The 144,179-nt window shown below is 40.8% G+C and overlaps 1 protein-coding gene across 2 annotated transcripts; it reads right to left on the bottom strand.

Moving 5' to 3' along the window:
- Positions 1–53,634: 53,634 nt before the first annotated feature.
- Positions 53,635–119,834, bottom strand: SIPA1L1 (signal induced proliferation associated 1 like 1). 2 transcript variants are annotated; one of them, XM_010219087.2, is made up of 20 exons: positions 118,016–119,834; positions 109,622–109,752; positions 106,467–106,655; positions 101,706–101,880; positions 95,287–95,390; positions 94,336–94,493; positions 91,178–91,754; positions 89,780–90,054; positions 86,616–86,894; positions 78,399–78,548; positions 73,342–73,466; positions 71,208–71,326; positions 68,568–69,007; positions 62,802–63,047; positions 61,603–61,768; positions 58,322–58,565; positions 57,753–57,899; positions 55,330–55,444; positions 54,775–54,856; positions 53,635–54,028 (listed from the first exon to the last, which is right to left on the bottom strand). In XM_010219087.2, exons 1-20 carry the CDS (start codon positions 119,511–119,513, stop codon positions 53,885–53,887), a joined length of 5,364 nt encoding a protein of 1,787 aa, XP_010217389.2. In that variant the 5' UTR covers positions 119,514–119,834; the 3' UTR covers positions 53,635–53,884. The 2 variants fall into 2 exon arrangements, with proteins under 2 accessions (XP_010217389.2, XP_088376555.1); XM_088520429.1 differs by lacking the exon at positions 55,330–55,444 and having other exon boundaries at positions 53,937–54,028.
- Between the last annotated feature and the right edge of the window lie 24,345 nt (positions 119,835–144,179).

Here is a 144,179-nt window from a genome sequence, read left to right as displayed (position 1 = left end):
ACTGTATCTTCAGTGACAACACATGGCCCTGATAACCAGCTTACATCTCGAGCAGTCCTTCAGATGGCACAGTGCTTTGCTGCAACATGCTAGGGACAGCAGCTCAAAGACTGACAAAGTAAAAACACCTTTCCAAATCAACAAAATACTCTTCCAGTACCCGTTTCCCATGTAATGGGGAAACTGAATTGACACTTAAAAACACAATCAGAAACAAGCTGAGGAGAGCCCCATGAGAAACAGGGATTATTAATATTTTGAAAACGAGGCAGACCGCTCCTACTCCAAACGAGCACAGAGCTGCTCCATGAAGCTCTCTGCTTGCTCAGTCAGTCGCCCCCTCCACAGAGGCTGGGTGCGCTCACAGGAACACAACCAAGGGCCCTGGGTGGCGAGCGCACCCAACCAGGCAAGTGACCCCTCGGGAGAAACTGCACGTTTGCAGCATGGGACACGAGGAACGGCTCACCCTCACTCTGCTGCTACTGACAGCTGGCCGCTCTGCAAGAGCTATTTTTGTTGCATTTACTAATGTTGGGTTTGATTCTGAGTTTCGCTATCAAGGCTGTCCCAAGACCGAGCCTCCAGGTTAGTCAGCCCTCACTCCTTACAAGCCAGAGACTCCCATGGGGACTGCAAAAAAAAAAAAAAAAAAAAAAAAAAGAAAATCATGGTATTACACCTTTGTACATCACTACAAAGACGGAGACATGTCACTGCAGAAGTTTCACCCCAGACCAAGAGAGCATCCTTACATACAACGACACCACACAGTTATTTTCTTCCCACTACTCCATTCACAGCAGCATCTTTTCTTTCCCTGCCATCTGCTAGCTTGTTGCAGTCTGCTGGGACAGTGCTGCCCTCTCCTTTCCCCCCCTTCTTGGCTGCTGGAAGGGACAGTGACAGAGCCTGGCATTTCCAACCCATTCACTAACTGAATTCACTTCCAGCTGCCTCACGAACATGAAGCAGTGCACAGTTACCTGTGAGTGCACAGTACTCTGCTCACCCTTGTCAGACCCATGGGATCCCCCAAAAACACACTAGGAGCATCTTGCAAGGAGATAATAGCTGTTATAGGAGGACACACACATTTCCCCCCTCCCTCCTCAGGTGTTATTTTGATTAAAACATATCTGCACTGCCACCATCACAGGAATCATCAGACAAAATAAGGGCAAACAGTGCCAACAGTGATTGCATGCAACTCCTTATTACATTCCCTGTGAGAGTAAGAGAACTATTTGCTAGGTGAGCTAAACAGCGCCTTTTAAGCTCCTATATTGATAAATCTCAGTGAGATGTGCAGCCTGGCAAACAACTGTTCCTCTTTCAGCTGATCACTACTACAGTTCAAAACGAAACAGACTATTTAAACACCACAACACTTGTAGCCAGCAAGGAGAAAAACTGGAATGTTTGCCATTAATTATTCTAATAGTCAGGTCATCAGAAAAGCAACAGCTTATCTAAAAATACAGTCAATATTGGCAGAGTCTAAATAGTTTCTTCAACATTTAACACAGACATTCAGGCAATGAACACTATTATTCTGCACTTGTAACCACATGCCCTCAAGTCAATAACTGTTCTTCACCATCTGACCTCTTTTTAAAGCAGATTTACAAGGAAGTACAGTGAAAGTGTTCAGTCTGCTGGTGAGAAAGTATAACAAGTCACAGCTACACAGCAAATAATTGCTAGTTCTTTAGATCTGCAAGATTAGGGTAAATCCAACATTCAATAAAAAATGAAAGAAGTGAATGAAGTAAAAACGGTCTTTCACTTCAAAATGAAACCAAACCAACCTCAGAGGATATTTAAGATGGTATCAGATGCATTACACCTCCAAAGCTTTAGATCTCCTCTGTTGCTCTGTTGTTTAGTGAGCGATCACAAATAACACTGTACCCTTCCAAGGTGCTTTTCACTCCCGCAGCTCTCAAGCTACCCCGCAACAGAAACACACGAACAAGTAAAAACAGTGAGAAACCACCACTGCACAGCCTAAAATGCCAACACGAAGGGGAAATTTTACAATATCCTTTCATTTATCACAGACAGATTTCCCCACTCTTTCATCCCTAGGCAGCTGGCATAACAAAAGCAACCAAAAGCAACTACGCATATCAAAAACCTGCACTTTCAGAAAAGCACCTGCAGGACGCAGCTCTAAGGGGCCCCTTGGGCTCAGAGGGAGCAAGCCCCGGCTTACCACGCCGCCGTGGTGCCGGGGTCCCTCGCGAGCACCGCTCGGAGCAGGGAGACGAGCGCTGCGCCGACTCCTTGGAGCAGCAGCAGCCGCCGCGGCTGCTCCCGCGCCCGCTCGGCGTGTCGGTTCCGTGAAGTTCTGCCTTTTCCTCCGAGGAGATTCGTGCGTCTTTCCGCCGGCCCTGCAACCGGCTCCTCCGCTTGCGCTATCGCGGTGAGTTACTAAGGCGATGCTCTTAGCGCCACAGGAGATCAGGGCTCTGGGAGAAGAGCGCCTAGCAGCTTCCTCCTTCAACACCCGTCTGTCTTCATGCAAACGCACTTCGCAGGAGAACCAAAGCACACTGTTCGCCACACGCTACCTCGGCGAAACACTTTCCAAGAAGTTTCCCCACGGGGCAGCAGCTCCCTTCCCAACGCCTCCCTTCAGGGCTCGCTCCCAACTCCGCACGCGGCCGCCCGGCCCGGGGACCCCGCGCCGCGGAGCCCCCTCACCGCGGCCACAGCCCCGGGGGGCGCCCGCCGCGGCGGGAACTCACGTGAACCGGGAGGGAAGGCAAACGAAGGGGTCGGTTGGAGCCCCCCGTGCCGCGAGCTCCCCATTACCTTGGCGATGGCGGGGCGGGCGGGCACCATGGCCCGCGCTCCGCGGCAGCCGAGGCGCCCTCAGGGCAGGCGGGGAGGACGGAGCTGCTGCCGGGCGGCCGCGGGCAGCATCGCTCTGCCGCCTCCTCCTCCTCCTCCTCCTCCTCCTCCTCCCCGCCTCGCCCGGCCCGGGAGCCCCGCGGGTGGCGGCCCCGGCCCGGCCCAAGGGGCGGTCCCGGCCCGGCCCAGGCGGCCGCTCTTGCCCCTCTGCTTTGGAGCCGCGCTCGTAGGGGAGGGCCAGCGCTGCCACCCCGGTGGAATTTAGCCACTGATTAATTAGGGCAGATGGCTGCCTCCTGCGAGCTTTACTCCTCATTGGCGCTGCCCACCTCGTTGGGAACATCTGCCTCCTTTCATATGTGCATATTCCTGCTGTGGGATTTTTTTTTTCAGTATGTGATTTTGTCTTATCATATCTTGGTATTTATTATTACCTATTTATTTACATGTTGTACCACGCGATTAAAATGTTAGGCAAAACTCATCCTTCAGTAGCTGTCAAAGCCTTATCCCTGTGGGCCATGTTCCTTGAGCACTGCGCTTTCCCCAGGGTCCCCAAACCAGGGTTCTGCATGCGGGGTTGGTCACGGTGCAAAGAGCAGCTGAAACGGAAGCGTTTGGAGAAGCAGCTCAGGTGCCACATGGTCAAAAGGCACCGCCGGTGGTTAAAAGGAGCATCCATACATTCAGTGTGCAAAATAGACACTTCTCACAGACCTCCTCCAGCAATTTCTGCACTAGATAGCATGGGGTTTTATTCTCTTCTTCTAGAAGGATAGTGAAGCTCAAAATGACCCTCGTGTCTGTGGAAACTCCAGGTGCCTGTCCTGGAAGCACCAGGCACAAAGTCAACTGGCTGCAGGACTCTGGGCCAGTCCCTTTCTAAGGCTGGGTTTCCACACATCAGACTTGCTTCACATCAAGGATGTTCCTCAGCTCCATAGAAGAAAAGTAACATATCTAGTGCATATTAAAAGTCCTCATGTGGTATCTTTCTCCCTTTCCTAACATTCTGGAGACTCACTACCTCTTGATGCTCCTGAAAACAGACTTGTGAGACTGTGGATTGCAACAAAAAGTCACCTTGTGCAGGGACACTCCTGTTACCTTGTGGTTACAGTGTGCCCAGCACGTTGACATTCTGATGGTGACTGACGGTGCCTTAAAGAGCTGCAATAATTCAAATGATAAATTCTGCAGAAGTTTAATGGGCAATATTACTTTTAGCTATTCATATATGTATTCATTCACACGTTCAAAGAGACTGTACTTCTGAAACCTCACAAGATTTTTTACTTTTTCTAAAAAAGCTAATTTCACATATATTCACAAACTGCACTGTTTTAAGTATCTCCTTCAACTAAACTGGAGTGTTTTATACATTACTTGCCGTATGAGGTTTTGTGGTGAAGCTGGGAAGGAGAGGGTGGTTAAGTGGGAAATACAGATTTTTTTCCCCCAAAATTTTCCCAGGAAAGCATTTAAAATCACTAGTTAAAGTGAGTTATTTTGAGGCATGGGATATAACTTCATAAAACATCAAGGATTTAGTGTCTCATGTCACTCTGTTCAGTGTTCTACATTTTCTTTATTTTCTCAATTTTCTCAAACAGATGCAGTACTTAGCAAAGTACCTAAATTTATCAAGCTAACTCAGACCAAAATGTAAATTCTGTAGAAATACCATTTTCAAAATATATATCTATGGGGAAAAAAAGGAAAAAAATAAATCACAAGTGTCTTAAAATTTAAATTCAAAGAAATTATAAACATATTTCCTAGCGGTGTTTCCAATTCTAGTATTACACAGGTCAAGGAGAAATGAAGCTGACTGGAAACATTAAAGCAAAAGTGCCCATTGTGCTTCTTAAATCATGCTCAACAGAATAAACAGTGACTAAAGATGACAAATAATGCAAGGAAAGGCAAGTGGTAAATAAAAGATAAGTTTGAACAATGTTTTAGTTTTGGATAGTATTTCACATTTTATTGCATATTTTATACCATAATTAAATGAATCCTTGTCTCGTGGGTTCTCACATCTAACAACTATTCCTTGGTCCCTCCAAGTAAGTAACTGCTATAAATAAAAAGTGTACAGCAACATTTTAAAAGCTCATACATTAAATACCAGAATAAATTATATATTATTAAAACGTAAAGAAACCAAGCTATATTTTCTTTTTCCTCAGTCTTTATACTGCAAGCAATTTAATCAGTTTCCTTCATCGCTGAGATTATTTCTCAGGTTAACCTCTTTCCCAGTGGGAGCGGCTGCTAGTTTGATGCCTGCAGTTAGAAATTTGGGAAATAGTTCAATTTTCATCAGTGGGAAATCTCTAGCTAATACAGAATTAAGCATATACAGAAATATTTGCAGGAAAACACTTTCAATCTGGAAGTGAGTGAGGACCAAGAAAGAGTGGACTGCATGGGAGCAGGACGCACTTTTCTGGCCCGCAGGCCAGAGTGCTGTGGTCTCTGCATTATACCTTATGGCATGAGCTTAAAGCCAGAAAAGCCCACTGTGGGCAGTACTGGATATCAAACTTTGCCTATCGATAATGATACATTATTAAACCAAAAGCAACTGAGCTAGATTTTCCTTTACATTAGCATTTAAGCTGAAAAGAAAATTCAATCCATTTTGCTTTATCATAGAGATGGGTCGCAGTGACCAAAACATGCATTTTATAACGTTGCCCTTTCTTTCACTGCAGACTGCAGCAGGAGATGACTGCCCCCCCAGTCTGGGCACATCCTTGTTACCCCCAGTGCTATTAAAACACAATTACTACTTTGAAGGGCACAGTTTTCACCCACTGGCTGCACTGGATCTGAGCTACATCTGGTGCTGGCTTTTTTAGCCTCAAGTCAGCTGTGGGAGCCACCGGGGTTTTTCAAGAGCTTCTTCACAGTGCAGCAAGTTCCAGGTTTGTCTGAGAAACAGGAGGACTAGGCAGAGCCTGCTAACTCTGCCGGCAGCACCCCCTTTTCCTGGTGCACACCTTGCTTTCACCTGCAGAAAATCGTGACACACTGAATCCAGCGTGGCTGTAGGGATTTTGAAACCCCGAGGCTTTAAAGCCAATGCTTTCCGTTTCCTGCAGACCAAGACGAATGTGTTGTGCAATGGTAGATACTAACTTCATAAATATTCGAGTGTCATTAATTACAAGAAGAGATGGAGATGCTGGCTGAGGAAAGGGTGCTGAACTGGTGATTTTCTCCATGAAAACAGTGAAGCGAAGTGCCCCTTTCTGGCTCAGTGCTTGCCAAAAGCAAAGCAGTTTTCCCAGTTGTTCAAGGTAGGCTCTGATTTTCACAAAATGTTTAATTTAACAGTGGCCTACTTTTACAGCAGCTTTCAGTGGCTTTTCTTATCTCCTGTGCCTTAGCATGCATCATTAGAAAAACACAGCAATAGGCTTTATAGACATTACTAAAGCAAACTAAATAAGGCCTTAGATGGTAGATTAATTCTTCTCTCCTAGTTTTTTTCATGCAGTTTCTGTGTCATGATTTCTTTGTAGTTTTATGGGGCTTTTAGCACATCTTTTACATAGCATGTCGCAGATTTATTTTTAATGCCAGCTCAAAGACCTTTGCTTACTTCAGTGTGCACTTCTGAATATCAGCCTGTCTTGAATTTCTCAGTTTTTTGCAGCAGGATCCCTTGTTTAGTAAACATTCAGTTCATCGGTGGCTAGGTGGACTAGTACATCCAAGAGATATCCAAGAAAGTGTTTCTTTTTCTCTTTTTAAGAACAGACTTTTGCCCAGGTTCCATCAATCTGAACTGAAATTGGAAGTTTTTAGACAACCAGGTAAAACCTCCAGTTCCGTCCCGGAAAAGAAAGCCCACTGTGCTAAATGGCAAAAAAAAAAAAAAAAAAAAAAAAGGGCAAATTCCCATAGAATTCAGACTTTCTCTAGTCTATTACTGTGTACAGGAAAATTATGCACAAGGATTGCTTGGAATGAATCACAAAATCCACAGAAGTGTTTGCTATATACCATCATCCTGGAATTTCTTATTTTGCTGTTTCGTTCTGCAATATTGTAAATGTTCCCTGTATCATTTTTATATTTGAAATAGGTTTCATGATGATTAATTACATAAGCTGTGATGGGAGCTGGTGCACAGTTGGAAAGAGGAGCCTGAAATGTGGAGGAAGGCATGAAAAGTGTTTAAAAAAACTCTTGAAAATAGTTACAGTGTGTGTCTTTCATAGCCCTGATCATGCTGTTTGCGTGCTGTATTGCTTCCTCACTGCTATTTATCTGTGTCCTATTAAACTGTGCGTTTGTCACAGCAGAAACTATATCATCTCTGCTTTTGGAGAAGCATTTAACATATGGAAGAAATTGCAGACATCACCATAAAGCATGTTGCTTTTCTGTACTTGATTGATTTATAGTACCTACCAGCACAGCTCAAGTATTCAAATGCATGTGTCGTGTTTGTGTATCTATATATATTCACTTTGTGTACATATTGTTTACCTATGTATAATCTATGCTCTAATAGTTATATACATTTACAATGTGTTGATGATTTATTTTAATCACATGGTGCCACCTCTCCCTCTTTGGATAATTTATGTAGCTAAACATCTGATTTGGGCAGGGGAATTTAACATTTGACATTTGCTTTTGGTGAACATTCAGCTACTTAATGTTTCTCTTTCTTTCCATTAACAAGCTGTAAAGTCTGAGCAGTCAAACATTTCTACAGTTTGAAAAAGAAAAGGTCATGAACCTCGCTGTCAAATTCAGGTGCACATTAATGAGCTGGTTTTGAGTTCCTGTTCCAGCCTGTCTTGCTGCTGCAAAGACCTGCCCATGGAAGGGATCTGGCTGAGCACGGGGTCAGCGGTGCAGCTCTCACTAACAAGAGAGCTTGTGAGGAGTGGGAGGCGGATGGGCTCAGGAAAACAGGTATCAGCCCAGGATGACCAACTTCTCCAGCTCCAGCTAGAGTCCCTGGGCAGGGACAGCTGAGATTCAAAGCAGGAGAGTAACCTCAGATGCGCAGAGCTTCGGCAGGAAGAACCTCTCTTTCCTTTGAGTGCAGGAAGACTGCAAGGAGTTTAGTTTTATTGGACTAAAGTAACTTTTGCTGGCTTTTTGAATTCTCCTTGCCTGCACATCCAGGTATCCAGGTGCTGCCGGCAGTTTGCACACCTCAGCGGTGTTTTCTGGGAGTGTGAGATGGGACCTCCACCCCTGGGCTCAGCTCTAGTCTTGTCCACCTCCATGACTGGACAGACTCTACCAGAAACACTCCCTTTGCAATACATCCCTTGCTTCCATACTCATCCTGCAAGGAACTATGACAATAAGTTCCTTGTGATTCAATCCTTCTTTATTATTTTTTATTGTTTCAGCAATAACATCCCAGCTTCCCCCGAGGAGATTTGGTTAGAAAAAAATTGCTTAAGATGCCATAGTCAGCCCAGGAAAACTATTCTTATTTGTACAAAGTTTCATCATAACACTGAAAGTGAATCTTTCCCGTTACAATTGAAGTCCACTACTTCTTGTTATTCATCTTGGATACGGAAAGCAGATTATCCCTATTCCCTTTGGAGGAGACTTTCCCCTTTTTTAAAAGACTTTTACCTGTACATATACACATTTTTCTCCTTCAGATTAGACAATATCGGTTCTCTTTCTTTACTGTTTATGTAGTTTTGCTTTTGTTTTTTTAATGTCTTACCATTCTGGTCGCCTTCTCTGGACTCTCTCCAGCTGGTTTGAGCTTTTCTTGGAGTTCAGTGCCCAAAACAAGACACGGAGCTCTACCTGCGGCCTTACGAGAGCTGAACAAAGCAGGAAGAGCACTGAAGATCCCTGTACCCTGCGGCCTCTGCACCTCTGCAGGCTGCCCAAGAAGCCAGTGCTCCTCCTGGGCACTAGCCTGGCACTGCTGCCAGCTCATGAGCTGTGGCACTGCTATATCTTTTTCTGCAAGGTTGCCATCAGGACAGTTCTTTGCTGTCCTGCATTTCTACAGTTCCTCATTCCTGTCTAAATGTAGCTCTTATTCATACTGAATGCTGGCGCATCTTCTGGATCGTATCTGTGATTTATCAAGATCATTGAATTTTAATCCTGCCTTCTAACATACTTGCAGTCTCTTGCTGCTGGAAATTGGCTGCAAATTTAATAAGGATTCGCTTTGTGTCATCATTCAGCTCATTAATGAATTTAGTGAATACTACCTGACCTAGAATGATCCTCTGTGGATCTGCAGGCATCCTTACATTTCAACAATGACATAGCAATAACTATTTGAGTAGATTCTGTTAATGCAACTCAGCATCAGGTTTCCAGTACAAATATTTGCATGTTCACAGTCTGCCTTGTGCAAAATAGCTGTGAAAACTCCTTCTTTCCATCAGTTTTTTTTGCCAGGCAATTCTTTCACTAAAATATTAATTGGACTCAGGCTTTGAAGGAGATTAAGCAGAGATGGAGCAAATTCAGCCCTTCATTCAAATATTAATGGTGGGTAATATCCTGAGGTGCAGTTTTATTAAGCATCCATAAAAGGTAGTCACTCTTTTAAGATATGCCTATCTCTTTTTCCTTCCTTCTAAAAAGGTTTCTCAGATTTTAGATCAGGAGCTGATGGCAACAACACCTAGAAAAGCACTGAAACATGGAGAAAGAAAGTCTTTAACACTGCAATAGTCCATTGGAGCACCTCGTAAAATCTCTCTTTCTGCAGTAGAGACTTTTGTTGACAGTGAAGATGAAGGCCTTGGGGGAGATGTGATATATAGGGTATTCTCATGAACTCTTTAGACATGGAATTCTCTCCTTGATATTCTCACCCGGATTTTCATGGGTTTGATGTCTAAAATCCAATTTTCTTTTGCATTTCTTTGCAACATTTTACCTCTTTTGAACCTCATATTGCACAAAGGAATAATACCCTCCACGATAGTTGTACTGTATTTAGCAAAGGCCCACAGCTCATCTCATGTGGCTGTGAGATATAAGCTACCCACACATGCTAAAAACATTGAGCTCTTTTCCCCATGTTATAGTCAGCTGATCCTCCTCGTCCCTTCGGAATATGAAAGAAATTGTCTTTCCCTAGATGCACAATTTAATTTTTTGGAACAATCAGGTAAGCACAAAAGTAATTCCAAGACCTCTCCCTCCCAAACAGACTAAGTCTTCTTTTCTTCTGTATATGTTTGATATGTGGACTTTCCAAACCGAATAGTTCTAAATAAAACATCAAGAATCAGAAGCCTATTTTAGAGCACCGAATTTCCCAGATTTAGCTTAGCCAGGAACTGCAATGTGACCCTGCAATGACAGCCAGGCATCTGTTCTTTATTAGACCTCATGCTTTTGTTTTGCTCTATAGCACTAAAAGCTCTGAAGAAGGTGCAGCTGTTGCAGCCCTGTCCACAGCCCCAGGAGCTGCCTGTTCATCAAGGGCCACCACCATGGAGGTAATCTCCAGGAACACCAGACCACCACTGGTCCCTGGGCTCCTACAAGAATACAGTTTCAAGATACAGTTGATCTAACAGGTTTGTGCTACCAAAACCTCTCTCTCCTCACCTGGGCCTTGGCCACACATTCCCCCATTTCCATGACCTAGATCTAGTTGCCGTATGGACACAAGACAAGTTGGTTTAGGTGGCAAAACTGGTGGAAAACAAATCCTACATCAAGTAAAGCTCACTCTGCAACGGAAACAGCCAGCTGAATCATGGCCCCTTGCAGCTGAACGTCCCTAAAGCTGCCACAGGGAGGGGTAGGCCCTTGCAGGTGGATGGGAAGGGAAGGAGGGGTGCAAAGACTGGGTTTCCCAAAGGCAACTAGCTTTTAACTCATTTTACGTGTAAGGCAAGGAGGTTTAGACACTTTTGGTTTCTGCCTACACTCTGCATACTTACCTCCTTCCTATCCCCTAGCCTCCACAGATTGGCCCATGTCCACATGCTTTTAGTCCTTTCTTTTTAATTATTGTAAACAGTTTTTATTTTTAAACTGCAGTTTCAAATCCTGCGCCCAATGACAAAAGACCCTTGGCTCTTCCCTGACTTTTTTTTTTCAAAAACAGATGCAGTGGTGTGGACTTTACCAGACCAGTATGTACATTAACCTGCCAGCCCCTTTCACAGTAACTTAGATCATCAGAAATGAATTCCAAACAAAGCTAAAAATACTCCACTCATTCTCCAGCTCAGCCTCCGAGGGCTGTGTTGTCTGATGGGGATGGTGCACAGATCCAAGTGATAGGAATGCTCTCCTGCACTAAGTGGCCAATTCATTTTCCTGAATGAACTCTGCCAGGCTAAGCGCTAAGGCCTCATGGAGGACGATGTCCTGGGCTTCCTTTGCACTCGCTGAAGGGCTAATTGATTCACTCGTTCAGACGCGGATCGGGCACTGGGATGTGTTGCCCTCTGGAGATGACACCACCTCTTCCTTCTTCGGGGGCAAAGCGCTGGTTCTGCAAAGCTCTCTGAACTCCCACAGAAGTTTTGAACAAACCTGCATGCAAACAAGTATGCAGGATTGCTTCCTGAACCCAAGCAGGAGGCAAGAACAGAAAGAGCAAGCTGGGCCATGATGGGCACTTAATTATTGGAGCCTAATGCTTCCTTTTGACCTTGAAAGGTCAATCCTATTATGTATTTTTAAAAGAAGGTGGCAAAAATGGCAAAGGAAAAGGCAAAAATATCCTGGTATTTCAACACCATTCCAGATATCATGTGACGTCCCAGGAAATACGAGGTTCCTAGCTCTTCAGTCACCATTAAAAAGAGACCATGAGACCAGCAGCCCGGGGTGTACCGGTTTTCACACACAACAATGTGAATTGCTACACTATGGAAAAAACAACATCAGTGTCAAAGCTCCTTTTTGTATCAGGCCCTGCAGTGATAGTGAGCTTAGTCCATCAGTAACATCTAGCTGGACTGCCAGGAAAAACTCCCAAGAAGGTGACAGGTAACAGTGAAGAAAAAGAAGAGAGGTGAAAGCAGAAATGAGGCTAATCAAACCCCCAGTTTTTACCTTTCTGTCCCCTTAGCTTCCTACCTTCGGCCATCCCATCATGATCATGCTACATCCTGCTGCAGGGAGATGTGTTCCCAGTTTTCAGCTGCTTAAGGCTGTTTCTCCCCACCAACATTAAAATACTAAAAGAGTGGATCTGTATCAGCTTTTTAAAAAGTTTCGAGTAATTGGAAATTATCTGTTTTTATGTGACAGCTAGATCCATCTCCCTGTTTTAAGCATTTTTGCTCCAAATCAGATTAAAATTCTAAGTATTTCTCCCTAATTTTTTTCCCTTAGGCATGGAAAATTATGGCTTTAAAGGCCATGGGAATGTCCTATGGTAATGTCCATGGGAATATCTTTTCGTTTTAAACGGCTCATTGTCTATGACTTTATATTCATACAGGGAACATTGTACAGCAACTGGTGTAAAATACCCAGAAGCAGCAAAAAAAAAGAAAGGAGAGTAAATTCTTCTTTTCAGAAGTATTGTGCCATCTGGCTGTTACATGTAAATATTATCCTCCTACAGAAGTCCCTAGCATATCACCCATTTTGCCATCTCATCATTCATTTTTAATTTTAGTGCTAATGCCTTGGTTTTAGTAGGTACTACAGTAGGATCTGAGAGCACAGATATGTATGTCAGTACCTTGCATTTTGACCAACCTCGTTACCGAAAAGAAAATTGCAATAAAGCAAGCGTGCCCTTAGTAAGAAATTCTCTTCTCTATTTAAACTTGTGCTTCTGCAGACTTAGGACATTGCATGTGGGCTACTGTTTACTTCAGTTACGTAAAGACCATGACAAAGCTGGGGTTCCAACAGAATTCCTATTTCTCGTTCTCTATTTGGGAAGCAGAGGCAATGCAGTTTGCAATAGATTAGTCCTACTTTTTATTGTTGAAAAACAAGTATACTTGGACTTCTTTATTTTCTTAGCTAAAACCCATTCCCAAGGGCACCATTGATTCATTCCCCGCTGCTATGATATTCTTGCTGTCCTCACATGTAATTTGTTCACCTCTCCCCTGTCTGCTACCCCACATCTCCAAGGGCTGGTACTCACCCTCCAATGCAGTATAAATGCTTCTCCTCCCATATAGCTCAGATTAAAAGGGCATCCTAAGCCCTTTTGTAGTTTCCAATAAGTTGTCTTATTTACCAAGGCTGTGGAGGGGCACCCTTGTCCTCCAAGCCATTTCTTCCATGACATCGAGAAGGAATTATGCATTTCTCTTAAAAAAAAAAAAAAAAAAAAAAAAAAAAAGGAAAAAAAAATGGGCACACAAAGGAGACTAACATTACATTTACAGAAAAACTGCTAACTCTGCTAAAGCTGGAGCCTGTGTCTCGCGTCTGGCTTTTACATTCATACACTTGACAGCACAGGAGTTGTTCATGAGTAGGGACGTGTGTCTAGCTTTACAGAGCCTCCCTCCGCCACATTAGTGCCTTTTGTTTGCAATGTTCAATTGTACAGAACAATCCTCGCTATTCCTGCCACTGCCCTGATGCCATCATTTCCCCAGGACACTGAGAACACAAAATAACAGCAGGATGTATAAGGGACAAAAAATGGAGAAGTAGAAGCTCTCATTAAACATTTATGTTGTCGAGAATAGACCGTGACCAGGAGCTGTTATGACAAGCAGTTTCTAAATGAAGGGGAACAGCCCTCACTCCAGATGGGCTACAGTCCATATCCCAGGACAGGCTCCCTGGACCCCCCAGGTGTGACTGTACCTGGTACAACCAGCCCATGTACACCAAGCCGTGATGGTGGATGTGGGCTAAACTTGCTCAGCTCTTTAGACAGATTTTGTAACTCACACTGAACTCTTTGGTGTTCTGGCTACACTGCTGTAGTGAGATGAATGAGCTGGACAACGTAAGCTTTTCCAGAACAGATTCAGATAAATCTAAAATTGCTGCCTTTCCAGAGCATAAACTAAACCCTTAAGCCTCTACATCCCTCTTTAGGATATAAACAAGTCAATATATCATCTCCTACCACCAGCTCCTTTAGTTAGTGACAGAAAAATCTGTACTGTAAATTGAGATGGCATGTGGTTCCGTAAGAGGATCAGGAGGGAATTCAGCCAAAAAAAAAAAAAAAAAAAAAAGTGAAAAACTGCATTTCTGTATTAAGAATGGAAGAAATAGGGTAGCAACATCCAGGCATGTCCCATTTCATCTCCCATATACTAGAGACTTGCTCCTATCTGTCAGTACTAAAAAGGGTTATGGAAGAAGACTCTGTGCTCTATGATGCAGGAAGGCTTTCCATGAACCACAGTGAGTTTGATACTCTATGGCATAGAGTAAAAGTTGCAGAATTTTTCAGTAGCCCCTGTGTCATCCACCACGCTGTTTAGTAACATTCCCAAGGTGTCTGAGAAAGGGGGAGTGCCTGAAACAACCTCCCTTGCCACCCAGCATCACTTGTGGTCACATAGCTCACCACAACAACTGACTGAATGAGGGGCTGCTGGTCTTCAATTCCATAAATATCTCAGCCTCAAAAATATCTCATTATAAGCATTTCCATAGGATAATCATGAAATGGAGAAAATTACTCCTTTTATCTCTTTTTTTTTTATTTGTTGTCCTCCATTTTCTCTCAGTACTCCCATGTTACTGTACTCAGCCTGCAAAGAACTCAAAGGTACTTTCCTTTATTAATTATTATTTTGTAAATCATATTCCCTGTAACTGCTCAGTTAAGGAAGACACACTTCACCTTTTCCATCTGTGCTCATGGGGAAGTCTTGTCATTCTCCAAAAGATTTCATTACCTGTTTCCAGGCCCGTTCTACATTTGCATGGATTTTTCTGATGGATAGCCAGAACTGAAGGCTGTATTCTGGAAGAAGAAGAAATAACTTTTCAGAGGCAGCTGTCCTTGCTCCTCTTCACTCTCCCAGGACGAGCGGCTGCACTTTTGCTGCCAGGGCATATTCCAAGACTCTCTCTGGTTCTTAACTCTAGTCTCTCAGTGTCAGCAGGAGCTTTCCCTACTACATCGGGGAGCAGCCAGGACGGGGGCAGTGGAGAGAGGGAGCTCAGCGGTGGGAGCAGCGCTGTCGCGTCACGGCCGAGCTGCGGCTCCTCCGGCGATGCCCCAACCCCGGGACGGTGGCCAAGACAGCACTTACCTTGCAGGCACTGGCAAACCCCACACATTTCCTGACTTAATAGGGAGCAGCAGCAGCTGCGCCTACTGAAACACAAGCGTGGGGGTTTGCGGCGGCGCTGCCGCTCCGTGCGGCCCCAGCGCAGCCAGCACGCGCTCCGGCCCGCCAAAACGGCCTCCCAGGGGATTCGTGTGGGCCTCTGGCAATGACCTCAGGCTGGTTGCCTCCTCAGGAACCATTTGGCGATGGGGGAACTGCCCATCCTTCCCAGAAAGGGATAAATATGAAGCCACCAAAAATGATACGTTTTTCTAACATCCTTGTATCACTTACAGAAGCAGAATCAGTTCACTTTCCTTTGGATTTATTTGAAGATTAATTAAACATAACCTCCATTAGACATGATAATGAGTCATATCTTTAAGGGTCCTTCCATTCCTTCTTTGAGAAGAGCTAAATATAGGTTAGACAATACATGTATTATTGTTCTGCTCTGTCTCTGACAACATACCATAAAATACAGTCTCAGTGAAGTCAAGATCATTCGAGGCTGGATGCTCTTTCCCCAAAGTCGAGGTTTCTTATAGGAGCTTTCAAAGGCTCTTCTGCCTCGCTCCTACCTACCTGGCAGACAGGCTGAGAATCTCTCATCTGTCTCACTGTTCCAGCAGTCATCTAGACTCAGTAATGCATTGACATTGTGCAAAACTCTAATTTGCAATAAACTAATAAACTAAAACTGCATTTTTGCTTACTAAAGGAGATGTACTAAGAATCTGTTGTCTTGGGAAACTAGAGATAAGAAAGGGTTCTCTGCTTTTTCCTTTGCAGGCGTTATTCATCCATTCATATTTTCCATCTTCCTAAAGTGCAGGAATGCTTTAAAACACAGACCAGAAGAAAAAAGTAAGCAAACATAAAAGGATTCAGTCTTAACAACTTCAGTCAAAGCAGAGATCAGCCCTATAGTCCTAAGAAACTCCGTGTCCGCTGAGAGGCAGTCCTGACTGTGCCTGCTAGATAAGGAAATAGAAGTTGGCTTTCCTGGTATGCTCCCCCTTGGCCAAGTAAAATTTTTTTTTTTTTTTTTTTTTACCTGAATAGGAAACGATTGCATCTTTTTAGTTTACTCACCATGTGCTTGTCAGACAAATGTCTTTTGGGCGGCGTTTGTTTTTTGGCCAAGCTGCCAAGGAAGACCTGAGTTTATGTTGTTATGGGTAGCAGCTACTGTGAAAAGATGCAAAAATTTGTACTCTGGAAAAATGTCCCTGTCACATCTGGTTCCTAGTGAGCAGATGTGGCAGCCAAGGCTCAGCCCAGGAGGTGCCACTCACACATCAGCCCATCAGCCTGATTCTGGACTCCCCAAAACCCTGGGCATGACTCAGGTCATGGCATCAAGGCTCAGGTCACGGCGCACTGCTTGGGCTTAGCAATTACACCCCATGCAATAGGTTTCCAAACCCAGTCTATGTATATAAATATACACACACACACTCTATTCCCACACAGTTTGCTGTATTGTCCTACTCAAATTTTAAATTCTTTGTGGCAGAGTCTGTGTCTTATTCTGCTTTGTAATTTATCAGCTGTGATGAGGTTGCTCAGTAAATAATAGTAGCAGTAGAGCTCCTTGTTCAGGAGAAATACAGAACAACCCCAAAACTGAACTGCAGAGAGAAGAGCAGTGCAGGTAACACTGACCCAAGGGTCCTGCACCCTGGTGACCTGGATTCACAGCAGATGTGGTGGGGAACTTTTTAAATGTCAGCCTTCTTGTGTAAAAGTAAAGAAAAAAGTCCTATGCTTCTTCCCAGCTTGGCTTTAATAGCTGAAGCCCTTCAGAACATAATTACTGTTTATATATCCACTTATGAGATCAAATTAGTTAATTCATTAGGAATACCATTAACTTGATTTTTTTTGCTTCTGCGCGTTGTAAGCAAAATATGAATGCAATATTTGAAGCCATTAGGTTCACCTAGAATCTAGCTGCCAAGGGGTGAATTGTAATTTAACAAAAAATATGACAAAGACGGACAAACTAATTCAAATAGAGCAAGAAATGACCCAAATCTTTGCTGAAGGCTTTAAAATGACCCAGATAAAAGTTTAAAAAAATGACTGAGTCAGTCTCTTCTTCATATAGATTTTATCCTATTCAGTCCAACTTGATATAGCCACAATTTCCCTGGAAAAATTCCCTCGACTCCTAAAGGCATCTGGTTTGTGTTTTTAACTGTACCCTGTGCACTTAAGTCTTTAAAGATGATCTAAGTCAGGGCAGCCCTGGCTCTCTGTTTCAGGCTCTTCTTGTCTCCAGGAATCAAAATTAATAATAGTAAAGTAAATGGAAGCATTGATTCTCCCATCTGGATCACAAACTGTGTGCAGAAAACGTCATTAAATCTTGGACATTCTGCCCTGAATAAGAGATAGGTATGTTCATAAGAATGAGAACATATATTAATATGTTTTCTCTTTTCTTTTTAAAGCAAAGTCACTATCTACATCGTGCAATGCTACTAAACGCTCTACCTCTGCCAGTACCTGTTTCTGTATTAAGCTTTCATGGTAATACATGATAACAGCAGCACTACGAGACAGATCCTCTGTTCTTTTATATACTAGCTTTATATATGTATGTATGCACTTAACTTTGTAATGAGTCTGTCTGTGCCTGCTTCCCAGCTTGAGATCATTTCAAGTTTTCACTAAGCGGCTGCCAAAAGAAGTTATCTGGCATAAATTGTGTTTTTGTGGGGTATAGCTAACTCTGGTCCGTGCTTGTTGGACACTGTTTTGTTTGCTTACCAAGGTGCCTTCTTTCCTTCTTTTATGTTACCTTATTCGACAGCTCCGGACTGTTTCCAGTTGTTTTCCCTGTGCTGAGCATAAGGAATTCTGGATGATTTCTAAAGTTTTCTTCTGCTGGTCACAATGAATAGAGTCTGAAGAAGCTGCAGAACATAGACACGTAGGGATCATTTTGACAGTTTTGTCAGATGTCTATAAAAGTTTGTGCCCTGAACTTGACTCATTTGCTTTACACATTTTTCTCCAAGTTTCTTTTTGGATTTCTTTGCCCCATATCACTTAAAATGGCCAGTTAATAGCAATTGAAGATCAGAGTCCCCATGGTGCCATACCCTGTTTCTGTGGCGGCAGAAGTCTTTCGCCCTGCAATATCCCAGATCTGTGCAGGAAGGTTGGTTATTCTGTCTCCAGAATAACCCCCTCCAAACCCCTCAGGCCTGAGAGTGTCTTGTTTTGGGTGCCCAACTGTTCCCCCTCCTCTGCCTCAAGCTGAGGCTGCTTTAGCAAGAAGGGAGGGTCACCAGTGGTTCCACATTTGGAATTCTCTGCAGCCTCGAACTCAATTGTCTAATTTGTTACATTGTAATGAAAAACTAAATTCTTTTCCTACAAACAGCCAGAGAGTGGGAGGTGAGGGCTTGGAGAGAGGAGGCGAGTGGGAGAGAGATTAAACAGCCTCTGGCGCTCGGTGCCTGCAGATGACAGTTTCAAAAATACTTCTGGGGAGATACTTGGCAGGCAGTGCCTACAATTTCCTTCTAGACACGTATAAACAGCAAAAGCACACAAACGGCCTCTTACTAAAAGAGATATAATTATGGTAATTTTATACATACACAAAGATGGCTTAAGAACTGGCTAAGGCACCTTCCCATCACCATCCCCTTCTTCACCCCAGCACAGCCTGCCCTTTCAGCAGCCTGGACTCCCCAGGACATGAACCCAGGCCTTCCATGTGGCAAAAGAAGGCGCTTGGTGACCCTCTCACAGGGTCCTAGACAGATCCTGGCATTCCAGGAGGTCTGGAGTTCCCAGTGCTTTTCCAGGAGAGCCTTCCAGTCACATCACAGGCCTGCGAAGGAGCATCTACCGACCGACAGCTGCCTCTAATGTCCAGACACAGTTTATCCCTGTGATAAAAGACAAATTCCCAAGATGCAAAATATTAGGGTGTAAGGAAGAGAATACATAGATGAACTGGGAAGTGGGAGAAGAAAATGAGAGGAAAGGATGGAAAGAACAGAAACAGGGGGATAAGGAGGAATAAGGGGAAATGTAAAAAAAGTAGGGCTGAGTAGAAATACCAGTTGGAAAGGCCTCCTTCACTGTCTTTCTGTTGCTTTCTACTTAGCTTCTGCATCTTTTCCTCTCTCCTTTTTTTTCCCCACCCCTTTCTCTCCCCCAGATCAATAAAACAAACGTAAAAGCTGGTGGAGGAGGAAGGCAGAGTCTGAGGCAGACCTGGTGTGACCTAATTCTGCCAGCTCTAAGAGCCCTTGCAAATTGTGCAGGAATTGTGCAGTGTTAACCCCTTCCTTCCTGACTTGTGCTCCATGCTGGGAATAAGCGCAGGATGCTGAGTGCAGTGGAAATTCATGTCTCAAGGAGGGGAGGGAAAGAGAAAGAGGAGAAACAAAGAAGGGGTAGGTAGAAAGGGAAGAGCAAAGGCTTTGGAAGGATGTCCTGGCATGGAGGAAAGCAGTCAGGCAGATGGAGGTTTCACATGGAGGGAGAGCCGTGTTGGCCGGGCCGCGGGCTGGCTTGGGAAGCGCTTTGGTGGCTCTGCCAGATGGACACGGCTGGCCCAACTGCTGCTGCTTCCCAGCAGCTCTGTCTGGGGCTACAGAACAAAGGCAGGAGAGCAGGAGAAGGGAGGAAGGAAGGAAGGAAGCAGGGAGCTGCCTCCTGCCGCCTTCTAGCATCAAAGGACCGCAGGGCTTCAACCTGAGTCCCTTTGAAGTGCTACTGATCCTTGTAAGCCACTAAAGTGGGGGAAAAAAAGTATATTTAAAAGAAAACAGTTAAACTACTGGCACCATTGGGAATGCAAAGTTGTAATCCCTGAGTGGAATCCAAGACTAGCTGAACCTACAGTAAGACCTCTATGGCTTCATGGAAGAGGTAGGAATGAGGACAACTTTGCCCTTGACGACCTTTCTCCTGATCTCAAGGATTTATCCTGCTTTGCAAGCCTTGCCAGTCCTTTCAGCTGCAGGCAGCTCTGGATCTTCTCTAAGACAGTGCACTTAGAAAAGACTGTTAAAAATGTCAGCTGTGCTCTAATGTCACTTCTTATGCAGGGGGGTTGGACTAGATGATCTCTAGAGGTCCCTTCCAATCTTAACCTTTCTGTGAGCCCCACCACTCCTTTTAAACTCTGTGGGATACAGCAAGGTGGGGATTTTCTGTAGGATTCATAGGCGCGCATCATTAGTGTTGATATTGATTTTGCTTTTTGATTTTACCTAACATACTCCTGCCATGCAAACAAACATGCAAACATTTGTAAACAGGCTGGGAACTCAGTGATAAGCCTTGCAAAACACAAATGACTGTCACACAGTAAACCCTCTGATATATGTGTGAAGTATCATCTCAGTTACAGTGTGAGATAGTAACTCAGAGAGTAGAGGGATAATAAGTAATTCACTCACTGAATTAACTAACCTCCCAGCTCCATGAGTGGATGGTAATTACAGGTATCAGGGAACACAGTCACACTGTGTAACTGCACTGTAATTATATTTGCTGCATTACAGTGTAACTCCAGTAGTACGATGAGAAATGAGAAGAAAAGCAGGAGAAAGAAATCCTGGCTCAGGATGAGGCAGGTGAAACAAAGTCACAGTGATATGGATTCTGCTGACTTACCATCTCCATGCCACAGATACGTTCCACAAATATTTCTGGAGCGGCTGTGCTAGGGGATATATTTGTGTTGGCATTGGACATACTTTGCTCCCACTTAAAGTTTTATTCCTGGGATCGCTGTTCTATGCCATTACCAAAGAGAAACTCCACAGAGAAGCAAACTGTTACTCCAAAGGATTTTGCATCTGTTTGGTTTTGGCAAGCTTATAGTTAAATGTACATATGTGCTGATGCCAATGTGCTCTCCCCCTCTTGGTCCTTTCTGCCTAAAGGAGGAGACACTGAGGATTTGCAAGGAGGAGACACTGCTTTTGTTGGGGTTTGTTGTTTTTTTATGCGTTGCTTTTTTGAGAGGCAAAGCTTGCTGACTAGCTCAGTGACCCTGCCAGTGCCGAGTCAGCTCAAAGAGGCCTGGGAACCACTGTGCTACACACTGAAAGACACAGAGAGCTGGGAGGGAAGAAAGCACGGGAAAGCAGCAGGGAAAAGACAGAAGGGACAGAATAGGAGGAGGAAACAAAGTGATTCCAGTGAAAAAGAGGGAGCGGTACGTTACAGCGCTGCTTACAGATGCCCTCTCTGAGAAGCACACGTTTGCATTCAGATGCATGACATGTTTTACTGTTATTCCCAAACCTGGCAGAAAGAAAACTTGGTTGAACTTATGTAACACTGCCATCCAGTGCTGCGTGTGTGTCCTGGGCTGCAGCATCCTGACCCAGAGCAGGGGATGCTGTGGCATCACGGCAGCTGCACCCAACGGGTCCTCCTTTCCCGTCCTCAATCCCTGTCCTAGTCCATATTTATCCCAGTGCCTGCTGGTAACAGCTCCTGCGAACTGAGGCTGCTGGCTTGAAGGAACTATTTCAAGAACTGGCCAGTACGGTTATCCTCCTTGGGCACTAAAATTAGCTATGTTAGATCAGATCAAAAGGCTGTGATTTAAACTCCACTAATCATGCTGGCAGGAGAAGTCAGGAAGGACAGACTGTCACTTTACTCTTCTCGGCCATCAGATCACCCCACAGAGCTAAGAACAAGAACTTGTCCATCAGTCACACATAGCTGAAGAGGGAGAGTTCTTCAGCACTCGGCTAGATTAGGACTTATCGTCCCAGAGCTGGCAGAGAGTCCCACTCTTATCAGTGTGTCCTGCTGAGGACGTGCCTAGAACCTCAACAGAAAAGCACGTGCCGGGCCGCCGCTGTGTCCTGGAGGCATTAGCACTGATTGCTTCTCAGAAGGTGAACCCCCTGACACGTATTTCCTTCCCTCTTCTCCAGGTCTTTAACAGCTCTAGAAGGAAGATGTCTCGCTTGCCAAGCACACTGGCAACTACTTACAAGCCCCTTGGATGAGGAGCGATGCTGTCGTGCTGCCAGGGACAGCTGGTGGTGCCATTCCTGGAAGTGGGACACCGGGGCTCAGACCCAGCGGGCACGGAGTCACGGACAGGTCAGGAGGACGTCACTGGGCTTGTCTCTGGTGGCAACCGCAGTTAAATTTGGTGAGGTGCAGATGTCTTATACCTTGGATACTTTGGGGAAAAAAAGGAAACTTTCATCACTTGTCAGCAAGAAGAAAGTGTATTCTTAGACATATTCACTCTTGCCCTGATTTTTTTCTTTGAGCTGGCTTTTTAAATAGCAGACCAATGCTCTGAGACTTTTTAAATTTCTAGGCACATCTCCTGTTCAATACAGTAGTGTGATTAATGCAGTCCTAAAAAACTCACGTGTAAAAGCCTCGACATAGGCAAAAGACAATCTTTGTCTTTCTCTTGCCGCCAAGCAGGGTTTTTCTTTTGTTGTGCTGCTTCAGCATTCTGCTCAAGCCTTCCCTGTGGGAGCTCAGGCTCTTTTATAGAGCAACAGTTTTCTCTTGGATCTATTTATCGCCCTTCATCAGAGAGATGCTTGAAACTTTTTCACAACTAACTAAATTGATAAATTTGTGACTCAGTAATTACCAAAATAGCTTCCCCTAGCTGAACAGCAGCAGAACGGGCCATAGTGAATCACAAAAAAAAAAGATCTGTTATCTTCTGAACATGCTTTAGCAGGAAAAGTACAGCTGAATTTGATAAAATACAGACACCTTGCCTGCTTACTTGTGTAGTCAGGAGCAAATGTCTTTTAAATCAGCTCTGTTTGAATGGAAATATTTGATGTAACACATAGAATAATTCCTGCATAGCTGAGGGTGTATAAACAAATGAATGTCTCTATTTTACTGTGGCTATATTTAGTAAATATTAAATGGAGCATTTGAAAATTTAATGCAAAGATTGATAATGGGGATTGTATTTTTATTCTTGATTTGCAGAGATACATCATTATTAATTAAAGCAGTTGCTGTATCTACTGGAGCCAAGTAGATAGCACAATGTGTTTTCCACTTCCTTTTTTGCTTAAAGTTTCCAAATTAAATTTCTGGAATAAACACACTGACTTTTGGAAAAAAAAAATCTAACTATTAATTGACATAGTGGGAAAGATACAATAATTCTTTTTCCTAGAAAGCAAACATCAAAGTGTTGGACTTTGTTGTATGCTGGGATTTTTGGCTTATGTCTTGGAGGGTGCTAAACTTGAGAATTCTCATAGGTGAGCTTTCCATTAGAAAACCAACTCCATGAGGAAGGGATCTTCTACTTCAATTTTCAGTTTTCCTTCAGCCTCCAGCCTTATTCCTGTCTACTCATATTGCTTCCCTTTACTCTGATGATGCTCAGCCCTCGTGTCTCAGCTCTGGTAGTCAGAGGCACCTGCTCTGGGGTTCATTAGCTAGGGAGCACAGCAGTGACCATCACTCGTGTTGTCAGTTGGGCACCAGCCTTCACCCTGAGCTTGCGGTGCCTCGCCAGCCCCACTTACTGCCAGGTGAAAATAATAAATACCAGATTCAAAAGGCTGCTGCAAGAATCAGGTGTATTCCACCAGAAAAACCATTATGCTTTTAAAATGTAATTCTTTGCTAGCAGCAGGCTAGAGAGTCATTATCCTAGAGCTGCACCTTGGAAGAGCATGTCCTCTTGGCCAGCACAGCTGCATAACGCTGAGGAGCGACCAGCCAGGTAGAGTGACCACCAGCACTTCATAAACTAAATAAAATAAAATAAAATAAAATAAAATAAAATAAAATAAAATAAAATAAAATAAAATAAAATAAAAAAGTTTTGAAAAGAACAACCACAGATCTTTGACACTAATGTGATTCATGTGCTAAATAGAATACAATGATGAGATGAAAAGCCTCTCTCACCGAGAGCCCACCTTGAAGGCCTAGAAAAGAATCTGTGCATTTGCACAAGACAGGGCTGCTGGTCCCTGTTAGTATCAGCCTATGAAGGCACTACTGTCAGTGTGGGCAGTGAAACTTGCTGGCTAGGTTTCCATCATCACTGCCTTGCTTATCCCTGCTGGGAGAGGTGCAGGAGAAATATTCTGTTTTTAGGTTCTCAGCACTAGCACCTTGACAGGACTTGGTTAACAGAAGCAGCATTTCTCTGGAAATCTAGAAACACAGCTTGGCTGGACAACAAGCAGAGAAAGAGCTCAGCAACTGATCTTAGAGGAAGGCCAAGGCACCCGCACCCATTTGCCCAGGGCGATGCTGATGGGGAAGGGAAGAGGCACAGCTCAGCGAGAGCTCCTGTCGCAGCGGCCGCAGTGCCCTGCTCCAGTGGCAGGACCTCTTCTCCAGGCCCCGGGACATCAAACCCGATCCCTGGCCTCAGCAGACACCAGCCCCAACCTCTCTGGCTGCTCCCTCTGCTCTGTCCCTTTGCTACCAGAGCAAAGCTGAGCTCTGGCCAAAAATCACCAAGAAACCCTGAAGCAGCCCGAGGTACATCTAAGGCTACTAAGGGGCATTTTGCCCGCTTTAGCCTTGTTTTGATACAAAATTTACTAAAATATGAAATTTGGACCTCAGCTAACTAGAGGTCCTTTTAAATGTAGGACTCGCCTTTATCCAGATGCAGGGTAGAATGGACTATGAATTTCAGCAAGTTTCTGAGGTCCAGGGCAGGACTGCTCCCCGCAGAATGTCTTTGAGGCCTCTGTCACATGCACGTCTAAACTAAACAGTCTTCAACTACCAAACAAGAACGACGCAGACGGAAACTGAAGACTGAAGGGAGCTTTAGCCTTCACTTTGCTCAGACAATTAATGTTACACAAGGCTAGTTTTCCATCCTCTCCCATCCTGTGTAGTTATTCTGGCTAAGTCTACAGAGAGGCTTTTCCTTCATTCAAAACGAAAATCCTCAGAGCCTTCTCAGCAGTTGCCTAACTTTGGAGCTGGATAAATCCCCATGACACCCAATATCCCATCAGCAATGCTCTCTGGCTGCTTATGTTTCTGCCTCTGGGCCTGCACAAATATATACAAGTCCTGTCAGCATCGAATAACTCAATATTTCAGCCCTGTTGGGATTCACATAAGCGTTCTAGCTGCTGTATCTGCTAAGCTGCCACAAGATGAAGCTTCCCTCCTTGCTGTATTTTCACAAAGTGCCTCAAAAAAATTACCTGACATCATCCCCAAGGGCTGCCTACAGCACAGGAACATGCACTGAATACTTGCTGTGCTAAGTAGAGACAGTTCAGGCCTTGTTCCTGCGCTCCTAGTCCTGGGCTGCTGGTCAAAAGGAAAAACAAATGTGCAGAGAAAAAAAAACCTCCTCAGCCACCAAGGAGCCCCAGAACACAACGGGCAGCCTGCACTGAGCCCAGGGATACGTTACTGGGAGCAAGGCAGGCGTATGCTCATGTCAGGCCATCTCCTCACTCGCTAACTTACGCAAACTGAACTAAGCATGGAAGATAAACCAGAAAAGCTCTTTGCAGTGTTATGAAGTGGGTCTGTTTGACATGTGTTGCCTGTGTAACTAGCATAGGCTTAGGAGAGGAAGCTCACTTTAGTCTTAACCTGTACAGAAACTTTCGTTTTTCACTTGACCCACAGTTCCCCAGTTTTCCTCCAATGTAGAACCACAGTTTTCAAGAATCTGCTGTTTGATTGCACCTGAGAGCCAAGGAGCACAAGGCAGCCCTCCTGCAGCTTGCAAGATGGAGTTTTCATCCTGAGGGAAATATCTGCTGGCACAAAGACCTCCACAGTGAATACAGTCCCCTAAAGATTCATGCTTGGCCTGATTTTCCTGCAAAGACTTCTGATATTTAGTGGTGAACACGCAGCAGAACCATGGTGTTTCAAAAGAAGTCACTCACCTCCCACTTTTTCTCTGCTTTCTGAAGGCCTGTAGGTGTTTTCATCTTCCATCGACACCATGCCAGTTTTAATTCCTTGATCCCAGCAGTAGCCTTGGAGCATTCCAAATGCTCCCAGTGATCTCCAAGCTTACCCTCTTCATATCTATAATTTCAATATTCATAACTTGGAAATGATTAAAAAAAGGAAAGTTGGCGCTGCTTGTCCTGTCGCTTGTCTTCACCAGATACAGTCAGGTTTAAAGATACAAAAGAAAATACTAAAGAAACATTTTTTTCAGATGATACAAAAATAAACATTGAGAGAGGCATGTGTAGTGGCATGTGGGAAAGAAACCCAGACCCTGTGCTCCTGAAATGATGCTGTCACTGCCAGCAAGAGGTTTTATTTAAAACTATAAGTAAAACAGCAATTTTTTAGGAGTTGAATTTCAAGCACTATATTCACACATATCACAGAAATCCTTGGCCAGGTATGCCATCATGATACAAAGTTAACCCTTTTTGGAGAACGGAAAGTGTGTTTTTGGAGCGTGCATGGCTATCTGGAAGAAGCACCCACCATTTTGACAAAAACGGTATTGCCACCCCAGAGCCTAGCTCAGTCTTGCTGAGGTGGAGCATGGATGATAAGGGATGACTGATCCATGAAAAGCATGTGGGGGAAATTGTGGCTATTGGAATGACAGTAAGAAAAATCACATGCCTCAGCTGCACTGTGTTGTGTATGGGCGACAGAGCAATAAATAAACCTGACAGAAACTGCTTAATGCAAAATGTTTGTTACTGCCTGATTCTCCATCATTTTCCATGTTATGCTGACATTTGTCTCAGCAAGCAGTGTTCAAAATGAGTGCACAGCACTATCTCCAGCTTAAATCGGCGGAAAACTGAATAGGTATGTGCTTAAAAGCTACTCTCCATAGGTATACATAAATACCAAATTACAAGAAAAAGAAGATTCAAGTCACTTGAGTGTCACCAAAGTGAGAACAAAGAAAGATCGAAGTGCCACTCTGCATACACAGGCGATGACAACAAGGGAAAACCTGGGGTGTTTATATGCAGCAAATCTTGTAGTGCTGTGTATGTCAAGTCAAGTGGTGCATTATTGAATAAAAGATGATCCTGTTGCTTTTTCCATCTATTAGTCCTGCAAATCCAGGACAGCTGTGGGATGGTTTATCTGTAGCATTAACTTTAACCCTTTTGGTCAAAGTGCTGGAACTTACTAGGGACATTTTTGAAGAATGCAAAGTCTATTTCCCTTTTACCTAAACCACATTCTTATAGCCATAACCATGGAATGAGATAACACCATTTGGCAAACAAATTTAGAATCTAAACACTGCCATGGAAACATGTGCATTTTGTTCCTTAAAAACACACAACATCAATAATATATAACAAAGTATTCCTTGGTCTTTTACACGGAATAGGAATGCATGAGGACATAAGGTGGCAGAGAGGTTTTATCATTCCAGAATTTGGAAACCTTTGCAGAGATGTGGTAAAGCCATCAGGCTGCACACTCTGACCAAATATTGATGAAATATTTGTACACTGTAACAGTGCAGAATGTTGTTTTACAGAGTCCACTGAAAGAAAATAACTTTAGAAATTTTGTAAATGTTTTCATGCTATTTTTTTCACATAAAGGCAAGTGATTTTATCCATTTTATTCCAATAATGTACACTTTACCAAGATTTTTTAAGCCTTCTTCAAAATGCCCTTTAAAACACTCACTTTGCTGCAAAATTGAAGTTCAATATCTTGATGGCTTCAGAAATCAGTACTGAGTATCACTAAGAAACCGGTTTTATTTTTGTTTTCAGAGTATAAAACTCTTATTCTTGATTTTAAAAAGTCAGCACCTTTGAAACTTATAATTTAGCTACTGTTTAGATCCTGAAAAGATGTTAGTTGTACAGGATTACCTCCAATCTGTTGTGCCATGAAACTAACTCAAGCCTCAGTATGCCCCTAAGGAGTGAGAAGTGGCAGAAAATTCAGAGTTAAGTAATGACGTTTGCAGAAAACGAGCATTTCTTTGCTGACATGAACAGCAAACAGCACCTTTGGAGCTGTTCCGAGTGGCAGAATGCTCAGATAATCCTCAGAGAGCTGCCTGGAAAGGCAGAATGCAGATAACAGCATTCAAGATGTGCATTTTCACAGTCCATCACACAGGTAACCCCTGCGTAACAACAGGCCAGTTTGTGCTTTTGCACATGCAGCACTGAACACAGACATCACTGTGTACAGCTTATTTTCAGTCACTGCAATAAGTAAGTTATTGTGCAGACCATTGAATGTGCAGATTGCTTCAGATGCTCACAGCGAAGTTAAAATAAACATTAGCCTCTCTTCTTATAGCATTTGTGCATGTGCACTCCCAGAAGGCAGGTTGGGCTCTCCAGCCATGGATAAGCTACATGCAGCTTCTCCTCAAACCGAGACAGTTGCATCAAGACCTGGTTGCAGTTGATTGCATGGAAACTCCTGAGCCACAGCAAACGAATCAGAAACTTTCAAAAACTCTTTTTGCAAAGAATGGTATTTATGTTTCACTGAAGAAAAGATTCTTCTGTTTCTGACAACTTACTTTTTTTTTCCAAATATAATTTCTATGTGACCTAATCTTTACTTTCCTGTTGACTGCATTCAAAAATCATCTGTATGCAGAGGACTAGTACAAGGCACATATTATTTTGAAGCTATGTTTTCCAATTTTTGCAGAACTCAGGATAAAAACCTTGCTCTAACTCATCTTAATTTTGTTCTATGAGCAGGTTTCTCTGTGAGTAAAATACGTCCCTCAGTCTTACTCACTGATGAGTGGCACTGGTGAGACCTGAGACCAGGCTTCACAGCACTACAGTGGGGGCAACACTGTACCAAAGCCATACGGTAAGCTGGTAGGATCCTGCACCCTTCCCATTCTTCTCCCTGCTCTCAGGTTCAAAATTTATTTCTGGATTTTAAGACAGAGACAAAAAAATCTTGCACAGGCGATGATCTAGATAATGGGAGGGACTTAGAGTGCAGCTAATTAAAGTACTGAGGTCATTATCTGCCATTATCTGACAATCATCCTCAAACTGGAGATACTAGCCTTCTGGTCCTGACTTACATATACTGAAAGAACATTCCTTCCTCCTCTCATCTTCTACTTTTTTTTTTTTTTCCTGCAAAGATCTGTCTTTCCTCTGAGCAAAAATATTTTACCAGCCACTTTTAAACATCTAGGAGCAAGTTTAGTGTTCTTTAGTATTCTTTAATGTTGAGTCTTCCCACACCACTTCACCACCACACATTGATCCTGATTGGTGGAGACTAAGAAAATGTTTGTTTGATATTTTTTGTTTGTTTGATTGTTTGTTTTACATTTGCTTAAATCAGTGTGATACAAACAGAGTTTCAGTAAGTGAAGTCTATGATTCTTCATTAGCACAAGGAACAAACACAGTCAGGACTCATGATTTGAACTCTGTGAAGTTCCAGACGGACGTGAGGAATTTTTGCAACTGCCCTTGACAATGGTCTATAGAGAGGGCAAATGTACAGACACATACATATACATATATATTTATGCATGAGCACACACAGGGAAAAAAAAAAAGAGACACAAATCTGTAGCAGGATGTCTCTCCTTTCAGGGAACTAGCTGAATAGCAAAACCAAGATGTGTTGGGCTAACTCTGTCCATCCCTATAGACAAATACTGAAGCACTGCCTCCTCTGCACTGTTTCAGCTATCTTTGTGCCAAAAGAACTTCAAGTAGTTTTGGTCTAGGAGAATTCTAGGTCATCTTCTGTCTCAGGAAGGCCATCAGAGAGCCTTTCATCACCCCATCAGAGGGTTTTCATCAACCAGTGTACCTTCAGTGCATTACTAAAGTGCCAGCTAGGTCTACCAACATAAGCATGCTTAGAAAGCGTGGAAAGAACTAGTGAGCTTTAATTAAATGGTGACTTAGCCTGTGAGTGATCACTTGTCAAAAAAAGAAATTATGGCCTCTGTGACCAAAATTAATGATTGTGGCTGTTGCTACTTTAAATGCCTAAAAACAGACTGCTAAGGTGAGGGCCTCAGGAAGGAAAGGTATGCTCATTGATGGGAATCTATGAGGGCTCTCCTCTCCTCTCCTCCCCGGGCTCTTTTGTTTATGTGGCTCCCATTAAACTGGTGGCTCACTCTAATAAGAACCCGAGTCTTTTATCAAGTGGAAAGCCATTGGCTGCATTTCCTCAGCTTGTTGTCTACTACAATGTGAGGAGATTAGACCTCAAGCATGGACCAGGTTGCTAAGAAACTGACAATCTCCTTTCAAGAGCTTGGAGCTTTCTGGGTTTTTTTTTTTGTCGTTGTTGTTGTTGTTGTTGTTTTAAAAAAGAAGTTGCTATTTTGTTCTGGGCCAATTTGTCCTTCACTGTGCTGATAGCACAAAAGACAAGCATAGCAAAAAGTCTGCCTGGGAACTTGCTTCCTGGAACATTTTGTTGAAGAAAACCATAAAGATGGTTAAAGACTTCAGACTAAAGACTGCAAAATCACAGAAATTATAGAAGGAAGGTACCCAGCAGGGAAGGTATTCCCTCAAATGATCAATAATGTTCAAGATGTTTTTAAGAAACATCTCATTTCCTTGTCTTTATCTAGGCACTTGCGAGCTGTTTGTTTGGTTACTCGTTTATGGAATATACTGAAAAGTCGAGGACAAACTTTGCTATTATAGTGGAAGCAAAATGCTCTGAACATACAGTGGTGAAAAAAGCGACAACAACAAGGACCCTGAGAAATGCCAGATTTTCTGCGAAGGAAAGAAGATTGTAGATTCTCAACAAGATGGTAGAGAGAAAGATAAGCTATAAAGAAAGATTTCAACAATATAACAGAGGAATAATCTAGATTTAGGGGGCGGAGATGGAAAATTAATGGAAAAAAAAATTCTTTACCTTTATGAGGTGTTTGATAATCTGCACATGGCAGGTATGTCTGCTTCTATTTAGTAAATGTTACAGTGTGAACTCCTGGGAGCCTTTGTTCCCTGACAAGTGTCAGCAGCCAGCGGTGCCCCAAGGCTGCCCTGGGCTTCCAGGAGGAAAAGGTCTCCTCTGGTCTGGCTCTGTAGCTGCATCTGGGTTTGCTTTTCCCTGGAGCTTCATGACGACATCTGTGACTAACAAAAAAACATGATTTAATAGTTGACATCATTTCAGAATGGCTAGGGAAAACTATGACATTTGGGATAAAAGAAAGAAAATGAAGGCTATGAAGTACATATAAGACAGATGTGACAGATAGGTAGGACCAAGGAATAATCATCACAGGAAATAATTTTTAATTACATTTGTCACTGCACTAATACATCACTGCATTTTTGTCCTTCATGCTTGCTGGAGGTTTACTGTAAGACTATCACTTAGTCTTGATTATACTTTTATAAGAAGCAATTCTTTCAGTGTAATCTCCAAGTTAGTTCATGTAGCTCCCCCCAAATGGAGGCTCATGACGGTTAGGGTCTGACCTGCCTGAAGGTAGCAATGGGAAGGGAAAAGTCAAGTGCCAGTCATGCAAGAGGGTGAATATTACTATCAACTATGTCATAAAAACCAACAAATCTCAGGAAATAGATTATCATTGTCACAGCAACCTGAGTTTTTCAGTTTATTATTCGTCTCTATAAGCAATGGACCGTCACTGTGAGTAGTACAGACGTACACTTGTGCTTTTCAGCTGCTTAAACTCACACATGTGGATAGGATTGCAGACCCAGGTATCTCTGGCCATCCATCACTAGATCTCAAACATAGCATGTCTTCAGTGCAAACTTCTCTTGCTGAACAATTCAATTAAAGTTAAATGAGACCTGTCCTAGAAAGCTGAACTTTGCTACTAATGAACACGGCACTGCAGCACAAACATCGGCAGAATGGCCTGCCCATCCAAGCTGCAATCTCTTAATTTACTGGAAGGGGTTAGCTAATTATCCACCATCCAACATGCCTTCGACCCACTGGCAAGAGCAGAGTACCAAGAGAAAAACCTAATTCACAACAAGCAATTTCTCCTCTCCAGAGGAACAACCCAGCAAGCTGTCCATTTGCTTGGGCAGCCCAACGTGGGTGCCTCTGTTTGGACTGGCCTTGCTGGGTTGGATATCACACATTCCCAAGCGTGCTCAGAGAGGCAGGTGTAAAGCCTCTACCTCCTGCCCTGGGCAGGGCTGGGGCGACCACAGCTGAGATGGGCTTCAAAGCAATGCGTTGGTACAAGTTTCCCCAAAACTGGCTTCCTGGCTCAGTTTTGACATTTAAAAACTGCCTCCGCTGTTGCCAGTGCTGAAGAGAGGACAGAGGTTTGCTTTTCACTAGGGATTTGGGGGAATATAACTATCCTTCAGGCTTAAGCAGTCAACAGAAATAAAAAATGATTCAGTCATCCCTTTGCAGTTCAGGGAACACTTGTGAGCTCTTCAAAGATGTGAGCTAGAGACCATTTATTTTGCATTACACTTTTACTAGGCATCATTGCCCTAATTAAGGTGATTCACGGTCCTTTTTTAAATTTGCTTCTGTGTTATCCCAGCTGGTGGTAGCAGATAAGATGAAGGTTGGATTTTTATGCATCTTTATATATTTGATGAGAGTCAGCCTATCTGTCCTGGCCTGGGATTTTGTCCATCTTTTAGTAATTTTGCCACTGTTAGTACATCAGCAACACTCAGATTTTCGGATCAGCAAAATGATTCCCTGGTTTAGCCAGCAGTAAGTAGAGCTCTCTAAAGCTACTCACCAAGCTCAGCTCTGCCAGGAGCATGTGTTAATCGCCGTCTCTGGCAAATCCTTTAGTTCTTCACCCGGTTTGGGGGAAGATAATTCTGCCAGGGTTTATTTTTATTTTTTTGGAAGTCTTTATGGGTATAATCCAAAGTTATTGGATCCTGTCATGAATAGATCTTGATTCACTGTCAGGCGTGTGATGCTTTCAGCCCTCTCCCTGAACACAAGGCTTTTGTTGCCTTTCCAAGCAGTTCAATTCTTAAGCAAGGAAATTACTGGGAAGGCTTCCATACATACTTCTATTCCCTGGGAAATCATACCCAACAGCCCAATAAAGAGATTTAACAGAAATCTTCTGCTGACTTTGTCACAGTAACTGGCACATTACTGAGGTTACTCAGAGTAATTCTACCAGGCTGTGAGTCTTAGTAGCTGATAAGGGGCTCAACCATTCTCTCTTCATCCCAGTTATTATGTTGTGCTGGAGGTGAAGAGTGGGAACAGCAGAGAGAGGGAGGATATTCACGGTGCTGAAGAAAACAGATCGGAAGCTACATTTATTTATAAAACATAAATTGTGGCTTGCTGTCAACGGGCAAATGCTGCATTCCAAGTTTGCAGGCAACGCATCAAATCCCCTCAATTGGCGAGACTGAGAAAGACAGCTCTGGACCTGGACGTGGGCAGAATGAATAAGCTGTAACCAACACAACCTCCTCAAAGGGGAAGCTGCCAGTCCCTCATACTTGGAGATCAGTATGAAGGAAGGTAGGCTGATGAAGTAGCACCGAATCTAGCCCACCAAATGGTAATGGTAATGGAGAGAGAGTGAAGCAGCACGAAAATCCTACGTATATAAAACGTTAGAGAAATGTAATTTGCTTTTGGAAAGAAAACCTGAGACCTTGGAGAATTACATTAATTCTCTTAAAGTTCACTTAATGGGTACTTTAGGGAAGAGGCATTTACTGTTAAGTACAAGGTATTTACTAAATATTTCTTAGGTTATTATTATTCCATGGCTTTAATGGCTTGGCTTATTGTAGAACTTTCCTATTAAAGTTCATTGCCATGAGTTATCCTTCCCACATAGAAAAATTAACACAGTTGAGCCTGCAAGGTAAGAGGATAACTAAACACACACTTTAAGTGCTTTGTTGGATGAGAAACTAAAGTGTTAAGCTATTAATTGAGACTGAGCCTTCAGCATGGGAAAACTTCCCATTCATCTTTAAGCGTAGTTCAGCCACGCATTTTGGTGAGAGCAATGCAATTCAAAAGCCTGAGCAGCAGGTAGTGCCAAGGTTTAGACTCTATATCAATTCCATGCTTAGGTCCTTAGGAAAATCTCAGAAAACCAAAACCACCGCAAAAAGACTTGGTTTTGTGCAGTGGATGCTTTAGGCTTTGCTGCCTGTATAGGAGTAACATATAGTAGTTAGCCCACTGATGCTGTCCCTCCAAGTGGCAGAGGGTGATGCAGGAATTGGGTCCCAAGGGCTGAGGTCATCCTGTGGCTTTACTGATCTCCCAACCCAGCAGGGCCACGTGCTGCCTTACCGAGTGTCGCCCTCATCCACCAAGGATTGGGAACGAATCTGCCAAAAAAGCTACCAGAGATGGACAGCAATACCCACGGGGACCAGACTGGGGCAAACGAGTGAGGAAAAACAGCACCAGAGACCCAAACAGGCCCATAAACCATCAGGCCTTTTCCTCTTCAAGCAGTTCAGTAGAGCACAGGGTAATAGACTGGGCAGTTGCTGCAACAGGATAGTTCTGCTATACTGTGCTGTTGATGCTGAATTCAACAGCAGAGTGGTGAAAACTTCCAGTCTGTATTTGCAAACCCTGAGTTGGTCTGCTGGAATATAGCAACTCTTTTGCACATACATAAACACACAGCCTTCTAGAAATAGGTACAGAATTAAGCCAATATAATCACAAAGCAGTTAAAGGCAATATCTGTTCAGATGCAGGTAGCATTGCCCCCCTACTCATTTCAGGGGTTCAGGCAGGGAGGTGGGATGGATTCTGTGTTGCTGACCTCTGCACGTGGTTACAAATCGCATCCCAGCCTGTTTAATGACAAGAAGCTTATCTGAAATACTGCACAAAACAAAACCACTACATGTCATTGCACCATTTCAATGAGCCTAATTAGCTAATAAAGTTCAGTCTCATTAGAAGCTCTTCAGGAAAGGCTCCACTGAAAGAAATTAAATAGTAAAAGAATTTAACAAGCTGTCCTCCCTCGCTTGCACCAGGCATTTTAAGAAGGACTGAGTGAGAAAACAAATTTCTTGAATAAGTGATGAAAGAAGGTGTTGATACACAGAGATTCTGTGACAATAAAAATGCCTTTCTTAGCTGTCAGAAGGTTGTTCAACATTATCATGCTGCAGAGTTCTGCTCCCCCTTGGCAGAGGGGGTACAGACTCTCCTGGGTCTGTAAAACAGGTTTGCCTCTGAACCGTACCTCCTCTTGGCCTGCCCAGATCACGAGCTCCCCTAGGCAGAGATTTATCACATCTGCTTGTCCCAGTTAAGAGAAATCTGACATAGCCTTCAAGAAGAGAACGGTCCTGCCAGGACCTTTGCTGTTTTCCAGGCTGTCATATTCAGGCATAGAAACTGAATCACTGTCTCAGCCTCTCTATCTGTCCTACTGCAGATCCATACAGGAGGAATCAACCTCTCCATTTTCCATGGGAAAAGAAGAAACTAGAAAAAAACCTCCTGAGAACCCTTTAAACAGTTCTGTCAGTGAGAGGATGCATGTAGGGGTGTCTTCCTTTCCCTGCTATAGAAAGGATAAGTTTTGAATGTATTATTTCTTTTTCAATAACTTTAACAAAGTTTTTTTTTTTGAATTGTAGAAGTTAATTTTCTTTAGCTATCCCACTTTTTAAAGAATGCAATACAACCCTTTATATTGCCCAGAGGGGACTCCGGGAGAAGAAAAAAAGGGCATCTCAATTAAATAAACAAGCAAAGCAAAACCCATACCTTCATTTTCACTTCCTGCCATATGCTTTTAGTTTGCTTTGCTTTAGTTACATTTTAGTTTGCCATTCAAATCATTTTTTTTTTAAATATTCATTTTAATTTACTGGAAAGTCTTTGGATTAAACCATCTCAGCTAGCTCTTTGCACGCCCATGCAGCCCTCTGATTGAAATCCTGCCTTAGTGTCCGAGTGAGATTCCTTTCGCTTAAGGGACACAGTGGGAAGGGGTTTGAGGCACTGAAACGATCCTTCCCCAGAGCCACTTTCCCCAACCGCGTGACACTTGTCCATGGACACGGACCATTCCACGGACACCTCTGCTAGCCCTTTTTCTGCCAAAATGCAGCTTTCTCCCTTAAGGCTCGCTGCGATCGTGATTCCTAGAAGCAGCTCTCCCTTCCCTGCTGCCTTGCCCCTTCCCTGCTGCTGCTCTCTCTGTGCACATTTGACTTTTTCACCACAATCTTCGGGGAAAAGCGGAGCGAAGCGAAGCCGCGCGGCCGCAAGGCGCAGGGACGTGCTCCACCCAGCGGGAATGAGCAGCAGGCACGGGAAAGGCTGCAGCAGCAGGAAGGTGCACAGAGCCACAGGAGAAGATGAATCTGAGCTGAGGATGAAGCTCCCTTCCCTCAGGGCACATCCAGGGGCGCACTGAGCTTGTTAGCCCTAGTGTAGCACGGTGCAAATGCATCTCTGATGGGCTGACCCCACAAAACGCGGCTGCCAATAAAGGTAGTCCTTACTTTTAGGAATCCAGCATGTCTGAAACATCAACAGCCAAGTCCTGTGGGGTGCAGGATAATAACTCAAAGTAGACACGAGGCCAGAGGATATCCAGCTTTATAGAAATACTTGCAAGGAGGCAAACTCTTACTATAAACCATCCAAAACTAATAGAGGAGGGTGAAAAACACTGGTGGAGCTGGATTTCTGGCTGTTGCTTCACATGAAGGGTTAGATCAATTGGAGAGCAAAAGCCCGTTGCAACACAAGCAGCCCTGGGAGGAAAAAGAAAGCTTTGGTGCTCCTCATGCAAACCACTCGGTTAAGGCTCGACCCTTTGCAGGAGGCTAGAATAGCTCTAGGCCATCCAGGACCAAAATGCCTACAAGCTCCTAATCTAATATGAGTATTTTTGGCAAGACTCTACATCATTACTCTGTTTCCTATGATACAGCAAAATGCTGTTACTATTATTAATTTTTAATAGTTTCACATAGCAACAGCTGCAGGAGCATCATGAAAGGTCATCCCAATTATCCAAGTTACTGCAGAAAGTTATAACAGATTGCCCCCTATTTAAAGCATCTCTAGCATGCTACAGCAGACAGAGAAACTACACAAAGGCAACAGGCTGGTTCAGTTGCTTGGTGGGTAACAAAACATGGAGAAGATTACCTTCTGCTCATCAGAAATGGAGATCAGAGCCCTTCCTCGGGTTTTGGTGCACAGAGGACCTTGCAAGAACAGGCAAGTTTTCCGCTTTTGCTGTTGCTCCCGCTCACCACTGCAACCACCTCCCCTGTCTCTGCCAGGATGCTGGGAAGATGCTGAAAACGTCACTTCAGGGCTGTGGGGAAATACGGGGGCCTGAGATCAATCTGTGTTGTTCCTGTTGTCCCTTCACTAAGCAGAGAGTCTTCACATTCCTCAGAGGCCCTGGGCCAAGAGATGAGGGTAAAAATTCAGTGCAACCCATACCCCGTGTACCCAGGGTACAGCACTAAAAATGAAGCTTTTGGGTAGAAGCTCCCTCCTTCCCCTTCTGTTCCCCACAGCAGACGTGCAATAAGCTTTAACAGTGCTAGTGGCCTGATATGGATCACTTGCTCAAGATAACTGCTGCTATTGCATAGTTAGTAACCTAGTCGTGGCAGTAACGCGGATGCAGGCAAAGCACACGTATCTCACTGTGCAAGGTTACGCAGAATTGCAGACCTGCAGTGCCAGCTTTTAGAAAACTGCTCCACAGTCATGGACTAGATGAACAAAATGGATACAGGAAAGCATGAAACTTCTCATTTGCAATGACCCACACACTTGTTCTCCGTTGCATAATGTGGTGCAGTGATAGCCGTGCGTTGGCCATGCATTATTTTCAGGGAACCGATGAGCCCTTTTGACTTAGCTTCATATGCTGAGTGCTCTGCAGGGAAGAGGCATGTGAGCTGTCAGAGGGGGCCCAAGAGGCTATTTTGATCTCAAGGATAAGCCCAGCAGGAGACTGTGTGTCAAGCTGTCCCCTTTAGTGTCACTCTGATCCCTGGACAAGCCTGTCTGGCAGCACCACCTTTGGCCTCCCGACAGGCCCTTGTCATCTGAAGTAAAGCTGATGGCTACTCCCTGCAAGAGCAGCAACGGAGCCAGAAATAACCCACTTGGGTAGAGCAGAGAGAAGGGCCTTCAGCATTTAACTAGCCTGGCTCCCCCTTGCTGGGCTGTAGCATTTGCAAACATTATGCAGGATAAGAAACACCCACCTGTCACGCATGGCAGTGATTGTGCAGAGGGCTACAGCTGGCAGGACACTACTCGAGCTGCTAGTGTGAGTTATTGCACTTTCCCTCTCCCCCAGGTGACATTAGCAAGGTTCCAGGAAATCACATTTACTCAGTGGGAAACTAGTACAAGATTTAGTTTCTGAAAACGTGCCTTACTCACAGAAAAACAGAAGCAAACAGTGTCAGAGAAAGACATTAGTTTGGTACTCTTGGATGGTGTCACATACCTGCATTCTGGAGGTAGGAGCGGAGTCAGTTTTTGTGGCATCTCCAACTTTGTTGGTCCATCTTTCCTTTTTAACACAAACAAGACAGCTGCATGCAAAAAGCAGACAGAGGTGATCTACCAGCAGCAGGGAAATGCAGTTTGGCCTCCAGTGCTCACTGCTTGGTTTTACTCCACTTGCCCTGGGCGACCGGTCGAGTGAGACCATTCTTCATCCAAACTTGCAAGGGAAGATTTTTCACTATGGATCAAGCAGCCTGTTTTTCTTCAGCCTGCCAAGCTGAACGCAAGTGAATGTCTCTGCCCTTAGTGAATAAATGAAACGCATTGTCCATAAATGAGCAGCAGGCAACTTGGTTTTGCTTGTAAGGTTAAAAAATGGAAGATTTTTCTACTTGTGGGAATGTTCCTTCCTTGGGTGCAGCTGGCAGCTTGCTTGAAGTCGAGGCAAGAGCTGCAGCAAAGCACAGGGTAGGTCCCACCATTACGTGGCACCATGAAGTCACAGTCACATTGAGCATAAGAAAAGCCTGCGAAGAGGAGGTGACATTGGGGCTCGCACCCCAGGAAAGCCCCAAAAGCTGGGCACACTAGGAAATTAGCATGAAAAAATTAGCAGGGGTGGAAATGGGCATATACAAGAGAAAGAACAGGCTGACTTTTTGGGACTTTCTTCATTTACAGACAATGCATTTCATTTGAGGAGAGCACCAGCCTGTTGTTTTCATCCTTATATAACTTCATTGAAAGCTTTTTTAAAAAATCAGTATTTTCCCCCTCTCTGAGGAGCACTTGCAACAGCAATTTTATAAGAGATGCTTATAAGTTGAACCGACCCCAGTGCCATCATACACGAACCCAAACAATTGAAAACTTCATGGCAGGAAACAGCTCAGCACAGTCATGGTGTGTTCTGCATCTGCCGCTGCTTTAAGGTCATCAATCACACGCATTAGCCTGCAACTGGGGCTCTAAAAAGCAGGAGCTGCACATTTCTTATCACTTGACAGCTGATTCCACCTGCTGAGAAGGAGCTCGGCTGTCTTCAGCCTTGAATCAGCACAGCGGGAGCAAAATGGCCTATGACAACCACTCTACACATCTAAAACATTTTACAGCCATAAAAAGGTAGGCGGAGAGGCAGGGTAAATGAACAGAGCTCCTGCTTACAAAAGTTAAAGGAGTCTTCCTGAGAAAAGAAAGGTTTTTTTATATATAAATCAAGATATAGAATTATTTGCAACAATTTTATTTTACTAGCAAACTCCCGCCAAACTACCAGCAAGCTTTCTTCACCATGACAGTTATATAGTATTAATGAGCATTTATTAACTGAGCAATACCCAGCTACCCCTCAGGAAAACAGTTTCAAAAATGAAGAGAAATTAAAGATAGAAATTGCAACTTTTATGCTTGATTTAACACGTGGACATATACACTAAAAAAAACAAAAACTGTGAGCCTGGGATTCGGGGTTTGTCCTTTTTCACCCTATGTTGCTTATGTTCATTTAGGCATGATTGCCACAGATGACAAGACAGGTTTTTTAACTAGTGGCCACTGGGTGCATAGACCAAGAAGAAAGGTAATAACACTAGCAGAGGGAAAAAAAATGAAATAAAGGAAACCGGTAGGAGAGAGACGTATGTTATGAGAATGGAACGATAGGCGATAAAGAAGCCACAAAATAAGAGAACGAGGCTCAGGCTGGAGAAGTTGCTCTGCCCCAGATCTGTCAGCACCTCATGTCTCAGCCGTGCCGGACCTGCATGAAAAAGTGGATAAGGAATCAGCAGATAAGGTGTATCCTTAAGGAAATGCTTCTGTGGATGGAAGCGCAGCAGCAAAGAGATTACTCAAAAGGCAGAGGTCTAGCTGGGCTCGCAGTGCTTACTTTAACTGGGATCGTTTCTAGGGCAAACCCTCACTGGTGAGGAAAAAAGGACTCGGCTCCGAGTCCAGCAGCCAAAAGTGAGCCAGCTCCTGAGCTCGTTCCAGGCCTTTGCCAGCCAGGAAAGTGGTCCCGGCTCTTGCAGGCCCTTCTCCGTGAGGAAAAGTGCGCTCATTTGGCGAAGGCAACACTAGAGGGAGACAAGCGCCGCCTTTAGGGCTTTCTCTTCAGGTTTCCCGCTCTTTCACTGATTCTTCACCTCGCTCTGGGAGGCCTTTCTGGGGCAACGGGGGCACGTCCCGCCGGGAAGAGCCCCTCGTTCTGCGGTTGGGACAGGCCTTGTCTGTCCCGTCCCTCAGCCATGCGGCGTCTCTCCCACCTTCCGGGGATCCTTCCCTTCCTAATGCGGCCACCGACCTCCCCCGACCTCCTGGGGGGCTTCGGAGGCAGCCTATTTGAAAAGGAGCCTCTGTGAGTAAATTGTTATGGATTTCACAGCATTCACAAATAACATATCTATTTTTCAGGATGCCATGCCTTCTTCTCAAGGCAAACGTGTGTAGGTCACTTTCCTCTATATTTTAAGATAATCATTTTTGTGTGCAATCACTTGAGGCTGCTCTCTGCTGGGTATGGAAGTCAATTTCTGTGTAAGGGATGAATGGAGCGAGGTCAAGATCAACAAATCAGGTGTTGACTCTGGAAGACAGGGCTACACACCTAAAGGCTGTTTTTTTGATGCAGCTACTTTCAAATGAGGCTCACAGAATAGATAGAAAAATAGACAGAAAAAGCCCTAACAGAGCAGCTGTTGCTACGTCTCCAGTTTAGGGCAATCAATTACAGAAAAGCAGGTATTTCCAACAATGTCTCTAATATTTCCACACCAAGCTTTGTAGGGCAAAGTTAGACATTTCTTGGGATTTATAACATTTACAACATTATAAACTCATGTTCTCAACCATATCTGATTCCTCCTAATGCCTAATTAGGCTACCTCCCAGCTGCCCCATAGTCCACAATCTGCTCTGGTTCTCCTAGTTCCTGCCTGCCTCTAAAGGCACAAAATGCCGCAATCTAATGGCCATGCGAGCTGCCAAAATCCTATCAAGCATGAGCCAGTCCATCCTGAAGTCAATGTGAATCTTTCCATTAGCTGCAGCAGACATGGAACAGAAACCCTCCCCGCTGCTGGAAGCCTAGGGCAGGAGGCCAAAGGGAGTTAGAGGGCTGTGGGTCTCAGCTCTGGAACCAAGGCCTTTGCTCTGTCTTGGCAGAGGCTTCCTGCTCCCTTCTGCATTCTTGGAAAGAGACATACGTGCACACGTACATCTTCATTGCCTCTCAGTGCTCAAAGCACCTGACATAGCAAGAAGAAATCTCTCCAAGGAGACAATGCAGTCCTGGAGCACATTTTGGGACCAGCTGTCAGACCTCATGAATAAAAAGTGAATTACAAAGCACATTAGTGTAACACTGTATCAGCTAATCTGCTACTAAAGGTTTCTGGCTTTAACGCAGATACTGGGTATGGAAAAGACCTCATTAGGCCTCCCTCCTCCTCAGGGAACAAAGCAGGTTTATTCTCTGTAGGATATGTGCAAGCGCTTTGTTTCACCCAGGAGAGAGAGATCAGTGATTAATTGCCCAATTTGTAAATGCTAAGGACAGCAGAGCTGAAAAGCTGAGCTGGGCAAGCGCTCTCCTCTGCCCCTCTCTCGCAGACAGAGGGTGCCAGCTCCATGTCACACTCCAGCTCTCATAAAAACTCCAGGACCGGGAGAAGTGCTGCTGTGGAGACAGCGTGGCTGCTATATTTGGCTCAGAGCACGCTCGCTGGGCTATAGCAAGAGCTTGTGCACTCCAGCTCTACACCATTACTTCAAGCCCAAAGGGAAAATAGTTTCAAGCTTCCTCACTGATCAACTTTTGTTTGATTTATTTATAATCTTGCAATACCTGCCTGGTTTCTGTCACATCCTTTTTTTCCCCCTGTTAGTTAGCAGGTTTAATCTCTGCTTTCCTGGTCTCTGATAGAGAAGCTGTTAACACACGCGTGCATGTGGTTAGGTCAAGGGGTCATGAATATCCGGCATGTGCTTGTCCAGAGCAGCAATGCCCCCAGGAAAGGGAAATGCTCCAAGGAGCTAACCCAGACACTGACCTCTCCTGCTAGCCAAAATGGGGGCTGAAAACTGCCTTGTCAGGGTCCAGAGCCAGGAAAGAGGCTTCAAAACAGCAAGGTGAATCTGCTTGGGTTGATGGTAGAGGCTAGATCTGATGAAGGTGATGGCTGAGGTCTCTATGTCTGTTTGACAGCGCTACAAAAGCCCTCAATATGTTTTTCTGAGGAAGTATCTGAAGAAATTGATCTCACCTGTGGGCAGAAAGCAGTTACACTCTCTTCTCACTGATACTGGTTCTCCTTTTGATTTCGGAGCCAGATATTCACCCTAACAGACACTAATGAAGAAGAACCTAAAATACAACTGCCATCAGTCAATTTGTATTTTAAACAAAAAAAAAAAAAAAAGGAAAAGAAAAGAAAAAGAAAGAAAGAGCTAACAAACCACAAGTTAAACTAATGATCTGCTCCTTAGGATGCTTCCCTGTAAGCTGCAGTATCAAATCCCTTTGGACAAAGGAGGCATTGAAGCAGAGACTTTCAGTATCCTGGACAGCCTCTCTACCCCCTGGGCTGTTCTCTGAAAGGGAGATAATACTGCCACTTTCTCCCGCTCCCTGCCCTTCTACCTCCCATGTTCTCTTGCTGGAACCTTAATAAAGGTCATTGAAGCCTTCTAATCATCAAGCAGGTGAACAAGAAAAATGCAGGCATCTGCTGGCACTGCTGAAAGGTGCTGAAGCAGGCTTCTTCCCCAAAGGAACATCAGGTCTCCTGAGGTAAGGAGGAAGGACTTCAAGTGGAAGAATGATTAAAAGATAGGAAATAAAAGGTGGAAATAAGCAGTGAGATTTCACAAGGGAGGGAGTACACTAGGGCAGTATCAGAGGAATCAGCCTTGGAGGCTGTGATGTTCAACGTACTCAGCAAATTACCTGGAAAATGAGTGGGTGGTGAGGTGACAAAGCTTCCTGGTGGCATGAGATTATGTTGGGAAAGAAGACAAAGGTTGTCTGTAAAGAGCTGAAAAATAACTACATGCTGTTGAGTGACAAGGTGAAAAAAAACACCAGAAAAACTGCAACCGAGAAATACAGAATCAAGGACCTAAGAAAAACGGTGACACCTTCACATTACAGAATCTGAGACAGGCTCTGAACTGGCTCTTAGGAGTAAGTCCAGCTTTGGTTTCATTCAGGAGCAGTCAGAAAAATGAAGTAGAAAGGCTTTGGAAGGGGACAGAGAACAGAAAGTGGAACATGAGGAGAGCCCTATGGCACACTATCAACATCCCAAACACCTGGTGCAGATGGGGTCCCTGTGTCCTCTGAAGACTTAGGGGAACAAAAATGGCTCAGAGAACAACTGGAAAGATCTGAAAGTGCTCCCATACCAAAAAAAAAAAAAAAAAAAAAAAAAAAAAAAAAACTATGGGTTTCAGTCTGGAAGAGATAATAAATATTTAAGATGATGAGTGGCATGGGGAGAGTAAATAGGAAGTGATCATTTACTGTCCCTGCCTTGCATATCATGAGGAGAGTTGGAGGGAACTACCAACTACAAATTGAAAATTAGCTAAAGGAAGTAATCAGGTAGCTAAAGAGTTTCTCTGGGACAGATATGAAAAGCTTTCTTGGGTTCAGAAGGCAATAAAACAAATTCACAAAATAAAATTCACTGGGAACTATTATATATAATCATAATCCCTCTGGTCAGGAAATCCCTAAAACCACAGATTGCTGTAGACTACAGGCATATTCCGAGGCAATGACTCTCTACACCTACCCTATCCTTTATTTGCCCCAGATTTGGAAGTACTATATCACATAAGGCAGAATACTTCAGTTAGGTCAAAAAAAAGTATTGTTTTACTGGTATCAAAGTATGCCTAAATTAGAGTAATTAAAAAAATAATCACTAAGAATCTAAACCAGCAGGAGCAGTTCATGGCATAGACAGGGCAGCAAAAGAAACCTTCAGGTAGCATTAGCCAAGCTTTAAGTTTTCAGATGGCTACAGACAGGCCTGAAGCCATTCTTTGACCATATATGTATTAAAACAAAACAAAACATGTCTGTGAGGCCTAGAGCATTCTCCAAAAAATGTAAAACCAGATATATTTGGTATTCAAGTATTTTTCCATGGGAGGCAAATGCAAACATGCAATCAGGATTTCAGGAGCCTCTGCAAGGCTGACTGATACTATACCATGACAGAGCAGTAAACAGTTTGATTAGCAAAGCAAGTAATTAATGGATTACTGTACATCTCAAAACTCACCTGACAGGCAGTTCCTGATATGTATTAGCAGACCAAGATTGCAGAGACCATGGGAAGCAGAAGGCGCTAAGGGATTAAGACAACTTTAAAAGTAGCTGCCAATTTTAAGTGCCTTCCTTCGTAAACGCTCATCCTAAGAAATGTTTCTTGCTAAGTCCCGCATACAGGACTTGGCCTCACGAGTGCACAACAGCCAAGCAATGAGCAGTGGGATCCTGGTGACTGTGTGTGCAGCCTTCAGGCACACCCTTGAGAGCAGGAATCTTTGTGACTTCTCCTCTGGCCTCATCACAGAAGCAGGGACAGATCTGGGAGCAGAATCCCAAGCCCCGGGACCGTGCTCTAGGCACTGGTAACAGGTAAGTTCAGCTTCCTGATTCTGTGTTTTCAAAAGGAGACCAGCACAGACCAGTAAACATGAGGTACGTTATAATCTGCTAATATTACAGACCTTTTTTTCTAACATGTAAAAAATCAGGAAAACCAATAAATTGGTAGAAATCGTGACTAAGAAGTTGGAATCGAAGTTTGCTAAAGCTCTACAACAATTTCTCAGTAACAGATACTATTTGGGTAGGTGCAGCTTTTTTTTTTTTTTTCATTTCAGCTTTCCAATTATACTAATTGAGCAGCTCATTCAAAACTGAGAACTAAATGGAGCACTGAGCATTGCTTTTGTTGAATAAATTTCTCCTTCTAACCTTGGTAAAAACAAGAGATTTAGTAATTCCAAAAGTTATAGGACAAGGGGGCCTGGATCAATCGGTTCAATTACCTAAACACTGATAGTAGCTTTGAGTTTTAAGCAGAAAATAAGTTCTGATGAACTCATAATTTTAAAACTTTCTCTTTTTTTGTACTAAATATCCATTTCTGTCTGAACAGATGCAAGTCAGGAATTAATCAAATAAAAAAGGAATGCATTATCCATCATTTTCTGACATAATAAGAACATGAACATTAGAAATATAAGTGACATGTTAAACTATGTGTGGTTTCTATGCGACGTTCATATGGTATGGTTTTTATGGTTTGCATAGTATGTACTAAAGTAATTAATGTATCCCCAAATCAAGAAAACACACTGTAATTACAACAACAAATTAAGCAGAATTGAAACCACTTCTATATATTTTGCTGTGCATTCAACAATAACTATTTTCAATTCTTTAAATATTTTTGATTTAAATCATTCAGTCTGGTTTCTTTCTTACTACAACACAGTGCTACAACACAGCAACCCCAGAAGCGTTTATCCAAATACAGCAGGATAAAGCAGGGATAAAACATAAGGCAGACTCGAACCGCAGCTGCTGCTGGATTTGCAAGAAGGAAAGTTCTGCTGACAAGAACGTGCCAGATCCAGAGGGCAGGTAAAGCAGGACTGGGGCGCAGTGGGACGTGTGCGGCAAGGACGTGGAACACCGGATTTGTCATCCCGGCTCAGGCCGCTGCACGAAGCCTCTATCCTGCCCTTGGCAAAGGCCCCAGCCGCGCTCTCTCGCCGTGCCTAACGCGGAGTACACCGGGAAAGCTCGTTAGGAGCTACAGAGGGGATCAGCTTCCTGACCCGAGCGTGCAGGCTGGCTCTGCTGAGCTTAACCCCGCAGCACCAAGCGCGCAGTGCGCGACACAGGCCGGGCGGCCTTGCCTGGGCGCAGCCTCGAGCGCCATGCACAAGGCTGGAGCTGCACGAGGCCAACAGCTGGAGCTGCACGAGGCCAACAGCTGGAGCTGCACGAGGCCTCTGCCGGTGTTCGCAGAACCTCAGGCTTACAGTGGGTTTGGCATCTCAGCTGCTCAGGCGCTTCTGAAAATCCCACTCAGACTCGGTGAGCCCTGTCGAGCCTTTGGAAAACCTGGGCCCCTTTTTGGAGTGCAGGAGCCTGCAGGAATTCAGCATTTCGCCCGTTGCAGTGCTCTGTGAAACCAGTAAAGCTATTTTCTGCATATTTACATAGTGCTGATTGATCTTTGCAAAGCTACACTGTATAAAATTCATATAGTCTACTCTAAAATGGACTAGACTGCAAGTAGATATCATCCCTTCAGGAGGGAGAACAAAATCAAAATAAAATTCCATGAAGGCAAAGCAAAATATTCCCCCTAGTTCTCAAAGGCATTTTTTCAAGACTGCTGTTTCTTCTGGTTCAGGAAACCTCAGTAATAAAGATGGGATGGTGTGTTCCTACACGCAGAGTTTCTGTCAGCCTCTCCCTTCTCTCTTCTCATGAAACGATCAGTGTCTCACAGAGAGAAGCCCTGGTTTTTCCTGTTCTGCTGGCCACTGGGTTTCTGGGAAAATACCTCAAGGGTTCCTGTCCAGGGCGGCTGTGGCTGCTCTAATGACGTTGTGTGGGGAAATTGTCTCTCTTCTTGTCCGCGAAAGAGGACGTTTGTGCCTACCAGCACTTCACAGCGAGGCACTTCCTACCCTCTCCCTTCAATTCCATCCAGTCCAGCCACAAAGACCTCAATCAGGTAGTTCTCCCAGGAGAGCCGAAATGGCAGGCCTTGGAGAGGAGAGCTTACAGAGGAGTGGAAACTCACAGTGCATGCTGTAGTTCTCATGCATCTCCTCTATACAGACTGATACGAATTCCATATTTTGACTGCCTGATTGCTTGTGTTAGAAAACAAACCTGCTTAAAAGTTGCAGTTAAGTAGCTTTTTTTTTTTTAAGTAGAAAACTTAATCACCTGAGAACTAACCAGGAAATCAGTGCAAACAAACCAACATCTGTGACTAATGCTAGTTTCAACATAGATTTTAGGTACGGAAGCCTTGAAAGAGAAACCACAGACAAGGAGGAAACCATTTTCCATGCTATAGATGTAACCTCATCAAACTGTGAGAGATTTCTTGCTTGGCTGCTTGAACAGTCACTAAAAAGTGGAGCAAACAAGTGACTTACAAAGCAGCTCTTAGAGGTTTGCTCTCCATGACAGCCTTATAGATCATCTTGAAAATCCAATGCATGGAAAATTCTCCAGTTTCAATAGTCCTAAGAAGGGCAAAACAGACAAACACCAACACCAAGAAGCAAACACTTGGTAAGGAAGAAACTGGCTCTATCTCTCTCTCTCCTCCTCTTTCTCCAGTCCACGCTGCACGCTGAACATGAGCAGAAGAGTATGAAGTGAGGAAGACCACAAAGACTTTTGCCAGTCAATAATCTTAGTAGGACTCATAGGCTGCAGTGCCAGAGATAATGCTCAGACGCTTAAAGGCTGACATTAGTCTACTCACGTTAAGCAGTGACAAGGAATATTATCATTTGTCAGATGTATTCATTTGTACACAATCAGCTTAGAAGAGCCTCCTTTAAAAACACAAACAAACCAAAAAGAATACTAAAGATGAATATGCAGCTATTTATATAATTCTTCCATTAGGAACATATGTGATGGCTCAGGGAAGAAACAGAGAGACTATGAAATCTCCCCAGACTGTGATCCCTGCTGCTTTTGTATCAGAATTTAGCATGGCCAAGCTCTGGGATGCGCCTCCATGCACAGCTGGGCTGAACTATCCAGAAACTGCAGAAACCCACAGGTAATGAAGTGCCAAGCAGGTGCCTACCAGTTGTTTCTGGTGTATGTGGGCAGACAAGTTTCAGGCTTTATCTCTGTACACAGTTCTTTGGGCATGACATGACTTGATCCTTCCATAGAGATAAATTATCAGGCGACTTCCCAGCTCCAGTTAAACAAACACAACTTTGGGCATGAGATGCAACAATGGTGCCAATTTGTTTTGATCCCTTTCACAAAATGAGCAGTCAAGCTGTTTTATTAAGGGAAGTGCTCCAATGGGTTGAATCACTCGTCACCTCTCAGCCAGTTTTGCTATCAGAATGCAAGCATGTTTAGTTACCATTTGGTGACAGTGGCCACTATCACAACATGGGTTAGGAAACCACACTCAGTTATGGTCCTTGGGACACCAACTCACTTCAATCCCTGACTTTTGTGTATCCTGAAAGCTGGTGGGCCTCTTCAGCTGGTAAGTGTCCCCTACCCCACAACTGCGGTGCCCCATCTGGCAACAGGTGCAGCCTTCCTGCAATCAATGCAATATGCAGCAGGCTCTGGCAGCTCAATCCAGGACTTAGTTAGAATACAAATAAATTTAACTGGGTAGAAAAATGAGAAATATCTAGAAAAAAATCAGAACTGTAGGGAATTCGCTAGTGCTAGCACACACAAGCAGATATGGAGAAACAGACACATATCTACACTTTAAAAGAAGCTGAGATGGTTTGATAGTGACTTGCATCTTGCAAGAAGGTACAAAGAAAGGAGCGCAAAGAGAGGTTGCACCATCTCCATCCTTGGAGGTTCACGAGACTCAACTAGAGCAAACTTGTCCGACCTCACAGGTGTCCCTGTTATGAGCAGGAGGCTGGACCAGATGCCTCTGGAGGTCCCTTCCAGCCTGGATTATTCTCCGCTGCTGTAATGCTGAGAGCCCCGCAGCCCCTATGGCCCTGCAGCCCCTATGGCTCTGGTTTTGGGAGAGCTTGTGGACACCTGTGGCACCTTGGTGTAGCTCCCAGTTAGCTTTCTCAGCCCCTTGTGCTGCCACACACGACCCAGCCTGCTTTAGGACTGCTGTTCAGACACCACACTTCCACAGGGGGAAACCTGATGGCGTTGTGACACGCTAAAAAATCCCCTTCTGGAGGAGACAGGCCCATGCAGACTCAGGAGAACCTGGACAGGGGACGGTGTTGTGCTCACACCTCGCGCACCAAGCTGGGCTGTCCCTCCGGCTGACGCCGGTGAACCACCTGCTCCTCATGAAGTGCGGGGCTGCTGCACAAGACGCTGCCACCAGACACGGGCTGCTGGGGGAAACACAGAGCTCTGAGTCTCAGCCTCAGAGGCCCAGCAGCTCACAAGTTTGGCAAGTCCCTGGCCTTGCTGCCCTCGTGCCCAGCTGAAACGCAAACCCATTAGAGAAAGGGGTATTTATTGTTCAACTTGGGAGTAAACATGAGTTTTTTTTTTTTTTCTCCTCTAGCTTCACCTCAGAGACAGCACCAGCAGGGTTTCCTCACCACAGCTGAAAACGGGAAGAGGTGAAGCACAGTTACAGGCTTCATCCATCTGCCTGCCCAGCTCCCGCCCACGAGCAGCCATCTCCCACCTCGGCAAAGCCCGGGTCGCTGCTCCCCCTGTGGTGGTGGAGGAGGGCGACGCCGCCCCTGCCCCGGAGGATCCAATTTCAGACGCCACAGGAGCTGGTGAACAGCAACCGCCTCTGCTCCGCGGCTGTCTGGCTGCTCACACAGCAGAGTGACACGGCTCTGACGCGTCTGCGAGGAGGCAGCAGATTGCTTTAAAGAGGGTTAACAGCCCAAAAGACAGCATCGTGAGATGAGGAAAGGGTTTTAAAAGTAGACAACACCCCCACATCCCTCAGCTGTGCTTGCTCATGAGGAACATTTGCTGGAGCCTTTTGTGCACAAGGAAAACTCTAAGGGGAAAAAAATGCTTTCTCTCAACACCTACTCATCCAGGTCTGGAACACATCACAGCTTTCACAAAAATAATAGTCTGTAATACAGTAACCACATTTTTAGAGGAGCAAGACTCAAATGTGTTGCCTTTCATCCCCACAATGCTCTCCCCGTAACACCATAGTTGGCTCCCCAGAGGCCTTTCCTGTCAATGGCATTGCTTCCCACATACCTCACAGCTCCCGTTCCCTGCGCTCTGCTCCGCTTCCACCACGCAGCCAGCAGCTGCAGCCCCTGGAGTGTGGGAGCTGTGGAAAGGGAGGCTTTCTGCTGCCCTTGGCTTTCCAAAACACTGAATTACAGAGAGATCAGCAACTGAAACGCAGACTGGGAACACAGAATGGGGCATTTTCACTATACCTTTGTTTTGGGGAAAAAAACAAGTCATGAAATACGAAGACAACCCCTTCTACCTACACTCCTCACAGGGGCAACTGGGAATGACTCAAGGCTGCATGGAAAAGCTGGCTTGCTCTTGTCCAATGTGTATGGCAAAGCATGGCCATGTCTCATCTTTCTCTGCCAATGCATATGGCAAAGCATGGGACCCACTTGTACAAATTAACTATGAGCGTGGGCAGGACAACTCCTTGACCTGCAGGAAACTGTCTCCAGTTCAGTAACTTGCTATAAATGGCAACATGGCATCTACTTTTCTTTCCAAAATTCAACATTTCCTTTTCAATCAGATGCTTGTATTTATCACTGCTACCTAAGAGCTCTGTTGGTCAAGTATTTCACTGCTAGAAAGAGATTTTCTTCTCCAGGGGTCTTTAAAAGAACCGCTCAGTGAAGTGGGAAGGTGCTTCCCTGCAGAGCGACAGAGCACTGGAACAGGCTGCCCACGGATGTTGTGGAGTCTCCATCTCTGGAGATCTTCAAGGTCCGCCTGGACACAGCCCTGTGCCACGTGCTCTGGGTGACCCTGCGTGTGCAGGGGGTGGGACTAGATGATCTCTGGAGGTCCTGTCCAACCTTAAGGATTCTATGATTTCCTGGTGGTGCAGAATACCAGACCCCTGGGCCTGGAAAGGTCTGTTCAAAACACCTCCAAGGTCATTTTCTCTGCCAAGGAGATCCAAAAAACAAAACAGAGTATCTGTTGCCACCCCTCCTTGCACCCTCAGATGAGCACCCACTGCTACACAGTGCACATTGGCTCTGGGATGCTGGAACTGTGCGTGGCCTTGGGCGGAAACACCGGGTAAGTTGGGTTTGGATTTCAATCAGTTCTGATTTTCGAATGTATTCTAAAATAGTAAATAAAATTAACAGGCTACCCTTTCTTTACTGTATCAACCCTGTGAAGCTCAGAGAGCCACTAAAGGTACCAAAAATGTGAAAACAAAAAGAAAGTAGTGTAAGTGGGGGAAGAACAGACTTGTGCACTAACACAAGCAAAAAAGTCACCAAATAATGTCCTTTGAAGGGAGAAAAATAGGAAAACTGACGGAAACTCTTCAATCTCAAAGCACTAGGGGAAGTGATATAGGGAGAAATGGGGAAGAAACCAAACAATGTAAAATTGTAAACTACAAACCCAGTAAAACCACAAGAAAATGGTTTAGAAGAGCCTTTAAAATGAGTTTTATTGTCAGAATTTTACAAGTAGCCTTGAGTGGCATCATACAAGAAGAACTCTGTTGCAAAACTCTAATAAATAGTCTGCCCCAAGTCCCAAAATACTTTTTGAAATAAAATAAAAACCCAAAACAAACTTAAAAATAACAAGAGAATAAGCAAGACTTCAGGATGCTCAGAGATGTTAGCAATATTTCCCATTTACAAATAATATCAGGCATTATATAAATCTCCTTCATACAAGTCATTAAAAAACCCAGAACATTCTAAACCTTTACAAAAGCACTCCAGAAATAGTTCCAAAGAGATCCATTTCCATGACAAAACATTAGAGAAGAACTCCATGGGGATTAGCATCACAAATGAAGTTTGAGGTTGAAGCGTAGTGTGTACTTGTGTGGAGCACAATTAAAGAGCATGAAAACGGGATTTAAAGAGGTTGATTTGAAGTTTCTGTGGAAAGACCATGCCTGAGGATTTTGTTTATTTGAGAGCATGGCAAAGGAGAGGGAGAGGATGTTCTTGAAATGAATCCCAAAGCATACCGCATCTTATGCGGAGCAATGTTTATTAAGCTAGTGACTGCATCCAAGGAGGGAGCAGGAAAGGTTTCTCAGCATGCTGCATGGTGCAGTGCCTTTGCAGGCTGCAGTGCCTAAAAGTCTCATTTCAACCCCTAAGAGGTGTTCTGGAGAGGGGATATGTTGTGGTAAGTTAGTTTTCCCTTCAAACGAGGAGAAATTAACTTTTCTGGTTCCTGGCAGGCTGGGAAATCTCATGCTAGAGCATCACTGGGAATTTGGAATTTCATAGCTCCAATTCAAACCCATTGCTTTGAAAAACAAAAACAAAAATATTTCTCTAGTTTTACATTTATCTATTCCTCCATTTGTGACACTACAGGATTTAGAAGACCTCTAACAGAATAAAAGACAAGATTAACATTTCTCAAATCTGCTACGATCTGAGAAGTCTGGAGAAATTAAATGGGAAGGCAGGTGCACTGAAATCCTGAAATGGTTTGTGTGGATTTTCCAGGAAACAGAGTTCAAGGGGAAAAAAAAACCTAAACAAAAACAAACAAAAAACCCCAACCAAACACACAACTTTCTCTCTTTACAACTTCAGCCATCGTCTTCTGCGCATATGCAATAACAGATTCCCCTGAAGGGTAGGGGACTCTACCGAAGCAGTAGAGCAGCAGTGCTCAGTATCTCTCGGCCAGCCTGATAGGGTATGAACTGCAGCATGCCTAGTTTTGCTGTTCGTAAACTTACTTGCAGCCATTGTTTCCACAGGAAACAAAGGCAACCGGAAATGCTAATGTGATACACGTGTAATAACAATACACCTCACCCACGGCTCAACTCTCCAGCCTCTCTCCAAATACTATGATGCTGGTTGTACTGTACCATACACTATAGACACAGGTTCTCTGTAACGTATGGGAAGGTAGCACTAGCAATCAAGCGCAAATTGCTAAAGAGACACCTAAAACATTGCATTACATCCCCTCGTCTGTGGCATACTTCAGAAAACAACGTAAGAAAAGCAGTAAAATAAACATTTCTTTCTAATTTTCTAGATGTCATAATATTTGCCAAAGCTGCAAGGAAAAGCAGATTACCTGAAAAAGAGAGAAAAGAGTTAATGGAAATAGAGGCAGATAGAACAGCAAACCTGATCCAACCTCCAAATCATTTTGTACATAACAGATAAAGAGACAATGTGCAAAAAATAGACATTCACATTTTAGCAGTTAAACTTTTATTTTACCTTTTTAAAATTATTTACTTTTTGTTTTTCTACAAAAGGCAGACATTGATTGTTGATCTGCAATTGTTCTGAGTGCACGCAGAGATGCAAAAAAGAGTTATTGGAGGATGAAGGATAGGGAAGTGCTCTGACTATACTTTCACATGTCATGATTAAGGTGGCATTAAAGCTTAAGTCCACTAATAATATTCATAACGGATAGTTTGCTTCCCCGTACCCTGCTCTTAGTTCATATCGATTGTGTTGAAAACCCATTCGGTGAATTTTTTCAGTTTCTCTGTTGCGTTCTGCGATTCCTCCTGTAGCCGCAAGTTGTCTTCCCGCAGATGTTGCACTTCAGCCTGAAGACTGGCTTTGTCCTCTTTTTCCTTTGGCAAGAAATAAAAATACACATCTTGGTTATAATTCTAGGTCATGCATCCTACCCACATCAATAGGCAAGAGCCTCTTATAAAGACTGAGGCTCATGGTCTGTAAGAGTTTTATGTGCACTACCACACATTTCATACTACTGGGACATTTGTGGTTTTTCACCCCTCACTTTAGGCTTGTATGAATGGGATTTCTCTGCGTTAAACTCTCAAACGGAAGCTGACTCCCAAAGTGATGAAATAAACCTATTCATGCTGCCTTCTGTATGTTCAATGGCTGATGGTTTCCTACATAGAGGTAGGAAACATTTCTGTAATGCCACACAAGAGACTCTTCATTTGACCACAGCAAATCTTTCCTGCATCAAGCAGGCATCTGCCTATTAGAAAATGTTTTCCATAGTAGAAAACATGCATTTAGATGATTCTGCAGATCCCCTGGTATCAGCAGGAAATATTCACATGCAACTTCAGGCTTCTCACACAGTTCCTGAATCAGGAGTGGAAGTGCTCTGAATCACCCTCCTAATTCAAGCGGGAATCAGATGCCCACAACTTACACACTCTCCCCTAACCTTGCATGATTGGAACTGTAGCTTGATAAAAGCAGTAAAAAAATGGTTTTCCTCAGCGAAGAATGAGACTTAGGCTCAGGAATGGCAAAGAGGGATCACACAATTAGTGTCACCAGTCAGCACTAGAAACATATGCCTTAACAGATTTTCTGTAGATGGACTCTTTACCTTCCTTAAATCCTCTTGTAGCATCTTCAGTAAACCTTCCAGTTGGTCCACTTTAGAGGCGAGAGTTGGAGGAGATTCTTTACTGTTGAGAGCAGAAAACAAAAACAGTATTGACAGGATTTGCTGTCTTTGATTGGTGTATCTAACAGCCTTATCTATAGCAAATAGCTTTGTACGTGCCTGCTAAGGAACGTTATAAATTCACAGCACTAACAAAACATACCTGACAAAAAGAGAACACATAACACGCAGCAGATTAAGGCACAGAACAAATTTCACACTTAAGTAATGGGGGTCATCCCATCACTTGGTTTCTCTCTAATTCTGCTTCCTATATATGCTCGTAATACCAGAGCCTTGGACATACTCAAACATCTCTGACAAACAAATTTGTACAGAGGTTAAACACTACTTATGACTCCTCTGTGTTCATTCCCCTGCTTCTTCAGCAGAATTTGTGAAAAGAAGTCTTCTCTGAGGAACAGGGATGGCTTCCAAAGAGAGGCTTCTGCTCTTTTCCCCAGTAAAACCTCCCTACCTAATATCTTTACTTACCCTGTATAAGGCTTTATCTGTGCAGTAAGCTGGTCCTCAGCCTGATCACTGCAGGAGGCAGCGCTCACAGGTCTGTGGTTTTCATCAGTAGCAGCAAAGAATGAAGCTCGCTGAACTGCAAAGACACACATAACAGGAAAGCAACAAAAACTGTAATGATGTCCATGGACAGTGTAATAGCTACACAGCCACACTGGAGGATATCAAAGTAATGTAAGCATTGTGTCTCAAAATAAGATTATGGCATCCGACAGCAGTAAACCTGCATACAAAGTGTTTGTATCCAGTTGTCCATTTTATTGGATTCAGTGTGCATGTAGCAGCTCTGGTAAAACACGGCATGATCATGCAGATGCTGTGTGACCCACAGGCTAACAGCTCTCCCGGGAGGGAAATGCTCGGAGGTGCCAAGCGGAGCAGAGCAGCAGCGTCCAGCCAAGGACGGTTCCGAGTGCGGCAGGAGACGGAGCGGGATCAACCCGCCCCGTCCAGCACGCCCTGACGCTGCCCAGTAACTCAGCATCTCTGCATTCTGCTTCCTTCACTCCACGAAGCATCTACCTCGAAGAAGGAAAAGTCCACTCTTCACCTTGTGGATAGTAAGCTGATCAGAGTCAGTTTTCAGAACTGGAATTTCTTCCTCCTTACTATTTTTCCATTATAACATGTTTTCAGATCGAGATTTAAAATTTCTTCCCTGCATTAATTCTATACTTTTATTATTTCTTCCTTTATTTTTGGTACTGCTCATTTATGCTTTAATTCGTCTCTAAATGACTATTACTTGGAGAGTGACTGGAGCTGACCCACAACCCAACCACCCACCTCTGGAGTTTCACGATGCAAGCAGTTAACACAAACACTCTTATGTTAATAAACTAGCATCTTTTTTCCCCAGCAGCTGCTGACCTCTGACTGGAAATAGAGCATTGCCTTTTTCTATTTGGCAAATGTTTTATTCTGTGTATTTGCACTACATCTAAATTTAACATGCCTTAGCTGAGACGGAACTTTGCCTGCTCCTCTCTTTCTCTGAAGCAGAATACCAGAGGTTGGGGCAGCTCAGAAACCCAGGCAGGTTTTGCTCTAGCTGTTTGCAGTTTTCACTGGTTAAAACTCTAGAGGATTTTGCTGAAAACACCAAGCAGCCGTGTAGAGGAGAGGTCTCCAGAATCACAACCTAGAATTATTTAGATTGCTTGGTAGTTGCTGGCCCCAGGCAGAGGCTACAGACTGGAATTACACTGACATCACATAGCTGTTCTCTTCTGAGGCAAACTTGAAAATATTTTTGCAGCAGTGAGATGAAGCTGCCAACACATTGCCCCAGCTTTGCTTGATCTGGGTTGTCAGTTTGTTTCCTTCAATACACTTTGTTCACACTCTTGAAGAAAAACACAAGTGAGTTTGGGGCTTGCAGAAGTGAGAAATTCAGGATGATGATAGTCAAATGCAGCAAAGAGAAAGGCAGACTTTGGAAACAGAAATGTTGTTCGTGCTGACCCCACAATCAGAGTACATGCGTCTTGAACATTAGCCTATATGTGCACTTAATGTCTCATACAGCTACTACCGGAGAACAGGAAGCAACAGACAGCAAGTTACCTCACAGCCTTCCTGTACCATGTAAAATACATGTCCAAAAGAGCAAGGATCAGTGGAACCAACTTAACGAAGGCAGAACGACACTTATGCAAATATTGGGAAAAGGCACTTCTGTTTAAGGCACCTGGAAGAATTTTCCATTAGATTATAATAACTGCAAGGTAAGTTCCCTTTGGGCTGAAGAATATTTTATTTTAAATTCAGTTGCTTACAGTTCAATTTATTAAGTGTCAAAGAGATGGAAATTACCATAGGATGAAATGACACTTATGTGCAAGTCTATGTATTTGGATATGCAGGGAGAAGGAATGGCAATGAAAAAGTATGCGCCAACAAGGCATATTTCCCAAATTACCCTGGCAGGGCACGTCAGCTGAAGCACAGAAACTTCTTACTAGTGCAATAAGCAGTCATTAGTGTGTTCATATGCTATTTCCCTGCTGGGGAAAATATGCTTTTCCTCATTCCCCCTACTTGGCTTCTCTTTGCACTTTTGTGCCAGATGTTTTTCCACACTAGCTGTGATCTCTGTGACTGGTTTACATTAAATGCAAGTAGCTGGTTTCACAGAGATTTGGCCAAAACTTAGCACAGGCGGATTCTAGTATGAAGAACTGGCATCTGAATATTAAATGCAAACAAAGTACTAGGCTGTTGAGACTTCAGTTACTGCTTTAAAATAGTTTAAGCTTTACCCCAGGTAGAAATAGCAACAGCAAAAATGAAGGCAAGAGACAGATTAAAAAAAAAAAAAAAAAAAACAATTCTTAGCGAATTACCCTACAAAAAGACCAGCTTTCCATTTTCTGAAAATTCACCTTCAAAGGCTTTGGCAGCATCCACCAGGTTTGACCAGTCCAGATCAGACGCAGAATCAGGCAAGGGCATAAGACCAGGGTCTGGCATGGGCTGCCGCCTCTGCTCCTGGATATCTGTGAGGGAGCTGTCTGAGGCAGAGAATTCTCCTAGAATAACGCAGAACAAATAGTAAGCTGCAAGGAATAAAAGTCCTTTCCTAATAATAAAGCATTCCTATTCTTAATTTTTTTGAGGATAGGAGTGTTGGAAGCAGAACAACTCAGTAAGATGCTTGATCAGCTGGAGTTGACCAGATACAGTATAACGCAAACCACTTTTCCAATGCAGGCCAATTCCAATAGGAACCTGAATGCCCTGGCGGATATTCTGCCAGGATCTTCGCAGTTTAAGACTACAAAAAACAATCCCTGACTCTGAATGTTGAAGTGAGGAGGAAAAAAGAAAAAAGTTCTTTGATTTGACTCCCCTTATCTTAGGGAAATCGAGATGAAAGTAATAATTGCTGTAACAAATATTTTCCCTTAAAATAACTGCTATGGATTCCTCTGAAAACAGGAATTACACTTACCATGTAACGATTTCATTCCTAAAGTATACGACGGCCTCCGTAAGGGCAGTGACTTTGGGAGAGAAGGGTACGTGCTGGTGAAGAGGACGTCGTTTGGCATGGCTTGGTCCAAGAGCGAGGCTCGCGAGGCAAAGAAGTGGTCCCGCTGGCCACTGTAAATGCTCTCGTCTGAGAGCGTCCTTTGCAGGGCGCGCCGCGTGGTGGGAGTGCTGGGAAAGGGAGACTGACACGACAGAGTGTGTGACTACACGTTCACAAACAAACGACACCAAAAAAAAAGAAAAATCAATATGGCAATGTTGCTAAAATTGTAACACTGTGTATTTTAAGAAAGAGAAAGAAACTGGGAAAAAAAAAAGACATTAGAAGTAGATAGCATTAGACGAAGTTGCCAAACCCAACCTGAATGCTACTCAGAGTGCAGGTCTCCTCCTTGCCTGGTGAGACAGCCTTCCTGCAAACAGAGCCCCAGCAATAGCCAACTACGAGTCTCCTGCCACTACTAGGAACCGCCACTACCCTTTGAATTCCCTGGAATGCTGAATAAAAAACAAACAACTCGTCCTGTGACTAAGAGAACTTGCATCCCCCCCACACATGCTAGCCCCAGCTTCCCGCATGGCCTGCACAGGAGCAGCAACGCGGTGCCTAACAGGGCACAGCGCCCTGGGCACCGTGTCCTCCGCAGAGACACCAGCTCTTGGCTCTACCAGCCGCTACCTTCCACCAAGCCTGCAGCAATAGGACCATCTCCGAGACACCTGCACTTCCGGTTTGCTCGAAATCTGATCCCAAAGCTTCTCCTGAATACTGGTCAATAGAAAGAAGTCACTAACCTTATTCTGCAAGTAAATGTAAACTAAAAGAGGTAATTCAATTTTCAGGGAAAAAAAAAGTATGATTAAGCATCACAGAGTTGCTCATTTGCACAGAAAAATGCTTCTCAGAAAAAGTGGAATAAAAAGTTTAAGCAGACGGTTTTCTATTCCTGTGATTGAAAACCCACACAACAAAGTGGGAGAGAAGTGTGGAGGATGGACAAAATGCCAAAACCATTAAAACCTTTCATAAAATTTGTTTTAAGTTTTGCTTTTACAGATCAACGATCAGAAACAATTATTTAAAAAGACTGTTCTCACGAGAAGACAAGGAAGGAAAGAGCAGCCATGTTCCATGCTGACTTTCTATTATGTCTAATATCCTGTGTTATTCCTATTATACTGCAATCATGATAGGACTTATGCCTATCACTGTGTGAACCTTGCATACACACTCAACACCAGAGAAATGACAACTTTCAAGACACAGCTCTCACTATGTTAGACCAAGAATGGAGCTGCCATTTTCTCGTGAAATCTGAAAGCTTCATCAGCAGGTTCCCCTCACAATCCACTAGCAAGTCACTTGTCCGGATGCAAGAGAAGGAGAAGAAAGAGCTACCCAAAGCTGTTTCCTTGAGGGCCCTGTAGTTTACTTAAAGAATCCAAAGCCTACCCAAGAACTAAGAACTGGAACCACCAATTAATATCAGACCTTTAAACTAAAAGACAGCACGAGTATGAACATTTCATGGAGGACAGGCAATATGTGGAGGAGCTGCTTTCTAGTTCAGAGCAATCACAGAGGAGAGAACAAGAATGGCTTATCTGTCAAGATATCATGTGCTACAAGTAGGCAAAGAGCCAGCAAGACAGAAAAAAATGATCACAAGGCACATAAGACTGCAGCCTAGGTCATTGGAACAGTATTTGATTTATTGATGTGATGGAATATTAGGAACGTGCTGAGATTTGTCAAAGCATAGCCTGAGCCAAAATACTTGGTAGAGTCACTAGCAAATAAATATTAGGGTAAGAAATGATTCACTGATCCCAAAGCAAAAAACAGCAAAATTGGGAAACAGATGCTGTTTATAGGCCACCCTCTTGAAATGGGACAGAACTTTTGGAATGAGAATAATTTCCTTGCTTGAAATAGTTCACAGGAGATGTTCCCATCAACCACGTCTCACTTCCCTCGCAGAACTACTACTATAAAGAAAACTAAACAACAACAAAAAATAAAATGACCAACCAATGCTTTCCCCCCTCCCAAAAAAACCAAACAGCAGCAAAGCAAAAGAAAAACAACAACAAAAATCAAAAAACAAAAAAATACACCACAACCCTCAGATCCACGCCTTCAAAAACTCCAAAGAACCTTTTGCCACAGGCAGACTTTTTTTCCTCCAGCCTCTAAGGCAGTATGTAAAGCAATCCGTGTCTGGAACCTAGCACTTACAAGTGTTAATAAGCCTCTCCGGATCTTTACAAGCAGTGAAACAAGTTGCGAGCTCTCTCCTGTGCAGTTGCTGTGGAAACCGTTTGGGCTCCAGGTGATGAGTCTGAGCTGCTAAGCTTTGATTTGGTACATAGTGACTACAGAAATCAAGACATCCCCTTGAAAGTGGTGGGGGTTGAAAAATTTTATATATAACTTCTGCATTTTTATACACATCATGAAACCTTAAGAAATGCTTTTAAATGGATATTTATACAGAACAAATATTTGCTCAAGTTCAGGATGTGTTCTCGTTCCCTGTGCAGTAAAACCATCAGAGAGGCACCAAGACAGCCTTTTTGCAAGGAGGTTCAGTGCTGTCAGCACATCGCTGCTTCGTGTGGTAGTCAGAGGGGGAGAACATTTCAAATGCATAGGACAGCCTCATTATTTTTCCATCACAAGCCGGCAGTCCAGAGCGTTCTTTACAACTAGGTATGTTAGTCTCTGCAAATTTGCACACAAAACTGCTATAATATTGCAATGGAAAAACAAAACTGTTCTCCAAATATTTTCATCCAGCAGATATATATCTATGGCAAACGCATGACTCGGTCCATGATGAGCATTTAGGAAACTCTCCCGTCTTGCATCTTATCTTCCTATTATGAGAATGGAAAAACTACACTCCAGGAAACTTTGTATTGGGAAAGCTGCTTAAGAAACAACATGTTGGCTTTGATTGCTTTGAAATAACTCAATATTTTCTACACAGAAATCTTACAGCTTCATTAGCTTCTACCCTTTTCCAAACCGTGAAGCTGCCTGCTGTATTACTAATATGCCTGGGCAGTAAGAAACCACAGGAATCACCTTCTTCTAAAGTGCAGGTTTACACATTTCTACTGTGTAGCAATGCAAGGGTCACTGCCAGCAGAAGAGGACCTGTCTATTGCTCTACAGGTGTTTTCAGTTCTCTCTGCAACAAGAGCTCCCCAGGTGACGGATTCCCTTCAACGTACCTTAAAGTTCTTCTGAGATTCAGGTGTGGGGCTGTCCAGGTCTATCAGTTTCTTGAGCTCCTCCTCCACGGTGGGCTTGGAGGCCCGTTTTGGCGAGGCGCGAAGGTCCCTCGCGGACGCGCGCAGGCGCGGGTGGGCCATCTCGCTGCCATCGCTCTGGTGACGCCTTAAACGAAACGGGACAGGCACACGAGTGAAACGAGAGCTATGGCATCCTGAGGACCTCCACAGGGGAAACTGAGGAGGGGCAGAGAGGAGGGAAGGAGTCTTGGATAATGCAGCACAGCCTCACGGTAATGAATACTTGTTGAAGGAATTAATTTGTTAAAAGCATCTGCTGGCAATACAGGTAAAGGTAATAACGTGTCTTCCTAGTAAAAGACTGAATTTATTACAGTGATGTATGATCTGTACAAAACCCTAACTTCTTAAATTAACCCCAAAGTGACAAATGAATCACCAAGTTTTGTAATTCTTTTAACTGGCTTTTTCTTAAATGTAGTTTTCACAAATTTTCACTACTCCTTTTGATGGCCAATTATTGACATCACCTAGGAAATCTGTATTTAACCCAATGAAAGGCCTGAGTAGTTGAATAAATCATTTTAAAATGGCTTCTCCCAACCACCTCCTTTCTGAAGCCAAACTAGACTTAAAGGCTCAACCGTTTTGCTGCAAGGTCATTTCTCTATTTCTGTTCCAGAAATGATGGTTACACAGTGCAATGTAGCAGTGCAGCCTTGGCTTGCTTTAATTCAGTTTGGCTGCATACTGGCAGCAGCCTAGCTGAGGCAACACTGACACAGAGCTAGTTTATAGCACACCCAGTACTAATACTTAGACAAGAGGCCCACGGAAGAACTTGCCCTCTGTGCTAAGGAGATTCTTTATGTTTGCTCAAACAACATTTTCAGTCCTTTTTAAGAATTACCAAAGAGATGGGCTATAAAAATTTAACAGGGGTGAAATCCATACAGCTCTCTGGAAATGATTAAAGGAAAAGTTTATAAATTAATGGAGAGTAAGATTAGTCAACTATCAAGTATTTAAATCTAACTACAGAATTTGAGATTAGGGATTAAATCTCACAGAAGAGTAAGCATCCTGGATCTTTTCCATACCAGAATGTGTCACAGATTTTCATGTTTCTTTACATGTAAAGCTAATAACCAGACAAGAAAACCAAAATGCTTTCTTACTTTCTTGTATCCATAAACCCCACCGAGTTGATTGTCCCTTCGGGTTTTTTCCATCCGATCAGATACTTGCTGGTAGCACCCTGGCGAGGGTAGAAAGTCCTAGGACCAGATGAGGAAGAGGAGGAGGAGGAGAAGGAAGGTGCGAGCTGGAGCTGTGGAGAAGTACCAGAATGCAGCTCTTCCTTGGGTGAACTTCTGGCACTGGTGAAAACAACAGGGCTGGCAGAGTGTCGTGAGCTCATGGTGCTGCAGAAGAAGCAGAGAGACATATCTGGCCTTAAGCATGCAGGCAGGCATAGCTGGAACCATCTTCAAAGCAGCCCTCTGGAACATCAAGTGTTACTCTCTTCACTAGCATGTAGAGCAAAAAATCACTTTGCTCTTAATGGGCTTCCACCAGTGCTTTATTAAAAACACCTCGCATAACAACAAAAACCTTCACAAGCAATCTCTAAGGACTGAACGTTTCGCCCTCTTCCCTTAAGGGGAGAAACCTAGGCTAGATGGTTAGAGAGTTTAAAAGAAATACAAGCTGAAATAACTGGATAATAGCTGAATTGACGGAAGAACTCAAGCCCAATGGCTTGTCGGAATTTCTCACTGGAGAGCAAACAATATATTGTGAAGAGAGATAAGCAATACATGAGTGGGCTTCTACCCCCATTTGCCTAGACAGAAAATGCTAAGTGTCAGGGTGACTAACTGCAGCTTATGGCATGGAAGCAGGTGGGGTCCTTTAGAAGGGAGCTATTTCATTTCTCTTGATATGAAAAATCTCATGGAACTTGCATAATACCAGGAGTATTAGGGTTTAAGATAGTATCTACTGTCACACCTGAAAGGGTCAGGCTTCTCTGACTACAGTTAGAGCAAAACTTCATGAACAGACTTCGTACTGGTATATCATAACATCCTTTGGGACTAGTTTTCTATCAGTTCTCTGTAGAACTTAGGCACATTTTCCCCTACATCCAGCACTGCACAGCAAGCACTTGAAACAGATGGTTTCAAGATGGACTTGTGGTAAAGGGTAGTTTCTGACAGGGAAATAAAAATCAGCTGGAAGGCTGAATAAAGTCATTGAATGATCTCTTCATTCTTAGCTTAATAAGGAGCTCTTCAATCCTCTTCATATTTGGACAACACTATGAATTTTCATGTCTCTTTCTGTAACTGAAATAATGACAGAAAGTATTTAAGGTTAAGTGTACACCACCACCTGTGAAAATAGAGTCATCTGCATTTAGTCTTACATAAGGCATTTATCTAATCTGTGCCACTTGTCTAGCTCCTGCTGTAGTCAATGGGGAGAAAAAAATTGCTAGGAGGTGATTCTCCTCCTGCTGAATTAGATGTCCCAGATAGACGGGGAGAATTATGATCTGCTCTCCATTAACAACAGATGGAGTCGAAAAACTTGTCTTCAACCCTATGTTCCATTTTCAGGTGGATAAAGTTAAGCCTCATGAACCCCAACAACGAAGAGCTGTGGATTTACCGAGGAGCTGAGGAGGGGGCACCTTCCCGCCTCCAGCAGCGCCAGCTCCCGCGGGCCACGTTTCCAAGTGACCAACACGGCAGCGCCTGCGCGGTCCCGCACAGCAGGAGAAGGATGCGTCTCCCTGCATGCACACAACTCAAGTCACGGTAATGCAGATTCTAAAGACTTTTTTTTTTTTAATGTATAAATTTGGAAGGCCATTCAAAATAGGCAGTATTATTTCTGCCCTGCAAATAATGAAACTATTGTTCTCTACAGTTTGTTCGATCAGTCCGATATATCTGACAGTGCATATTGCTTGCGTCTATCACAAATTTTATACCAATGAAGCAGAGAAAAATAAGATCTAGCGCTGCCCTCCCCCCCTCACCCCTTATTAAATGCAGAGAGAAAACTCCTACGCATGCTGAGTAAATCAGTCCCTCCATGAGGCATCACCATTAGCAAAATTAAAACACCAAGATCTGGGGAAGAAGTACATCTAAAAAGGAAAAAAGAACCCCAAAGAACCCCATACATTTTCTTCAATGACTCCACCTCAAATACGTGCCAGAACCAGAAAGGTCTTTTGTTTTGGTGTATATTCCCCCCCCAAAAAACAACAAAAAACAAACAAACAAACAAAACCACATCAGGTGGTTCTCAAGGAATTGCTATTTGTGAGGAATAATTTCTTGATAGAAACTAATACCTAATTCCCAGATAGGCTGAAAGTGTTTGATCCTCAGTATTTTTATACAGGCATTGTAGCAAAGAGGATAAAAAGCAGTGTTCGAAGGGCTCTTGATAAAGTGAACATATAAAATGAATCTCTATTATTATGAATTTTATAATAATATAAATGATAGCTTATATATATTTACTGTAGAATTTATTGTTTCACATATTCTTTATTGCATATTATACATATTCTATTATATGAGCATTACATATTATGCTATTTAATGTAATATATATTGTGCATAATATATGCCAAGGGTAGCCAGGCCAGATGAGCAAGAAAATCAGGATAGAGCTTTTAATAGGCTTTTATTAAAGCATACTGGGCATTTTGAGCTGTAGTTTTCCAGTACAGTGTTTTGGGAGGATATTCTGCTGCTCCAGGAGCTATGTGCTGAACTGTGGCTGGCACTGAAGATGTTTTATCCTGCCCAAAGATGTCTTACCCTAACAACTTAGGGTGAGCAAGTCTATACCATACCACTCTTGGTCCCCCCACCACCCAGTTTGATTATGGAGAAAGCAAAGAATAAACTACAAAACAAACAAAATCCCCTCCTCCCTGCCCAAACCTAGAAGAACAAAGAAGAAAAAACCCAAATACTACATGACAAACTGCAAAAAGAATTTCTTATGAGCCATTCATAGAAATATTTCACAATAATTAAGCATATTAAAATATGCTAAGCATATCTGATCAGAAATATTAGTGCTTGTCCTTCAGTTTTTGATGAAAGGACCACAAGAAACCAGATTGTTAAGGTGGAAACGAAAGTTTGATTTTTTTTTCCCCCTAGGAAATTCACGTCGTCAGTGCATATGGCTTCATTTAATGATATTCAGCTATAATGATTCTGTATAATTACTGCCCTACATAATGCAGTTCTCTTGGGATGCTATGAGAAATCTGCACAATCATCAGGAAGGACTTTGGGAATGGGGGTGGAGAAGGAAAATAAAACCCATCTAGAAGCACTGCTGTAGAAGTTAATCACTATAATTTACATTTTGCCACTAGTTCTCAGGTACAAGTTCTTTTATGCACAATCAAATGATCTGAACACTAATTACTGCTCCTGTCTTCTAAAGACACTAACACTCTAATTTGTCGTTATTTTCTTTTCTTTTGTCACTAAGTTCTTTTAAGGGCTAAACTCCTTTTCTTCTTACTTTAAACCCCAGCTTTAAAGATGTTACAGATGTGGCATGTACAGGTAAAGGTAAAAAGCGAGAAGAGATGAAGGACAAGAATCTAGAAACCAACAGAGAAACGCATCAATTAAGCTACTCGTTTCTCATCAAAAGCAGCTTGATCTGAGTCATCTTTTATGCTCCCCTCTGTCATCTTTTTGAGGCGCAAAGCTGTGGCTGCATTTCTTAAGTGCCAGTTTAACCTTTTCTGCCTCTTATTGGATCAAACTAAGTATTTAGGAGGCTGCAAAGTCAACAGGACTGGAGGAAAAAAAGTAAAAACAAAAGCAAAAAATCCCTTTCTTTGTAAGCTTCACTTTCCAGCTTGAGCAGCTCTGCCTACATAACAAAGAGCGATGCAGAGCTGGGAGCAAAGGGCTGGAGTGGGCCTGGCTGCTGAGCAGATAACCATCCAGCGAGAAAAACAAGTGCCATGAGAAACACTGAAGCTTTTTTTTAGCCTCAACTGGGCCTTTGCGTTATTCTGAGGCACTAAATACCCTTAGTATTCACAAATCCTAAAATAACAGAGAAGGAATAAAATTCAGTCTGTCTTTCTCCTACAGAATAAATGATGCGGGTACAAGGGTTGCAGTTTCTCCCAAGCACCACGTCCCATATTTACTACTATTAATGCTGCTCTTTGTGAAAAAAAAGGCTGAATTAAAAAAAAGAATTATTATATGAAATAGAAATTGTTGCATTTAGCAGAAAACCTAGAGCTTTTATCTGGAAAATTCAACAGTCTGAAAAAAGAACTAGAGAAACAAACCATTTCAGTATCATTACAGAAATAACACCTAGGGTAAGCCAAATAAACCAGAGAACATCCCAAGTCTGGAGACATAGTGTCATCATATAATAAATGGTTAAAAATGATCACAATAAATGATAAAAGACAACATCGTAGACTCAGCCAACAATCAAGCTGCAAAGTACATCCACGGATGATAAAGACGAGAGGTGTCAGCGTGTCTCTGCCCTGGGAAGATCTCTCTCTCTCTCTTTTTTTTTTTTTTTTCCCTAAATTCTCCCAGATTTTTTACTCTTGCAAATATATTAACCCTAATTTGGTGACCAGAGAAGTGGAAACCAGATTATCGGATGCACAAGCCATCCCTATTAGGCACACCTTTGAAATAAAGCTCCTGGCAGTTATACACAAATTTTTAAAGCTGCTTTTGATTATTTCAGAAAATCTCCTTCCGAATCAAAATGCTCCTGACTTCAGCGCAATCAGTATTTTGTGCAAGATTTTCACATTTACAATGGCTGCCAGTGACAGGAAACTACATTTCATTCAGACAAGTACTGCAGGGAAATTGGTGAATTCCAATGAATGCCAAAAAGAAGCGCATATAAACACGCCTGTCTTCAAATAAAAAAGGTATAGCACAGTAGATAACCACCACATGGATTTTTACCTCCAAGAAAGAATATGTATTAAGATAGCTTAAATTTTAATCAAATCCATGAGCACAGCATTTCCTATAGACTTGCTCAAGTCCCTCACGTACCCATACCTACTAGGAGCACCAAACTTTGCAGAATTTACAGAACTCACACCAACTGAAAACTAACTTTAGTGCCTGGTATTGGTAGAAAGAGGCAGAAAAACAGAACTCAACCACTAATAACAGAATCTTCAGTCAAAATTATCATGACAAAGCACAAGGAGATGGTTCATTATATTACAATCTCTATGACAACGTCTATTTGCAGCTACTGTATCAGGAGCTGTTAAAGTGATTGACAAACATCTAGCCTTGCCTACATGTAGCTCTGCTCAGTTCAGCAAAAAAAGCTTCTGACTTTCAGCCTGGAGCTGCACGCTCAAAGCAATAAAAACCAAAGAGCCAGGCACTGCAAGGCCAACACATTCAGATGATCACACAGCTTCCTGAAGAGTTGTAGTGCGATGAGAAGGAGGAGAACGCAAAACATCTTAAACACCTACTTCTAAGATTAATAAAGAATCCTGCATCAAATAGTATTATTAAAAGAGGGCTGTTCTCCTTTCTGATAAACTTAAGAACGGAAGTACTTACAACTTACTCCTGTTCAGAAATACTTACAACTTACTCTTTATCATACAAAAAGCTTATGTCAGTTTAATAGTAGTTGAAATAAATGTTCTCCCGATGCTCTTTAGCATTACATGCAGCAGCAGACAGACAGCCCGAAGGTAGTCTTAATTCTCAAGCATGCTACACACTGAGATGTTTCGACCCACTGGTTAAGACATGCATAAACCTTTCCTCAACACCCACTTGTCACTTTTGATAGGCTAGAGAGTGCGAAAGGAGAAATCAGTGCATAGGGGCCAATCAGTCTCGTAAACAGGTGAAAATTACCTTGTGTGTGAGACAGCATCACTGAGACTATAAGCGCTGTTTTCTCTTGTTAGAGGATTGGAGGCTGGTTGACTCTTGCTGTGCAGATCCAGACTCAGTGAGGACTCAGCCTTGCGCTCTATGTGGCTCTCTTTCTCCAATGTCCTGTCTGCAAGGGAGACCACTTCACTGGAGCTGTGCCACAGTGGTGCCACCTTCTCCTTGGTCAGCCCCGTCCGCGGAGACGTCGCTGCTCCCAAAGAGGCCGTGCTCCCATGGCTAGGTCCGTAGGAAGTAGTATCTATGCCGCTGTCAGCAGAAGTCCCTTGAAGGTAGTTGTAGCTGTTGAGCTCTGACTCGGTGCGCTCTCCGCTGTCGTACCACTTCTCATCACTGTGAGCACTGGAGGCATTGCTGGAGAGGGTATTGCTGCTGGAATGGCTGGAGTAGTGGCTGTCAGACTACAGAAAGAAACAATCCAAAGACACAGCTCTAGGTTTATTTCTGAAATACGGCAATGGGATGGGAGAAGAGAAGGAAACGGTGACAGAAGTCAATGCTGCACAACAGGATCTCTGCTTTGAGGACAGATAAAGTTTGAAGAGATTACCTTAAACTCCAAAAATTTCATATCAATTCATGGCACTGCTTTGGGTTTTTATGAAAAGCTTTTGCAAGGATTCAGAAGATACATCTTATCTATTCAGAAAAAGCCAGGGTTATTTACATTTTGTCCTCAAATATTTTACATCATTAGTTTTCAGGTAAAGTTATGCTCAGCAGAGCCCAAGAAAACGATCTGTTTCTATTTCAATATTAGTTGTGCAAGTTTAAGTTGTGTTTGTAACTAGTATACTTGATATATTCCAGTTTTTGAGAGCAATGCTTTGAATATGAAACTCAACTAATCCACAGAAAGTGTATGATATTTTAAGAAACCAATTGCCTATCAAAATTTTAAAGTGGGATACAACACCCATCGCTTTCCCGACCTTTTTGTATTACATGCATTTCCTCCTCAACAGAAGTGTCCTTTGCAAATGACCACTGAAATACAACTTAACTGTCTTAAATCACCTTCCAAGAAGACAAAATTGCACAAAAAGAAGCTTTAATGCAATGCTCTAAGATTATCCCATCAGGGCACCCCAGGTCTGGCTGACCTGCATTCTGTTGTCTGTGAGAGCCAGCTGCTATGAAGAAACTGAAAAAAATTGGAAGTCTTCAGTTTTAAAGAGGGTATTTGTGGAATTGCTCATTACAGAGAGAAATTCTTGCCTTTTGCTCATCATTATTTAGTGGTCTACTTTTGAAGTATTTATATTCATCCGAATTTCTTAATTTTAATTCCTATCTGAAAAAATATTGATGATCTTTCTGATCATCTACATAACCTATAACGTCTGCACATGTAGGTTTAGCAAACAACTCAGGGGCAAAGATCCTCAAATATCAAAGATGGAGTACTCTGTCTGACAGCTTCTGTTTTCTTTGGAAAATACAGACTGGATATACTCAGAGTAAGAAACCTTGTTATTCTAGGTTTCTTAGTACACTAGAGCAAGAATTGACAGAAAAGCAGCAGGAATATTAATAAGTCAATCTGGACTCATCATAGATATCTCCAGAGCTCCATTTCTTCACTAGGGACTGTCTCACTCCCCCTTATCCATCTGTCTACATAAGGAACATGAACAATGACTAAGTGAGAAGTCTGCAAGCAGAAATATCTCCGGTGCTGCATTCTGAATGCAAGTTAGAGACATACGTTACACAGCTCTATGTTCAAACTCACACCTAAATAAACGTGATGGATACTTTCAGCATAAACACACTATATGATTCTATTTTAGCTAACTATACAATTTAATAAGGAAACAAATGATTTGGCAAAAGGGACAACAGTCCGAAGGTTTTTGTTTTAATCCTAGGAGCTTAAATGATTTTCAAGGCATTTCTAGCTTAATTAACATTTTCGCAAGAATCAGGAAATGGCAGGCACCAAACAGGTGCGCATATCTTTACTTTGGAAATAGATTATTTTCCATGTAGAAATTAAATGTAAATAAACCAAGACTCAATTCAACAGGATTCCAGCAGATATTCCAGAAAAAAAAAAAAAACACTATTTCAAAAGGATTGAAGATAGGTTATACTTAAAGGAAGTTAGAGTTACACTTCAAGAAAGTCGAGAAAATATAGGAGTGAGATGATTACTATCCTACTTCAAAGCAGCAGTTTTCTAGGCCTTCCCATATATAGTGTATTTGTAAGCTTCAAGTTTAACACGTGAGGTCTAGAAATAGCTATGGATTTGCAAAGGAAACTTATTGTAGGCGTAACCAAAACTCCTACAAACCTTCTACTTCGGAGAAGATAACATGAAAATTTGTTGTTCAACTGGCAACAGAGATTTGTGAACTAATAAATACTTCAGAAGGCTGAGCTTAGCTTTTGTATGATGCAGAAAGTAACAGATCTGCTCTGCTGCTTCCTCCATATTCTAAATAGGGAAGTTTTGTGGGGTTTTTGTTTGTTTGTCATTGTTGCTTCAGCTGGCACCCAAAATATATATAACTCTGAACAACACTTTCTGTATCATGAGCTTATTCTTCTGGAGCAGGAGTAAAACATTCAATTTTTTTTTTTAAAGTAACTTACATGACCCTGCTTATTTGGAGACAAGTGAACCACAGGATCCTGTCTCATCAGTCTTCCGCTGGGACTTTCCCTGAAGGATGGCAGCACCTTTGATACTGCTGGGAGATGACATGTTGGTTCTGCAACACAGCACACAAGGATGCACTGAAGAGCATATACGTGGTGTAGCAAACCAAGAAAACGCGTAAAATATCTTTATGCTGCAATCTGCCGCCACTGCTACTATGAGCCAAAAACCTTGGGCACCAAGCAAGAAATTCATTCCAAATGAAAAATGCTTGTCATGGCAAAACACAGGTGAGTCAGTAAATCAGGAAGCCTTCATGAAACATCAGCAGACACCTCCCCAGCTTTTATCAGACAAACCTGAAATGCATCATGCCCCCACTGTCTACAAGGGCTGGACTGCAACTGTAAAATATGGAATATTTGAGGAATATTCACTTTCAAGGTGTAAAGTCACTGTATCTCTACATGTACTTTGAGGATAAGATATTTTAAAAACATCTACAAACCCAGCTTTCCTCAAGTAGTGTTCTACACAAGGCAGGACATTAAAGCCAAAGTCTACAGTGACCACTTGAATACATATGCTGGAAATGTGCTTATCTGGCAGGAAACCAAACTTTCACCTAGATTTACCACACTGGTAATAAAGTCTCTAGTCAGAGACTCCAATGGGCTTCCAATGGGGAGTCTCTGAATGTGGGATGATACACAAGAGATGAAATACAGGATTACACGTCAGTATGCATTGCTCTGCCTTAGACAAGCGTTGGAGCCATTTTTTCTGCCACACATTTTTTTCCTGCCTTTTTTTAGGCTTGTATATTTATTTTGCTGATATGGTGACATCTGACATTCCAGAACAGAATTTACTGGCAGGTCTGTTCAATGCCAGCACCAACACACAACTGCTGATCTGCAAAAGTAATGCTGAGCAAAAGATCAGTTTTACATGTGTCGTTACCATCACAACAGTATCAAAACATATGTGATTAAAAATCATTCTGTCAAGATGAGAACTGCAGATCAGTATAATCACTGCTTTTTATGAGAGAAGTAATGTAGGGGAGCTGTGAGGGAGGGACTGGCAGATGGCTTTGATAAGCAGGCACATCTCAGTGGGTCCTGATGGTCCTGGAGCAAAGAGTCCATCTCCAGAATCTGAAGATCCCACATTCTTACCCAAATCTTGCTGAACTCACTGAACGCTATTCTGCATTCAATACTAGCCCATATACATAGAAAAAGTAAAGAGCTGTGATACAGTAAAACCATCACATACACAGGCAAGGATGGAAAAAGCACAGTGCTGTTCAACTTATGGTAACAGAGTTCAGGGAAAAACATCTAGCAAGCTCAACCATGCTCATCATGTTGAATCAGCACTGCTTGGGAATAAGACAAAATTTCTATTGGTATCTACTGAGCAGTAGACACTTAAGTCATGGCTGCAGGAAAAAGGTGTATGTGCAGAAACTCCAAATGAAGGCTTAACAATGCAAATCCTCACTACCCAGCTGTTTTATGTAGTTAATACATTCCCTCAGCTGACAACTTAATTGCCAAGTGCAACGAAAATGTATACACTGGTGGAAAGCGATTCTACCAAGCTACAGATTTATTTTACTATTTAAACTTTAATTGCATTTTTTTCCATTTTGTACATGGTATTTTTACAGTTTCGATGATCAAACAATCAATTTGCATTTATATAGCACCTTTTGAAAGGAAGGATCATCACAGGCACTTCAGAAAACTGAGGAAAAAATTAAACTAAGCCAAGCCCCTGGAAAGTGCAGGTAAGGTCAAGCAAGTCCTCAACAGCAAGAGAAATTAATAAGTGTGTCTATCCAACTGCTCCTAAAAAGGCCGTGTGCCACGGTAAGAGCATTAAGGTAGATTTAGTCCCACAATCATGTCAGTTCTTCCACAGGTGATACTCGCAGGTCTCAAGGACACAGAAGCTAATATTTACTCAGGATCTAATTCTTCCTCCTGATGAACAAGGTTAACTTGCAAAGACATGGAAAACAGTGCCTGAGAGGATTCTCCCTCTGCATGGAGGAATACACTGCCAAAGTCACCTTGTGGTAGCACCACTTGCTTGTAAAAAAAATTCATTACCTACCCATCTGGTCAGCGATACTGTCCTCACTTCTTTGCCAGCTGGGTGTGGATTTGCCACTACCACCCGTATCTGTTTGCGTGCTCTGCCTGTCAATGGAAGCAGGGGATCTACGGCTCAGTCCAAACCTGTTGTGAAACCCCAAAAACAAAGCAGATAATGGTTTTAAATATGCATAAATCTCAAAAAGTGCCGTTTTCCTCACATGTAAGAAAGCTACCTATGTCAAATAATATGGCAGAGGAATGCATAGCACAACTGCTTGAGGGATTTGAAATGCTTTTCCTTTTTAATATTTGTGGCAGTTCTAGGGAAAATGCACAGCACATCAGTTCACTGAGCATCTTTGTTCAGGAACATTTGGCTAGAGAATATGTAACTCAAAAAGCAGATCCAGCCATTCAGACAAAGATTTTAGGTTTTATTTACATAGATTTTTAAATAGAAAGGTGATCAGAGAGTTCACAGAATCACAGAATGGTTGAGGTTGGAAGGGACCTCTAGAGCCCCAAGCCCCTGCTCCAGCAGGGACACCTAGAGCACATGGAACAGGGCGGCATCCAGGCGGGTCTGGAAGATCTCCGGAGAAGGAGGCTCCAGAGAACGCAGACACTGACATGAAAGGGCAACACATTTGCACCGGGCAGGACCCACAGCTTGACATCTTCCTCTGCTTCCTAAGGCATTCCTCTTTCCGTTAAACACTTACAGAAAATTGACCCAGGTGAGCAAAACTTTGGAGCAAAGTTTGGATAAAAGGCACAGAAGGGAATGAGGCGTATTCACAGGGAGAGGACTTCAAGGAGGGATCTTTTTTACTATCCCAATCTAGTCAAAGTGAGCATCAGAAGGTTGATGGACAATCCATGAATCCCAGGCACTTTTCCAGGGTTCTAAACAAAAGACTGCTCCTATCAGATCCTATCCAGATGACACAGACACACAGGTAAACACCATGAAAATGCATTTGGAGAAGCAGGACATTGCCATATATTATATAATTAAGACTTTATAAAGTTGACCTGGGAGGTATAAAGTCTGTAAATTCTGCTGTTACGGAACCGTAAAATAATCCGAGTAGAGCTGATTAATACAAACTAAATACAGTCACAGGAAAACAATGAGACATGTACATTTGTTGCTGTAGCAAAAAAAGCAGAGCAAAAGCAAGCTGGGTTGGATGGACTTTGGCTGTAAATCTTGTAAGATTATTCTGCCCTGAGATGTATTTTATCAAGGTAAACTCAAGTCAAGGAGAACAACATCATCACCAAATACAGGCACAATGTCACTGTGTCACACTGAACCCTACCTGGATTATATGCTTAAATTTCTAAGAATTGCACCTATTATTCAATATTGCATCCAAATGTGGCGTAAGAATTTCAGTTGGGTCTAGAATTAAGAGACTAGACATTAAGGGTGCTTAAAGAACAACGCATTTTGACTATATTTATCTCGTATGCCCTTAGGGAAGGGCAGGACAAAAAAACCTCTACATGCACAAAGCAATCCGCAAAAGAATTCCAGCAAGCTAAGATGTTCTGGATCCCTCAAGGGGTTCTCTAGCTCTAAGTACCTAACATAATAATTGGGGCTTTACTCACCCATCTTTAAAGACGAACAGCTGGGATACACCTGTATAGACAGTACACATCTAAAATAACAAAATGCTGAACTCTGGCTAAATTTCATACAAATATGACCCTACTTCCCTGTTGCCCATCACTTCCTGGTAGAGCTGAAAGATACTGTTTGATGAACCAAAGTAGTGAAGAGAATATTACCTGGGTACACCTACGCTCTGAGTACAAACAGTTCAAATGGAAATTACTTATGTGGGTAAAGGCCTTCCTTTTCCACCCATGTTCCCCACAGACTGGTACTAGCATTCCACTTAATCCAATACCTAAATTAAACACAATCGGTGTTACAAATTCAAAAAGGTGTACATATCAGAATAAGCTTCTAAGTTTTTAAAAGCTGACCAATTCCTTCCTTACTGATTTGAGATAGCTTTCAAGCTTTAACCACTTGTATATTCGGAAGAGTATCTTTCCATGCTAAAATAATTTGAAGTTGGCATTTCAAAGAAAAGGTGGCAAAAAAAATCAAACAAAATTTGGTGTGACTAAGTTGTGTTGCATGAGTATTTTACTTTCTATGCATTATCCTTTTACCTAAATCCATGATGTTCATATTTATGAAAACAGTCTTTTTGCCTTTGTTTTCATACAAGACTCATTTTATAGTGTGCAAGGTTTTTTGTCTGGTAGTTGTTTTTTTTAAGGCTGGAGATGGTCAATCTTGTTTCCTTCTAATCCTTGCTCTACTAATTGAGAAACACAGTTTCTTTCTTTCTTTTTTTTTTTTCCTTGTTAAGTAGCTATTTAAAAGTGTGAATAACCAGTATGTGTGGTACTACATTCTTATGCTGCTTAAATATAGAGGCCTTTTGGGAGTATGGGGCAGAACCCAGCAAATTCAAAGAGGAGATCAGTCTCCTTAAAAAAAAAGATGTTTTAGGTATATGACCATAGGAAGAAGCTGGTTATTTCAGTGTTTTCTAATTTCACTTCTACGTTCTATTAACATTATTACATATACATACCTCTAGGTAAACCCAGGACGAGTACATGAAACTCGCATACAGACAGCAAGACCCGTGCGGATACTCCTGAAGTCAGTGCACTTTTACCTAGGCCCAGCTCAGGATAGGGACCAATAATCTAGCAGCAGCAGCAACTGCTCTTACTGATGTCTGATAAAGGTTGGACTCACAGCCACGCTTCCAGGCCTTTAAGTTTCAGACTTTCCAGATCTGTCATATCATGCAACAAGAAAGAAATGTACACACACACATTATGCAGTCGAATTTCCTGCATTTGGGACATCGTGTGCATCCAAGATTTGCACCCAGAACACACGGGAGCTTCACTTCAGGATTACCTTCAGGACCACGGTGCCCCCTCAGCCATGTATCAACTCCAGCCGCATCCTTTCCTGCGGCTAGAACTTCACCTGAGCAATTGAACTCTATAATCTCTGCCATATTTTAACAGTATGTTTGGGTCAATCGTTGACCAGCTCCACCCAGTACATCAGCCACCACAGAGCTGCACAGAGCTGCCCTGAGCTCAGTCCCTCCGATGAATCCCAAGAGGCACATGCCAGTCGGGATGATTTTCTTAGTTAGGTGACACTTATGTCTGTCTACTAAGGCAAGGGAAAGCATTTTTCATGCTTTCCCTCTAGCCTGGTAGAAAATGTTTCAAAAGTTTTACTAAAAATTGATTCATATGTATGAGAATAGTGTGGGAGGCAAAGCACTTGTCCTATTTGAACAGAATGGTACAGCTAAATAACTGGAATTTAAGATTTTCTTAAAAAGGTCAATAAGGATCAAACAAGATCATGTTTTTTTTTTTCATTATTCCACTAAAACAGATTTTTACTAGACTAAATTACTAATCTTCCAAAACAAAAACTGTATATGAAAGTTTTCTAGGACATTCTTTGCAGAACTTGCAAAATGCTCAGTGAAAAATGCTGTATTGAACATTTGTGTGTAATTAAAGACTGGAAAGAGTCAGGCAAGGGTGCTGGTGTGCTCCAAGGCCAGTTCAAAACAAAACCCCACAATGTGCACAAAAATCCCTCCCTATTCAAGCAGCTGTTGTTGTGAAGGTCTAAGGACATATGGTGGCAATATCTATTTTAGACCAAAAGACACAGCTGGAGAAGAGCAGACAAGATTTGGGAGAGCCAGAGAAGTATGTAGTCTACAATGAGATTAAGTGCTTTTCTCCCAGGGGCAGAGCTCTGGATACTCTTCTGTTTAGTTTCCTTACAGCACAGTTTAATGAGTTTAGCACAAATTTCCTAGCTTCAGGAGGACTTAAACGCAAGCTTAAATAATGGCCTGAACAGAGACAGTCTGATGAACCAAGAGCTTCACCAAAGTGTGCAGCAAAGGAAGGTCTCTTCTCTTCAAGAAACCTTAAACTTGGGGAAGGAGAACACATGGAGGACAAACCTTCATTGCCCCCGAGCAAGGAAAAACTCCAGGCTCAGCAGAGCTTTGCTGGGACTTGACACAGGGCACTGTCCCTTTGCTGGAATCTCAACAGGCAAAAACAATGTTTTGTGCTAAGCAGTTGCTGACAGTGGGATTTACATGTGCCTTTTTTTAATAGAAAAAAGATGTTTCAATTTTATAGAATACGAAAACTGGAGTGAGTTATGCACAATGACCTGCAAAGTACTTAAGAAGGCTTTGGAGGGAAACTTGGCAATGTGAACTATCAGCAGCTTTCCTCCTTTTCCCTTCTCTGTGGGGAGTATTTTGGAATGTGGTAGATGGCTCTCTTGCTGCCAATTCTTCTTCTTTTCCTACTTAAGAGATGTTTGATTTATTGCTGCTTTCAGTGTCCTCTGAAAATGATACAGATTTAATTTCTTTCTCTGCAAGTTGTCCCTTATGTTAAACAGTGGGCCATTTCTGAGAGTTTAAAGGTTTCTGGAAAGCTAGAAGACACAGCTTTCAATTAGGGTGATGGGGAGTATGTGGTAGAGATGCTATCTGAGTAATCTGTGGATCGCTTGGCACAATTGTGCCTTCACATTTCAAGTCTTAAGTTCCACTTGCCACTTTTTCACTTCAGCTACCAGCACAGACTGCAAAGCCTCAAACCTATTACTCATTTTATTTTAGAATCCAAACCTGTGTAATGAAGCAATTCATAACATGAAACTGATACTTTTAACGAAGGTTTTTAGACACATCAAAGTCCCTCTGTATAGTAACCTGAGCTCTGTCACAGACTACACCAGAGAGAAATGTTCGGCTGCAAAGGGAAAAGGTGAAAGCAAGGGATTTTTCAACCTGACTTTTTCAAGAGGCATGACAGAGAGATTTGAAAACAAACATTTTTTAATGCACGTAAAGAACAGTTTGCCAAGAGGCCACGAGCACTCTTTGTAGTTTAACATACATTACAACAAAGGGAACACAGAACGAACACAAGGCCTAAAAGAATATGAAAAAATCTAGTGCCTACCCTTCTGGCATAGATTTTTGTCTGTACGTGCCCCCACCAGAGCCGGTTTCACTGGAGGATGATAAGTTGCTTGGAGAATTGCGGCACTGCTGCGATCTCGCTAAGGCGATGGATGAAACTGTGACGTAGACGTCAGACCCCGGGGACAACCTGTTTAGAGCACACAGAGGCAGGCAGAGTCAGGGGGTGCGGACAGCAATTCGGCAGAGACCGCACAGGAGAACAACCCGACTTCTGTGGCCCTCATCTCTTCTTTCAGATCGACTGCAGGAAATATTCAAGTAGGACATTTTTTACCCAAATACCAGAGTGATCTATTTCTGCATCTCAAAACAAACTCTTCCCTGGGTTTTAAACAAACTGTAGTGACTGACCTATGCAAGCTCCTCCAAGAGTATCAAGCTTACTCTATGCCAGGAAATTTGTCTTAAGGCACAAAATATAATGTTATTTACAAATATCTTACAAAAAGCCATAGTGTTTCTAATTGTATAAAATTCTTTCAACAGATCACAACTCTACTTGAAAATACAGACTTGAGTCATAGTGAGTCTCCTCCTGCCAAACTAACTGTAGAGCAGATAAATGGGATAATTCCAATCCACACACCTGGGCAGAGTGTTGGGAAGCAGCGTGTGTTTATATCGATCAACTTGTATATCCTGCTGAAGGGTTTTTTTAGATCATTTTCTGCTTTGTGCATTTTGTTTCCCAAATACCTGAATTCAACGCCACTATGTTTTTCATTCTACTCAGCCATGACTGGAGCCTTAGAGAACTTTGTCAGTGATTTAAGCAGGCTTTGAATTCTGTCAGCCATAAAAGAAAAAAAAAAAAAAAAAAAACCACACCCTACTCTAAATGCACATTTTAACTAGGAAGACTAAGACAAAACACTAAAACTTACAACCTTAACTACTTAATTTTTAACATCTAAAACCACCATATCAATTTTGATGGTTGGCTAAGTACAGGATTTGAATCCAGGGATTTACAAAATCTTAACCTAACCTCTTAATCTATATGCTTCAGTTTTCCCTGTAAAGCAGTGACAGGTTTAAATCAGCTCTCACCACAGTAGCATGAGACCTATTAAAGTTCAAAAACTTCCCTTAAAATGAAAAAGGCACTGAATACTGAGGGAAAAGATTTTCAAAATGTTATATGCCAAAGTATAGTCTTTTATAACAACTGGGCATTTATGCCGCTCAGTATTTTGCCAAAAAGCTGTGTCATAAATAAATCTCAAAAAGGGAAAGACAGAAAATAGGATTTAACCAAACATCTTTGTCATCTGGAATGTCAATATAAGTAATAACGCTTAGCCAGGCACGAAATAAATGATCCAACTCATGACCTTCTGAAGTACAACACCAGACTCTAATTCCTTTTTTGTCTACTCAGCTGAACTTATCTTACATTTGTCTATGCAAGCAAAATCCTAAAATACTTGATGGTAAAGAAAACAATTAAAGAGTTGGAAATTTGAGGAGCAGCGAGACAAGCTATTACCACTGGCATTCCTATAAGGAAAGAAAAAAGTCCAGCTAACAAAAATATGTGCTTTCAATAGGTTTCATATATGTATATAAACAAACATATTTGAGCTAAGTTATGCTTTAAGAGCAACACACAGCTTAGAAGTGTGATCTTTTTCCTAGTAGTAAATTATGGCGAGGAAACCAATTACTTCTTGAATAATTTGTGTAAAATGCTGTTCTGTTGGAGAACGCTTGTATTTTCACTTCAGCCTCGGCTATGCCTTTTATTTACTTCCTGTAAATACTTCCTCACCAAAAAGCGACAGCTCCGTTCCGAGGGAACGTCAAGATTTCACAACCACGGCGTGGAGTTACAGCTCTTTTACTAAGATGGCGAACCCCAAGGGCAAACAAAATATTATTACAAATCTGGTCCGAGCAGCAGCACTGTAGAACTGGTTAGGTAGGACATCCTAGCATGCAAAGCAGCAACACGTCCCTGGTACAGCTGACAATAGCACTAAAGAGCCCATTAAAAGGAAAAGATGTTTCCTTTTACTCTAAACATACAAATAAGACAAAAGAACTTTAGAATAAATGAGTTGGAGTTGACTTTTTAAAGCTACTTTGAAACCTCTTGATGAAAGGCAGTGCCTGAGACAAAAGGAGTATTGTTAGCAGCATGCCCCTATAGCTAAGACATTCTCTGCTGGTCTTTTATTTATAATTATAACCCAAACTGAAGCAAGCTATTACCTATTTTAAAAGGCTGCATTGAGAAGAAATTCCAAAACGCTTAAGTGCATGAGTTCCATAACTGAATTTAAAAATAGGCCAAGTGTCCATTGCATTAAAGAGATAAAACTACATTGCAGTCAACTGAATGGGGATTACACCATGCATGATTTAGTCCTAACAGATCTAGACCATCCTGAAAGGAGTGGTTTGAGTATAGCCAAGTATGGGAAGAAAATGTCTTTTGTGAAAGCTAACAAAAAGGGGGAAGGGCAGGATGGGAATCTGCTTATTTTATTAGGAAAACACAGACACTGAAAGCATCCCATTTTGCTCTTAGTAAATTGATTGCTATGTCATTTGCTGCAATTTCTCCAGGTTTTTAGTACGCGCTCATAAGCAATATACATATCATAAGAAAAACAGTCAGTCTACCACGCTTCACCTAGCGCACAACCCGAGACCTTCACTATGCGAGCACATGCTGGCCCTTCTCCCTCAGGACCTCTTTGCCATTTGCAGCCCTGTTTTGTCCTGGACGCCTGGGCACAAGTTGCACAGATGAGAAGCCAAGAAGGAACAGAGCGAGAGGAGCGAGCGAGCGGCCTTACAGCCAAGGCAGCCGCACGCTGACTTTGCAGCCTGAATTCCTAGCTCGCTCGTGCTGCAGCGCGACGGCATCATCACTGGCAAACTGCTTAAACAAAAATTTTCATTCATTGTCACTAATTATGAGTTTCTCAAAGGCCTGATTTGATTCCAAGGCCTGATTTACTTAGATGTTGAAAACTTACCAAGGCGGCTGAAGTCAACAGAAGCTGTAATTTGAATAAATAAAATCCTAACAATGCTGGGCACACTTCCACAGCGGAGATGCCCAAAAGAAGAAGCAGCAAGTGATTAAAACATAATTTCTCTCTCAACTTCTGTTCATTATTTGAAAAAGTCCAAGGACTTTTCTTCCCACTGGAGAGTTTTGAAAACTAAATTTAATTAAAATCTACGAAACATTGAGTAACTATAGTAAAGGGATCCTCTGTAAAGCTTAGAAGAGAATTAATAAATGCACTTTTACAGGAGGATTTGAATACCATCCAGTACATACGGAATAGAACTGCACATTGAGTAAATAAAGAATAAAATATTAAATAGCTGTTTTTTAATGAATTACAGCCACTGTGTACACTGAATGAGACAGATGCCCTCTGTTTTTTTTTTTTTTTTTTTTAAAAAAACTCAATTTAATTAAAGAAAATATCAGATGATACACTGAGGATCTGAATAAAATTGCAAGGAAAACCTTTACTCTGGCACATTGACCCTTGAAGTGCTTGACTTTGCAATCCTAATAAATCTGAAAGCTGTGACAGTTCTTTCAAAACACTGATTCAATGCTCTCACGTCAAAAAAGGAAAACAAAGCATTCGAAAAGGCAAAAAGAACATCAACAAATGCCAGGAAGGGGATAGAGAATAAAACCAATGATGTTCTCATGTTGTACCTTCTCACATTACACTCTGTACCCTCTTGGACATTTTTCTTCAATTTAATCAACAAGTTTCAGAAAGGATGTAGCAGAAAAACAACAACAAAAACAGAGACAGGCAACAGGATGACTAGAAGCACTAAGGGGCTTTCATACTGAGAGACACTAAATGCACAGGCTATAGAGATTTTTATCATATCTGAGCATACCCAACTCTACCTCAACACGCAAAGGGATGGAGTATCCATTATTCCTCACACAAAAAGCTTATCAGGAGACCTGCTGGTGTGCACCTGAATGGATAGCTGCTGTCCAGAGCTTTTAAACACAGTGTTGCAAATGTCATCTCCAAATGTGCTTGGCCAGAAGACCAGGACACTTGTAAACAGGTCCCATTTCTTACGTTTTCCATTGGTCCTTTCTGATGGGCACTGTAAAATTGAACCAGTTCTTGATCCAGTCAACAGAGCACGGTGGTCTCAAACGCTTTTGAACCATGAGATTTTTGCCAGAGAGCCATTTGTAACAATAAACCTGACTTTCCGCAGCTACATCCAGGTCCAGATCTGGGTTCCAGTATAAAATGCACAACATATAACCTTATATTCATATATTAAGAATATTATAAAAACTTTAAAACAACAAATCATCAAACCCCATGAGGCAGGTAATGCAATACAATAATGAAAATTTGACAAGCGGTGAGAAGATCACTGAGGCCTGCTTGTTTATATTGGGAGAAATGCTACCAGTTCAAGCTAATCTGAAGCACATTAGGATTTTTATGTAATATAGAAAGAGTCTAAGCTAAAATTACTGCTGCCGACTATAAGCAGCATTAGTCACAAGAGCATGAGATTTTAGGGCAAGACTGGTCTTTTCCAACCATAATGATTCTATGTGGTCCTCAGTGAGGCTTAAAATTAGATTAATAGATATTGCTCTACTATTTTTAGATTGTGGAATTTTATAGCCAGTGCTTGCCTGTAGTTAGGCCATTTTATTTTTTTTCATTCACTTTAAAATACTGACCATGCTCAGAAATGCCTTAGTGGGAGCCTCAGGCTTACATTCAGCAAAGCACTTAACTACGCAAGTACAACAACTTTGCTCACTTGTTTTCCTACTTTTCAAATGTTTGTTGACTCAGGTTTTAGTTAAGACTGGTTCAAGTTTACTATTCATGAACAAAGAACAGATGATCATCTAACACTACCTCACCTCCTTCCCCATGCATTTTTTTTCCTCTTAAAAATGAAGTCTGGAAATCAAGTCTACAATGTAAAATTCATAAAAATAGGCAGAAAAAAAATTAAGTTCCAAAACTACACCTCCTCTAGTAACACCATGGCTGGCATAGTTCACATATATTTTTTATTTTTTCTCCTTCATGTTCTACTGCCTGAAAACATAGTCTGGGCAATAAAACATATATGGTTCCATGTAGGCTAATTAATGTTGTGAAGGAAGTCATAACTTGAAATTTATTGCATTTAGATTATTAGATTTTTCAAGTCTAATGCTACAATCACATTAGAGATTTATTTTTAGATGCATAAAGTTTTTGATTATTTTTCCTGCTACTACAGACATGCATGTAAATCATGAATATATTCAATTACCCAGGATACTATGAGGAATAGAGAGAATTAGAGTATGAGCTACTAAATGGGATATATGGAGATTACTCAATAAAGGCAAATTTAAGTACTCTGTCGGTTAGACATAGGAACTGGCATCCTCAGAATCAGGAAGTGCCAGCAGGCCACTCTCCTGCATATAGTGGCATGTAATATCTCTTTAGGAAGATGCTTTGTGTGAAATGTCGAAAGTATTTATAATGCCTCTGTTCCACGCTGAAAAGTTCTACCTGCCTGAGTCACAGTTAATCCTTTCTCAGATGCTGTTTAACAGATATTAGTGTTGGTTACACAAATCAGCCCAGATTCAATGCTGAGGACCACCTGGATTGACTTTCTACGCACAAGTAGCTCAGTTGCCATTACCCTTACAACACGTATCATGAGCTATCCTGCTGTTTGCTCCTTAGTGGTGCGTGATAAACAGTTATCACCATCAAGTCAGCTTCTTGCTAAACCAACAGAAGTCATGCAGAGCTGCTTTCCTGTGTCCTGGTGAGGACACAGCACACCCTGTGCAGGAGAGCTAGGGAAGGAGCTCACGGCGGGAGGGGGATCCACTTCCTGACAAACCACCATCCATGGACCATGAGCAAATGCCAACTGAAGTAACAAAATGCAGAAGAGGACAGGAAAGTTCCCAGTGCTGAACTTGACAATTTCTACCTTGCAAGCTAATGAAAATGCAAACCTGTGTTGGACTAATGCCTCTAACATTATGGGTCTTGCAGGGATCCATGCAGAACTTTCATATCTTGAGGTGTGTTCAGACAGGTATGTCTGCATCATCCTTTCTGCTCCGGAACTGCAACCTCCTGCCGTGTTAGATCCTTCTCATGGCCCCTTGCAGGCCACATGGCAGCTCCCTGTCCACAGTGGAGATGCTCTTGATACTCTGTTTCTTTCGCACATCCACCACCATTAGAAGTTTCAAAGCAAATCACAAACGCCACTTGCTGCTTTTTAAAGCTAACAAAATGTATTCTTTGTCTTTGTAACTGGAAGAAAACTTAACCTTTTACAGCTGCTGCTCTATTTAAAACCGATCCAGCCAAGACTAACATGTTGAGCAGACTAAAAGACAACAGACCTTTTCAGACATCCACGAAAAAGTTCCCCAACAAACTGAAAAGCTACTACGATAATACACAGTGAGGGCGAAAGGGCTCACTTTTTAATCTTTTTTAGTTAAAAAGAAATATTTAAAAGTATAGCAGCAAGTTTAGAGGAAAAGAACAACGAAACGCTTTGGAAACGAAGGAAACAAAGCCAGTTTCACTCTCTGAAAACAAACACTGAGTATATGGAAATGTAATTTTCACTTTGCAAAACATTTGTCATGCCATAATCTCCCTCCAGAAGCATCCAGCGGCCGGATAACTTTAGTTGTGCTACGTTGCCCACATGGATTTTATGCACAAGTGAAACACAGTGAAGAATATCGCAGCGCACAGCAGGGACTAAGGCTCAGGACCCCAGCCGGAACCCTGGGACGATGACAGCCCCACTCTCCACAAAGCTGCTTTGTTCACACAACAGAGAGAGAAACACATGGAAAATGCAGCAACTGAACTGAATGCAACAGAAAAGGGATTTTCCACCTCTCCCCAGCGTTTTGCCCGGGTACTGCTAGCCCTCCTGTGACTGCAGAGAGATAGCACAGCACCGCAGAGAGCAAAAACCAACTCCTGCTCCTTCAAAGCCCGTGTTTGCCTGTCTTCAACTGTAACAGGCAGACATGGCCTGAAGCCAGGCAATTTTTTATTTTAGTTCAAATATACCATTAAAATTGGACCAAATCATTAAAGTTTGGCCCAAATATACCACCAGAGAACTAAACAGTGAAGCAAAATTGGAAAGGGGTGGCAGAGGTGCAATATTGTAATCCCTGATGGTTACTAGCGTGTGTAAGAAACTGCAAGCTTTCAGCCAAAACACAGTTAATGTGCAGAAGTAAGATACTGTCCAGCGGCCATGGAAAAGAATTAAGAAAATGGGGTCATAGCCATCTAATTACTATTTGTTAACGAAGCAACCCACACAAAGTTTCAGTCTCACCTTGGTAATTTTCTGCTCTTGGTTTTACTGTCTTTTACCTACCCCCTCACCCCAGGCCTTAGTTCTATGGAATATGGAAAATGCTTCAGCTTAATTCATTATGACTAAATTTTTTTATTTCCATCATATTTCCATTGCCTTGTGGTTTTCAGAAACATAAAGCATGCTCAGAATATTTCCACGGCTTTTTTTGTGTGTGTAAAAAGAAATTACCCCAAACAAGAGCTATTGTCCTAGTTTGCTTCCCTAAACACTTTGTAAAGCTAGAGACACTGACAGATTTGTACAGACAACCACAATAATGACAACGCGCTTCAGCACCAACACGCACATCTTTCTCAATAGAGAATGAAAATATTGTGACTGCATATGCCTGATACCTTTATTTTAATAATAATTACTCATTCACAAAAAAAAAAATGCAAGCTTGAAGCTATCTGTTCTCTAGCATGAAAACTTTGAAAAAAAATAGGTCTACTTTGTATACTGGCTAGGCTGCTTTGCTAAACACACATTATATGCCACTTCTGCCTCAGGAGCTTTTCATTTAAACTCCTTTAAAACTTCACTTAGATTTAGAATACCACCCAACACAGCAAAACATGCCCTTATAATACAACAATACTTCCTTCTGTGGTCAGTTGTGCCAGACAAGTTATTTCTTTTTGGCTTATGTCTCACTCACATTCATAGCACCTACTGTCTAACGAAAACCTAGATGAAAAGCAGTCTTCAGATGCCTAAATCAGTGTAATGTGCTTTGTTCTAAAGCAGATTCTCGGAAGGGGTGAAAGCTGTTGGTGAAGAGGGGACAAACCTCCGGCTCTCGAGGGGGCGCCCATCGCTAGAGATGCTCCGGGGGATGTTGGCCGCTCGCTCTGGCGGGGGCATCTTCCCTTCTCCTTTCCCGGAGGCAATCCGAGTCGGAACTGGACTCTGCATCTGGGATGGCACCTGCGCCACATGAGATCCCTGCCCTTTGTTTGCATTTCGCTGCCATTTGTTATTGTTTCTGAAGGGAAACTTGAATTCATAGGGCACTCCGTCATTCACTTTGTACTCCATCACCGGCAGGCGGTAGTTCTCTGAAGAGCTTCTGCAAAGGCAAAAATGAACCTGTTGCTATACAAAACAAACACACTGAACAGGCACTGGTAATAGGATATAGCTAAGCAGGAGTTTCTAATCCCATTAACACACCCTGCTGCCTCCATTTGGTGGCAATGAAGATACAAATAGTTACAAAGTCAATCAAGCTGTACTATGAGTCTATCATAGGCGAGATGCGCTATCTTCTACAATTCTATCCTTAAGTAGGAAACAAAATAGCCCACCCCAAAACCTAATCTGAAGACTATATATTCAAAAACAGTAAAAACTCAAGGCATTCAAACACAGGGCATCCTGTGTTTCTGTGCTAGACAATATATTCAGTGAATGCTGAAACAAAACAGCTCCCAGAAGGCCATTTCTGTGCTACTGTGTGAAGCACATTGAAGGGAATTGCTATGAAGTTAACAAAATAGTTGAAAATCTGAACTAATATAGAACGTGAAAAGGTTCAAATCGACTGAAAATTCTATCATTCTGCTTCATGTTCAAGCAACTTAGAGACCTTTGGAGCAGTTTGATTGATAAAACCTTACTCTATGAAAATTAAAGACTGGCTACAAATTGCAAATGCCAGATTTGCCTTTTTCTTCCTGAAGATGCGCAGGAATAGGTCAGCAGAAAACTGGTCAGTCTGAACTGGACATAAGGCTAATGCAGTCCATGAGAGATGCAGGGAGAACTTCCACAAACATTAGATCATTTTCAACATAGATGCAACCTTCAGTTGTGATAATGTCAGTTCTGGTATTTCTCTTGTAAAACACAGATACTTTTTTCAGAAATAAATTTCCATTGTGGTTACTTTGCTCATCCATGCACATCATTTGCTAATAGGAAGGGAAAGAGGTCCTGCTCTGTACATAATCAGTGCAAATTTTTCTACTTTCAACTCTTTTTCTAAGAGATTGCACAATTAGCATTGAGAACTACCAATATCTTTTTCCAGTTAAAGTACAAAACAAAACATCGTTATCTGGCTATGCTGATGTAACAAATAGTTACAAGAATAAATTCCCTCTTTTTTCTATGTCCTTAATTTCAAGGTCAGCAATCAGTCCACTGGAAGAATTCAGTAACAAAGCTTTAATGACTACATTTTGTCATTTTATCTAAATGCACCTCTAGTTTTACCCTACTCTATGTCAATCAGTTTATCAGGATAGGAACTGCTTCTTCTGTGTGCACTACACTGAGCGGAACAGACTTTCATCTTAGTCAGAGTTTCCAGAAGTTGATGTAGCAAACATTAAAACCACCTCCTGAGAACACAGTTAAAAGATTAAAATTCTGGAAAAAATAACTGAATAACTGAAAGGAGAAATTGTTCTGTACCAAGAGAAATAGCATCGTGCAAAAATTTAGGTCAAGTCTTCAGTAATATACAAAGGACAGGTACAAATTCAAGGCACAGTTTCTAAATCTTAATGATATTGGATACAGCAGGCAGGACAAATCGTTGCTTTAAGAAGTTCTGTAATTAGGTAATAAAGTATTATGAGCACTAGCTCGCTACAGGACCACAACAAAACCCACTGCTGCTGACTACTGTATTTCAAAATAACGCAGTGATTTCCCTTCATGCTGTGAATATGGATAGAGCAAAGCTAAGCTTGCCTTTGAGTGTACCTAATTTAGTTTAGAAATAATAGGATCTGTGCCTTCCATACAGCTTTTTGTGTTCTAATCCTTTTGCTATGACTGGAGCTGAACTTTCCATTTGCTTAGACTGCTAAACACAATATGAAAGCATTCCAGGTATCTCATGAATGACCTTATGCCACTGCTCGCTTTATTCCCTGACACCCATTCAACTTTCCACTGACAACCGAGGAACAACTGAAAATTACATATCAACGTGATAAGTATGAATTTAACTCCAACATTAACTATATGAAGAGTTATTCCCTATCCTTAGGAAGTTATTGTATGATTGGAAAACAACAGGGCAAAACCCTCTCAATCTCCCACTGCAAAGAATATGAAATTTCGGTAGCAGTGCTTGCTTCTTCTTGACAAATCTAATATAAACCTTGAGCTTGCCTTTAGGCAAACTTATTCTATTAAATATCATTTTATTTTAATTCATGTACCATTTTTGAGTAATTAATAAAAGATGTTGGGGATACTAGAAGCAGATTCAGTGATGTAGCTGAATGCTTCAGAAAAGGGCAGAGAGTTCAGAAGGAAGTAGGAAAAAGTATAAAAAGCTTTAGAGCTCAGGAAAAAATGAAAGACTTAATGTATGACTTAGCCAAAAATAAAACAAAACAAACAAACAAACAAAAAACATGCTAATGTTTAGTTGTGATCAAGCTACATTTAAAAAGCTATAAAAGCAATCATATAGTTGACAAGCCTCAGGCTTAACAAGGATGGAAAGTGATAGGGAGGCAATAATATTCACTGTAGCAAAAAGAACTGTAATTTGCAGCAATTTTCCTGTACAGATACACACCGCTGATAGACTCTACTCTCTAAGAACATGTGTCCACTCACAGCTTTCAGACAGTAACATCTACAGACATCATGGATTAACAAGTGGAAAACATGGAGGAGGAAGTAAGGTTATTTTTGATGCATCATAAATGCACATTTCTCAAAAGTCTTTCAATTCCCACTTTTAATTTAAATAAACTCAACAACTAAAGAATAGGTAAACGGGTTTAAATGATACCTACACTTCTTTGTACATCTTACTGAACTACGGTAATTACTGAATAGTTTGTGAAGCCTGACGTGTGGCCATTGGCAGTTTGTGCTGCCTTCTCCTTTTACTAACACCACCGCACGCCATACTGTAATTATGCCACGTTTTGGAGGGGAAGTCACAAGATGAGTTTCTGCCCCAAGGTGACGACCATGCAGTACCTGCGTGGCGTGCAGTCCTCATACGGCGGGATGATGACGACCTTCACCGTGACCGACGTCCTCAGCAGGTCGATCATCTGCTCGTGGCTCAGCGTGGCTACGGCCACCTTGCAGATCTCCACCAGCCGGCTGCCCTGCCGCAGTCCTGCCTGCCACGCGTAGCCGTAGGGCTCCACGTCTGCCACGATGCCCTCGTAGTTGACGTGGAAACCGAGCTGGCCTAGGCCGTTCCTGCGCAGAGTCATCTCCACTGTTTCACAGCCTTTAGTCACAAGCTGACAATTGGAGGGAGAGGTTAATGCATTGAGACACACACAGTGGCAATAAAGGTGGGAGGACTACATGCTTGTACCAAAAGAACAGCCCCAAAGACAAGGGTGGGACAAGATCAAGGAAAAATGTATCCCAGTCCCAGGTAACAACGAGCTGAAATGAATCCCTTCACTCAAACCTATCCCTTCACTCAAACCAGAATTGTGAGTTAGTGTCTGGTTACACCAGTTTTGCCTTAAATTATTCTACTGAATCTACAGGAAATTTACAAGCAACATGGCAGCACACAACAGATAAGCACAAGGGAGTTACACAAACTTATCTATTTAATCCACAGTTTACACTTTAGCAGCAAAGCAACTACACTAGATTTGTATTTGTTTCTGTGAACTGCAACACTACTGCTAGCCAGAAGAATAATCTGGTGGCCAATGGTACTCAGCTCAGGAGACAGGATGTCTGTGCCAACTCTTCTGTGTACCAGGTGCAAGAACAGAGCCACAAGTGGCTTAACAGAACATATTTTACCCCTTCTCCTAGTCATTCATTATACGATTACTGTGGTAAAGCCACAGTAAAGACAGTAAAGACATAACACATTCTGTCATGATTAACTGGATTAAGAAAGAACACCAGCAGATGTTTTACAGATACTATGATTCACTGCATTTTTAGTTGTTTTCATCACACACAGTGAAAGAATATCTGAAGGCTGCAACCGAGATTGCAATTGCACCCTGCTGACAAAAAGATAAGTCAGTCTCAAAGATATTACAGCCTCATTTGAAACAAGACACAACAAGCATATAAACTGTAAATATGACAAAACAAGTAACGTACTTCAGTAATCTATTGTGGGAGCAATTTATATATTTGAAGGCACTGTATGGCCTTTATTATTTAATCATCACATCTTTAATGCGTACACGACCAGCTGAGGATGGCTGATATCTGATAAATACCAAAGAAATACCGATATTTGAGAAGGGCAGAAAAGTCCTTATGGATTTAGCGATCTATAATTAGAACAGCTGTAGGCACCCTGACTTTTAGTGAAACCTTAATTGGGGATGGGTGGGAGGAGAAAGCAAAGTAGGGGACCCAAACGAAAGAACACATTCTAACCTCCAGCCTTTTGACAATCTCTTTGATATCGTCGATGTTGCTGATGAAGCTCTCCAGAGAAACACATTCACCCCTCTCATAGAATATTTTGATATTTGTATCCGTTGAGGTCCACCCTATCACATCTCGGCAGGAGCAATTGAACACCACGCTTTTTGTGTCCTGCTCAATGAGGACTACAAACTCATTAGAGATGCCAAGGAGACAGTCTATTTCCATGCCCTTGCTGTAGTCTTTAGCGTGGACGCTCCATACAATAGCGCCAGAACTATAGATCTCTGCTCCCGGATAAGGCTTGGACTTTTCTTTCTTTTTTGAAGCAAGGGAGATGAAAGGGAACTTGCCAGAAGGGTCAATCGGTGTGTTGGTGACATTCTTCTCTGCCAAGTCTTTTAAATACTCTTGACGGGTCCTGGTGGCCATTGCCCGGAACTTTTCTGATTTATGAGCAGCATTCTCTGCATTAATGACTTTGGCTAGTAAGAAGTCCCTGAACACATTTGATTTGGGAAAGGTGACACCTTTTGGGATAGGTGGTCCAAAGGATGGTACATCTCTGGATCTTGTCACAGCAACGCTAAAAGAAATAAAGGAGGAAGGAAAAAGTACAGTGTTTTATTTTATGTGAATGTATCAGTTTTTGAATAAGAGTATATTTCCTTTTTCCTTAACCTTCTCAATTTTTTCCCTCTTTCTCAGCAATATGCCAGAGTGGAGCCTATGTTCTCCATACTGCATGAATAGAAGGCCTATTTGCTTCTGCATCTGAGAATTTTCTAAACCATCCTCAGTGGCACAGCTTAAAGAAAAGTTTAAATACAAATTCCTTTCCCCCTCCCCCTGCCCCCAATCAGAGCGTTTCTGATGCATTCCATTACACAAAGGCGAGCATATGAGCTAGGCACCAAATGCTGAAAGGCATCTCTCTCATCTGAGAGCAATGCCAAGTACATGCAAGAAAAATACAAGAGATGCAGATAAAATGGACACATTGAAAAGATAAAGACATTAAAGCCATCTCAGACAGCTAACTTCATAGTGAGGGTCAGCATCTGGTGACTGAGAGCTAAAGTATGTCACACTACTGATCACATTGTAAATTTTTTGTTCAAAAGCTGCACTACCCAATACTGCACTCAACTAATAGAAGCAGCACAAGGAATGTATTTACTACTGGGCAAAATTAAGTACCAGAAGCTGTTCCAAAACTACTAGAAATAAGAAATTTCTCAGAAGATTGGAGATACACACTAGAAGTAGATGTTTTTTCAATGCTTTCTTTCAGTTTTCATACAAAGCTAAGGGCTGACCACACACATAGGCACTGCTGTTAAGCCTAGCTGTTCTCTCCAGCCAATTCCTCTCCGATTCATAGCAGCTGGGAACTTCTTGGCCTCCCTGAAAATCAAGCACTCCAGGCCTCCTCTATTCACTCTGTAGTCTGCCATAAGCTGAGATCACATATGTACTGCAACTGTTTTGTGACAAAAACTGCTCCAATATTGTTCAAATTACATATATCACATATCTATAACTAGATCTTGTAAAAGAGCCAAGAAAAAAAAAAAACATTTATTTTCAATCAAACTTCACAACAATGGAGATTTATGAAGAAAAATATGATGGAAATACCTCAATACACTGGAAACGCATATGGTGGTTTGACTGGAACGTTAGTATTATTTTTATATTTTATTCTGACTCCTTAACCCTAATTAGACGCAGAAACACTAATAAAGGCCACACAACTCCCTAATGATCTCTTCTTTCTTAATCTTATTTCCTAGCAAATGATTTCGAAGATATGGTAGCATGTTTTCTTCAAATACATGCCAATATAGCTAAGATTTTGCTTCCATCTACCTAAGCTAAGAGAGCTACCCATCTCTTGATCATCTTTAGTGGCCCTGGATAAACTCTTTATTAAGAGACAGAAGCATTAGAGTTAAATACAATTACAATGAAAAAAATGCTGGTGACTTCTTTTTATTAGGTTTTCAACAGTATCAACCATGGGGATAAAAAATTAATTTTTAACATATGCTAGAGAAGCTTAAAATGTGAAAGATGCTGACAGAGAAGCCAGACATTTGAAAGACTGTTTATCTTAGATGGGAGGAGAATCACTGGCAAAGACAGTGCTCGATTTTCTTCCTTTTATGTAGCTCTTAATATAAATTCCAGTATGATTTTATGCTATATGGCTTCCTGTTTTGTCTAGAATTATGAATCTATGAGACTGTTCCAAATAATCCAGTGAAGAAAAGAGGTCAAACTTACTTTGAAAAGTCTCCTAAAAAAACTTTCATAATGGAATTCTATAAATTTAAAGCAAGTGTTTGTGCTGAGAGGGAGGGGGAAAAGAGGGAGAGGAGGATTTTAAGCTTAAAGACAGCACACAGAGCACAGAATGTCCTGGCAGACTTCGGAGGCCCATCAGTATGGATACAGCTGCAGGACTGGGACTAGCACCTTGCCAATTCTAATGAGTGTCTAATATTGACAACTCCACAGTTCTGTTTTTTTTTTTTTTTTTTTTTTTTTTTTTTTTCCCCCTTGCTGATCCACCTTCCCTGAAAACTCTGACCGGAGCGTCACCAAAGCTCAACTACTCAATCCCTTTTTCTCCTAAATCATTAGGCCTCATATTCGTGACAAAAATCTCATTTAAATTTCTTGTAGTAGTAAGTTTAAACATCTACCATGCTTTTCAAAAGCAAGAGATTTAATATTTTGAGGAACTTCTTTCAGAAATGTTTCTTCTTTCTAAAGACTAAGCCATACTTTTTCCTTACCTTCATTTCAAAAAGTCTTCATTTCAGAGATCCCCACATTTGGGCAAAAAGTCAAGTCATAAAAATCAAAACAGAAACACTTCTCTACAGTATTGTTATGAAGAGAATAAACAGGAAAGGGAGAATGGAAAAGTGAGAATGGAATTCTAAAATCATTCTAGAAGGCTTGACTGTAGATACTAAAAGCATTAACTTCATCCCTGCTTCATTTTACACGCTTATGCCTTTTTTTTTTTTTTTTTTTTTTTTTTTTTTTTTTAATAAAAAGGTCTAAATTCAGATGTCCCAAGATCCCCACCCCCAGCCTGTCACCCCGTGTCCCCAGGGCGGCTCCCTGGGTGCTGGGAAGGCTGCGCTCGCTACCTGTAGCAGACGCTGTCGGAGCAGGGGTTGTGCACTCTTACAATGACAAACACGTGCTGGAAGTGGGACCGAATGTTCTTGGGGCTGAACGGCTGCGCTCCAGGCTCCTGGAAAACTATCGTCACAATGTCATTGCCAATGTGCCGCTTTCGCAGAAGCTTTGACAGAAAAAGGGGAAAAAAAAAAAAAAAAAAAAAGAGAGGAGGTGGGCACATAGGTTAAAATACAATCTTTAACAACCCTTTCCAATTTTTTCACTTTCAATTACTTTTCCCTCTTTATTATAAAATTCTACGGTCCAATCTTTTAAGTGATAATTCTAAGCTGAAAATCAAAACAGCTGGGGATTAACATGGTAGGCAGCAGAAGGCTAGTTATCTAATGAAATTGTTAGGTAAAGATTTTACCTAAAAAACAACAAAAACACCCCAAACCCTGCAAGTAACCAGTCAATCAACTTGTGATACACAAAGTGGGAAAATATTTATTATTTTGCACTTTTTTTTTTTTTTTTTTTTTTTTTACAAGTCAGACAAGTTTTATTTCAAGTTGAAACTAATCGTCACTATCCTACAATAAATTTCTTATTGTCTTCTTGAAGCAAATCCATGATTATTGCAGATGAGAAAGATAAACTAAAAATTAGAGTAAAAATTAGGTTATGAAAGGAAGCTAAAAAGCATACTATGGTGTCTTTCATTTCATATAAGAATTTCATTTTTGTTTGTAAAAACCATCATCATTTCTAGAGTAAAAAGCATACACACCGTAGCTATTATGTTCTTATAACAACTTGCTAAGCTCACCTTCCTGGCACAGAGATGGATGCACTATTGGTATTGATTCTTTAAGTGTTTGCTAGTAACAAACTGAATTTGTAGTAATATTGAATAGTTGAACTATTTGTGAGATGAAATAAAAACAATTCTAAATAGATATGGTTCATCCTACCTGTTGCTTGTTGTTTGGAGTATATGGCAACATAGTAGAAACATGGAACATGATTTCATAGTCCTTGTATGTTGTATATAGAGAGTGAGTACCAGTGGAATCAGCTTCAGTTAAAGAGGAGGGGAAAAAAAAGAAAAAAAAAAAAAAGATAAGCATCATTCTTTAATTATTAAAAAAACCACAATGTTTCATTATTGTCAAAGTTAATCGCTAGGTAAAATAATTCTTACTCATCATTGATCCTAGCTTCAATGACAGTAAGTAAAAACCTACCCAGAGTTTATTCACCTGCACAAACAAATGACTCGCGCAGAGGGCACTTGTGATTTTGAGAAGATACCTTTGACAGTGAGGAACTTGCTAGTGATACATAATTTCTACTAGAACATCCCATCTGAGCTGAAAAAGCCTACTTGAGCATGAAAAATGTCAAACACAGCAAAGAAGGGCAAGTTTACATACACAAACATACATATGTTCTATACATAGTGTAAAAATACATGCTGGCTCCTTTTGCACACCAGTGCAGGCTTGCATTAGGCCTATTAGTTCATCTCTATTTTTATAACCCTTACTGCTTAATTTCTATTGCTAAAAAACTTTCTTTGTTCTTTTGTTTGGGGGTGGCGAGGGATTGAGGGAAGGAAAGAAAAATCAAACTCAGCTATCACAAAAATCTATCACAAAAAATATACTGGAATTCAGAAAAGTCATGGGCATGGAAAAGTGAAGTTCACCGAGCAGGAAACTTCAATAAAGGGAAGAAACCAACTGTCAACATGCAACACTACTCAAAAAATATAATACACAGTGCATGCAAAAGGATTCTTTCTTTGGAAACAGTATTTAACTGACTTATTGATATTCTGGAAAAAAAAAAAAAAAGGCATAGTTTCCAGGCACCATCCAATATCTTACGGTAATTGGAATGAAACTCAAGTGTAAGGAATGCGGAAAGGATTTCAAAAAGAAGCGCAGGCAGAGACTGTGAATGACTATCATTATTTCACACATAATTAAATACTGATGCACATATAATACATAATATGTGAAAGACCAGAATGGGTTCCTCTGAATGCAAATATCAGAACTCTAAATTAACTGTAATGAAGTCAGATAAAACCTTCTCTAAAACCAGTGCTTAATGGAAAGGAGCAAACCAAACCCAAACAGGATGTTTGCGTGCTTAGAGACTACAAGGGAAAAACCCCCCAACAAAGACAGTGCCGGTGTATTAGGCAAAGGTGCTCTCACCTGCTTTGTGTTCACATCACCCTATTTTAAACATTATAGAAGAAAGAGAAGGGGTCCAGAAATAGGCCACAAAAATTAGGATACGTGAATGGAGAACTTCCAAGTGGAGAGAAAATGATAAATACTAGGATGATGAAGTTTAGAAAGAAAAAAGAAGAGGTGGTATTAAGGTTTACAAAGCGTTGGTTGAAATCAACACTTGATTACAGACAAATTGGGAACGTGTCTTTATTCTTTCTGTCTCAAAAAAGACCTTGAAAAACGTTTCACTAAATTAAGAAGCGGTATGTTTAAAGGTGAAGTAGTAAACAAATTCCATTAAATTTAATTGCTGTCCTCAGTTCCAAAAGCCAGCTTTCAAACAGAACTGAAAAATAACTATATCTATATATAGCAAAAAGCATTCTGGTTATTTACAGTTACGTAAACATGATACTTTATTATATAATCCTGAATATTTTTAGTAATATTCTTTAAAGATCAGTTAAATATTATACCTCAGCATAACTTATCAGCAGATATAACAAATTACAAAAAAGAAATGTTTTTGAGGAATTCACAGTACTGTAAATGTACAATGTTTACCCAAATTTAGGTATAGCTATGACAAAGGGTTTTAGTTTCCTGTCAGACTTGGAATAATAAAATAATGCTAGCTCTATAACCAGTGAGAATGGCAACATCATCAATAAAATGAAATATAGTGACTTCTACATTGTAATTCTAAAGAGATGTCGCACTTTCAAAACACCTATAACCAAAAAAAGGAAAGAGAGGGAAAAAAGCATTCCTAGAATTTTATGAAAAAAAAATCTAGAAATACTCTAAATGCTCAACATCCCTGCTATGAAAAACTAGCTAAATGCTAAATACATCCTGGTAATTACAGCAGCACAAAAGCTGAAGGGGAATCATTTCATTTTGCAGTCAGTTCACAGCACCTTCTTCATCTGCCTGATCACTAAATTGAACACTGAAGGAGGTGGATGCACTTGAAAGTCACCTAAACCTCGACATAATTCCTTACTGGCTCTTTCTGTCCAGCTGCAGACATGCTAATCCTTGATACACAGAGTTTATGAATATCATAAAACTGTACAAGACAGGGGTGGGAAGATGATGAGGCCCCAGAAAAAGAAGGGGAGAGAGAGGAAAAGAAAGGGCATTCATGACAAATAGCACTACCAGGAGCTACGCATTCAAGTCCAACATTCAGCCTTCCTTACTTTCAGGTGGAAAATGCGCATGTGGGGTTTCCTCCTCCCCACTTAATGCACGCTGAATTCCCATAACAGTAACTGTTCTGCAAATTAAGCAACAAAGCTACATTCCTAATGACATGTTTAATTATTTCAACTGTTGGGCAAAGTTTTGAGAGCTTAATCCAGATGTAACCAGAATCCCATGTGCAATACAAACTATGCACCATTCACCTATCTTCTTTCTTACACGTGAAGAATACTTTTACTGAAGTCAAATAACTGCAGATGTTGCTTAATGCGAACTGTTGTCATTCCAGCAAAATCCAAGACTGCATATTGGGACAGTATCCATCATTAAAAGGACAGAAGCAGCAACAAAATTTAATTTGGTCTCCTTGTGTTTAACAGTGGCACTAGCGCTCTACAAATTCATTAGTATTTTTTTTTTCTTTTTAAATACTAAAGACACCCCTTTCTACCATCAATTCATTGCCTACCTGTTGCTGCTGTCTTCTCAGTTTTGTTTATTTACTGCATTTACTCACTTAGCTTAAAAAAAAGTGTTTTTTTTTTTCCTTCCATCTCTATTCACCTTTAAAAACCCATCAAATTCTTCTGTCCTTCTAACATGTTCTCAGCGGGTCTCAGAGACTGTCTTAGCAGATTCCCATTTCTGCCAACATCAGCTCAAAATTGCTATGACATAAACCATATACTGTTGACAAATTAAAGCAGAACCTTACTGAAGCCAAATAACTTTGTGAGCACATACCTACTGCAGCTTTCAACAACTGTGAAATAGAAAACTATGCCAAAAATTGTTAAGAGTAGAAAATCCAATTCAAGCCGTATTTTTAAAGAAAATATGTTCCCAAGAATGGTAAGAAAACAAAAATAAATGGCACTGGGCAGAAGAAAGACTAGCCAGTAGTACAAATTAAAGCTGTGCTCAATAGCTAAAAGGTACTGCAACGTAAAGCCTAATGCTGTTCCAATTTACCTTTTGGGGTTAAAAACACAAACGAAAACATGATTTCTAGTTTCGCTTAGAGATCTGCCCAACTTCAGCATTTGTCCAACATGCTTCTTTTTTCTATTACAAACTAGCTTTTAATCTATTTAAAATATTACATTGTTTTTATATTCTTCTAATGTCAACCTAAAAGTCGTGCAGTATAAAAATCCTATAAAGAAACGTACCATTACTACCTAAGGTTATAATTTCAAATAGAGTCTCTAAAAAACCCTCTTATGTTTAACATTATATCCATTATTCCAGCACCAACCATTCTATCACTTTGCTGGACATCAGTGTTAGGCTAATGGACTTAGCATTACACAACTGTTCCCATTTACAAATTTGAAATACCGAGAAACATGACTGGGAGGATGGAAAATAAAGCCAGCGGATCAACCAAAAAATAAAGGAAAATAACTGAAAGTTACAATTTTAGCGATAACTGTGATGTTTATTTCTTCAAAGCGATGCCCGTAAAATTCCTAGCAACCGTGGGATAGCTGACATTTTCAAGCTCTATTTCCTATGCAAAGACTGCAGGCTGCCGGGGACGGACAGCTTCCCCTGCGGTAATTCTATAAATACACACACAAAACTTAAAAAGTAGCGCTTCTTTTCAACAGTTGCACTGGCAGAGATCCAAAGCTGAAGTCCTTGAAGGATTACCATTGCAATGTATTTAAACAGACTTTCAATTAATAAGATGTACAAGATTGTCTTTTCTAAAAACTGACTCTGTTATGGATACTTACCAATTAGGCCCCTAATTCTAACAGTTCCTGGGAACAGTAACTGTTCTGAAACATTCCTTTGCTATAATAGTCTTACTTTTCCGAGTTTGCTTAAAATACAAACATGTAATCTTGTGAAAATCTGCACAGGGTATATACAGATCAGCTTCCTTCCCCATTGAGGAAATCTTTCCTCCTGTCCTGCTCACGCATCTGCTTTTTGTTGCCGCTAAAGCATGGTCAAAGGTATGGAAAGCTAGCAAATTAGTGTACATCATTGCTCTGACCTTTCTCACAAGTTAATGAACAGACATTCGTTTTAAGAGCATCTTTGCGTTCAACTGTGCTGACATTAAGCAGAATGTTCACTCAGGAAACAGATTCCTGAGTAATGAGACCAAAAAATCTGTTCCATGACGGTGGCCTCCATCAACAAGAGAGCCCGTGGCTGCAAGAGGGAGAAGACAGTTCCCTCGCTGCAGACCTGTGCATACCTTGACTGCCTAAACCAAATCCAGTAAACTTGAAACTTGATGGAAACCACAGCTACCCCACACAGCCCAGGCCCTTCTGAGAGGCCTGGGGCAGAAAAAAAATGCTTACTCAGTGCAGCTGCTTTGGGTATTGCCCTCACATAATAGGCCCCAGCTGATATGGTGAACCAGCAAAGAGCTCACACAATTGCTGTTTACATTCACCATAAACTTCAGCCATACACGCAAGTAAAGATATTTTACCCCATTGCTCCAAGATAAACCTATTTTTATGTATACCCCTGCGTATTTCTCGGGTATCTTTACACTATCTGGTATGCCTTGCACAACTTTCTGTGCCATTCTCGAAGACACAGTTCTGCAACTGTCATTTAACACACATCACAGAAGCCACAGAAAGAGCTTTGCTTTTGTTTCCTTCTTCCTTGTGCTCTTTCTTCTGAACAGCAATGTCAGCCTAAAGCATTCATTCAGTCCTGGCACCCCCAAATTCCCCATGCTAGGTTTCCAGCACGGAATTCTCTCTTGAATTTATATTCTTTCAGATATATAATGGAGCTGCTAGGCGTTATTGGGTGCTTATCCAGCTTGAAGTAAAAAAACACAGACATGTCAGCTCTCAACATAGCTTTATCAGATGTGTGTGAACAAGGCGTATATTTAGTTTTCTAACTGAAGCAAGTTTCTTTTCCAGAGAGGACTGATGATTATAAGTGTGATGATAGCAACGATGTGATCAAGAACAGCTTGAGAGGATGGCAGTATGATTCCTGTAAGCATCAAGGCCACAAGATGGACTAACGTGGGAGTAAAGCAAAGTATGTTACTGCATTTGTGTTGGGAGAAAAACCAGAAGAGGACAGTTTTTGCTGCACTGCAAGTTGATGAATGTTCTCCTGTTTTCACGACTCAACTCTTCATTTAATTCTCTCTGCTGCAAGTGAGCAAAATATCAGATTTCCATAGGAATAGGCTAGTTCCAATATTCAAAGAAAAGGAAGGCTGGCCAAAATTTTATCTGTTGAGAGTTTTTAAAAATATCTACAAATTAAATAAACATAAAGCATGCATGCACAAGTTGTTAAAATTGGTATTTCACAAGCTTGATTCCCAAAACAGAATATATCTTTTATAGATACTGCCACCTAGGATCATCTTCTCACTGCACTTTTTGTTGTTGTTACAGTATGTTTTATGGTCAAAGCTGATAATACAACTGTCAAAACCAGCTTAATTTCCATAGCTCTAAAGAAAAATAGAAAACCGACAGGGAGGAATACATTTGACAGGAGTAATACAAAACTGCCTATAAGAAAAACTACATGTATCAGTCGCAGCATAAAAGCAACAGATCAGCTTGCCAAGGTGGACAATAAAGATGAATTTTGAGATTTTTTTCTTTTGTAGCAGTCCATTCACATATCAACTCTTCTGATTATTTATTGACCACAACATACTGGTGATGACTTTGCAATGCTGATAACAACTGTACAGTTGTTGGAGCTTTGATGAAAAATTCATATTGAATTAGTATCAAAATTCAATAATCAACAAATTTAGGAAAGACCATATCATATTGGTCAATTTATATATTTGTTCTACTTTAACATCTAATATTTAGCAACTTTATGGAGCAAAGAGGCTACTTTTTTAAAACTCTGAGCAAAAGGTCAATTAGAGAGCATATGAAACATGTTGCTCCTTTAGGGAAAGGCCTTACTCTTTGTATCCAGCTGAGCACGATACTTCTCAAAGCCCTTGAGGCGAACTCGTTCTCCCAGGAGCTGAAGAAACTCTTCAAAGGCTGGACCTGCTGATTCATTATTATACATTTCCTCTTCTGTGCTTTGTCCAGCTTTGCAATACATGATACCCACCTTAAGTTGGTAACTTAACTGTGAAGAGAAAGAGACGAAAAAATCTTGTATTTACATCAAGTGACAGTGCAACACTTACTGAATTCTCTTCATATTTTTATTAAACCCGTATTCACAAATAAAAAAATACCTTAAGAATCATAACAAATACTCCCTTTGTGTTCCATCATAATCGCTATGGCATCTTTCATTTGACTATGTCAACTTGTTTCCAAAGTGAAATAAACATTAATGTTGCTTATTTTCTGGAAGATGGCACTGCAGCATGGAAATTGTGAGTGTCTTGCAGTGAATCACGCCACAAGTGTAGGCTGAGAAAATTTAGGAACTTGACTCTCACTCTTAAGTGGGTGCCATGGTTACTATACCATGCTAAACCTTCCACACAGAATGGTGGGGCACAACATTCACTCATTTCCGTAATTATTCACAAAATTAACAATACCATTTTAAAAAGAAGAGAGAAGCTAACCACCTACTAGCAATGTCACCATCTATTAGCAATACTGAAAGAGTCAATGGCATTCAGTTGGCCTTCTCTGGCTTAAAAAATACAACAGCAGAAACAAGCAAACAAAAAATAGATTTAAAGATAGAATTTATCAACATAGAAATTCAAATATACTTGCGGATTTTACTTCTGTTTTTGCTTTGATTTATGCTTTTAGGTTCCTAATAAAGCAGAAGTGAAAAAACAAAACAAAAAAATCCCTGTTCTACCTGGCCTCAACTATAATTCTTCAAAACAAACTGTTACCACAGATTGCAAATTGATTCCTCTGCAAAAGAGGCTGCATCTGCACCTTTTATGCCACAATACAGAAACTGAAAACATAAAAACCAGGAAAAGCAGCACCCAACAGCCATTTACTGCTATTTCCAAAGACAGTTTTACAAGTAGAAACTGGTAGGGTGCAAAGTAGGTTGCAACTTTGGTCTTGTGTAGGCAACTCGTGCAAAAAAAAATGCATACTTTTGCAAGGTTACTTATTGCAAACCCTCCTACTCTACAGATTTTTTGTATATGCTCCATTTTAAGTAAATGTCATTTTGTCAGTGGATAATAATGAAAAAGTCTATCAAAACTTGTATGAGATTTAAAGACTAATTAAGTAGGAACAGATATTTGCATGAGTACTGAAAGCAAAGCCATACAAACACACTGTGACCGGTCATAAAAGTATATACATATGCATATTTTTCAAAAAGTTTTAACATCTGCTGGGATGATGTAGGCAGAATTAAAATTAGATGTATAATAACCTAAAATTAATATTTACACTGTACTATTCAAAAGGTCATGATTGTTTCTACTTTGTCTCCTAGCAAAACTTTGGGCTCAGGTTTTTAAAAACCAAACCAAAAAAAAAAAAAAAAAAACCCACCCACGCATTTTGGAAATTACAATTTTATTACCTTCAACCAATGCAGAGAACTGAACCAGCTATTACAGGTTTATAGGAAGTTCAGAAAGAAAAGAGGAAGGAACGGAAGGGCGGTGAGAGGCAGCAGTGTTGCTGCTCTTTCTTCCGGACCTGCTACCATCACTTTCCATATTATCAGTTGCAGGTCCCATCTTGAACTGTTCAGGCTGCTTGCCCAGATATCTTCTTTACTCACTCCAAGGGAAATATGACACATCCATGTCCAAGGGTCTCTCAGGTATTTGAGGACAAAGAAAACTGTTCTCTCAAACACATCTACACACTATTTGAAGTGGTGTTTCAGGTGAAGGAAAGGTTTTTCCAAGGCATAAACAGTAATGTGAGTTGCAACTTCCGTAAGCAACCCCCTGACTGTACTTTATACCTTCGAAAACATCAGCCTTGGGAACTAGCGAAGACTATGCAAAGAAATGTCATCTATTTGTGTTCTTATTTTTGCTGAACTTGCTGAATTAAAGAAGATTCTAGAGCATATAGTCCCAATTCACTTCCTTCTGCTAAACCTAAGGTCCTTAAGATGGTATAATTTAAAGGAAGAGAAAAAGAAGAGGTTGAAGGTTGAATTAGGCTGAGGTAAAACTCTTACCAAAGTAATCTCATTTTAATGAAAAAGAGAAAAGCCTTTACATAATTACAGATGTGGGAGAAGTGCACTTCAAGTATGTGCCTAGCACTTGGTGGAAGACCATGCAAAGCCTATCTTGGACTTTACTACTCAGCAATTTTATCTTATAAATATTGGGCTGTATTAAAAGTTGGCTGACATTTCACAGTATTTCTGTGAATGAGGAATCATCATAAACTACTTCTGGGATAAATCAGTAATTGCCCTATGATAATTAAATTTTAAAAGCACATTTGAGGAAGTAAACCTCAAATACGTTACGAATGAACTCGTCATCCAAGACAGACTGGTCATCGGTGCTTAACTACAAAGCTTGCACAGCTTCACAGAAGGCTGGATTGCACCTTGAACAGAGCCATCCGTAGGAAGGAACTGTAATACAGCTAATGAGAAGCGCAGCTAGGTAGGAGCCACGTGGGCCAAACGTACAGAACAGCAGATATTGGCAACCATGACTAAAGATGTCACCTCCTTCTGCACTGCCGATATCAGAATATCACATGCAGTTCAGATGTCTACGTTCTGAAGATATTGAAAAACTGGGACAAAGATCAGCCATAAAAAAGATACAAAATTCAGAGAAAAATATGCTGTAGTGAGAGACTTGAAAAGTGCAATCTGTTTATCAGAAATAAGATGGACAGATGATTTAGTTACAGCATACAAAAACCTTTACAGGAAATAAGTCTCATAAAAGGACTCTACAAATGTAGCAGAGAGAGAATAGAAGAAGTCTGGAAGGAACAGCCAGATATACTAAAGTAAGGGCAATTTTGTAAAGCATGAAAATAATCAATTGCTTTAAAATCTCACTCAATAAGTAGTAAAAAGATAGTCTACCTTAGTCAAAACTGGTGCCTTCCTGAAAATTAAGCTTTATTAAAGCATGGGTATTGGACTCAATGAAGGTGTTAAGGGGTGAAATATAACAGTGTGTGACAGACAGAAGTCAGGCTAAGGTCACTGTATATTCATAAAACCTTAAATTTACAAAACATCCTATTTGCTATATCAAACAAGCACCTGTTCCTGCTGTAATGAAACAGTGTGACACTCGAAAGGAAAAAGTGATAAACAGTCTGTGTACCTAATTACAGGAGCAGCTGTTATCCAAATTTTTGCATTAACTTGGAACTGATAAAGAATGCAGCTTCTAATTAGCACGGAGTGTGCTTATCTTTTTCTGTTTAAAGTGTCAAACTGTTTCATTACCACAAAAACAGAAAAATACTTTGATGTAGAAAACACATTTTAACTCTCTATTGCCCTTAAAGATTTTCAGACTTGCCATGCAAGTGCTAATGAGAAAACATACAACGCCATTTAGGGAAGTATTAATGAAATACATAATATGACACTAAAATAACTTCAGAGAAATAATTTGATATTTTTTCAGACATTACAAAGTTCTACAAAAATTATGCTAAAGCAGTTAATGGAAATAACTTAACTAAAAATGTTTTAAATATAATTTTCTGACAGATTTTTCCCCCACTGATTTTTTTAAAGTAACACTATTCTTATTCCAAGCTCTCAATGGGCATATTTGGCATGTACTGTCCTTTGAATCTGAAGGCTCATTTCTGGAGACATGCTAGATTGAACTCCATTTTCTTCACCACTGAAAGAGGGACTGATTGATAAGTTATAATATCATTGACTGTTACAGTGCCTGACAAACTTCTTTTGGATGAAGGGCAGGTTAGATTTAGACTCAGATAACAGATCATAAATACTAAATACACATTTTCAAACACCATTGTCATCATTTAAGTAGACCAACATTCAGGCCTCCAGCCTCTAAGGTGACCACATGAAAGAAAAAAGTTGTACTGAAGCACACAAAGGTCTAAAAATCTCTTCTCTCTTTTAGCAGGCTATAAGGCAACACATCTCCCCTCACCTATCTTATGTCTGTGTTGATTTTCATCAGTGTTTTCTCAAAAAATTGATAAATGCCTACGGGATATGCAACTAATATAGAATGTACTATTTCCAAAGGACACTTAACAAAATACTTCTTTTAATAGTCCAAAAAATTCCTAAATATATGGCCGTGGAAACATAACATCTCTCACGTTGACAAATAACTGTCTATATGACAGAAAACAAGCGAATAAAACTATGAGTAGAGTGAGCATTGACATACAGTATTCAAAGTAAAATTTAACAAGCTGATAAAGGTGAGGAATAGAAAGGTGACTAAACTTGCTGATGTCACTAAGTTATGAGGGATATAGAGGAGAGGTTATGAGAGAGGTTAAATGAACCTATGACAGTGAATAACTGGACAAAAGAATTGAAACTTGGTGCAGGCAAGTTTGACACCTATGGTACAAATGAAACCATCTTTGTATTGACAGCAACGACCTTTAAGGAATAGGATTTTAGGCTTTTGTGAAAATTTGGCTTCCATACTCAGTAACAACTATAAAGCAAAAAAAAAAAAAAAAAAAAAAAAGAAAAAAAAAATCAAGGAATTCTTTAGAAGGAAAGAGAACAACATTTGTCTTATTCTATGACTTTGTACTTACCCCTTGTTCATCCAACTTCATTAGCTGCTCTGTAACTTTAGGAGTGTTGAAGGCCAGTCTGAGGCAGTGGATATTCAGCTCAGGGACCACATACTCAAGCACTTCTTTTAGGGGAAGTCCTCTGGCTGTGCAATGCTTCGCAGTTGAAGGGATAGCATCTTCCAGCACAGAGCCTCTTAATGTCATAAGCTAAAGGAACAAAAAAAACTTCATATAAAGGCATATCCACAGAGACAGAAGAGAGGACTCCGGGAGATCTTATTAATATTTATAAATATCCAATGGCAGGATGTAAAGAGGAGCCAAACTCTTCATAGTGGTCCCCATCAACAGGACAACAAACAACAGACACCAGTTGAAAAACAGGACGTTCCATCTGACCATCAGAAAATACTTCCTTACTGTAAGGCGGGTTGAACACTGGAGCAGCAAGTTGCCCAGAGAGGCTTTAGAGTCTCCGTCCACAGAGATATTCAAAACTGGACATTGTTCTAGGCAACCTGCTATAGCTGACCTTGCTGGAGCAGCCAGGTTGCACCATAAAATCATTCTAAGTAGCCTTTTAGAAACTGCTATTCCCTGGCCATATTATTGTGTGTCACTGTATGTGGGCAGGTATCTATAGCATATGTAATCAATCAGCATAACTATTGCCATAAGTCATGCAAAAACAATTATCAAGTATGTTCAACTTAGTGTCAGTATCACTATGCACAAAGAGAAAAAAAAGAAAAAAGGAAAGGTTACTAAAAGGAAAGGTAAAAAGGAAAGGAATATATTTACTATCTCCTCAATACCAGTATTTGTTCCTTTCTCCTTAAGTAATATTAGATAACAGCTGTATTACAAGTGATAAATAGTAAACAGAACAAGAAATAAATTACTGTATTTCTCAGTTTACTCAAACCTCAAATGAGTACTTTGAATAAATAGATGGATTAATAAATATTCTTATGAAAGTAACTCAATTCGGGTTTTAATGAAGCAAGAAAAACTGAATAAAAAACACCTGGTAGAGCTATTTCCACCAAACAGCATGGAAAAACAATACCAACAAATAAACATTTTTACACGTCAAAGTTTTAAACTGTCAACTCCTACACTATTTTCCTGAAAGGAAGACAAAACACAAAAGACTCCAAGGCAGATAAATATCACAAAGTGTTTCACTTCTAGATATAAAGAGCACATACTTTCCAAACATCCTCTAAGAACTGCTAAAATCTTGGATTTTATTTTTAATTGAATCTTAGCAAAATTGTGACAAGAAAGTGTTAGGCTTATTGCAACTCAGACTAAACGTTGTATCTATTCATAGAAAGGGTTTGTAATTCAGATCTTTTCACATTTCATAGTTAACACTTCAGTTCTAGCCTAGACATAACACAATGAGGAAAAGGACAAGAATTTATTCTGCCTCCTCTTCTCAATTTGATTTGATGATTTAGACATTCTTTGCTAGAAATTGGACAGTAGCCAAAAAAAGCCATTCTGCTTATGGGATGTAACAGAACAGCTTTTGCAATACTAACTAGATAGACTTAAATTAGCAATAACATTCAGAAACTCCTCAGTCCTTTTTTTTTTTTTCCTCCTCAAGAAGTCTATGCAAGGGACATAACTACAAAAAAAAATTTCAAGACATATTCCTCAAACCAGCCATTCTTTGTTAGTGATCAAAACTAAACAAAGAAGAGATTTTTGGTCACAAAAAAAAAACACAGACATGTTAGAATGAAAAACAAAAAACATACCTCAGAAGTAGACTTTTACTGTATTAGACATTAAAAGTGACTACTTTTTGGTAGAGCTCAAGGTAGTCTGTTAACCTCATTTCAATGTTTGTTTAGCAAAATTTTTATTTAAGCAGAGCAGTTATGCTCTCAATTGCACTTAACTCAAAAATTATGTAAAAGTTTCAATGGCTTTTCAGGCTGTGTGCAAAAATGTCAACTAAGCAAACTGCTCAAAGAAAAAGCAGGAAAAATATATATTAATCACTTTGCTCATGGTAAAAACAGAACAGCTCTCACCTAGCAAATAGTACTTACTACATATTGGCTAAATCTCAATCAGAAACAGCTTAAACTATATCTGCAGGGATGGAAAAATGCCCTTTGAGAGTATCTCTCTGCAGCTGATGAAACTCTTTGAAGAGCCATTTATTTGAGAAAGAAATGTTAGAGGAGACCAGCACCACTTCACCGACAGAAGTGAAACCAGTCACTTGTTTCAGGGTGCATCTTTGCTTCTCCAGATTTTTTACCAGCGAAGGAAGTTTACGAACAGACAGAAGACAACAGCACCCATATGAACACAAGCACAGACAATATTCTTAACAGCTGCTAAATATCAGTACTTTCTAATGCTTAGATTTGCAGACTAGCAGTCTATTAATTTTATAAGAGTCTGGACATTTTCACTATAGTGGCTGCTATTCTAGGCAGAAATATAAATAAGCGGAAACTTATAAAGTAACTTTGCTAAAAGCTGCACTAATATTTGGGATAGTGTCTTGAATAGAATAAGAAAAAAGTGGATATGAATTTTTCTAGCTTAAAGGTAGAACATATGCTTCCATTTTATTTCACTTTTAAAAATAAAATAAAATAATAATAATAATAAACCCACAAAATCCTACTAGTACCTGAAGGAAAAATAGCAAAAGTTAAAGCTGAATTAAAAGGTTCTGCTTGCAGCTTCCCACACTTCTGCTTGGAAGTAACCATTAATGCCTGTTTCTAGAAGTCCTGACTTCTGCAATTCTCCTATTGATTTCCAGTGCAGGACTTCAAGGTACTTCTCTCCCATCTACCCACTGCCACATATGACACTGGATGAAGTAATTCTCCCCTCTTTTGCTTGCTTCTATTTAATAAAGCTCCAGTATTTTTTTTCCAAACTTTAACCTAAACTATCCCCCGCAAACACACACTTTCCTTCTGCATTGGACATTACGGAATAGCTCATTGATATACTTACCTATACTGATTCAATGTAAATACACTGCATTTCTTGATCAGGAGATTTCTGGATAGTATTTATATAGTTGGGATGGGAATCTGTTGACATTGAAAAGCCCACAAACTCCACACACAGCACGTGATTTTCTCTGTTCACTACTAGCTTCTTTATTCCTTCCCTGCACTGCTTACCTCACTGGTTCTGAATATGATCCGGTAGTTGTACTGAGGTCCATTTTCTTTGATTTCTTCTGGTTTTTCTCTTCTTATGCTCACTGCTACTGGACCCAGGTTCTCATCTGCCCCAAAATAGTTCCAGTGTTCTGGCACATAAAACAAAAACAAAACAGTCCATCTTACTCTTTGCATAGCAACTGTATTTTCATGTCTAATTGCAATACTGAAAATTAATTTCTGACCTGACTAGAGTCAATAGAAGTATGCCTTCTAGCATACTTCTACCAGCATTTTGTTCTTGTTCTTCAATTTTCTTAAGGATCATCATTTGCACAAGCCAACTGAAATTCAACATCGGCTCTTCTTTTAAAGGACAAGAATAGGATACACCTCTTAGATTGCCTCTTACAACAAAATCAATTTCACCTGAGCTAAATAGAGCCAATTTCCCCCATTAACAATAAAAATGAGAAAGCCAAATACACCTAAGTGAGAAATTCAGCAGGCAGGATACTAAAATGTGAACAACAGACAATCGTACTAACAAAGGCCAAAAAAATCAATCTTGCTATGAAAAAAGCAAAAGAATGTACAAGTCACATGATGGTCACTCAATTTCAAAAGGTAGAAAAAAAATAGGAAGCTGAAAAAGAGTATGAAAACTTGCTTATAGCAAATCTAAAATCAAAACTAGAATAGGTTAAAAAACAACAACTTACACCTTTGAGCTATTCCCTGTTAGCTTCCTTTACAGTCAGCAGAGATCAACTCAGTAGTCACTGAACTCTAGGCCAAGATGAACTGTGCCCTGAAGTAAGAGCCAGCAGCCCTTGGGCAGATGAGTTGAACCCTAGAAGCACTTGGTGCTTCCCACAGAGCATAAATGCAGCTTCAGGTGATGAGTAATGAGGTAAAAGATACAGTGCAAACATCTAAAGTTAGAGGAGATGAATCCTGCTGAAAGAGATTATGAGAAGCTACCGGCAGCTACTTTCAAGTGAGAAACTCATTACTCCAAGGTGAGAACTCATCCCTAATGAACCCTGCATGAGAACTGCTGCCGGATAACGTCACTGGATCCTGCTTTGCTTGGGGGTTTTGTTCTCAGTTTGAACTTTGTCCTGTTACTTGCCTCTTTACCAGCTGTTGATAATGAATGCTGAAGCAATTTAACAGCACTTTTGATAATATTTGTCCTTAATCAGCTAAGCTAATTCTCAGTTCACTATTGTGCACCCCATCTTCCAGCAATAAAACAGACATGTCAGGGGAGAGTAGAGGAAACTCATATTCATCAATTAAATGCAGACAGTTCAAAAATACAGCAATTATTTTAAAAAAAGCTGCTAAAAGAAAAAATATATAGAATATGAAAATATAAGTTAATAAAAGCACTGTAAGTAATGAAACAAAGCAATCTATACATATTTGCAAAGAATATACAGCCAGGTTATGATTAATGCATCTTGGTTCAGGTATGAGCAGAAGCTAGAAATTAAGGTAAACAAAACTTAATATCCATACTAAGGTTAATAAATTGTTTTATTTAAAAAGGGCTATTTTACAACTGGATTCAAGAATTTTATTCCAAAAATAAAGTATAAAGAAAGCTTTCTCTTCTACCACACAAAAAAATGAATTGAAGGCAATACTTCCAAGGCTTGTGATTCTTTCATTTAAACTACTGCTGAAAAACAACACATTTTTTTTAAAAAAAGTTGTATCTAAAATAAATTAAAGTCTCCTGCATGAATGTAGGTACACAAGTTAGAAAATATTTTCCCAGCTATTCAATTTATAAGCACAATAAGGAAAAGGGCAGCAGTTCTTGGGAAACAAAAGGACAACATATTTAGAGCTCAGTCCTGTAATGTGGTCCATAGTCTAATCCTGAAAAAGGAAAGCACTGAAGCATGCTGAGGGAATTCTGTTTTTGCACATACTTAAATGGCACTGATCTGGGGAAAGAATATGCAGTTATATAAAGGACTAAAGCACAGTTTTTTGTATTATCTGCCAACGGTTAAAGCAAAGCTAACATATGACCCATTCTCATTCTAAGAGCAGCTCAGGAGAGTACTTCTCAGAGAAGTCGATCATTGTAGACCACCAATTCCACACTGCCCCTAGGGGCAGTAAAGCTAGTGCCTGTTGCTTGATGATGAGCTAAACTAAACTGATGCTCTTGGTTCAGCCCATGGAAACTGTAGTTCTGAGACCCTTAAAAAACTCAAGAGGCAAAGAGAACAGTCTGTTCTTCCGGATGTACAAGTGGTCTTTTCTAAGAAACATTTAGACAAGGTGATAAAAATGAGTATTTCTATCCATATGGTTGTATTATAAATTCAAATGAAAGACAATTTATCAATAAGTAGGCAAATAAATGGTTCCCCTTGAAAAAATGATTAATATGTCACTAGTAATTAATTAATTATTCAGTCAGAATACTTTTGAACAGAAAAGCAACAGGGAGGTGGGAATATGGACACAGAAATGACTGCAAAGGATGTGAAAAATAAGCTGGGGAAGTTAAGGCTATCTAAAATAGAGTGGAGACATATTTAAGTAGGAAATATTAAAATACGATATGGAGTACTAAAGAACAGTCAGACTACCCTGTATCAGTCAGATCAAGTCTATCCTGATTTAAGAGTTAATCAATTATTCTACCAAAAATCAGAATATTTTATGCAACCTATGTATTAAAGCAGAGAAAGTTGATGTCAAAAATGAGTAGTACATTAAGGACCTAGCTAAAAGGTTTAGGTACAGGAATAAAAAAAAAAACAAAAACAACAACAAAAAAAACACGCTGATGGAGATCAGGGCCTGGACTTGGAACTGATCTTGCTTAACCTGATGACCTTGCTTTTCTCATAACCGTGGCAAGAGAAAGCAGAATGCGCTGATGCCGAAGGTTGGCAGCACTGGCCGATAGGCACATCATACAAGAACAACTGAATGGCCAACGACAACGAGAGTGAAGGAAGCACACAATCACATCATATAAAGAAATTCTCCCGTAGACAGCTGGCATATGGATATGCAAGTTAGTCACAGGATGACTATGAGAAAACAATGTAATGCCGACTTCAAAAGCAGAAAGACAATTCCCTGATCAACTAGCTGATGATTCTGAGAGGGTAGTTCTACTGCAACCTACAAACATTTACAAGACCTCATCCACACTACATTTACAACCTGGTGCCCGTGGTGAGAAAAGAAACTCAGTCCAGAAGCTGCCGCAGGGAAAGCCTGCGACGATCATGTATGAAATGAAAAGATCCTAATAGAAGAGGAGACTCAAGGGAGCATGCCTTGCCAAGCAAAATGAAGGCTTAAAGAAATACGACTGCTCCGGGGGACAGGTAGGTAAGGAGGAAGAAATGTATTCAGATTTAAGGGAGCATTCTCAACCAACAGAAAAATCAGCCATAAATACATCTAGGCTGGAAACAAGACAGTACCTAATTATCAAAGAAAATTAAGCTTTGAAATAGCTTTACAGTAGTAGCACAGAGAGGAGACCTAACTGCTTTTAAAAATGCACTTTGATCCATTTATGGATGAATTATATGATGAAGCTTCCTGTGACAACACAGACTGGGAAGGACACTTGGACACTGTGTCCTAGGCTCTGCACCTCTCGATAGCTGGATGAGATCTTTGAACCAAACTCTAAATGGTCAAGACTTTGCAAAAGCATTCTGCGAAATATGAAGTCACATCAAAATATACAGATGCCTTTTTGAATGTCAATTATCACCATCTGAAGTCAGTCAACAGTGAAACCTCCAGAAAGTTAATTTGAAATATTCTTACTACCAGAAAAAAAGTATATTTGTGCAAAGAAACTGAAAGGAACCTATTGCCTCAAACATCTCTGTGAGGTCCCACTTCTATACAAAAACTACACTTGAGTCTTACTTTGCACTTCTTCTTGGAAGTGTACGGTAACCATACATCTGTTTCCTTCCATAAAGCAAGAACTAGTTACAGGCAAATGTGTAGCTTTTCCCGTACGCACGTTTGCATATGCTCATGCAAACTAATGTGCTGAAGCAAGCTATTTTCAGCATAGTTAACTGCACAGATTTTTCTTGTATACATGATGTGCCATTTGGATGATTAAGTTAAAAATTATTCAAAGGGTAGCTACTGGTCACGTACCAATGCAACAACCTGAAAGTCAAATAATCAGCACAGGTATCGGGACTTGAACACTTTCCAGAGACAGTAAATAGCTACTGCAGAAGAAAAATAATTCCATTATGCTAAGTAAATGAAAAGGCTGCCCAATTTCCAAAGCATTAGCAGCACAGAGCTTAGTAGATGAACAACGCAGGATGATTTTTAAATAAAGACATAATTTGTATATGCTTCTTAATGACGGCTACATCTAATCTGCAAAGCTGTTATCTTAAATGGATACAGTCTCTATATAAATAAAAATCATGCATAAAAATTAAATAACTTTAAAAAGGGCTTTTTACATATTGAAGATAATTTTCTTGTGTTGGTAAGCATGCACCTGTATGTCTTTCCTACAGCAAAAATCTTAGGGAAAAAAAAACTTCTCATGTTTTAATAAAAGATCTTGTCTGTTATAGAATAGTCCAGCCCTGAATCAATATTAGGTACTTCTGACATCAGATCTGTTGCAGAAAATACTAATCGAAAATAAATTAAAAAACAAAATCAAGAATTTTTCATTTGGAAACTGAGTCCCTTCTCTGGGGCTTTTCTTCAACGTGGCAGCAATAACCTGAGGAAATGGGATTTTTAAGTTTCTGTAGAACTTTTGGCCTAAAAAAAAATTATCTTTCCTGTGATGCATTGTCAAGATTCTGTCAAAAGTTTCATTATAAAAATGCGCCAGGTATAAATTTTTTTGACTCAAGTGGTCAGCCAAGAAAAAAATTAAAACAATTTTTTAAAAATTCTCTAGAAATACTCATTCCTATTCATCTTTTTCAAAACATTTTTAAACTATACATCAGAGCTGATATTTTCTTATCTTAACACACCTCTTTCTTTGCATTCCTTATAACCAGGGAATCAACTAGGCCAAGTGTAGAGTATAAAATAAAAATAGTGCCTCTGATAAAAGTATTGTAAAACCCAGGAATTAAGACAAAAACCTATGAACATTGTAATGCAACTGTGAGAGCCGGTGGTGGTAGTCGTGTGCCTATTATCTTTAATACCCTGCACAGTTCTCCAAACTCAACCTGCAAAAGGTTCAGAGGATTAACAAAATATGACTGGGGGAGGTAACATGGTTGAGGCTTACAAATATAAACAGCAAGGAAGGGTAAAAAGGAAGGGGAAAAAGGAGCATTTTTAAACCAGCAGTGCTACCGCTTCCTGTGATGATCCTACTGTCCACACTGGAAGACAGTGACCAAAGGAGGTTGCTCATCCCAGCTACTGCACAACTGGGCGCCGGGTGCCGTAGTACCCTGACCACGAACGCTTTACTTGGAGGAACAGCAAGTCCAAAGGCTACTGAATATAAGTGATACTACCCCAAGGCTGGGAGGTCCAAGAGCTGTGACTGCAGCCTGGGAAAGCACACCAGGGCAGTGGGATCACACGCTTGTCCTGCTCTCACCCTTCCTCGAGCACTCCTTGCAGACCTGCTGCCTGAAGACAGGGCTAGGCGAAGCCCCAAGGTGACTGAAGACTGTTTTGTTTTTCGGGGATCGCAGGGGTGATCCGATGCCCAGCAGCAATCACTTCATTTTTTTTTTCTTTTATATTTAAGTATTGCAGCTAAAGTAAGGAATTAACTGGAGGGTCAGGGAGAGGCTGCAAAGCTGTGTGTTCGTGCAAGAGTCTCGCATGCCCATGCGCTAAGACCTCTCCTCTTCTCACACTTCAGTAAAAGGGGCTGAACAAGCTGATGTTCCTCCTTCATGTCATGAAACACTTGTCATAACTGAAGCCAATCAGCTGCCTTAAAAATGCATTTTCTCGGGGGTGTTAATTATTAAAGCTTATTCCCATCACAATCATAGGACAAACTAGCAGGTTAAGGTGCTCAGCAAGGAGGACAGCACGGAGGCCAGAAATGAAGTCTCAGTCCAGGCAGCTGAACAGTGGCTTGGTGATGCTTCCCCCACTTGCAATACTGACCACTTACACTGAGGGCCGTTGTACGGAAAAGAAGAAAAAACTTCCAGCCTGCTATGATTCTGATTAATTCTAGGAATCCCCATTACTTAAAAGAACAAATCTTTTAAGTAATTGCATTTTTTTAAAAAAAAACTTTTCAATTCAACTCACTTTTAAACATTTTTAATTACTAATTGTCTTATATTCATATATTTTGGCAAGTATTCCAATTTCATTCCAGAGTGCCCAGAAACATGTGCTTGGCCATACACCAAGCAGCAGGAGCTGAAAGTGCATATTCATTGGGGTACAAATGGGAAATCATGCTGACACAGCACCAAAGCTAACCTTGCTCTTTCACACCAATTATTACACCCTGTAAGCACAAGAAACTCCTCCAGTAAAGACCAACTATCTTAAATTAATAACAGGAGACCCTGTTATCATGAAACACTACAGGTCAAAAAATGTCTTCTCAGAATTTAGGGTTAGGAGGAAGCCAACACTCAATTTAAATACATTGTTTTATGATTTATCACTAAGATTCTTTCAGATTATTCTGAGGTTTCTGAGGAAAGGTGGCATGGTGTGTGGCTGAACAAAACATTTTCATATTTGCAGAACTGTAGCAATTTAGTGTATCTAATAAGGCTTCTGAAGCACATCCCTTTTTAGAAGCCTCCTCAACAAAAACCTCTAGCAACAGCAGTGCTCCTGGGTTGGGCCCTCTGAAACGAATACGAGTACAGTGAAATTTGAAATGGGTCTCAGTGCACAAGAAAATCCTTGCTCCTCCTCTCCTCCAACCCCATTCCATTCACATACTGACACTTTTATATTTGATTACACATCTCCAACAGCCTTAGGACTAGATTACTTAGACCTTATCTTATTCATCTTAACACTATTATAAAGAAATGGAGATACAAATTGGGATTGCAATTGTACTAGCATGAGGATGCAGTTTCCCTTGATGTTAGCTAAATGAAAGATACAAAATTGCAACTGCCTAGGGACTAAAATCCCACTCGCACCTTTTCCCGGTTCCACTGGGTGCCTTCACTGCTCTCCTTCCACTAGATTTTGGCACTTGTCTGGTTGCAAGGGAAGCTGCTTTGACTCTTGAAATTCAAGAGAAAAAAAAAAAAAAAAACAAGCAATATAAAAATAATCAATTGTGATGAAAAGATTTCTGCCTGGTTAGCAAACTGAATCAGCCTACCCTGTGACCAGAAAACAACAGAATTGATACAAGGAAGGAGGAGGAACAGGTCTTCCCACTTTCAGTGTGGAAATGCTGTTAAATCAAGTCAGCTGTAAAATGAAATTGAACCTCTAGTTACTGATTGCAAAACTCAGGAGGGCAATAAGGAATCAAATCCTTCCAAAGGGGCACAGATTGGAAGGTAATTGCAGCCAGAGCTGAAGGTCTCAGGCTCTTTCCTCCAAACATACCTCACCTTATACCGTGCAAAAGAATTAATTTTTGTTTCTTCGGACTCTTCTGTAAACAATTATCTGGGGGAAGGAAGCAGGGGTGGAATTCAAAAGCACAGGTTACCTCTCAGTCCTAAACTATCACAAAAGAGAAGATTATGGAAGTGCAACAAGAACCCCCCAACCAAGGGAGGTTGCAGGAGGAGGAGACACACATGCTTCAAGGTCAGACACTGCAAGGAGAAAGCAGATCATGACGGTCGGAGCTGTAACCCACAGACCTGTCTAGATCTGACAAATGAGATTTTTCTTGTAGGATGATGGCTGTGATGAGTCAGGAAGAGAGTCTTTATGTTAAAAATATGCATGGATCATTTGCTTTTAATATCTTAAAAAGTTTGAAGGCTATTGCAAATGACACCGAAGTCTCCAAGCTGCACATTCCCACTAAGGGTGCTTAGTGATTCAGCTTTTTATGTAGAGCAAAGAACACTGTCACATTTTAATTTAGTGTTTAACAAACAAAAGAAACCCACAAAACTTTCGAGTATCAGGAACTCCCCTCTCTCCCCCAAGTGGATACCAAAGCTGCATTTCAAGACAAATGTAATTTATAGCTGTTGCTAACCACTCATTACATAATGACACCATCACAATTTTTTTCTTCCCTAAGACAGTGACAAGTTCTACTAAACATAGCATGCATTGGTTAAAGAAGCAAATGGCAAAATAATGTGGTTAAGTAGGGATGGTAAGAAACATATAATCCATGCAAATATTACTATTATATGTCAACTAAATTTATATTTTTATTAAAAAAGGATTGGTAGCATTGGGAGAAACAGATCTACTTACCCTTCTGATAGAAGAATTTTCGATAATAATATGCACCGAGGTCCACGTGTTCCACAATGTATCTTTTCACTCTGTCTAGATGTAAAATCAGATTCTCCTTGGGAACTTCTAAAACTGCTACTCCTGCATTTGTGCAATGAGAACTCAGAGTTGACTCAAATGAGGCACTTTCACATCCACTGAAGGAACCTGAATTAGATTTGGAGAGGCTGATCTTCCTCTCCCCTTCCCCACCAATCTCATTACGAAAATAAGGGCAACTCATCACAAGTTCATTGCTTTTATCATCCCCCTGGTCCATATTGAGACTTCCTTTTGAATTCAGATCTTCAGTGCTGCCCATTGGAGAATTGAAACTCGCAGAATGGGACAAGGGTCCAGACACAAGCGATGCTACAGCAGCAGCAGAAGCTCCTGTTGTTGTGTTCCTTCTTTTAATAACATTATGCCTGTTGATTGCTGCTTCATTCAAATCAAATAATATGCTCTGTACATCATAGTGAGCAAAACACTTTGGGCAAGTCCAGGGCTTGACACTATCTTCGGACCTGTTATCTTCAAGGTCTGAAGACTTCCCGAGCTCTCCTTCACCTTTGGCATTACGCAGCTTACGGAAAATGGATGAATCTCCTGTCTCAGATTTTGAGCGCCTCTTGAGTGGTTTCTCCCTTTCCTTGAAGAGTCTCAGGTTCTCCCTTTGCGTAATAGGCCCATCTATCACATCTAGGGAGAACCCCGAACCCTTGCTTCCACTGGCAATCAGGAGTTCACTGAGCTTAGTCGTGCCTGGACTTCTCTGATCAGATTTTTCATCTTTATAGCCCTTTAGTAAGTCAAAAAAACTTTCCCCTGAAGTTCCCTGCTTATCTATCGAAGAGGTGCTGCCATATTCCCTGTGCAGGGATGGGCCAGATTTAAAAGTAGGTGAGATACATTCATCAAAACTGTCCACATCAAGCTCACTTATGGTAATGTCACTGTTACTGCGCTGTCTTATTCTGCGAAGAGCTTTCCTAGGTGAACTGGGGTAGCCATCAGGTGTAAGAAACCGGGAATCGAGGTTCTCGGGTTGTCTGGTCTTGCTTTTCAGCGTGTTCTGGATGCTCTTTAACATGACCGAATCACTAGCGTTCAGGTTCACAGAGCTCCCCTGACTCCCAGGACTGCTTTTAGAAGACATGCTGTCAAGGCAACTCGATGCATCGATATCTTGACTAGATCTGCTCGTTTCCTTGATGTTGTCCTTCCTCGGGGGCCAGTCAGCAATCCTTGCCCTGACCCCCATTTTAGGGACTCCAGGAGTAGAGGTAAGGTGATGGGAACTTTCATTGCGAGGAGGTCCAACCGGCGCCATGACTGCAGATCCTAAGCTACCATTCTGTGACCTAAAGCGTCTCATATAAAAGTCATCCGAGTGGACTTTGGAGGTGCCATCTGTTCCAACTGCTACCCCAGTGGCAACTGCCCTTTCAGTCTGGGACCGCTTCAAGCTGGTCATGATCTTTCGGTGTGTTGGGCTTTAGTGAGTTCCAAAAGAAAATACAGTCATTTCTGCTTTTTAAATACACAGTTCTCTTTTGGAGAAGAGTCTCCAAAATATGCAATGGTTGCATGAGATCTTAATCGTGGACATTTAAGGATAGTTAAATGTAAAGCATCAAGAAAATTCAGATATTCAGGAGGATTTGATAACTGGTTATTTCCTTTAACTTTTGCATTTTAAGAAGTGGCCATGCTCCAATATCTTCAGATTGCTTAAGCATCACTTGTACTCCAAAACATTGAAGTTATAGTCCAATAATTTCTGCTTCTTTTAAACCTAGAATAGACAAAAAGGCAAATAAAAACATTAATAATTTCATATAACTGTTCTTCATAACTGATCCTGTCCAATTAAAATTTCTAGCAAACACGCTTTTAAATCTCATTGACTATAACCTCACAGATGCAGTGTAACCGTGGGAAAGAAATTCCCAGATACTGTTTGCTGATTTGACTCTGGAAGAATGTTTTTACATTTGGATTCCGCACCTACATACAAAACTTACCTTATGAACCGTGTGGTGACAGTTTTTAGTTTAGTTTGTGGGTAGCTTTGCCAATCAGGAGGACAGAGCACATTTCCTCAACTGAAGGACACCTAAGTAATTTACTACATCAACAATAGATGAACCAAATCAGGAGCCTGAAATTCATGAAAGACTTCAAAAGCACTACTAGCACGTACTCTTGGATACTATTAGGTATTAACCATGCCTTTTCAAAATTAAGATCAAGTGAAACAAGAGAAAGGCTAACCAAAAAGGGACAGAAGCCAACTGACAGAAAGATTACAAAATGATAGCAGAGATCATGATAGCACTTACTCTACATTTTGCACAGCCTTATTTGCAAATCAGCTGAATACTACAGAAACCATGCATCCCCTCAGTACAGATTGCACACCGTAAATAAACACGAACTAGGCAGAATCACACTTAAATGAACGGAACATTTCATATCAAACTATTTTCCTTGCTAAGGTGTTACAGCTTGCCTGCATTTCATATCCATAAAGCCACAGAAATTAAGTGCTTTGCCAAAGCATTTGGCACACCAAAGCTTTATATATCATCGGAAGAGGTAAAACTAAAAATAAATAATTCTACAGAGATACTATATTTGATAGAAGACAGAAGCCACAAGACTGTCGAGAAAATCCTGCACTGCTGTGTACAGCCTTTAACACAAAGGAGTTACTAGTTTTCAAAGGCTGCACTGACTACACAAAACGTGGCCTTCAAATACCTGCCAAAGGCGCGCACGGAGATGCTGCTGAACAGGCACCGCGTGGACAGTTCAGTATCGTCGACAAATCAAGGTTTTCTAATGCTCACAGGAAGACTGTTGCTTTCCACAATATCTCCTCAAAACTACCGAGTACCTTCGTCCACAAAAACTGAGTAACAAGGCAGAATATTTCTGCCTCCAAAGGCAGCAAGTTGAACCTCACTTGCCATAGACAGCACTGCTTTGAAATAGCAGCTGCTATTTATACAAAGCTGAATACTTAAGGAATATTTAAAACACAAGCTGCATGCATTAGAGATGACAAAACCAGTACAAACAATCCACGGTTACTCTATTTGTACAGCTGTTTACATAAGTGCATTTTCCTTATAAGTCTGCTCCACCAATACTGTCGAAAAAATAAACATCTTTCCTTACCTAAAGAGTAATTTTAAAAGGCTGTGCAACCATTTAACAGTTGCAATACTCCTAAGTATAAAGCTTTATCAATTAATATTTTTAACTTGGCATACACTTCAAACACTTTTCTGGTTGAGAGAAAATTAAGCTGATGACCTTTGTGTACAAATTGGATCAGAGAGGGAAAGATGCAAACCCCTCTGATCTGCAGTGTTCAGCCATGGCACAGCCCGATAACGTTCACACAGCAAGCTCCAGGAGGTGGGAACACCAGGGAGTCATTTCCAAAGAGCTATTTACTTTTAGAGAAAGGAAGGAAAAACGACAATGACAACCACCAAACCCACATGCCCCAAAGATATAGGACAGGGGAAAAAACAGACTAAAAGAAACAAGGAGTTTGCAGACAATTTGCCTATGAATTGATGATATGATCTTCAAGACCCACTTGGACACAGTCCTGTGCCACGTGCTCTAGGTGACCCTGCGTGTGCAGGAGGGTTGGACTAGATGATCCCTAGAGGTCCCTTCCAACCTTAAGAACTCTATGATTCTATGTCAGTGCTCTGTACCCCTGAGATATTGTATATACGGTACAGCCATTAGCCACACAGCTTCACAGTACATTTTCCAAAGGAAATATTTCTCCTGCTCCGCAGCATCAAGGATGGATTATACTAAGAACCAGCTGTTTCATGTTCTGCAGTTTTCCATAAGCATCCTTCTTCATCTGCTGTAGCAGCTGGAATACAAATACTAAATGATTAAAGTAAGTTAGTATTTTACTCTGATCTGTTAAATTCTTCTCTTGCCTTTGTCTCGTTGATATGAATCAAATCACCTAAAACAAGGCTTTTTAAGAGAGAAACTAGCTGCCTGCTGTTCTTCTGTTCCTATAAAAAATTCTGAATTATCTTTCTGCTTTCTAACTTGGTATTTTTATTTTCTCTTTAATAATTGCTTTTTAATCTGTTTTAAACTCGGCTACTTCAATTCTACTCTGCTTAGATATTTCCCATACAATCTTCAATGAGGTTTTTCTTTTCTTTCATTTTTAGTTCCTTTTTTTTTTTTTAACATTTTTTTTAACATTTTTTTTTTTAAACCTGAGGTCCTTCTACCTGCAATGATTCTCTCCTACCTGCTAGACACATACTGGGATTTTAGACTGCCGCATTGTGAATCCTCACGATTCTAATTTTCTGCTGTTGGCAGAGATTGATTTTTCAGCACCAAATTATTTATGGTTCATAATGTTCCAGAGGAAAGACTTCATATTTCAGCATCAGTCCTTATTAACAAATGTCACCTTATAATTAGAAATTTGAGAAGAAGAGAATCTGCTTTTTAAATTCTAGAAAAGTCTCACTTTTGTCAAACCTCTACAACTCTCCTCCTTCAACACCTTCTCCAGAAAAACAAACAGTAAAATATAGTATATGATGGTAAATACAACATTATCAGGTTTATTCTAAAATATTCCTTATTTTAGGATAGGAGGTCCAGAATTCCATTTTACATCAAGTCACTAACAATCATCAAGTAAAATCACCTCTATTCTATATTGTTTACTGAAACTTAGTCCACTCGGGAAACTACATAGCAAGCACAAGTTACATCAGTTATCCTTGATAACTTTTCCTAGTAGAATTTACACAACCATAAACGCTGAAAACTAGCAGCTTCTCTGCCAACAGAAAAACAAAGGAGAAAAATGATAAATATTGCATATATGAAAGCTTCAGGTATTTGTATCACAAATTCTTACCTGAATTCTAACACCGAACAAAATCCTAGAAGGAAAATATTCATTTATCAGTCAATTAAGTTATTATATGTGCAGAAAATAATGTCTAATTTCATAAAATGAATTTCTCAGAGGAGAAGAATTCAATTTAATCATTAGAACTACTTGGCTTTATATGGTTAGCTATTAACTTGATCTTTTTTTTTTCTGTGATTAACTTCATTATAATCGAAGACAAGTTAAAAGGTTTCTCATTCAGAGGACGTTTCCATAAACTGAAAGGCTATTAGAAGAAGAACATTTGACAGTTTACTAGCTTCTCAGCTTTATTTTTGTTATGTTCTGAAGAATTGTTGGGTTTTGTTTATGTTAATAGGATTCATGAAAGACGTCAGAGCTGCAGAGAGTGCAGGATAGATTCTCCTGAGTGTTTTATCACGGTATCTTCCTCTCCTTCCACCCAGATTTATGTAGCTCTGAAATTTGCCACCCATTTATGTGTAATTCTGCATTTCTACCCCTTTTTCCAAATGATTTACTGTTCCCTAATCCTAGGAAGGGAACACTTGTACTCAGAAGATGCAATGTTATCTGCTGCAATTACCTGTTCTGATCCGCTGAGCTTTACCAATACTTCATTCTTAAGTTTCCCTGATGTGGTGTACCTTAAAACACACGAATGTTTTATTTAACCTATGCTAGATTAAATCAATTTTTAAGGTTTAGCAATGGATTTGAAATCACTAGAGAGACATTACTGGTCAGCTCCCAGCACACTATGCCAGCTCACCTGCCTGAGAAACCAATGCAATCACAACTGCACAGTCACACTCACTGTCAGTCGCAGGACTACAGTGCTCATGATATGCCAGGATGGTAAATAAGACACTGCAAAAGCTCTGTGACTGAGAGACACAGCAAGGCAATGACGGGGACCCTGCATTTGAGCACGTTTTGCTCTGTTATGACCTTCCACTCATAATTCCATTATTCTTGACTTGAACACTAGAATATCCCAAGCTAGAATTACATCCCACACCTCTGCATCAATTCTGCACTCTAGCAGTTCAGAGGAGGCTACCACAATACTCAAGGCGAAGGGTTGCTGGAGCCCCCTCCATTAGGATGCTTCTTCTAAGTATCACAGAGCATAACCCTTAAAGCTCTTTTTTTTCTGAGGGATGTTTGCCTGAGTTCTACTTGGATAAGAGGATTACTAATTTTTTTTTTTTTTTTAAAATACTGTTCTAGAATTTAGATAATTTTCCCAAAACAATGTTATTCCTTTGATCTATCATTGCAGTTGCTTCTCCCTAAACCCAAGGCATGCCAGAAGAATTGCAAAATAGTTGTTTTGCTGTCTGCATAAAAAGCCATCTGATTTCCAAATCTTTGCAGACTAATGTTGCTCCATAGGTTGATTGATTATATAGTCACATACTTAGAGGAAAACCAAGAACAGCTTCTTAAAAGTCAAAGTTAAATCAGACACAACATTAACAGGCTTTATTTCAAACCACCTTCGTAACAACCATCTGGAGAGTGTTCCATATTCACACGCATTCCTGAACATGCTCCTGCAACTATTGCTCCTGATTTGAAGAGACTGTTGCAATGCAGGAGCTCAGAAATCACGAGCGGGGAGGCTGTTCCTAAGGGTCTGCAGAGCAGGACCACTGCCAGCAATCTCAGTTCCAGACATCACTTCGTTCACCCACCAAAAGCTGCTCAAAAGACAACCGAGCACCTTATCAATCAAAATATCATATTTTTACACCCCCATCTGATGTTTTGATAATACAAATTACATTACTGCTGTCTACACGCAGTCCTTGTGCATTAGAAAAACCCACCGAGAGCAAATGAAAGTTATATAGGTAAAAATCAAGTACTATTTAAAAAGTGAAAGACAAATTCAAGTTATTCTTAAAAACAAGTATTTTGAATGCAGACAACTAAAACAGCAATGTCTTTTTTTCCTGTAAGAATGTTGGCTGGGTAAGAAGCGATGGTGGCCGGCTTGCAGAGAGCAGCCCCTGCTGATGCTCCACGCTCCTCATGCGGCACCAAAGCAGCTCCCGCAGCCAGGCGCTCACCTGGTGCCTTGCAAATACAGCAGTGACCCGTGATGGGGCTGCGTGCCCCATCACAGAATTATGCTATAGAATTACTTGCAGTTGGAAAAGCAGGTAATGAAAGACACTTGATCATCCGCATAGCCAAATTCTTCTCCGCCCTATTAAAACACTTTATTACATGGTAATCTTCTACGTTATCTCACACAAAACTAAAATATACTTGGCCCTCAAAAAGACACTTTTGTGCACAGGCATACACATTTTTATTATGCAGTTTTATATTTTTGCATGCAAGTTTTGAGAATATGGAAGACAAGAGCATGTAAGTGTAATGAGAATGTTTAAAGCAATCTTGTCATTTAAGAACTGTTTCTGCTGCAACTAGAAAAGATTTATTTTTTAATGAAAATGCAATCACCTCCAAACAGAACCAAATTTTCATTCTGTGAAAACAAATATTGAACTATAAACCTAATAGCCTGGGATAGATTCTACAACAAACTGATGCAAAAATATGAATCCTTAGTATTTGTCAAACTGTGTAAAGTAAAAACAGAATAAAAATAATAGCAAAAAAATCCCATAGTCTAGAACACATGGGTTACAGAATATTAGATGGGTGTGTGGGGTTTTTTTTTTTTTTCATTTAGTTAAACAGCTTACTTTTTTGAACATATATGGAAGCACATAATCCTCAAATAATCCTTGCAAGAAGTACAGTATATTTTGTTTCAATGGATGGCCATATACAAGTCAAGTGTGTGACACTGAGAAAGGAAATTAATTAAAAAAAAGAAACCTAAGAAGATACAGACTTGTAAACAAAACTTTGATAATATTTTAGAGAGGATTTCTAAATATATTCTGGACAAACTGCAACATACAAGATGAAGTGTGCCCAGCTGAATTCTCCAGTCTTCCACTAAAATAAACCCTAGAAATTCAATGATAGTTTTAAACCATGTTCCAAAGACAGTTTTTAAAATGACAAGACTGACATTACTTTTTATCCCGCAAAAATACTGGCATGTAAGAGTGACATGAAGGGGGGGGGGGGGGGACAACTTAATCACATATGACATTAAAGTAGAAGGTTTGAATAAAAGAGTGATCCATGTAGGTTTATTTGGATACTCATACGAGATGAAAGCAAACAAGTTTCACCATCAGGTAAGTACTAAACTTGCAAGGGATTCTGAATAATTTTCTTTTACCACCAACAAATATCTAGAACAGTTTTGACTGATGTAGATGGATTAACCAGGTGGTGAGTTTCTCTGAACAGTGATTTCTCTGATAAGCCTCCTCAATCTGGAAGTTTAGCACTGCAAGAAAACTCTCTGAAACCACATTTAGCTTTTCTTAAATCTGCTTCATGCATATATGCAAATAAAAACTGGTAACCCTTTCACAGGCAGCTGATGCAAAAAGGCACTGCATATTTTTCAAGCTTGTGGAAACCCTCTCAAGTAATAATAGGTTGCCCAAAAGTGAAAAACTCATGATCCTTTTTTGCTGTTGTTGTTGTTACAGTTAGTTTTGCTCATTACAAACCACAGGGATCATCCCACAGACCAAGAAGATACATTATCTTAGGCTACAATTTGACAAACATACTGCATATATTGAAATTAAGAGTTACCATAAATCCACCCAAAAAACCTTTTAGGCTTCCAACCATATACAACATAAGCAAGCATGACAGCACAGATCCCTGGGGAGAATTCAGTTTGCTATTTTAGAGAAAATACATACAAAGCTTTTTGTCCTTTGACAGTCACATGCATTCATTTTCCAAAACACCATTTTTACAACAGTGAAGGAATAAATGGCTCAACCTCCACATAGGTAGGACTCCTATATATCTTTTCTTGTCTGTTTTTTTGTAGATGCTTCCAATGTCTAAGATTGCATGCTTTCAAATACAAACATGTTTTTAAGTAAGCATTCAGCAAATTTGGGATATGAAATTCCAGGAGAAAAAAAAGCCTGTGATCTCTAAACAACTGAAACTTATTTCTGAGCACCAGGCATCTGGTGCTGAAGTCGAGTATATCACATTTGTTAATCATAGCACCTTAAAAACTGAAAGGATAGCCTGAAGCTTTTGCTGTAAAATCAAAAGATAGATGGATAAACCAACTAATAGCTCTAAAAATCTAGTAGAAAACAGAGTATATTTACACAAGCCCTGTACTTCACTAAAATAATAACTATTCTGCCTGTATTCTTTTTTCTGTATGGGAATGTACATGGGGAATACATGTGAGACTGGCTGTAGGTATCAAATTATTCTAACTCTAAAATATCTCAAGTCTTATGAATGGTGAATATAACCATTAGGAAGGAGAAAAAGCCTCATTAAAATGTGCAGTTACTCAGCAGAAATCTGTGCTGTAGAAATGCTACACTTATGGCTTAAAAAACAGTAAAAGCTGGATGCAAATATTTTCCTTGACTCATTTCACTGCACCAGGAGTGGGTGTTCAGGTTCTATGCAGTAGACCTAAACAGAGTAATCTTTAATGTAAAAGTTTTTCATTAATTAAAATTACTATCTTGCATAAATTCCTCAGCAATGATCAATGAGAAGATGCTACCCTTTGATCTCTTTACATAGATGCATTACACCCTATAGCTCTAACATACTCTGGATAACAAAGGCAACTGTAAACATCCAAGTTGGGCACTGAGATAGCCATGAACCAGCCACTGAAGGCACTGATCTGTGGAAATCAGAGGGACTCAATCTATCTGGCCATATACATTATCTCCTGCAGACGTGTGGTGAGAATTTATGTTAAAAAACACTGGGTCCCTGTATTTTCAGAGAGAAGCGGCCTAGGGAAGGCTGGCTGCAAATCCAGCCAGTCAAGTTGACCAAGTAAAACTGAGAAGAAAGCCTAGGGTGACGCTAACACCTATAAGATATATTTCACAGCTGAACCAAGAACGAGTCTGCTGCAAGCACGCAGCGCAGCTTCACCCCACACCTGGAGAGGCCGCACAGCAAATCCCTGCGGATAACGGCTCCTAGTTATCTCTAGGCAAAACCAGAGCAACCTGGGGCTCCCCTGCCTGCCCCCCGATGGTGCAGACACACAGAGGTTTCATAACATACTGGAAATTTCTTTTTTGCAGCTGTGCTTCTACACGAAAACCAGGGAATTGGTTGTTAAGAAGATGTATTGGCTTACTTGTAAATTGGACTACAGAGTCTGCCAAAAATGAAAGAGATGCAACTCCTGCTTCCCAAGTGCAAAATGCAGTCCAGCATGTCAACTTGGGTTTATTTCATTAAAAGCTTATAAAGTATCATGCAAAAACCTATTTGCCTTGTCTGATTTTCTCCAGCTATGGTAGGCAAAAGGAAATATCTACATGTGCTGATGATTTGCAGGCATGCACAACATTTTATAAAATGAAAACAGATTTGAAATCATTTAGATTCCAGCACTAAATCTCCACAAGCAAATTACCTACAGAAAGTACATGTGTGGGTGTGCTCCTGTTTCACTGCATCAACAGCTCTAATCAGCCTCGCATACTATTTCTGATTGCAGTTCATTACATAAAATCACACTGGTAATAGCGCAGTAATTTAACCCTTTCTGAAGAGGGCAAACACACCTCGTGGCAGCAGCCTTCCCGCAGGGGTGGCCACGTGGCAGGTGAATCCTCCAGCACGCACCGCTTGGGAAAGACTCCAAGAGCCGACGCTAGGCCATGGGAGCCACCTGAGGCCCGACCGCGAAGGCTCGGGCCCGCTGCCGTGCTCAGGTCTGCCCAAACCTCCTGAACGCAGTTTGCTGGTGAAACCCACGATTCCCCGTGGAGGCTTCATGGAAAGCAGCCCCCAAAGGCTAAGGCACCTTCCCCTCTGCCCCTGCATTCACCCAAACTGAAACGGCTCCGGCTCCGCCGGCTGCAGAAGCGCCTCCTGGTCGCATCCTCACAGGCTTGCCAGGCTTCTCGGGAGCTGTTAGCAACGCGGGCAGCGCTTTGAACCCAAATCACTCTTCCCTCAAAATAAGTCAAATGGAAAGGCTGCATTTCCTTAGGTTTTTTATTATTATTATTACTTTTTATTACTTTTTTATATATATATGCTTCTACCACTCTGAAAATATTACAAATACCACATATTATTAAGCAGATCGATACCTAATAACTACTTGAAAATGCCAGCAATTACACAACATTGCAAATAATTTTAGACATGTTTCTGACAGAAGAGCCACTGTATCTGCACTGCCTCCTCTGCTTGTTTCAAGCATAAATCACGTCTTGATTTCACCCTTTAAAGACTGAAATGATTTTAAGGCTTCTCACATTAAGGGAAACTATGCACCACAACAGCTGAGATCAATGGATTTGCCTGAGATTGAACACTGCTTTAAACAGTTTTTTTTGTGACAACCTTTGAAGGAAAAGTACTTATCTATGCCAATTACGACGATTATAGTAGCTGTAACTGATACGATTTTAGCATTGTTAATTCTTCATCACAAGAGTAAAATTTTCCATTGGTTAAGTAAAGAGCACTGCAAAGTATTTGACAAACATCCTCTAGCAAAACTTACCCCAAAAACATGATTATTTCTGTTCTAAATAGAAGCAAACAGGGAAGCGGCACATATAAATCAACATTTTGTGAAAGCACAACGCTGAAGACTTTTGGAATTTTGTTTCAATGTCATTTTTAGAAACGTTGTTCGTTGCCATTATTTCAGTGTGCCACAGCATGGCAAGCTTACCTTGAATCTAGACAGAGTTGGAAACAGTCCTCATGGCCTGAAACTTGAAAAAATACACTCCGAAACTTAAAACAAACACAAAGCAAAAAAGACCTTTACTTCCAAGGAGAGAGATTTTCAGAATTCCCGAGACTTGATAAGAATAAAGATTTTCAATACATGAAGAGCCCAAGCAGATATGGAAATCTGAGCTTTTAAACTTAATGCATCCTGTCATTGAAGGAAATCCTCTTCAATACGTACCTAAGTTTAAGTCTCTAGGATTTTACAGAAACATGCCAGGATAACTAAGCTCAAACATGCGTACGCGGCTGTGGCGGGGCAAGGAGGAGGAAAATCCGACCCTGTCAGTTCAGTTTGGGTTGTAATTCTCACTAAACCGCCCCTAATCCTCAAGCCTGCCCTGAGCACAGCAACGTGATTACAGCAGATGAATCTGTTTGGAGTAGGTCAAACACAGCAAAAAGCTGTTACACCTCAGAATAGTAGGGTCAGCTCTACAGATGCCTTTTTAATACTTCGTCTTACATCCTAACCATGAAGTTGTTTCTTTGCCAAATCCACTGAGCTAAAAAATTGATTTTTTGAGCATCAAGAGATGGGACAAATAACATACATAAATAACAACTTTAGGACTGCTTGGTGAGCACTGGCTTCTAGGATCGCAGAAGTGCTTCAGAGCATTAGCTATTAAAATGCCAGGTTTTCTTAGACACAAAGCTTTTATAGCAATTCCAGCTCACCCATACTTCCTGAAAGCAATTTACTTGCACCACTAAGTCGACTTCAGAATACTCTTTTTCAGATAGAACCTATTCACAGCACCGGCTGTCAGATCACAAGAGCTAAGGACTTTCACATCTTGGCAACCTGCAAGCGCACGCAAGCATGGTAACAGGAACATCTCTAAGAGGAGATTATAATGGTTAGTTTGAGAATTTTAGTCTAATAAAACCCTCTTTTGCAACTGGTCTAATAAAACTCTCTTTTTCCCCCCACATAAAGCTTTGTACATCTGCTCTGCTGAAGCTAAGGCATGAGCAGGTGCTGAGGCGCACGAGGCCTGCGCTGAGCCGCCTGCGGAAGGACATGGACTCTCCTCCCCGCTTGCCGAGGAAGCCCTACCAAAACCACCTTCGTTCAGCTAACACTGGCTTTCCTGAACAGAAGCCCTTCCTGAAAAGCTCTATGGGGAAATAACAAGATCTAAACCAGAAAGAGAAGAGAGGAAATGTACAAAATCACTTAGACAAAAAAATTACAAAATGGTCAGACAAGGAGAGAGAGGGGAAAAAAAAAAGTACCAGGAGCAAAGTAAAAGATAATAGCTCTTTTACAAGAGACATTTATCCATTGAAGCTCACAGTGAAACCAAGAAAATATTCCCTTCTAAAACAGAAAGGAAAGCTTTGGATTGAAGGTTAAGAAACAAACACGCACCTATGCTACATACAGAACCATAGTGTCAATAGTCTCTCTCCTGGAGATAGAAAAAAATCAGCACATATTAAGCAGGTAGGTGATGCTACAGAGCTGTGCACTGCCACTATTCCAGAACACTGCATTTTTTTTTTCCAAAATTAGTGACGCTGAAATGTTATAAATGAAGTGCATGAACAGTGTACTTGGAACAGACTGATCTTGCCATTCTGCAAAACAAAATTGCTTGAAAACTTTCCAATAGCGTGAGAGCTTCTCACTGCTATTACATTAAACACCAAGAACTATTTATTTAAAGGAAAAAATCCACAGTTCTAAAAAAAGAATAAGAAAATATTTTAGTCGCAATTCTGTGTGGAATGTTAACAAGGAAAGAAAGCTTGATGAGAGGCGGAAAAAAAGGGAAAAAAACAGAAGACACTAAGCTGGATAAAAAGCACGTGGAAAGGATGTTGCATTAGCCCTAATGAATATGAAAGCAGAGCCAACAGATCTCCTTTGACTGCTCCTGCACATGATTGCTGTAATGAGAGATCACCACATCTGGGAATGGCAGACTGTAACCTTGAAAACATGCAATATACTCAGTTATATGATGCTAATGTTTCCTGCTCTATTCCATTTTGTAGATTAAATGTGACAATTATTGCCCCTCTGAGAATTACATTTGATTTAACCTGGTTACATGTGAAATGCAGTAAAACATTTGTGCTTGCAATAGAGATTTGAATTTTTTTTTTCTTCTTCTCCAGGAACATAGCATTTTCATTCTTCAGTTCTTACTCAGCACTGACAGCCCCTGTGTTTTCATATAAATTATACATCTAAACAAAATTAAGAGTATGCTACCTGATTCAAGAATATGAATGATCCAACCTTCTAAATGGATCAGCATTACTTAGTCCCAAATGGGGCTATTGTCTCAAATTCTGAGCTCTGAAAAAAAAAGCAGTTTTGTAAATGCTATGGCATTGACATTTTGAACATCCATCAATACTGTAGGTCTGAAACTTGAGCATGTTCAGATACAAATTGACATTTTCAACCTAATGAAGCTATTTCATGCACACACATTTGAGAAGTGTCCTCAATTGCCCTGTCAATACCATGTATAGTATTTTCAGCATAACGTCTGCGGCAACTAGGCATCTTCCAGCCAATTAACTTCATACTAGCAAAATTTCCTTAGCCAAAAGGCCTGCAGTAACGGCGTTTCAGCAGCTTTCACAAGAGACTGTCACAATATCACCATATACATCATATCTTTATCTACAAAACACTAAGATCTAGTCACAATAATGTACTATACAGGCATGTAAGTGAATGTAGCATTATTTAAATAGTCATTGAATAAACAAAAAACAAACAAACAAAACAGTAAAACCTCACACAAATAAAATAACTACAGTCTGAGAGTTTAGGAGTTATTTTTTTTGTTTTTCCCTGTACCATTTCATAATCTATTGCACAATTTAAACAGTGAATGAATTTGAGTACCTAAAAAGATGAGCATCATTTTTCAAATCTAGTATAAAAAACCAAGTTCCTAAATAAGAAAACACTCTTTTTTTTCCTCTCTCTCTCTTTTTAAAAGCTGGAATAGTTATATAACGAAACAATTCAGCAGCTGAAATGGATGCAGTTGAACTACCACAAAATTACCTTAATCATCATTCCTACCTAAGAACAAGCTATGCCCAAAAAACTATATCCATATTTGTGAAAAGAACAGAGTTAGTGGTTGAGGAATTACTATATTGTTTCTCAAGTTCCTAATAATACATAATGGTATAATAATTGGATGAGTGGCCTAGGCAGATACTGCCTGATATTGAGAGGAAGTGACAAAGGTAAAGTGCTACATTTCTAGAATACGGATAAAACATTATTTTAGACCCAAATCCTCCCTCTCCTGCAGCAAAGCTGTATCAGCACATAGTTCATGCAGCTAATAATCAATAGTTCATCAGCAAAGGAGAAAATAAGCAGAGAGGGGCCCTTAGGGCATACAGAAAAATACCATATATCTTGAAACACTTATGCATAATAAAGCATGCTTGCACTGAACAAAAAGCAGAAGGACAACAGTTCAATTAAAAAAAGCATTATCTAGAGATGAAAATAATTTAAAACTGTTATTTATATCACTATTCAAAGGAGAATATAAGCAAACAGACAGTACATATCTTGAATTATTCCATAATTACAAATAAATTCACATAGTGAATTCAAAACGATTCATCTTCAAACGACTCATCTGACCTCTCATAAGTTTTAAAAAATTAAGTCCCCCTGCACCTCCTCAAACACCCCCATGCTTACAAGTCTAAACATGATGACCACAAAACTGAGTAACGCCCTAAAAACAGAGTTTCTACAAGTGGCCTTGAAGGTCTTGATTGGGGTAAGAGAAGGAAAAGAGATAAAGACTTTTCTTCTTCTGTTTGGATTTAGAACTGCCTTAGGACCTGCTGATCTTTTTCAGCCACCTTAGTTACTCTATGTTCCCAAAGAACAGGAAGGTCTTTTTGAGTGTAGATCACCCTTGCAAAAGGCTGAGCAGCCCGTATCAAACTTTAGACTCATAAGCACTTGGCTTTAAGGTGAACTGCTTGATTTTCAAACCATACTCACACTAGTCTTCAGAAAAAAAAAATAAAAATCTTTACTGGCATAACTTGAGTGGATACAATTTATTTTCCCACTTTTTAAACCCACAAAATATAAATGTGGGGATTGGATGAAGATGACAGGTCTTCCATTGTTGAAAAGTTTTGAATTAATTTTTGGCATGACAAAAATGAATTTTAAGGCAAACGAAATTCCCATCTGAAATAACCACTTTCCATATAACCAAACCAAACAGCACAGAGTACGTGTACATCTTCAGATGCTGTCTGACATGGATTCTGCTGTAACAAAGTGCTGTAGATTGGTATTAAATTCTTTAAGCAGATGAAAAATGCTAAGCATTAGAAAGCTGGTATGATCAAATTGTTATGTTTTTGGCCAGAGAACACACTACCATGGTAAGCAGAAAGCTATGCATTGCTCTGATGAAGTCATTAGCCAAAAAATCTAGGCTTCCTGCCAGTATGGCTTTCTCTAAGTTAGGTGTCCTTTCTACGTTTCTTTTTACTTTATAAACATGAAGTGAAGGTGGCACAGTCAACCATTAATTCAAGTCTAAACATTTAGTGCAAAGGGATTGGCAAGTTATCTTTTGACTAAGACACAAGCATGTAGTATTCCTTACCCAATTTTCAAGTCTACCCATTACCTCAAAACACTGTACCTTTCCCAAAATAAATGACCACATCCCATAAAATATTTTATAGACTTAGCCTTAATCCTCGATAGCAGAAATGGGATAATCACAGCCTGGAAACGCAGTTAGCTTACACCAGTGGACACAGAGCATTAATAAAACAAGAATACATTTGAGGATTTTTTGTTTCTGGTAAAAGAAATAGAAAGTTTAAGCAGTGGCTCTGCGGAACTACAGAGCTACTGATATTTTCTAGCATGCTCTTTCTCCAGGAAAGAAAGACAGACAGGGGAATATGCCAAGGCTTTTTGCACTAGAGAAACTACTCTGGTTCATTTATGAAGTCAAAAAATGAGCCCATGAATGCCAACTGTGTAGCTGACCGCAAATGGAGCAATTAATTCCAAGTGTTACCTTCTCTACTGCTTGCAAGACAAACGTTCTTTATTTAAATAAAGACACTGGGATACACTGGCAATAGATTATTTAGATTTAGAAAGGTTATTTGTTTGTCAAAAAGAAAATGATCTGCAAGAATAAAAACTGATATGCCTAGCAACTTCATAGTAAACTGGATAAAGAAATCGCAAGAATGACAAATCTGTCTCTGGCTGTGAAATCAGGTTTTTTACCTATTGCAATACATAAATGCACACTGTATTAATATCAACATTTCTGACAAATCTGATAAAATTCAGAACAACTTGTAATCTGCTTCAGAAAAACAATTCCATATTAAAATGTAGATTTTACGTATTTAATGTTTTATTAGAAATAAAAAAGTCATATTACAACAGACATATTACTACTCTTAAATACCATGTCATCTTCCCTTTTTATTATTTCTATACTATACTTTTCTAACAGTATATCCTTGATTTAAGTGACAGTGGACAAGAAAGTTCTTAAGTAACGCTGTACGAATTAAGATTCATGGTTAAGCAGAAGAAGAATTGGCATTGGGGGAGGGGGGAGGAAAAAGGGAAGCACATTGAAAATTAAGACTTGCATGAAACCAAAATATCTCTGCAAAAGGTAGTGAAAAAATATGATTTGCTCCGGGTTAGTAACTGAGAGGAAAATATACCGCAGAGATTCAAACACAAGGCCCCACAACCTTGAAACTATTCAAAGAAGTATGAAACACAAGTAATGCTCAGCCCTGGTGCTGATCAACTAATACCCAAGTGTACACCACAGTAATAAATTTATCAACTGCAGAGGAAAAAAAAATGCATCAATATCATCTATACTTACAGAATTTAGTCTTGAACAATCAGATCTCTAGTTTCTTACAAACAGAAAGCTTATGGGACTGCATGTTTTGCTAGGTCCTGGAGCTGGACACCAAGCCAACTATTTAACAAGCATTTATGGTGCTGCAACAGCTGCTTTTCAGTTAGAGAAGTTAAGATAGTTCTGATCCGCAGGAGCGCATTAATTCCAATTAGCTCTGATTCCACTGCCAAGAAGAGTAGGATCATTCATTTATAGCAAGAAGAGTTCTCAACTTCATTTCTGTAAGACTTCTCCTGTACAAACTTAAGTTGCTTTTCTTTTTTTAAGTTATTTTGAGGTTTTTGTCTTGTGTTGCTATACAACTTTCTCAGTATTTATTGTATCATGCATCTCATGATCAATCTATTTGATACATCTCAGATATCAATCTATTTCTTTGTAAATCCTCTCACAGGAGAGATTTGGCCACAGGATCCACAAAAGTAGTAGTAGTCTGGAAAAACTACAGAACTACTATTTATAGTAGTGTACGTATGAAACTAGGCACATGCAATTAAGGAGCTGGAATTAAGGTGAGGTCCATATTTTGCTCTGTAAGGGATTTTTTTTTAAATGTGACTAATGATAAAAAGATACCTGCTAAGTTTCTGTGCAACAGTTTTGTTTCTTCTTTTTCATATAGAAAGCTGCAGACTTCAACTTCTAAAATACTTGAAGTAACAAACTCATGAAACACCATTGGTTCAGTAAAGTGAAATGAAGTAAAATGAAGTGAATGAAACAAAGCCAAAGGAAAGAAGGATGAAGAAAGCGACTATGCAAGTAAGAAGGCAATTTACAGAGCTGGAAATAAACTGATGAAGCTGCCACCTCATTCCCTGCAGGCCTGTCTTGCATTATGGACCAGATTCTACTTGGCTGCCTCCTGGCAAATGTTTGGACCTTCCTCCTCCACTTAAACCACCAGTTTTCACCCAGATTTACAGTTTCTTAAGAATTCCACTTCTCGGTCAGAACTAATGAAAACTGGCAGTTAGTTATCACCCAAAATGTTGGGGGTTATTTTCTTTTGGGGTGAGGGAAGAGTGGTAAGGAAAGGGGCTAACAGGTAGGCCAATCTGATCATATTACCCTCACTTCCTTGGGAAACACAGACTGGAAGTAGATCCCTACCAAATATCACATGAAGAGTGAATTGAAAAACAGAGAAAATTTGTGTATGCTGACAAAAAAATAAAGAAGTTTGCCAAAACCCACAATCTAGCAATGCCAAAAGGAAGACTATGACCTTTTTCAAGACAGGACTTGCTCTTCACACACCTTTAAAATGCAAGGCCACTGCCTGCCTTGCATTTTAAGTGCAGGGGATGCCACCCAGCACCTGCTTCAGCAGTTGGGTTTAATAGCCGTCCTTTGCTAGCTTTGACTACCGCTCCCACGCTCCCTGCAAGACACTAATGGTTCGCTAAAAATAAAAGGGAGATTAGCATTTACAGCGCGCTGCCAGGGATGCACGCTATCTGACAGAAGGTGATGTTCATCAACCTTGCCAATGTCCAGACTTTACTCCAAAAGGATTTCCTTTTATAGCTAGAAAGCTGGAAGTCCAGCTGAAGCGTAGGATCTGATCTCTGTGTGTGCTTCAATATTTTATGCGTCTAAGTGTATCACATTGGTTATGCTTTATATAGTAGAATAATTCCATACCAACATCAAGTCTTCTTTGTTCAGCAATGACTAAAAACTGAAGTAGTGAAGACACACAAGATGACAAAACAAATGCCAACAACCCATGATGTTTTCATCACTGTGAGCCTCACCTTTAGCATCTAGAGATAGACCAGCCAAGATGTCAGGAAGTGGGGAAAGACAGTGAGGGAAATGGGAATAAAAATAGCTTTCTAAAATGTTCTGAAGATACAGTTGGTATCTTTTATGTAGGTTACAGATGAGTAAAAGCATCAGTCTTCCATGAGAAGTAGTAAACTTTTTATATTGACGCAGAACAGTGTTTCAATAGCTGCAGCGGATCATAAAAAGCAACCAATATACAAGAGAAGCTACTTTTAAAAATAGTGCAGTTAATTATTTCTGAAAGAAAATGTCTAACTTGAAAGTGACAATTTTATACAAGTTTGCTAAGGTTCTGCTTCATGTTAAACCCTAGCAAAAGCAGGGAAACAAACAGAAAACTTTTACCTTTTTGCAGCTACTGAAGGAAAAAAAAAATGGTCCCATGTGGCAAGTCAGATGTTTTATACAAAAACACAACCTTGAACTTGCTTTCTGGAGACAGGCCAAATGCCCTTGATGCTTCCACTCTACAGGATAACTTAGCTAAGTCACAGAGAGGAAACTTCACATGACAGTCATTCTTAAAAGACTGAGCCTGTCATACAAAATGATTATGGTCCCATTTGGTCAAGCGGGTTAAGATTAAGAAAATATAAATTTCAGTTTGAAAAAGAAAAGGACAAGACATCATGGACATCCACCAACATGCTTTGTACAATTAGCAAAGAATGCATCTAACTGCATCCAGCATTCATCAGACTGCTGGTGTCTCTGCCGGAATGTGAGAGCAGACAAAATTTACAGAAAACACTGGAGATTTCATAAAAGAAGGGGAGCTTGCCAGGGCAATGGAAGGGGGCAAGAGACCTGCAGGTGTTTTTCAAAGCCAGTTATCACTGGAAGGAGAAGGGAACACAAAAAGCTGCAGGTTGGAGGAAGGCAAAGACCAACAATCGCAGAAGAAAGTATGAAGCGGCTGGGGGTTCAAAAGCCAGTAAGAAAGATTTATTAATTCCCCTGACTAAAAAATATTAATACTTATCTCAGTGTGGCTGGGATTTGGGTGTATTATACTGATAATGCTGTAATACAGGACATTTCCTCAGAAGAAAAAAATAATTCATTTCAAAACCCTATGAGAGTTGAGGATTTCTCAAAAGCACTTTCTAGGCAAGAAATTCACACCAAGTATAACACTGTATTGTGTTTGGAAATTCAAATTTGGTATCATATCTCCATGTGATTTAACAATTGTTGCTAATGGGTTAAAAAAAATCAGTAAGCTAAAACACAGAGGCAAAGTATCATTTTTCACATTGCATTTTGTCCATTAACTTTTGTTTGATCTGGTAACAAATAGTACTTTGATATCTCCCTTTGCTATAATTATAAACTGGAAAACAAGTAATAAGAATGAAATTAATGAATATTTATCATTAACACATCATGGAAAAAGGATCTTTCCTTAGCGGCAAGCTTCAAATGAAAGATGAAGGTGTTACACATGAAGGATATTTAACCTCTGCAGGTTTTCAATCCCACAGAAACTATTAGGTTATTTATTCGTACCTCAGCATCTACACTTAGGCAAGCACAACCAAACGATCTGCATTAGTATCATATTAATGCTTCTTGGCTGCAAGCTGTTTATTGATCTGTTAAGTCTTGATTAAAAATCACTGCGGTTGCTACAGTTGATAGTATAAACCACACAAGTTATATGAGATTGAAGTAGCAGAATTATTGAGGTTTAAAGCTAAGGCCATGTATAGTCATATAGTCATATCCCCATAGAAAAAAAATCCTCTCTAGAATTACTGTGTAACCCCTAACAACACTAGCTACAGCTTAGGTGCCAGGAAGGGGTGATTCAAGACCAAAAGGAAGAACTTTCCTTTGTTTCCAGCTTGCTGGCAATGAATGGCTCCCACACGTTTATCTACACACATAAGAAATAATTTCTTGGTTCTGAAGCTCGTACTGAATCCAGCTATTCTGCCTCTGCCTTTTGAAAAGGCAGACATCCTGTGAATCCTGGCACTGGGATCATGGGTGTCCTACTTTACAACACAGCCAAAAGCAGCATCCCCAGCAGCGGACGAGGACCAGATCAGAGATCAAGCGAGAGAACCTTGAACAAGTTCAGTCCTGCTTTCTGGTTGCGAAGAGGAAAACCCTGAAGCTCCTAAAGGACTGGCATACTAAACTCTGACAAAAGTTGACACTGCCACGGCTTGGGTGCAAACCATTCGTCAGCAGCCAAGAAAAACCCCTGCACACCTTCCCCAACAAGCAAATCAAACGTCGCACACAACTTGCCTTCCCTTCCTCATGTTACCTCACCTTTGCAAGTTATGCTGCAGCATAACTCTCACACGGGGTTGGCAGCAATCGCAAACTTTATGTAGAGTGGATTAATTTTAATTTTTGAAGCTGAAAATTACATGACTCAGCCCATATTCATCATATTTATGAAGACATCACTTCACTGCCGAAATGTCTGCTCCTCTGATTAATGCAGAGTGCTAAAGCAAAGCGCAACGTTTGCTTTCCTTTATGGAGAAAGGACTTGGCGTTTTGGCTTGAATTCCAACTAACGATGTCCTTTGTGGAAACCTGAAGTTAAGCCAATGCAGCACTCTATCCACTACAAAGTCCTACAAAGAAAAACACATTTGTTTCCCACCATGATGTTCTGCTCCATTCAGCAGTAGTTGGAACAAGCCACTATTAAGTTAAATCTGGTAAACATTTGCACTCCCCCTCACTTTGAGGAGCCAGTGCCAAACACAGGGTTCAACATGTAAACACAGTTGTTTGCTGACCAGCAACAAAAGGGCTACTGTTGTATAAGACCCTTACTTACAGCCTGACACGCTAAAAGGCACAGGAAATAACAGCATGCAACGGAAAAAAATGAATATATTTAGAAATCTGCTTCACCCCTTCTTTTGGATATGTATTTAAGAAAGGTAATCTTCCCTGCTGAAGAGAGCAGTCAGAGCTAGGCATTTGAGGTGCAATATATGACAATGTTGCAGCTATGTAAATCCTGGTGGCATCTCAAATGGATTAAGACTACTTTTCAGAAGAGACTGCCATCAGACATGAAACCACGAGACTTCGTAGGTCCTTTTTTTGGTCTCAATCCAGATTTACAAATTGGTAAGTGCTACATCACAAGCTAGTTTGAGTATTAGAGACAAAAAGGAAGATGCTATTTTTAAATATTTCACCATGTTTATCCCTTCAATATTTTCATTCCTGAATAAAATCCATTAACAGAATTATCACAGAGTTCCTGAGTGACTGAGGAGGTCTTATTTTACATATTAGGCTTTTAAACACAAGCAAAGAAACTAAAAAAAAACTCTCAGCATGTATTTAACAATTACCTCGTGTTGTTATGGTAACTAAATAAGCCTGGAGAAGCAGGAACAAAAGGCAAAAAGGAGCAGCAAATCCTCTGCAAGTTCTGCAGGGGTGTTTCTCTCCTCCACTGTGGACTCGAACGAGGGGTACCAATAGTGCTCTAAGCACCACCACCCCCCTGAGATGTTGGTAAACAGTTCAGAACACCAATGGAGATGCCAGAGAGCAGAGCTGGAGCAAAGCTCGAGGCCTCTCCAAGGACACTTGTAAAGGACACACAAGGCTGCTCCATGACACCACAAGGCCTTCCTAAGGGGCTCCATGTGTTCTCCCAAGGGGCCCCCCAAGGGATCTCCTCCTCCTCAAGCTGTTTCTCTGGACCCATGGCTGGAAAATGACCCAAGTCTCAGCATGACTGAAAGGATGGAAGACTGCACTGAGGAGAGAGGGACAAGCCAAGACCTCTCTTTCCATCCTTTGTGTCCTTGCTCCTTAGAGTTACTAAGAAGTTATACTGATAGTCCAAGAAAGTCTGAGGAATAAAGTAAACAACAAAACAAGAATCTACTTTGCAAGAACTGAGATAAAGAGTCAAGGATATCTATTTCAATACACACTTAGCAACTGTTTAGGGATAGGGACAGGAATTGGCTGTTTTAAGCAGTAAGAATAGGTTCAAATGATGGGTTCAGCCAATCCAGAATCATTTTGAGTGTTTAAAAAGACTGTGGGGAAAGGAAGCCCTTTTTGGTACTAGAAGCCTTAAAGTTTGGAATCTCTAAAGCAAGTTTCAGACAGTTGCTCACTACAAAGAGCTTGGAAAATTGCATCAGGAAGCTTCTCTGATTTCCTGGGTGCTGTGCACAGGTCAGGAGATGAACCATCTCGTCAACACTAGGAATCAAAACCAATCTGTAAAGATGGCAATTGACAAAATATTGTTGCACCTCTCACAAGGCTCAAATGCAAGCTTTTTTTTTTTTTTTTTTTTTTTTTTTTTTTCAAGACTACATTTGTAGAAAACTTTTGGGGGGATAACATCACATCTTTACCAGCTTCTTTCTAATTTTAAGCTCCTATTTCAGATAATATGCAATTATAGTCTCGAATTCAAAGAATAGAACATTTCCCGCCCCCCCTCTCCAACTTGGTCAAAAATGCACTGGCCTTTTTTTTTTTTTTTTTTTTTTTTTTTTTTTTTTTGCCATAAGACAGGTTTCTTTAAGCTGTTAACCTAGCACCTTGCATATGCCTTACAAACCAGCCTTTTCAGCCATGTTTTTCTAAGATACTCTCTATAGTGTCATATACTGTAAATACAGCGTGCCATAGGACCCAATGTACTTCATAATGAGAATCCCTACTTGTGACCCTTTGAGTACTCTTGCAATTAGAGCTCTGATAGAAAAATGCTAATGAAAAATATAACCTTGAGATATAAGAGACAATTATTTTTAGAAGGCTAATCCAAAGCCTCAGTTTACATAACATACAGAATAACAGCAAAGTTCACTTGCATCAACAATATATTCAAAGCTTTATCTAGGTTGATGACATTCACAAAAAATTCTGAGTATTCTTAAAGCATTTCATATCTAGAAAACTTTACTCTCCTGGACTTGGCAGAAGCATTTAATGGTAACTTGATATTACGAGAGAAGAGTTTAAGCCACCATAGATTTTGGTTTTTTCCTCCTTTCTTTCTGGTGTCTAGAGCAAAAATAAAGGGCTTCCAACTTTAGGTCAGCACAGCATCTGACAACATGTGATACAACATCTGCTACGTAGTAAGGACCTCTGACAACATCTAGTAACATGTGACCCTCATCCTAACCACAGTTGAACAGGCGGACAGGCCCTGGAACAGGCGCTGTGCACAACCCGCTGCACATACAGGCACATCCGCACTCGGACAGTGCATTTTGCCCCAGGTTATGTAAGACACTTGAGGCAAATGAGAACGACTCGGGAATGAACATCACCAGCGCCGAGATCTTAGCCTGGTTAGCAAAGAGTATATTTACAAATATTTTTGATTCAAGTCATACTTTTGGCTAGGATGCTGCATTAACAAACCCAAAACTGAAGAATGGAAAGTATCAGATATTTTCCATCTCCTGGACTCGCAAGATTATGAAGGCTGCATGAGCTGCAAAGGCAGACACATTCTCTGACCACTGAAATACAGTTATTATCAACATCTGCCTCAAATTTTGTTAAATAGACTACAGATGAGAGTGTTCTGGAAACCCTTTTAGACCTGCTAAATAGAGTCTTCTAGACCTTTGAAAAATCTAACATTTTAAATGTCATTGTAGCCCAGCACAGCTGGAACTGTGTATTAAGCGAAAAGCCTACCACGTGTATTAAGTGAAAGGTGGGGGAAGCAAGCGTTTAACTCGACACCTGCTGAGTGGTCCGGGCAATTTCACGCACGCTAAATCACGCAAGGTAAACTAAGCAAAGCCTGCTCACTATTAAAGTATTAACACAGCACATTAAACTGTTACTGGGTAATCTTAATATTCTCTCCAGTTACTCCTGCGGAACCAAGCTCCCCAAAGACATGACCCTACAAAACAACTGGTCTCAAAGAATGAAGGCGGTTCTCTAAGCTCTGAAAGGCCAGTATAACAGAGAGAGGGGAAAAAAAAAAAAAGCCAATAGTATAGTTTCCGTTCACAGAAAAGAATCCATCCCGACTCGTTCTTTTTTTTTCCTCCCATTTTCAGTCAATGGAGGTCCACATTCAGCTATTTTAATATTGATACCCAATCACCTGTAGAGTGATAGAATTTTCCATTTAAAGCATTTAAAATGTGAATTCCTTACCCTGCTAGCCATTCATTTTTCTTTTACAGCAAGTTCCACTTCCAGAAAGAATGATATAATAGCCTCATGGCTCAATTATCTATTTCTTTATACAATCAACCACGAGGAGAAAAGCCACTTAAACCTTCAGCTATAATATATAGTTACAGAATGAACACAGTGCTAATTTCTGTGAGCCTTCATCCCATAAAGTGACTGAGAAAACAACACAGCTCTAAGATGACCACAGCATAAGGAATAGGATGCAAAACTAAATTTGAAAACTGACATTTCTCCAAAAAGAAAAAATACTCAAGTAAAACCCCACAGGACTCCTGTATCGCACTACGAGTCATCAGAGCCAAAGCTCCCAGGTGACTCCTGAGTTTTCTTAATATGCTTAAATAACTTCAGAGATTTGAAAAGCAAATCAATCTTTTTCAATCCAAAGTTACATCAAAACAACGAT

The sequence above is a fragment of the Tinamus guttatus genome, unplaced genomic scaffold, assembly GCF_059628265.1.
Source record: "Tinamus guttatus ecotype Peru unplaced genomic scaffold, ASM5962826v1 Tinamus_guttatus_pri_ptg000089l, whole genome shotgun sequence".
NCBI lineage: Eukaryota > Metazoa > Chordata > Aves > Tinamiformes > Tinamidae > Tinamus > Tinamus guttatus.
Note: the sequence above shows the minus strand (reverse complement) of the source record. Positions and strands in the feature narration are given on the sequence as shown.

Coding starts and splice junctions, on each gene's coding strand:
- SIPA1L1 (XM_010219087.2), bottom strand. CDS start 119,513: ATGACCAGCTTGAAGCGGTCCCAGACTGAAAGGGCAGTTGCCACTGGG. Junction 86,895..89,779: donor GAGGACTGCACGCCACGCAG/GTACTGCATGGT, acceptor TTGCCTTTGCAG/AAGCTCTTCAGAGAACTACC. Junction 71,327..73,341: donor CAGTATCGCTGACCAGATGG/GTAGGTAATGAA, acceptor GCTGTGTTGCAG/AACCAACATGTCATCTCCCA.